Source organism: Sycon ciliatum, chromosome 6, assembly GCF_964019385.1.
Source record: "Sycon ciliatum chromosome 6, ocSycCili1.1, whole genome shotgun sequence".
Classification (NCBI taxonomy): Eukaryota; Metazoa; Porifera; class Calcarea; order Leucosolenida; family Sycettidae; genus Sycon; species Sycon ciliatum.
In genome coordinates this window covers 1,062,913-1,185,412 of record NC_088648.1, presented here as the reverse complement: position 1 = coordinate 1,185,412, position 122,500 = coordinate 1,062,913, and the positions used below count along the sequence as shown (strand labels likewise).

Sequence of the window (122,500 nt, the reverse complement as noted above, 5' to 3'; positions counted from 1 at the left end):
AGACCCCTGACGAACAGCAGCGCTCTGGTGTGGTGGTCGATTTCCGGCACTTGCAGGCTGAGGCGAGTGAAAGCAGCAATGTATGCGTCCAGCGACCCGTGCTGCGCTGCGGAAATTAGTCCCATACGCGATGTTTCCTCGTTGTGCCGTGGTCCGTACACATCGCCAAGTGCCGCTTTCAGAGCAGGCCAGTCAGAAAACACTTGGTTAGCTTCCAATGCCGCTATCAACCAAAGACGAGCGTTTCCTGTCAAAAATCCTGCCGCGTAGTCGACCCTCTGTGCCGCATTTGGGAGTGCCAACGACCGTAGGGCCATGTCCATTGCAAACGTCCATTCTTTGAATGTAGCGGAATCTCCTCCAAACACACGCGGCTCTTTCGTAAGGCTTTCGTTGGCTCCCACGGTTCCGAGTTCGGATGTATCGTTCGGTTTCCTTGGCTAACGCGCTGAGCGGTCTTGATATCGTTTATCAGCCGAACGACGAGTACGAGGAGCGTAAAGCAGAGCGACCAGAACACCTGCCAAAAGCAGAGTAGTAACCATCCTCTGCTACCAGTGTAACAGGTTTAATCAAACTTAAAAAGTAAGAGACCTGGTTGAGCGTGCCTCGACCAGTTATATGCAAAATGTGATAGTATACATGTGGCAATGGCGCCAATGAAGGTGCTAATAGACAAGCGTTAGACGCATGAGGTGCGAGGGAGTGTAAAGTTATAGAGAACAGGGGAAAACTGTTACTGTGGGAGTTGCTGTTTCTTGGCCGTAGATTGCTGCGATGTTGGTGTTAGTGGCTGGAGCGGTAATAAAGCTTCGGCAGATTAAGCTGCTGTCTATCAGCATTCCGAAAGTGGATGGTTTCGGTCCACGGACTTGCTGCTACGGGGATAGGCTGCAGGGGTGGTGGTGCCGGCCACTGCTGCTTCGGTGGTAGTAGAGGCGATTGGCACTACGGCTCCCATGGTGGTGGAAGTGTTTGGTGCAGCTGCTGCGGTGCGCCTACTCCGGTGCTGAGGTGCTGCTGGTGCTGCTGCTTCTGTGGTGGTGGCGGCGTTGGTGGTGGTCCTGGGTATTGCTGCTGATGCCATGGTGGTTGTGTTGGGTGATGCTGCTGCGGTGCAGCGGTGGTGGTGTTGCTGCGTGCTGCTTCTGCGGTTGTGGTGTTGCTGCGTGCTGCTTCTGCGGTGGCGGCCATCCAGTATCCTGCTGCTGGTGAGGTGGTGCCAATCCATGGTCCTGCTACTGCGGCTGTGGTGGCAGACCTGGGTGCTGCTCCTGCCCTGGTGGTGTCGGGGCTGGGAGCAACTTCTGTCATGGGAGTCTTGGAACTTGCGGCTGCGGTAGTTGTGGTGGCGGGTACTGATGTTGTGGAGGCTGTGGTGCAGCTATGCCGGTGGCGGTGATAATTCTGTGGTGTTAGCGAGTATTTAGCATCTGCTCCAAAAGCACCTCTCATCCGTGCTTGCTCTGTAGCGTTGACAGTGTATGCTACTGATAATATTCCTGCTGTAACGGATGCGGTAACTGCAAGTGGAAATAGCTGTTCTGTGTTCGATGCGCTCTCAGTACCTAATGAACGATCGTGAGCTTGCTTGCTTATCGCTTTACGCCCATGGTTCTGTAGCTGTGCTGGAACTGCTCTGTTTACCATTAGCCATGTCTCCCCCCTCCTCCACCACCCTACACAGTGGGTCCATTGTTATTAGGCGTCTGCCTGTTTCGGTTTCTCCACTATAAATAACATAATTCTACTAGCCTATTCATCAGAATCTGATTTGTTACATACAGAGAATGGTGAACCCTCACATTTCACCGTTGGTGTTCTTGGATTCACTTCAAGTGAACTAAATGGAGTCGTTATATGATTGTCCAGTGTCTTCGGCTTCAAGGTCATGATGATCTCCGGCCGCATTAGCCGCTTCAATACTGCTATCGCTAGGATGACGCCGTACACCGTGTTTCCAGAGTGCCCTCTTGGAAAGGTTTTTTTTTGAACAGCCGAGCTGAGGACATTCAAAGCATTTTCTTTCTTTGTGCGTTTCCTTATGTACCTTCAATTGCAGGGCACGACGGAACGCTCTACCACAGCCGTGATGCTTGTATTTAAAGGTGCGTTCACCTGTGTGCTGTCGTAAGTGCATAATAAGATTCATTTTTTCTTTGAATGTCTTGCTTCCACACCCCGGCCATTGGCATTTAGGCTTGGCTTGCTGCTCCCTGCTGTGCAGGTGTTCATTAACGGTGTGAGCTGCAAGCTCTTTCACACTTGCGAAGCCCTTATAGCAAACAGTTCTTTTACCATTGCTCACACACCCCTGACAAACATGGTTCGTTACAGCTGCTTGTGGTACTATACGATCATGGTTTTCACCATCGTCGGCATGTTTATCGTGGCGGCAGCAGAGGCATTCGTCGGGTCAGAGTCGGTAGGATCAGCTATTTCTCTTTAAGCGAAAAGAAAGCAGGTAGTGCTGCTCCCAACGATGGGTGCACGAGAGAGGTGTCTCGCAGAATACAGCTCATGGTTGGGTTGTGGTCGATAGCAATCAGCACCAATAGACTGGTAGGGACTGGGTTAAGCGATAGGGATAATGGACGTGTTGATGGTTTTCTCAGAGCAATCACTGAGACACAGGGCAACGTCGACACCGTCAAGTGGTTTTACTAAAATGTCGAAAGCTAAAGTAGAATTCAGGAGAAATGGTCAACTGCCACTCCTCACAGAAAAGTATCACAATACCAGCTAACTGAGAAGTCATGTATTATATAGTATTGCAACAAAGGTAAATAACTGGTACTAGTATGAATGTAGTGTCGAAACTGGAGGTGATTATAGTGCACGACTGAAACTGCGGTAAGTTGGTTAGAGACGGGCACCATGACGAAGAGGTCGGGACTGTTTTAAAGAGTGGTGTAGAACTCTGTGAGAAATGAAGTGCCTAAGGGGGCATCTCCACACCCTTTAGAACAATGTGTAACATGCACACAAAAAGTATAGAGGAAGCTGTGTTGCGACCTCCATTCTCACGTGTAATCAACGTCACTAGATAAGCGATGCATCCAAAAGTGGGACTGTGAACACAGAAAGATAGCAATGTAGAGAAGAGGAGGACCACAGCGCAACCTTAGGCATAGACGATCAGTAGATACATCCACATATCCTTGGAGTGGAAGCTCAATGATATACCCTCATATACATCGGTGGTAGTATAGCACAATATCCTCAAGCTCAAAAAGCATTAAATTCGTACAATGGCATGGCAACTAGCGCTGTCAAAATCATAAGAAGGAGGACGAGCTGAAGTCACATAAGACCAATGTCACTTCAGCTCATCCTCCTTGTCGTGCAATCAAATTTATGCCACAGTACCTTTATCAAATTTACCCCCCCCCCCTTCCGTTCCTGTCCTTCCACATGTTACTTCCCACCTATCAGGAAAATGTAAGCACTTCTGATTGCTGTTCGAAAATGTTGACCACATTAGTACCACGGTCATCAGTATAATTATCACATAGCAAAGTCTCTAGAACATTTTCTTTGCATGGTTCTCCACACCGCAGGATTGTCACTGACCATTTAGATAGGTAGCAACTGTGGTAAGGCCGCGTTTACATGACACCGCTGGGGTTGAAAACGCAAAAACATCCTTTCGGATGGATGGCTCATTCACACGGTACGCGGAGGAAAACGTAAAAGTTGTACACCCAAACCGGAAGGAAACCAAAACGCTGGCCAAAGTGGAAGAATTTGGAAACGGAAATGGTCTACTGGAAATATTTCTTTAGTTTTCGCTCATACACGCGGATCCGATGTATCCGACAATCAAAACAATTATTTTTACAATGCTTATCATCTGAGGAGTGCTATGATGTGATTTGATTTCAACTATACCTTGAGTGTGGCTGGTGCTTCCACGATAACACTTGGCACATGGCGTGCTTTGGTGGATCCTTGGCTCCTGCGTAGATGCGCGAAAACGATACAAACGGAGACCGCCCCGCGGCCCGGATCAGCTTTGGTCATGTAGACGTACGAAAACGAAAAAAGAAATGCGAGACTGAAAACGGAAAACTTGCCGTGCGTTGTCGTGTAAACGCAGCCTAAAGGCCGATTCATGCTTCATTTCGCATACGTGGTGTTGTAAATGTGGGCCAAGAGCGCGGTATGGAGAGGTAGACGGTTTGTTAAAAGAAAATTTATGATAATTTTTAATCTCCCCAACAACAGTCCAGGTCAAGTTGCAGGAAATAGTGACAAAGTCGTCCCTACGAAGTAAGCCATCAAAACGTGCCGCGCATCCTAATGACGCAACGGCCAAATTAACCAACTAGAAATCCAGTTACTGTCAATTTGTGGCACTGGGATGAGTCGGAACTCGAGTCCCACCGACAATTTGCTTCCCACTCAAAATATGAAGACGTTGTGTTTACGAACACAGCTCTTCAGGATCATGACAAACAAACGTAAGAAATAACATGATTATGACTACAAGAGGGACACATCAAACATGTAGGCTACCAAATTCCGTTAGGTGACCATGGTTACAGGAGACTCAGCGGGCGCCATAATTATAATGAAAACGAATTCCGCATTGACGTGTTTGCAAGTGAAAGTATCTAGCCTGTTTAACAACAGAAACAAATCTTTAAATTATAGATCTGAGACACACTTCAAGAAAAGACAGGAATAGGACGAGCAAGACAGTGATACAATTTATGTGTCAATTGTGATCTTTTCATCCGAATGCCTATCGGTGGGGCAAACTGAAGGTCGTTAATAATTATGGGCTAGCGAACAGTAGCGACTAACCAGCTATTTAAAATTTCACTTATCACCTTATTTGTCATAACGCTGATTTATTGTGAGTGCTAGCTGTGTGTATTCAGTGGAGGGCAGAGCAATGATCAGGATGTGAACGGTGGGACTAAGCTGCAGCAAATCAACCTTCAGGGAGTCGACGATCACGCGCAGAAGAGTTAGCTTTTTTGTTTTGGAATCCTTCTCAGTGGTGAAGACAGATACAAAGTTTACATCGCTTTGTATCATAATTCTGCTTCTCAGTCTAATGATGTTGGTTGCGGGGGTAAGGCCGTTTGTTAAGCGCGGATTGCTGGGATTTTGGTGTCCGTGAAAGCGGCTGCTGCTGATGCTGTGGTGTTGACGGTGCTGGCACATGCTGCTCTAGTGGCTGCGCGAATGCACCATCTGCTTCTGAAGCTTGTCCCTTGGCCTTGATAGGTGTTCCTACTGGTGAGGTCTCTGCCCTAACGGCTGTTGAAAGTGCCAGAGACTCGTTCTCAGTCTTCGATGCACTCTCACTACCTGATGATGGAGAGTTAGAACACATCTCAGGCTCTCACTGATCAGATATGGAGAATGGTGAACCCTCACTTTCGCCCGTTGGGGATCCTGGATTCACTTCGAGAGAACTGGTTGGAGAAGGTATATTATCATTATCCTCGTCACTTCCTTCAGATTCATCGTCATGATGATCATCTGCCACATTGGCCACTGCAGCATTGTTATGGCTAGCATGACGACGTTGTAGGTGTCTCCTCACTGAACTCGCGTGCTTATATTGTTTGGAACAACCAGGCTTAGGACATTTAATATATGTGTCTGTGTGCGTTACTTTGTGGTCTCTGAGAGACGTGCGATGAGCAAATGCCATTTCGCAGCCTTTAGTATCGCATTTCAAAGGGCGCTCACCGGTGTGCTGTCGGATGTGTATAACAAGAGACCTTTTGTTCTTGTATGCCTTGCGATCACAACCCTGCCATTGGCATTTATAGCTAGTTTCCTGCTGCATGCTGTGACGTTCTCTCGCCGTCAGGTGTTCGTTGTCGATGTGAACGGCAAGGTCTTCAACAGTAGTGCAGCGCTCATCACAAACACTACCATCATCGTTGTCCACACGCCACTCACACACGTGATATCCGTGCATCGTGGCAGAAGCAGTAGCTTTGGTCGATCCAGAGCCGGTAGATTCCGCCATTAATCCGTCTATGGATTCACCGATAGCAGTACTGCTTGAAACATACGATGCACCACGGCGATGTTCTTGCTGAATACCGGTTATGGTTTGGTTAGATTGTGGTCGACAACAATCAGCACCAATCAGCTGGCAGGGATTGTTTAACGCTACAGAAAGTAGGGACGTGTTGATTGTGTCCTCTCAGCAGGCACCGAGAAATACTAGTAGTTGTGCTAAAGTCGAAAAATAACATAGAAGTCAGGGTAACTGCACAACTAAATCTCCTCACGGATATTTACAACACTGAAAGCTGATGTTAAAGTATTCTTATACTATTGGTATAAATGTAGTTGAGTGGTAAGAGTAAAACTGGGTAACTGTTCTGGTGATGAATGTACTGCTCTACCAGGGCAGACACAACGTGGCGAAACATTTTCACCAGGCTGAAAAGGTTGCTAGAGTTTTGGGTTGTGGCGTAGACATTTTGGGAAGATTAAGGGTCTAAAGAATAGAAAATAGTGGTCCTCGTACCGTGTGGTCGTTCGATCTTGACAATTTAGAGAACCACAAGGGTTCACACCAATCCGTGCTAGTATAGCTCAAGAAACTAAACACGTCGGGCGTAGGTGCGAAAACCAACATAGATATTGAAACGAATGTCCAAAAAAGCGAAACATGTAAGTTCCAGATTGCTAGATCGCAATGCTAGATTTACTCGGCAAACCGAAAACAGTTCCCATATCACACAATCACGCTTGTGTTAATGCTGAGCTGAGGGCACATTTGATCAATGTCACTTCACCTCATCCTCCTTGGTGCGCAATCAATTTAATGCCTTGATAATTTATCACCCACAAACACCCCCCCCCCCTCCCCCCACACACACATCCTTGTATTTCGCATTTAAAACGCAATCGTTGAGGACATGCAAGAACTTCCGAGTGAAGTTTGAAATGTTGGTTAGAGTTGTACCAAGGTAATCATCAATAATCACATAACCGAAGTAGCTAGACTCAGTTCTTTGCACTGTTGTCCACGGCTCAGGCTTATCCCCTAACCTTTTTGGAGGCTACAAAGCAGGGAATTGCCAACAATCCACTGTAATTGTTCTGCATTTCCATGAACCACACGGTCTTACTTAGCTTTTCAGAGTTCGCCAGGTGTTAACGACGCTTGAAACAAGTGCTATATTAAGTTTGTATAACTAGTGGGGGTTATCATTTAGTATATCATTTCCCCATCCAAATCAATTGTAGAGATGTGAATGACCCAAAAAAATAGTAAATTCATCAAGCAGAGAGTGATTCATTTCTCAGTGGAATGGTGGTGCGGCTAAGGCGGCGGTCAAGGCCATGAAGCACTTGCTTATGAAAATCGGTAAAGGAGACGCCTATAACATCAGTACCTTCAGGGAAGGATTGCTGGAGGGGCGTAGCACGCCGAGTGCAGTAGGACCAAGCCTGGCCCAGCTGCTGTTTGGAAGGCGAACGAGGACGGAAGTTCCCACACTCCCTGCAAATCTGCAGCAGTACGCTGCCCACAACCGCAGCGCTCTCCAACAGGTCTCATCCCGGCTTGGCAAACCTCTGCCCCCTCTTACCGTATGCGATAAGGTGTTGATCCAGAGCCAGTCTTCAAAATGCTTGTATAATGGAAGGAACGGTCACATGATGCACTTGAAGAGGACGGAGCTTCACGGTGCAGACGGTAACTGGGTCCAGCTTCTGGCGGGACAGATGGTTCCTCCGGCCGCGTGCATAGATTGACTGGGCATGCTTTTCTGATTTTCCTGTGCGCGTGTGCGCTACGCAGCTATTTCGAATTTCAATTTTAGGATTTGTTTGTGTTAGTGCTGCAAATTCGCATACAAGCCGAGGGCGAATGTGGTGATATTATACTACCTTTCCCTGGATGAGTCTTGGTAATAAGGCTGATACTGTTTGCACTTGCTCCCATGCACTGTTGCACGCTGCACTGCTGGACCTCTCGCGCCTTGGGCATAACGTTAGCACATTCACATGTCACCTTTCAAGCCGCCTTTGCAGCTACTGCGTTTCACTGATCTTTTCATTTTCCTCCTTCGTAGAGTTGGTCTTTGGCTAAAAGCTTTAATCGGAGCTAATATAGCTGAAGCAATTAAGACTCGAAGGCTGCCGTGCGAAAATGCCGACAGATAAACAAAAAAAAGATCTAACAAACAAGAGATAGATGGCCTTACCTCAAGGCTAGATTTACTTGTGCAACCAAAAACGTATGCCCTTTCAAACAATCATGCTTATGTTAATGCCCATGCTTGCTGCTTCGTACTAAAAATACTTCACAGGCATACAAACAACAATGTTAAAATCAGGACTAGGTGGTCGAGCTGAAGTCGCTTTGTACCGAATTAAATTTACCTCATCCTCCTATAAATATTTTGCCTCGAAAATTAACGCTAGGCCGAATGAACCCCTCTTGGCTAGAAATCTGATAATCCTGAGTGCAGCGCGATAAATGTTAACCACAGTGGTACCAGGTTCACCAGTAACGTTATCACATTACTACAAACAAACGAACCAAAGACGTAACAAAATTGTGTCTACAAGACACAACATCAAACGTGAAGAATCCCTGCAGCAGGGGAGACTGAGTCGACAACAAATATGGCCAAAAGGTCCTCAATGGGATCTTATGCTACTGATATGATCTAGCATGATAAACAGAAAACAATTCTAAAAATTAATAGTACTTCGAAGTAGGCATTGCGAGACACATGAGGAATATATGTAGGACTCAGTATAGAGTCCATGCACTATATGATGTCCAGCACCCTATATAGAGTCCATTGGTCCAAAATCCACTATACAGAGTCCAGGAGTCCACTCAGTTTTGATCAGCTTCATCCTGCCGCGCAATCCCCTATAAGGAGTACACTTTTTCCACAAGTCCCCTATTCACGGTCCAGGAGTCCAGTTTATCCAGTCACGCCGTCCTGTGTGTTGTGCCCCGAAAGAGAACACATTTAAAAAAAAATTCAGTTTTGCTTGCCTCGTGGCAGCGCATTCCTTTCTTCACTTCAGCCATGGCTGCCAATTCTGCTGTGCAGTTGCTGACAGTAATCTGTCTCGAGCTAACCAAGGAGGATAAGGAGACGTTCAAAATCAAATCTGGAAAGCGTCTTGTGGTTCTCTGAAGACGTTTCATCAGTGCGCGGGATGAAAGCAGAAATTGCAGAACGAGAAAAGTTCAGCACAGTTCAAATCTGACGAGTCAGGTACACTGACGCTCTCTTTCGTTCGACGCCACAAGGATCCCCTGTTTGGCTGGCCATTGCTGCCAGTAAGACGTTTGAACGGTTTCATCAGAGCGAGGGATGAAAGCAGAAAGCGGAGAAAGAGGAAAGTTCAGCACAGTTGCAATCTGACGAGTCAGATACACTGACACTCTCTTTCGTTCGACGCCACAAGGATACCCCTGTTTGACTGGACAAGAGCTGCCTGTACCACCGTGTCAAAAGGCTGTCCAACTACATGGCAGGACGATGACTGAGGTAAGGAAGCTTTTACTCGTTTCGATTGGTCTGCTGTTCTGTCGTTATGCTTGAATTTTTTTCCATTTTCAAGGAGCGTATCGCGTTTGTTTGATGTTGCTTGAATGAATGCCCTAAAAGTAATCAACCACTTCGTAATAGTCCTCAAGGACTGCAAGGACTTTGCATCAATCGTATATGATCGTCTAGCTATCATCAATTTTTATTTCATGAGAAATGTATTTTTATCCCTGTGATAATTATGTGAACTCCACGACACTCTTCCTGTAGTATGATGTCGAATACAATGGGATCCACAAACGCAGTGCCAGTGTACTAGTAGTAGTAGTAGGACTAGGAGGATTGCTTGTATGCCAATGACAAGAAAAAGCTTCTCAAGCTAATACTCGTATTCCCTGAAGTAACTGTTTTGATGTCACGAACATGACATTGTGTCAGTGAAACTGCCTCGTGACAACAAATCATTGCATTTCCATCTTGGGGAAGACTGACTGACAGCAACGCTGTACAGATTGTTCAAATCATCTCATTTCAATTTAGTTGCAGTGAAGTGAAACACTGTGTACACTACATGTATGTTGGTGTGTCTGTGCGTTTTGAGTGTGCACAAACGATCTTATTCCTCGTATTACTAATAGATTATTGTACCCACCGTCACCTGTTCACAGGTCTTTGAGTGGATTGATTTTCATTGAGCATCACATTCGTTGAGAACTTGGTAGTTGTGTGCTCCCATGCATCATTACGGTAATAAGCGTATCCTTGTGCTATCTATTTGTTGCAGGTGTGCTGATCTTCAGAAGCTTGCAGAACGGAGTGCTGCTGAACATTTGCATGGCCATGAGCAATGGTGAAGCTTGCTATTGCACTCTCAGCATGTGCTAGTATTATGCTGACCACTGCATTATGTTACTCTCTTACACTACTACGTGTATGTAAACGTGCGTGTACCCGTCCCCGTACGCATTCGTTTCGTATAATTATTTGTTATCCCTCTTGACTTTACATGTAAATGGGTGGACGTTTGCATGGCTGTTGGAGTTGCGTGTGTATTGTGTCTCTACTCTTTTCTTGGTGTTTTCTTGGCGTTGTATAAGTGTGTGTGTGTGTGTGCGCGCGAGCGCGCACAATAATTTGAAAACAAATAATTAATCCTGGGCTCTCCATTATTCTCTTTCGATTCTTGTTTTTTTTTCTAGGTATTTTCTTGGCATTGTGTGGGTGTGTGCATGTGTGTGTGCGTGCACAATAATTTGGCAACACTACATGATTGAGATATTGTAATTTGCAGCGTCTGCGAAGAGACCACTTGATTTGAGGATGGTGTTTGTAGGGTTTTTCATGTAATGACGTGGCTGCAGTGGCGCCTCAATACATATTTTTTTATCTTGAGAAGTGAATGATGTAAAGGATTAAAGGGAGAGGCCGTTTTCTGGTTAATATTCACTGCTTACAGCAGATCCTATGTCGATTTTCGAACTCGATAGGGGATGCCTAATTGGCTGGACGTGTTGTCCACATAAAGACTCTTTATAGTTGATTTTGGACCAATGGACTCTATATAGGGGTGAAGCCAATTGGCTGGACTCTATACAGGGAGTGATGTCCATCTAAACTTTGAGCTCACAGTTGATTCCAAGTTTGGACTCTGTACAGTGGATTTTGGACCAATGGACTCTGTATAGGGGTTGGACATCATATAGGGGCTGGACGCTCTACTGAGTCCAACATATATAATTAGAGTAGCAAAGGTGAACATGTACAAGTAGGTGTAAAATTTGTTTGGTTCATTAGAATACCCTGACGGCCCGATGTCCTGAAGGACGTATTCATTGTGGCCTAGCCAGCGGTAGCAACTAGCTAGATATTTTATATGTCTAAACACACTGATTTCGTGTGAGTGCTAAATGTACGTATACAGGTGAGGGCAAAGCATTGATTGGTCTGTGAACGCGGCAGCGACTAGGCTGCTATTTACCAGTATTCAGGATATGAATGATCACGCGTAGAAAAGGATGGTGCTGTGAATCCTTCTTAGTATTGAAGCTAGACGAAAACCGTACACCCCTGTGTAAGCCATTTTTGCTACTGAGTCAAAAACCAATGGCATTGTGGGAGTTGCTGTTTCGTGGACGTAGATTGCTGCGATGTTGGTGTTAGTGGCTGGAGCGGGAATAAAGCTTCGGCAGATTAAGCTGCTGTCTATCAGCATTCCGAAAGTGGATGGTTTCGGTCCACGGACTTGCTGCTACGGGGATGGGCTGCAGGGGTGGTGGTGCCGGCAACTGCTGCTTCGGTGGTAGTGGAGGCCATGGGAACTACGGCTCCCATGGTGGTGGATGTGTTTGGCGCAGCTGCTGCGGTGCGCCTACTCCGGTGCTAAGGTGCTGCTGGTGCTGCTGCTTCTGTGGTGGTGGCGGCTTTGGTGGCGGTCCTGGGTATTGCTGCTGATGCCATGGTGGTTGTGTTGGGTGATGCTGCTGCGGTGCAGCGGTGGTGCTGTTGCTGCGTGCCGCTTCTGTGGCGTTGGCCATCCAGTATCCTGCTGCTGCTGCTGCTGAGGTGGTGCAAATCCATGGTCCTGCTGCTGCGGCTGTCGTGGCAGTCCTTGGTGCTGGTACTGCTCTGGTGGTGGCGGGGCTGGGAGTAACTTCTGTCATGGGATTCTTGGGACTTGCGGCTTCGGTAGTTGTGGTGGCCGGTACTGATACTGTGTTGTGGCTGTGGTGCAGCTGTGGCGGTGGCTGTGATGATTCCGTGGTGTTAGCGAGGATTCAGCATCTTCTTTCATTAGCTCCTGTCATCCCTGCTTGTTCTGTAGCATTGACAGTGTATGCTACTGATTATATTACTGCAGTAACGGATGCTGTAACTGTAATTGGAAATAGCTGTTCTGTGTTCGATGCGCTCTCAGTGCCTAATGATCCAGGGTGAGCCTATTCATTAGAATCTGATTTGTTACATACAGAGAATGGTGAACCCTCACATTCCCCCGGTGGTGTTCTTGGATTCACTTCAAGTGAACTAGATGGAAAAGGTATATCATTATCCTCCTCAGTTTCTTCGGCTTCAAGGTAATGATGATCACCGGCCGCATTGGCCACTTCAACATTGCTATCGCTAGGATGATGCCGCACACGGTGTTTCCAGAGTGACCTCTTGGAAAGGATTTTGTTTGAACCGCCGAGCTTAGGACATTCAAAACATGTTCTCTCTGTGTGCGTTTCCTCAAGTACCTTCAATTGTCGGGCACGACGGAACGCTCTACCACAGCCGTGATGCTTGCATTTAAAAGACATTCACCTGTGTGCTGTCGTAAGTGCATAATAAGATTAATTTTTTCTTTGAATGTATTACTTCCACACCCCAGCCTTTAGGCTTGCTGCTCCCTGCTGTGCAGGTGTTCATTGACGGTGTGAGCTGCAAGCTCTTCCACAATTGCGAAGCTCTTATAGCAAACAGTTCCTTCACCATTGCTCACACACCCCTGACAAACATGGTTCGTTACAGCTGGTTGTGGTACTATACGATCATGGTTTTCACTATCCTCAGCCTGTCCCTTCATCGTGGCCGCAGCAGAGGCATTGGTCGGCTCAAAGTCGGTAGGATCCGCCATTCCTCTTTAGGCGAAAAGAAAGCAGGTAGTGTTGATCCCAACGATGGGTGTACGAGAGAGGTGCTCTTGCAGAATACAGCTTATGGTAAGGTTGTGGTCGACAGCAATCAGCACCAATAGACTGGTAGGGACTGGATTACGCGATAGGGATAATGGACGTGTTGATGGTTTTCTCAGACCATTGACTGAGAAACAGGGCGACGCCGACACTGTCAAGTGTTTTTACTACAATGTCGAAAGCTAAAGTAGAATTCCGGTGAAATGGACAACTGCTACTCCTCAAAGGAAAGTATCACAATGCCAGCTAACTGAGAAGTCATGTATTATATAATACTGCAACAAAGGTAAATAACTGGTACTAGTATGAATGTAGTGTCGAAACTGGAGGTGATTATAGTGCACGACTGAAACTGCAGTAAGTAGGTGAGAGACGGCCACCATGACGAACAGGTCGGGAGCGTTTTGAAGAGTGGTGTGGAATTGTGTGAGAAATGATTTGCCCTAGGGGGCGTCTACACACCCTTTAGAACATTCTGCAACATGCACACAAAAAGTATAGAGGAAGCTGTTATGCGACCTCCATTGTCACGTGTAATCAACGTCACTAGATAAGCGATGCATCCAAAAATGGCACTGTGAACACAGAAAGATAGCAATGTAGAGAAGAGGAGGACCACAGTGCAACCTTAGGCATAGACGATCAGTAGATACATACACATATCCTTGGAGCGGAAGCTCAATGATATACCCTCATATACATCGGTGGTAGTATAGCATAATATCCTCAAGCTCAAAAAGCATTAAATTCGTACAATGGCATGGAAACTAGCGCTGTAAAAATCATAACAAGGAGGACAAGCTGAAGTCACATTAGACCAATGTCACTTCAGCTCATCCTCCTTGTCGTGAAATCAAATTTATGCCACCGTACTTTTAACAAATTTACCCCCCCCCCCCTTCCATTCCTGTTCTTCCATATGTTACTCCCCACCTTTCAGAATAATGTAAGTGGTTCTGATTGCAGTTCGAAAAATGTTGACCACATTGGCACCACGGCCATCAGTATAATTATCACATAGCAAAAGTCTCAAGAACATTTTCTTTGCACGGTTCTCCACACCGCAGGATTGTCACTGACCATTTAGATAGGTAACAACGTTGGCAAGGCCGCGTTTACATGACACCGCTGGGGGTGAAAACGGAAACACATCCTTTCGGATGGATGGTTCATTCACACGGTACGCGGAGGAAAACGTAAAACTTGTACACCCAAACCGGAAGGAAACCAAAACGCTGGCCAAAGTGGAAGAATTTGGAAACGGAAATGTTCTACTGGAAATATTTCTTTAGTTTTCGCCCGTACACGCGGATCCGATGTATCCGACAATCAAAACAATTATTTTTACAATGCTTATCATCTGAGGAGTGCTGTGATGTGATTTCAACTATACGTTGAGTGTGACTGGTGCTTTCACGATAACACTTGGCACATGACGTGCTTTGGTGGATCCTTGGCTCCGGCGTAGATGCGCGAAAACGATACAAACAGTGACCGCCCCGCGGCCCGAATCAGCTTTGGTCATGTACACGTACGAAAACTAGCAAAGAAATGCGAGACTGAAAACGGAAAACTGGCCGTGCGTTGTCGTGTAAACGCAGCCTAAATGCCGATTCATAGTTCATTTCGCATACGTGGTGTTGTGAATGTGGGCGAAGAGCGCAGTGTGGAGAGGTAGACGGTTTGTTAAAAGAAAATTTGTGATTATTTTTTTAATCTCCCCAACAACAGTCCAGGTCAAGTTGCAGGAAATATTGACAAAGTCGTCCCTACAAAGTAAGCCCGCAAAATGTGCCAGGCATCCAGCAACAGCCAAAATAACCACCTAGAAATCCAGTTACTGTCAATTTGTGGAACTGGGATGAGTCGGAACTCTAGTCCCACCGCCAATTTGCTTCCCACTAAACATATGAAGACGTTGTCTGTACGAACACAGCTCTTCATGATCATGACAAACAAACGTAAGACATAACATGATTATGACTACAAGAGGGACACAGCAAACATGTAGGCTACCAAATTCCGTTAGGTGACCATGGTTACAGGAGACTCAGCGGACGCCATAAATATAATGACAACGAATTCCGCATTGACGTGTTACGCTAGTGAAAGTATCTAGCCTGTTTAAAAACAGAAACAAATCTTTAAAAACTAGATCTGAGACACACTTCAAGAAAAGACAGGAATAGGACGAGCAAGACAGTCATTCAATGTATGTGTAAATTTTGATCTTTTCATCCGAATGCCTATCGGTGAGGCAAACTGAATGTCGTTTATTATTATGGGCTAGCGAACAGTAGCAACTAACCAGCTATTTAAAATGTCACTTATCAACTTATGTCTCATTACGCGGATTTATTGTGAGTGCGAGCTGTGTGTATTCAGTGGAGGGCAGAGCATTGATCAGGATGTGAACGGTGGGACTAAGCTGCAGCCAATCAGCCTTCAGGCAGTCGACGATCACGCACAGAAGAGTGAGCTGTTTTGTTTTGGAATACTTCTCAGTGGTGAAGCCAGATACAAAGTTTACATCGCTTTGTATCATATTTCTGCTTCTCAGTCTAATGATGTTGGTCGCGGGGGTAAGGCCGTTTGTTAAGCACGGATTGCTGGGATTTTGGTGTTCGTGAAAGCAGCTGCTGCTGCTGCTGTGGTGATGACGGTGCTGGCATATGCTGCTCTATTGGTTGCGCGAATGCACCATCTGCTTCTGAAGCTTGTCCCTTGGCCTTGATAGGTGTTCCTACTGGTGAGGTCTCTGCTGTAACAGCTGTTGAAAGTGCCAGAGACTCGTTCTCAGTCTTCGATGTACTCTCACTACCTCATGATGGAGAGTTAGAACACACCTCAGGCTCTCACTGATCAGATATGGAGAATGGTGAACCCTCACTTTCTCTCGTTGGGGATCCTGGATTCACTGAGAACTGGTTGGAGAAGGTGTATTATCCATATCCTCGTCACTTCCTTCAGATTCATCGTCATGATGATCATCTGCCACATTGGCCACTGCAGCATTGTTATGGCTAGCATGACGACGTTGTAGGTGTCTCCTCACTGACCTCGCGTGCTTATATTGTTTGGAACAACCAGGCTTAGGACATTTGAGATATGTGTCTGTGTGCGTTACTTTGTGGTCTCTGAGAGACGTGCGATAAGCAAATGCTATTTCGCAGCCTTTAATATCGCATTTCAAAGGGCGCTCACCGGTGTGCTGTCGGATGTGTATAACAAGTGATTCTTTGTTCTTGTATGCCTTGTGATCACACTTCTGCCATTGGCATTTATAGCTAGTTTCCTGCTGCATGCTGTGACGTTTTCTCGCCGTCAGGTGTTCTTTATTGATGTGAACGGCAAGGTCTTCAACAGTAGTGCAGCGCTCATCACAAACACTACCATCATCGTTGTCCACACGCCACTCACACACGTGATATCCGTGCATCGCGGCAGAAGCAGTATCTTTGGTCGATCGAGAGCCGGTAGATTCCGCCATTTATCCGTCTATGGATGCACCGATAGCAGTACTGCTTGCAACATACGATGTCCCACGGCGATGTTCTTGCTGAGTACAGATTCTGGTTTGGTTAGATTGTGGTCGACAACAAACAGCACCAATAGGCTCGCTGGCAGGGATTGTTTAACGCGATAGAAAGAATGGACGTGTTGATTGTTGATTGTGTCCTCTCAGCAGGCACTGAGAAATACTAGTAGTTGTGCTCAAGTCGAAAAATAACATAGAAGTCAGGGTAACTGTACAACTAAATCTCCTCACAGATATTAACAACACTGAAAGCTGACGTTCAAGTATTCTTATACTATTGGAATAAATGTAGATGAGTGGTAAGAGTTAAACTGGATAACTATTCTGGTGATGAATGTACTGCTCTACCAGGGCAGACACAACGTGGTGAGACATTTCCACCAGGCTGAAAAGTTCGCAAGAGTTTTGGGTAGTGGCGTAGAATTTTTGGGGAGATTAAGGGTCTAAAGAATAGAAAATAGTTGTCCTCGTACCGTGTGTTCGCTCGATCCTGACAATTTAGAGAACCACAAGGGTTCACACAAATCCGTGCTAGTATAGCACAAGAAACTAAACACGTCGGGCGTAGGTGCGAAAACCAACATAGATATTAAAACAAATGTCCAAAAAATCGAAACATGTGAGTTCCAGATTGCTAGACCGCAATGCTAAATTTACTCCGCAAACCGAAAACAGTTCCCATATCACACAATCATGCTTGTGTTAATGCTGAGCTGAAGGCACATTCGACCAACGTCATTTCAGCTCATCCTTCTTTTTGCGCTAACAATTTTCCTGCCTTTGTAACTTATCACCCCCCCCCCCCCCCATACACACACACACACACATCCTTGTCTTTCGCATTTCACAAGCAATCGTTGAGGACATGCAAGTTATTCCGAGTGAAGTTTGCAATGTTATTAGAGTGATACCAAGACAATAATCAATAATCACATAACCGAAGTAGCTAGACCCACATCTTTGCACTGTTGTCCACGGCGCAGGCTTATCCCCTAACCTTTTGGGAGGCTACAAAGCAGGGAATTGCCAACATGCCACTGTAATTGTTCTGCGCTTCCATGAACCACACAGTCTTACTTAGCATTTCGGAGTTTGCCAGGTGTTTACTACGCTTGAAACTAGTGCTATATTAAGTTTGTATAACTAGCGGTGGTTCTTGAATAGTATCTTATTAGTATATCATTTCCCCATCCAACTCAATTATTGAGATGTGAATGACCCACAAAAACAGTAAATTCCTCAAGCAGAGAGTGATTCATTTCTCAGTGGAATGGTGCGGCTGAGGCGGCGGTCAAGGCCATGAAGCAATTGCTTATGAAAATCGGCAAAGGAGACGCCTATAACATCAGTGCCTTCAGGGAAGGATTCCTGGAATGGCGTAGCACGCCGAGTGCAGTAGGACAAGCCTGGCCCAGCTGCTGTTTGGAAGGCCAACGAGGGCGGAAGTTCCCTCTCTCCCTGCAAATCTGCAGCAGTACGCTGCCCACAGCCGCAGCGCTCCCCAACAGGTCTCATCCTGGCTAGGCAAACCTCTGCCCCCTATGCACTTAGGCATTGATCCAGGGCAGGTCTTCAAAACGCTTGTATAATGGAAGGAACGGTAACAAGATGCACTTGAAGAGGACGGAGCTACACGGTGCAGACGGTAACTGGGTCCAGCTTCTGGCGGGACAGATGGTTCCTCCTGCCGCGTGCATAGATTGACTGGGCATGCCTTTCTGCTTATTCCTTGTTGCGTGTGTGCTACCCAGCTATTTCGAATATCAATTTCAGGAATTGTTTGTGTTAGTGCTCCAAAGTCGCACACAAGCCGAGGGGGAATGAGGTGATATTATAGCATCTTTCTCTGCTTGAATTTTGGTAATTAGGCTGCTACTGTTTACACCTGCTTCCATGCACTGTTGCACGCTGCACTGCTGGACCTCACGCGCCTTGCGCAAAACGTTAGCACATTCACATGTCACCTTTCACGCCGCCTTTGCAGCCATTGCGTTTCACTGATCTTTTCATTCTCATCCTTCGTAGAGTTGGTCTTTGGCTGAAAGCTATACTTGCAAGTATAAATCGGAGGTATGGAAGCTCAAGAAGTTCAGTCTCGAACGCTGCCGTGCGAAAACACGGACTGGTAAAGAAAAATATATCTAAAAAACAAGAGAGCTCTTGTAGCAGTTGAGCACTCTTGCGTGGGGTAGTGCCTTTGCTGTTTGCGTTATGCAGAGCTCACTGACTTGTCAGTTTGAGCACTCTGGCAAGGTACGTTCGGGCCTGATTGGAAATTTTTATTTCCATTGCTATTAGGTTTGGCCTCATTTCCTCTGTGCTGCGCGGACGAGTCCACAAAGGACGAAATAGTTCTGTCCGCAGATTGAGTATTTCGCTCCTGCTCTTGTAGCAGTTGAGCACTCTTGCGTGGGGTAGTGCCTTTGCTGTTTGCGTTATGCAGAGCTCACTGACTTGTCAGTTTGAGCACTCTGGCAAGGTACGTTCGGGCCTGATTGGAAATTTTTATTTCCATTGCTATCAGGTTCGGCCTCATTTCCTCTGTGCTGCGCTGACGAGTCCACAAAGGACGAAACAGTTCTGTCCGCAGATTGAGTATTTCGCTCCTGCTCTTGTAGCAGTTGAGCACTCTTGCGTGGGGTAGTGCCTTTGCTGTTTGCGTTATGCAGAGCTCACTGACTTGTCAGTTTGAGCACTCTGGCAAGGTACGTTCGGGCCTGATTGGAAATTTTTATTTCCATTGCTATCAGGTTCGGCCTCATTTCCTCTGTGCTGCGCGGACGAGTCCACAAAGGACGAAACAGTTCTGTCCGCAGATTGAGTATTTCGCTCCTGCTCTTGTAGCAGTTGAGCACTCTTGCGTGGGGCAGTGCCTTTGCTGTTTGCGTTATGCAGAGCTCACTGACTTGTCAGTTTGAGCACTCTGGCAAGGTACTTTCGGGCCTGATTGGAAATTTTTATTTCCATTGCTATTATGTTCGGCCTCATTTCCTCTGTGCTGCGCGGACGAGTCCACAAAGGACGAAACAGTTCTGTCCGCAGATTGAGTAACAAACAAGAGATAGGTGGCCTTACCTCAAGACTAGATTTACTCGACCAACCAAGAACGTATGCCCTTTCAAACAATCATGCTTATGTCAATGCCCATGCTTGCTACTTCATACTACAAAACTTCACAGGCAAACAAACAAAAATGTTAAAATCGGGACTAGGTGGGCGAGCTGAAGTCACTTTGGACCAAACTAACTTACGCTCATCCTCCTTGTCGCGATATAAATATTTTGCCTAGATAATAGTAATGATAATGATTAACCCCCTTTGGCTAGAAATCTATAAATATTAGGGACTCCTGAGTGCAGATCGATAATTTATGTTTACCACAGTGGTACCAGGTCCATCAGAAACGTTATCACATTACTACAAACAAACAAAGAAAAGCAGGAACAGGATTGTGCCTACAAGACACAACATCAAACGTGAAGAATCCCTGCAGCAAGGTAGACTGAGTCGACGACAAATATGGCCAAAAGGTCTTTACAGGGGTCGTATGCTACTCATTTGATCAAGCATGGCAAACAGAAAAACTAATCTAAAAACTAATAGTACTTCAAAGTAGGCATATCGAGACACATGAGGAAAATATAATTAGAGTAGCAAAGGTGTACAAGTACAAGTAAGTGTAAGATTTGTTTGGTTCATTAGAATACCCTGACGACCCGATGTCCTGAAGAACTTATTCATTGTGGCCTAGCAAGCAGTAGCAACTAGCTAGATATTTTATATGTCTAAATACACTGATTTCGTGTGAGTGCTAAATGTACGTATCCAGGTGAGGGCAAAGCATTGATTGGTCTGTGAACCCAGCGGCGACTAGGCTGCTGTCTACCAGCATTCAGGATATGAATGATCACGCGTAGAAAAGGATGGTGCTGTGAATCCTTCTTAGTATTGAAGCTAGATGAAACCCTTACACCCCTGTGTCAGCCATTTTTGCCACTGAGTCAAAAACCAATAGCATTGTGGGAGTTGCTGTTTCTTGGACGTCGATTGCTGCGATGTTGGTGTTAGTGGCTGGAGCGGGAATAAAGCTTCAGCAGATTAAGCTGCTGTCTATCAGCATTTTAAAAGTGGATGGTTTCGGTCCACGGACTTGCTGCTACGGGGATGGGCTGCAGGGGTGGTGGTGCCGGCAACTGCTGCTTCGGTGGTAGTGGAGGCCATGGGCACTACGGCTCCCATGGCGGTGGATGTGTTTGGTGCAGCTGCTGCGGTGCGCCTACTCCGGTGCTGAGGTGCTGCTGGTGCTGCTGCTTCTGTGGTGGTGGCGGCGTTGGTGGCGGTCCCGGGTATTGCTGCTGATGCCATGGTGGTTGTGTTGGGTGATGCTGCTGCGGTCCAGCGGTAGTGCTGTTGATGCTTGCTGCTTCTGCGGTGGCGGCCATCCAGTATCCTGCTGCTGCTGCTGAGGTGGTGCTAATCCATGGTCCTGCTGCTGCGGCTGTGGTGGTAGTCCTGGGTGCTAGTACTGCTTTGGTGGTGGCAGGGCTCGGAGCAACTTCTGTCATGGGAGTCTTGGAACCTGCTGCTGCGGTAGTTGTGGTGGTCGGTACTGATGCTGTGGAGGCTGTGGTGCAGCTGTGGCGGTGGCTGTGATGATTCCGTGGTGTTAGCGAGGATTCAGCATCTTCTTTCAAAAGCACCTGTAATCCCTGCTTGCTCTGTATCATTGACAGTGTTTGCTACAGATTATATTCCTGCTGTAACGGATGCTGTAACTGCAAGTGGAAATAGCTGTTCTGTGTTCGATTCGCTCTCACTACCTAATGAACGAGGGTGAGCCTATTCATCAGAATCTGATTTGGTAAATACAGAGAATGGTGAACCCTCCCATTCCCCCGTTGGTGTTCTTGGATTCACTCCAAGTGAACTAGATGGAAAAGGTATATCATTATCCTGCTCAGTTTCTTCGGCTTCAAGGTCATGATGATCACCGGCCGCATTGGCCACTTCAACAGTGCTATCGCTAGGATGATGCCGTACCCGGTGTTTCCAGAGTGACCTCTTGGGAAGGTATTTTTTTGAACAGCCGAGCTTAGGATATTCAAAACATTTTCTCTCTGTTTGCGTTTCATCATGTACCTTCAAGTGTCGGGCACGACGGAACGCTCTACCACAGCCGTGATGCTTGCATTTAAACGGGCGTTCACCTGTGTGCTGTCGTAAGTGCATAATAAGATTCATTTTTTCTTTGAATGTCTTGCTTCCACACCCCAGCCATTGGCATTTAGGCTGGGTTACGCGATAGCGAGAATGGACGTGTTGATGGTTTTCTCGGACCAATCACTGAGAAACAGGGCAACGCCGACACCGTCAAGTGTTTTTACTAAAATGTAGAAAGCTAAAGTAGAATTCAGGAGAAATGGACAACTGCTAACCCTCATAGAAAAGTATCACAATACCAGCTAACTGAGAAGTCATGTATTATAATTATAATACTGCAACAAAGGTAAATAACTGGTACTAGTATGAATGTAGTGTCGAAACTGGAGGTGATTATAGTGCACGACTGAAACTGCAGTAAGTTGGTGAGAGAGGGCCACCATGACGAACAGGTCGGGACCGTTTTGAAGAGTGGTGTAGAATTGTGTAAGAAATGAAGTGCCTAAGGTGGCGTCTACACATCCTTTAGAACATTCTGTAACATTCACACAAAAGGTATAGAGGAAGCTGTGATGCGACCTCCATTGTCACGTGTAATCAACGTCACTAGATAAGCGATGCATCCAAAAGTGGCAATGTGAACATAGAAAGATAGCAATGTAGAGAAGAGGAGGACCACAGCACAACCTTAGACATAGCCGATCAGTAGATACACATCCACATATACGAAACAACACGCTCCGCTCATTTCCCCACTCCCTCTTCGCAACGTGGAATCAGCTCCCACCTACCCTTCTGCTGTCTCCCCCTTCTCACAGAGGTATGCACACGTTCAAGAAAAACGTCAACGACCACTTGCGGCGCAACAAGTGGGAGTGGGCCACAGACAGGCTATGATCTCTGCAAACACACCAGCCTAATTATACTGACCGCACTCCAGCTCCCTTCTATCCCTCTTTGATCCCCTTCGCTCAGCCTTAAAATCCGATTATCAGTTCACTCCATGTTCCCACGGTGCACTGCTTTTACTATTGTTTTGTCCTATCCCAATCTCAAATTCTCCTCATTATCGTTTGCAAAGCCGGTGCTTCCCTCTTGGATGCACTTGTTTCTCTTCTCCTATGTATCGGCGCACAGGAGTAACGTTGATTCCGAGACCCTTGGTCGGAGGAGTTACTTTTGCCCCGCCCCCACTTCCATCCAATGTGCCACCGCCCCCACTGTGCAGCATCTGATGGAAGAGAAGAGGAGGACTCATTACTCTGATTTATTGTGCGTAGTAGCTGTGTGTATTCAGTGGAGGGCAGAGCATTGATCAGGATGTGAACGGTGGGACTAAGCTGCAGCCAATCAGCCTTCAGGGAGTCGACGATCACGCGCAGAAGAGTGAGCTGTTTTGTTTTGGAATCCTTCTCAGTGGTGAAGCCAGATACAAAGTTTACATCGCTTTGTATCTTATTTCTGCTTCTCAGTCTAATGATGTTGGTTGCGGGGGTAAGGCCGTTTGTTAAGCGCGGATTGCTGGGATTTTGGTGTCCGTGAAAGCGGCTGCTGCTGCTGCTGTGGTGATGACGGTGCTGGCATATGCTGCTCTAGTGGTTGCGAGAATGCATCATCCCTCATCCCCGGTCCAGCAGGCTATGTCAGCATACTTTCAACCAGGAAGCTCAGGGTTCCGAGGCCGCCCGAGAACAACCCTCCCGCGATCTATCAACAACGACCTGAAAAATTCCAGATCCACAAACTCCCTCACATCACACGAGGATCTAGTTGCACTGAGGCAGCTCGCCCAGGATCGTCGAAAGTGGAAGGAACTAATGTGTGCTGTGTGTAGTGGCTGAAGTTATACAATTACACTAGATACTCTAACAATAATATCGGATACAATTACACTAGATACTCTAGATACTAGATACTCTAGATACTAGATACTCTAACAATTTTATCACGAATTATGATAATAATTACCACATCAAATGCTGCAGAGACCTATCCAGAATCGGCAATATGCTGGCCCTGGCCTGGAGATCTGCAACTGCAATCGGTTTCTACTTTGCAATATTAACGGATTAGTCCCCTTTGTCGATTGATGGATCAATCGGAACCAACACATTCGTCACTCCGATTAGTAACTTCGGCTCTGCTCTGTTTTGTTTTGAACTGTATACGCATGTTTAACTCATTGTATATTTTTGTATTCTGTATCTAGTTATCGTTATCTTTTTCTCTAGCCCTCTTGCTTAGGATGAGCTGTCTTTTTTATGGCAGTTACAGCGAAGGCTATATACCTGCTTTATCCAGGTTGATGCCAACGCGAACAAGCAAAATAATAATAACTGCTTTCTATCTGCATTCGCCACCTTTTCATTGGGCAGATCTGCCGGTTTGGTTTGCGAATTAAAATATACACAACAACAACTGTGGGTAGCAGCACGGCTGGAAAAACCGCCCCCAGGCAGGATTTGAACCAGGTACCTCTCGTATCTCAATCATGGTCAATCCTGACCAACCCACTGTGCTTGCCTGGCATGCTTGAGCCACTTACTATACATGCACGGAACTGCGCCCACACCCACGGTCAACTGGGTACTCACTACTCGGTGTGAGGGTAACGTGGATGCAGCTAGCGAGGTTCGCTCCCTTCTAGGGCATTGGTTGCGAGAGTTACCACCGCTCCTTCGCCTCAAGTTGGGCGCGGCATCTGCCAGACTGCCGCCCTGGTATTACAGTCATGGAGATGGCCTGGCACAAGCAAAACTTCCTAAGCTGGTTGTGTTTCTCAACGCAATTTTATAGCGGGTTGTAACGCGGAAGTGTAAACTTAATCAACTTACATGTACTTAATAATAATAATAATAATTTGAAACTCGGATGGTGAGCCAATAATAAATGTAGAAAGGAAAGAAATATAGATACGAGTTGAGAGTAACTCTCCATCACTGCAACCAGGTACTATATACAGTCAGAAAGTGCAACAACTAGGCACAAAACTGACAGAGTACTGAGACATTCGACGTCCTGACACCTAGCTTCAACACATCTCCGTAGCGCTAACCGACAGCCTTCCAACTTGGAAGGTTCAAGGTTATGGTAAGACCAAAGAGGGGAAGGCAAGCGCAACGAAAATGAGCACAAGCAACAGTCCCAACAGAACAAAGAATGTCAATTGTTACTTGACTATGACGAGACCAGTAGGATATTTGACAAAGCGGTCTAACTACAATTCGAAGCAGCAAAGCAGCACACCACCCAACTTGGGTGGGTCATAAATATCAAAGATAAGTAAAGAAGGGGAAGCTTTGCGAAAACGAATTGTACAAGCCGAAAGCCAAACTCCTACAGTACTCCTCATTTGTTGTTTGGCTTTATTTAAAGTGGAGTTCCAAAACAGGCCTAAACCTAATGACAATGGTCCCACTGATAATAAGAGAAAAGAAAATATAATAATAAGCGGACAAACAGAACCAAGAAGAAGATACAGCTGTAGTTAGATAACTAATATGAGCACGGCAGCAGGGGAAAAAAAGTCACAAGCACGGCAACCGGGAAGAAAGGAGTGAGTGAGTGAGTGAGAGAGAGAGAGAGAGAGAGAGAGAGAGAGAGAGAGAGAGAGAGAGAGAGAGAGAGAGAGAGAGAGAGAGAGAGAGAGAGAGAGAGAGAGAGAGAGAGAGGTAGTGAAGCAGATGAGTTCATCCTAGTTGACGGTACTGCCTAACAGAAAGGCCAGGCTTAGCGATTTGAAAGTGGAGCGCTTTCTTTCGAGGCGTGCTGTGTCTGGGAGCTGGTTCCACAGGATAGCTCCAGCATGGCTAATGCGCTTAGCTGAGGATGCAGTGGGGGAGACAGGAATGATGAGTAACTTGCTGTTCCCTCCTCGTGTTCGGAGAGAGGGACTACGGGTGAAAAAGCTTGCAAACAGAGTACTTGAAGATTTGTTCAGGCAGCGCCAAATGAATACAAGGATGTGCATGTGGGTGTATATGCTGAGGGTATGGGCATTCATGCGTTCAAGTAAGGGAGCCGTGTGAGTGCGAGGGGCTGCCCTGCACACCGAGCGAGCCGCACGTTTGAACAAACTATTTAGGCGCTTATCCTGATAAGACGATAAGAAAGGGGCATAGGCAGCAGATGCATAGTCAAATTCTGATAGTATAAAGGACCTGAAAAACTGAACACGGCAAGAAAAAGGCAAACATGCTGCACTTCGATTTAGTAGCCCAATCTTAGCGGCAACGCGGCGTGCAACATGGCTTGTCATGGTGTTCCAGCTCATGTCTGAGTCGAAATGTAGGCCAAGATACTTGGCCGTTTTCACAACAGGCAGCGTCTGCCCATTACAAATGACATGCAGCTCAAGTGCTTGAGATGGGGATGGGGGAATAGGCAATATCTGTGTCTTTCTTTCATTAAGAATTAAACCACGGCCCTTCAGCCAGGTGGCCAGGTGCTGAACAGCAGCTGAAAGGTGTGCAGAAACAGCTTCCGCAGACTCCCTGCTACATCGTATAGAGATGTCATCAGCAAACTGGATTGCTCCCACATTAAACGGTGATAGTTCTTCTGCTATGCCGCGGGCATAGACAATAAATAGCAGTGGGCCCAGTACCGACCCCTGGGGGACACCTGAGTAACTGGTGTACGGGAGACTTCTAGTCTGGCCAACCTGAACGTACTGTTCTCTATCAGAGAGGTAATCCACCAGCCAACAGAGTGCCGTGTCGCAGATGCCAAGTTCGAACAGATCTTGCACAAGAGTTTGATGTTTCACTTTATTGAATGCCTTTGACATATCAACAAAGGCTACACCTGTGTTGAGTCTGTTCATGCGGGCCTCACAGATACCTTCCACAGCTAGCACTAGTGCGTCGGATGTAGAGTGGTGGGATCTGTAGCCGAATTGAGTTGGCGGGAATAAATTGCTCTGAACTAGATATCGTGTGAGTTGCTCGTGGACTATCCTTTCCAACACTTTGGATGCAATCGATAACAAGGACACTGGTCGATGATTCTTTGGCATGCTCGGATCTCCGCCTTTGAAGAGTGGCGATATCCTAGCACTTTTCATCTGGGCAGGAAATATGCCCTCTCTCAGGGACTTGTTAAAGATCAAAGTCAGGGATGGCGCCAGTACGTCTGCATGTGCGCGGAGAAGGTCTGCAGAAATGTCATCATCACCGCTGGACTTGGCCGGATTTAAACGTTCGAGGAGCTTCCTCACTCTGGCAATAGACACTGGCGCAAAGGCTGTCAGATCAGTGCTTGAGGCGGGCCCGTAGGGAAATGAGAGATGCACTGGGCGGCTGGCGTCCTCTACTATCTCTGCAAAGGTGTTTCGGATGGCATCAACAGAACATTGAGGTGGCTGAGATTGTCGATGTTTACCACTCAATTCTTTGATCGTGTGCCATGTCTGTTTGGTATTGCCAGACGCAGCTCGAAACTTGGATTGGTAGTAGGTCTCTTTCTGTTGCCTATTATAGCTGGTAGCTTCCCGCCTGGCAGCCTTGAAAGCTGAGTGGGAATGTTCTGTTCCATCACTAAGCCACCTCCTATGGAGCCGGTTGCGCTTGGTCAAGAGGTGTAATAACTGGCGGTTCATCCATGGTACTGATTTTTTCTTGCGTCGAGGGCTTGGTGCAAGAGGAGCATGTCTGTCTAACACTTGTAGAAAGCGGCTGGCCCACTCAGTCCACATGACAGTTGGGCTTCCGTCAATTTCACAAAAATCCTGTTGGACCAAATCTGCCTTGAACTGGTCATGATTTATGTTTCGGTAGTGTCGCCGTAGCCCAGAAGTTACAGTACTTCTTACTGGGCTGAGTTGAAATTCACTGAGAATTGCTGCATGGTCACTGAACGCGATGGGGATAACAGTAGCCATATTTAGAGGGTCGAATGTATTGTAAAATTGATCCAGTGTGGTTGGTGCAGAGTTTGCTGAGAACCGAGTCGGCTGGTGAACTCCGGGATATAAACTGTAGCTGGCCACGAGGTCAGATAGATAATGAAGCTGTGGATCTGGAGGTGCTGTTGGATTGGTGTTTATGTTGATGTCGCCACAAATAATCACGTTCTTCCCGGGCATTATAGCTGAATGGAGATGGTCGTCCAGGCAGTCCCAGTATCGAACTGGCTCAGATGGAGGTCGATAAATGGTTCCTATCAAACAAGTTCCAGATTGGCAATGGATTTCTCCCCAGCAGCTCTCAATTGCCGATTCTGTGAGGTCCATTCTTGGCTTGACCAGGAGGGATGCCTTGGAGTACAGGCAGACTCCTCCACCGGCCTGATCTTTTCTGTCTGAGCGCAGTATGTTGAAGCCATCCAAAGCTATCTCTCCATCAGACACGGTGTCGTCTAGCCAGGTCTCGTTGACACAGATGATGTCAGGACTGTGAAGGTCGGCAAGCCATGCCAGCTCTCCAACTTTGTTCCTCAGGCTCCTAATGTTCAGCAGTAAAATTCGAATTGTTGGAGTTTGCGTTTGCATATTCAGTTCATGAGCAGCAGGGTCGTTGCCTAATCTTCTTCCAGTCATTGCACAGATATATTATCCACATCCTGACTTAGAGATGCAAATGCGTTGCCAACAGTGACACTAAACTTCGCAGCTTGCGTCTCGGGCGGCGAGTCACGCTGATAGCCCCGTGATTTCTGGCCTGGAGTCCGGGCCGGTGCTCCACAGGTGTCATCTAGGATATCGCAATCCACGCCGTGTCCGCTCTTACTGTCGTCCGTTCGGCTGCTGCTGCTGTTGGTGGTCGTGGTGCTGCTCTGCGCTGTTTGTTGATCTCCACTGGCATCAGACTGGGTGTACTTATCGAAGTTCCACTCTCTTGTGTACACAGGCCTTGGCCAGAAGCGCTTGTTGCTGAGAAACGATTCGTCCGCTGCACTGGCAACAATACGCGCAGTGGAGGATTTTTCTTTTTGAAATATTTTTACGTCAAACACTTGGACATTGTGGTCAGCCTCAGCTGCTCTTGCTGCGATGAACTCCTTCAGCTGGTCTGCAGTAATTGCATGCATCAGATTTCCGACAAACAGGACTCTCTTCTTCGCTGTGGGTTTGGTGGAGGTGATGAGTCGCCATGTGGCGTCCGAATCCTCACTCATCTCTTCAAATTTCGGCAAGCGATCCACACGTGGCGGGGTCAACTCCGAGCTGGGTCCGGGTGTACCATGTGTACGGGAGTTGGACGGCTTGTTGTTTGAGCTGTCAACGTCGGATCTGACACTGCTAGTCAGGTCCATCTCGGGATCAATGGGTCGTGAACTCTCTACGGGTACGGCGGACTGTGAACGACTTTCTGTGCCTGTACTACGTTTCTTTCGATTTCGGCGCTGCCTCTGGCTGGTTGTTTCTTGCTCTCTCTCTTGGTCTGCAATGGCGGAGGAGTTTGATTTACAAGACGCACACGTAACATTGCCGATGTCCAAATTTTGGCAAAGGCGAGTGTCGGCCAGGTCCTCTCTCAGCTGGGAAAGTTCGGAGCTCAATTCACTAATCCTTCGTTGATATCGTTTCTCCTGGTCCTGAAGTTGGCTTTCAAGACGAGCTAGAGTTCTCAGCACTTCTACAACATTGTGTTCGATGCCAGGCAATGAGCGAAGCTGTGTATGGACCTGTTCGGCGCTCACCAGCTGCTCAGTGTGATCTGGGCTAGCCATCCCACCCAGGCTGTTGGGGCTAGTCCCCAAAAGCTACCTAAAAACTACGGAAAAACGGGAGCCTCAATACACGCAACCTACTACACCCCTTACACACAAAAATCCTCATGCATGACATAGTGATGGACTAGTTGACTACAAAACAAGTTGTTTCACACGACGTACGTTTCGCCGTATGGTTCGTGACGGCTCATCAGGTGTGCAATTTGAAACTCGGATGTTGAGCCAATAATAAATGTAGAAAGGAAAGAAATATAGATACGAGTTGAGAGTAACTCTCCATCACTGCAACCAGGTACTATATACAGTCAGAAAGTGCAACAACTAGGCACAAAACTGACAGAGTACTGAGACATTCGACGTCCTGACACCTAGCTTCAACACATCTCCGTAGCGCTAACCGACAGCCTTCCAACTTGGAAGGTTCAAGGTTATGGTAAGACCAAAGAGGGGAAGGCAAGCGCAACGAAAATGAGCACAAGCTACAGTCCCAACAGAACAAAGAATGTCAATTGTTACTTGACTATGACGAGACCAGTGGGATATTTGACAAAGCGGTCTAACTACAATTCGAAGCAGCAAAGCAGCACACCACCCAACTTGGGTGGGTCATAAATATCAAAGATAAGTAAAGAAGGGGAAGCTTTGCGAAAACGAATTGTACAAGCCGAAAGCCAAACTCCTACAGTACTCCTCATGCATGACATAGTGATGGACTAGTTGACTACAAAACAAGTTTTTTCACACGACGTACGTTTCGCCGTATGGTTCGTGACGGCTCATCAGGTGTGCAATTTGAAATTTGACTTTCTGACTGTATATAGTACCTGGTTGCAGTGATGGAGAGTTACTCTCAACTCGTATCTATATTTCTTTCCTTTCTACATTTATTATTGGCTCAACATCCGAGTTTCAAATTGCACACCTGATGAGCCGTCACGAACCATACGGCGAAACGTACGTCGTGTGAAACAACTTGTTTTGTAGTCAACTAGTCCATCACTATGTCATGCATGAGGAGTAGGCCTAGCCCAAATTTGCTCGAGGGATTTCGATATTTTGCCGGCAAATTTTGCCCGAGCATTTTCCATATTTTGCTTGGCATTGCCTTTCGCGTCCGATATTTTGCTTCCATTTTGCTTGCCACGAACAATCAGTCGTGAGTCACCCTGTGCCTCTTTTGGCACCCGCACAGGGCCATTTGTAGGCATGTAACCATTTCTGGCTGTCCTGCAGCTCGCAGTGTGCTCCCCTTTACATACATGTGTCCATTTCTGGCTGTCTAAGCCTGTCCTGCAACTTGCGGGGTGCTCTCCTTGCGCTCCGTTGTATGCATGATTCTGTTTCTGTGGGCATGTATCTGTTTCTGGCTGTGCTGTAGCTACACACATGTCTTATTCTGGCTGTGTGTTGATTCGTGTCGTGTAGGCCCGGCCTGTATGGATCTAATGGTCCTAATGTGGCTTCTTTTTTATTGTTCTATTTTGTTACTGTACAAACACTGACTTATCTCTAGTTCTTCTTCACATCTCTTCCTATTATCTTTGAGTAGAGATCAGTTTTCTTGTGTGTGACATTACAAAGTAAGGTACAGAAGTTGCCACCACATTGCTCATGCTGTGTGGGAATAATGGCTTCGAATGAACCATCTACTTTGGTGGATCTGGATAGTGACTCTGATGAGGAAAGCGAAACTGCAAGTGGTGTCAGTATAAAGGACTTTGTAGCACGATTTCAAACACCTAAGGCAGCCGACATCTCTCGAAAGCGATCTGTTCCTTCCAATTTGACTACTGGAAACACCGCCAAACGATCTTGTCCTGGACGGTCGGATGCCAAGAGTGCAAGCAATGTGGCAATTAAACCAGAGGAAAGAATCAAGCAATTTCCTGGTGAACTTTTGATTGTGGACCTTGGCAAGCTGTTTTGCTCATGTTGCCGTGAAGAGCTTCCTACCAAGAAAAGCTCTATTAATGCACATGTTAGGTCTGTGAAGCATCTAAACGCTAAGAAAAAGAGGGAAACAGCGAGTGGGGAGGTGCCTACCATGACGGAACACCTTCGCAGTTACGTTGGGCGCTATCACCCGGTTGGTGAAAACCTGCCTGAAGCCACGCGGCTGTATCGGTTGAGGGTAACACACTGTTTGCTTGAGGCCGGCATTCCCATCTCGAAGGTCAGTGGGGATTTCAGAGCCCTGTTGGAGGAGGGGGGCCTGCGGCTCACATCTGCCAGCCACCTCAGGGAGTGTATCCCAATAATACACGAGATGTTTACCAAGGACCTCACCAAGGAGCTCCAGGGGATGCCCATCTCAATTGTGTTTGATGGCTCCACCAGACTGGGAGAAGCATTTGCCCTGGTGATACGCTATGTGAACGATGACCTTCGCATTAGCCAAAGGCTGGCATGCCTTAAGTGTGTAGCGAAGTCAATGACAGGGGACGATGTCAGTGGCCTGCTCATTGATATACTCATGGAGAGCCTCCGTGTTTCTCGCCATAACCTGATTGCTGCAATGCGGGACGGTGCCTCGGTTAATGGAGTCGCGATGAGGAACCTACAGCAGATTTTTCCATCCATGATCGACGTAACCTGCTTCAGTCATACCCTCGACCGTGTCGGCGAAAACTTCAAGATGCCCAATGCCCTGGAATTTGTAAACGCATGGATTTCCTTGTTTGCTCATTCCTTTAAAGCCCACTTGGCGTTTAAAGAGAAAACAGGAGTGAGTCCAAAGTTGCTGTCGAAGACCAGGTGGTGGTCCGGTGGGAAGTGATCAAGCAAATTGTCGACCTCTTCCCCGATGTTCATGGATTCATCGCCAATCAGACCGAACTGTCTCCTGCCACAGTTCGCAAGTTGCTTGCCATGCTCAACAACCCACAGATAAGAACTCTCATCCAGGTCGAAATGGCTGCTGTTGTCGATGCTGGAGAGGTGTTCGTGAAGTCCACCTACACATTGGAAGGGGATGGCCCATTGGCGCTCATCGCCTATGAGGTTATCAAGGGCGTGCAGTCAACAGTGGAGACAAACCATTTCCCACAGTTGTCCGGCTTGTGTCAGCGGCTTTACCCTGATAGTGCTGAACATCAGCAGCAACTGAAAGCCATCGGTGTTCAATGCGTTCAACCTGGATTTGACCACTTCCGCAAGAAGTTTGTTGGTGAGCCTACGAATCCTGCCCAATTCCAGGAACAGGTGCAGTTCTTCAAGCTGGCCAGTTTCTTCCATCCTCATACCATGGCAGACAAGCAGCCAATGGCAGAAGAGTTCCAATCTGCTATGGCTGGCCGGCCCACATTTGTTGCACTTGCAGGTGGTATTGTCCAAGAGGTCCCATTATACGCAGCTGCCGTTCAAGACCTGGCAGAAGCGGTTAAACCTCTGCATTGGTGGAGACGGCATATGGAAGAATTCCCCAGCCTCATCCAGGCACTTAAGCGCATTCTACTTGTCCAGCCGTCAAGTGCCGCCAGTGAAAGGGTCTTCTCCCTGTTGAATCAACTCTTCAGTAGTCGCCAAGAGAGCTCGCTCGAGGAAACGATTGAATCCACCCTGATGGCTCGAATGAACAAGGAGAAGTACTGCACCGATGATCTCGTTTCTCTCAATACTTGAACTACTTAACTGTTGTTCAGTTTCCTCTCCCCATCGTATGACATACTTCAGTTGCGTTATGGTTTGATTTATTCTCCTAGCGATGGATTCACGAGTCTGCTAAATAGTCATAGCAAGAAACTGCTGTATCTTTGTGAGTAGAGTGTCTTCTGTGTGACAAACCCAGCTTGTTGGGTAGTGTTCCTGTAATGTCATGTTTCATTAATTTTGCTATAATAATTATGCCTAGTTGCGACTGATGCTGCGTGCTTATTATATCTGTGCACTTTAGCGCTTGGTGGTTTGCCGATCATTCCATGTTTTCCTCACGGCTCATTGCCAGCAATGCCTTGTACTTGCCTGATTGAAGAGTCAAGAGTTAGTGCATCTACAAGTATGTACTTTTGGGCTGACGTTGGGTCTGGAAATCGATGTGCTGATGGCATGTTGGGGCATCAGAGCAAATCCTAATGGCTGCATGGTGCCATTGGGTACTTTGAAACTGGCTTATCCAAATCAATGCAGGGGTATAAGCTAAGTGACAGTCCTCCCGGTGTTGAGCGCTCTAAGTCATTCAGGGTGATATCAAGAGCACAATGACATTTTTCCAGCCCTCAGTTACGTACTCTTGGTGATAATCACCCTGACAACATTTCTGTGGCAGTTATTGCCGGCAAGATCGGCCTAAAAAAACAAATAAATCAGGATAAAACTGCCAAAAACACACCCGGATCCTCTAAAAATTCGATATTTTGCTCGGAATTTGCCAGCAATTCTTTTCATGGGAAATGTCGATATTTTGCTGAAAGAATTGCCGGCAAATTTGGGCTAGGCCTAATGAGGAGTACTGTAGGAGTTTGGCTTTCGGCTTGTACAATTCGTTTTCGCAAAGCTTCCCCTTCTTTACTTATCTTTGATATTTATGACCCACCCAAGTTGGGTGGTGTGCTGCTTTGCTGCTTCGAATTGCAGTTAGACCGCTTTGTCAAATATCCTACTGGTCTCGTCATAGTCAAGTAACAATTGACATTCTTTGTTCTGTTGGGACTGTAGCTTGTGCTCATTTTCGTTGCGCTTGCCTTCCCCTCTTTGGTCTTACCATAACCTTGAACCTTCCAAGTTGGAAGGCTGTCGGTTAGCGCTACGGAGATGTGTTGAAGCTAGGTGTCAGGACGTCGAATGTCTCAGTACTCTGTCAGTTTTGTGCCTAGTTGTTGCACTTTCTGACTGTATATAGTACCTGGGTTCAGTGATGGAGAGTTACTCTCAACTCGTATCTATATTTCTTTCCTTTCTACAATAATAATAATAATAATAATAATACCACAGCACGCGTACAAAGGCCAAAGAACAATGCATGAGAATACACTGAAATTAAGCCAAGTCCGCTTCTGTCTCCAGTCAACAAAAAACTCATCCATAAACAATGTCTGATCTCCATTTCGACTTGTCTGCAGCAAGTGCTCGTGCTCCTTCTAGGTCGCTGGCATTCTTCAAAGGAATGTCGTGCCCTGCCAGGTCCTTCATGATGGTGGTAGGGAGAATAGCCGCGGGACGGCCCCTTCGTCCACGTGACCCCGCTTGAAAATAGCAGGACATCGCAAGGCAAGGGGGTGACTGCTCACTCATCCTCAGCACATGGCCAGTGAGGCTACGGCGTCGCTTGGCAACAAGCTCCGACAGTGGCTGCGAGTCACATCTGGAATACAGATCATCATTCGTAATTCTGTCTGGATATCGCACTCCCACCAGGTTTCTGAGCTGTCGGCGGTGAAAACAGTCCAGTCGCTGAAAGACTGCCTGGGTTACTCCCCAAGTCTCACAGTTGTAAAGGAGGGGGGGGGGGTACATGTACTTAACTCAGTTCAATCTAATCACGTGATTACACTTGTTACAAGCAGGAATTCAAATTCCGATACACGTGCACAGGCACACACTCTCCGAACGCAAATGGGACAACACACCATTACTAGACGTTCTGGATTTCTCCTTGCAAACACACTTCAACCATAACCGGCATAACTCTAAAACCAAAACTGCCAAAGGAAGCAAAAAAGGGCCAGCAAAGGCACAGCGCGCTTGCGCCACGACATACACGGACACGTGACACGAAAGGCATCATAGCTAGTGCGAGCCTGACTCATAGTCATAGCTCAGTCATACAGCACAGCGCAGTTGTACAAGCGCATGATCGCGGGTACAAAGGGTTTCAAAAATACAAATAAATTAGCATGAGAGCAGCTCAAACAACTACACGTTCGAAGCAGAAACAGAATAGAAGAGAGACAGAGAAGCAGAGTAGAACGCGACTAGACAGAAGGAGAGAATTATCAGCGTCAGTAGAACAATAACATGCATGGACACTCGTAATAACGGAACAGACGACATGGTTGTAGGCTGCAGCATCTCCACGTGCGCGCTCGCACCAACGTGACCCAGAGGAAGATGAATAAATAAACAGACAAGGTAAGGTGAAAACGAGAATCATTCAAGAGGCTGTCTTGAAAAATTTACAGAACAGGTGAGTGGCGACAACAACACTACAATATGCTACACGGGGCAGTAAGGATTTCCGTGGATGTAGAGTGTTCAATTCCAATGCGGTAATCGTATAATAATGATGTACTCCGTCTCTGTGTTTGAACTTCCGTTGTATTTTTTCTTTTCTTTTTTTACTGTTGTTTGATTCCTCCGCTTTTTACTCCAAACGGAAGATTCTACATCTCTCCAACGTTGCAACCAGTTACGTGTTCACCTTTTTTCTGGTCGTAACAGAATTTATCATGAAATATTATAATAATAATGATGGTGTTACCTTATGTGACCTTCACATTCCAGTCGCGGTGTCCAAAATGGAACAAACAAATGCTCTGTAAGTGTTTCAAACATGGAGAATACTTGTGGTATCCATTGTGCAAGTGTCATAATGCCGGTAAAGGTTAAACCTGCGCTCTTGCACATTAATCCCTTCTCTTCTATCTTTTTCTCTTTTTTCTCCTACGGGCTACTTTCCTAAGCAGTCAAAAACCAAACTCTTTGATAACTCATCAAGAACAATGATTACAACCAGTCATGTTGAACGAATCAAACTTAAACCTAAACAAGAACACAGACATAAGCGTATGGATAGGGCGAAGGACGTGTGGTGTGTTACAGCATAAGGGGAGGTTCTGACAGTTTTATCACCTGACTTTGATAGTTGTAAGATGTCATATCACGTGAGATTCTTTGCATTTCTTGATGCAGCAAACAACGTCTTTATACGTAAACAAGCCCGGCATATATTTTAGACAGAACCGGCGTGCGGCGAGGAACGGGAAGACAAAGGACAAGAAACGAAAGACAACCTCAGGGCTATTGCTAGAAGCTGAACTACGTTGACGCATTACAAATAACAAAGACGAACGAAAGATTTATCAAACAAGGTAGTTATAATCTTGTCCGCAGTCCCTATGAGCATACTGCACATTGCCCTTTTCAGCCAGGACCCAAATTAGATTGTCTTTTATGAGACCTTCCGCACTCACCAAACAGTGATGGACAGCCAGTCATTGCACAGTTATGTGATGTGATTTCATCTTTGGAGTGGAAGTGTATGAACGTTTTTTGTTTGCGATGACCTGACGAAGAAGAAAATATGTTATTGTATCCGCTGGTAGGAAATGTTTAGTATTTTACCAGTGTGGCTTAGACTAGGTATGCATTGCCAAGGTGGCGGCTGGCTTACAAAAGGCCACGCGACAGTCTGGGCACCGTCATTAAGAGCGGCGTTTAGGTATGTGACGACGTATGTGATAGACAAGTTGATGAGTGTGCTCGTATTCCTCACTATCACATCCTCGCCAGAGGCAGGTATAGCCTGGGCAATGTGGCTGCTTTTGATCTGCATACCTTTGTACGTGTTCATGGTGGATGTGATTGGATAATCTGTTTGCAGTTATAAAGCGCCTGGCACACACTTTACCCTGATCTTTGCTTACAAACCACATACACTGATAATTCCTTGCAAGCAGGTTTGATAGTGTGCGATCCTGGTTTTTATTATCGGTGGCTTTTCCGGGGATTGTCTCTGCAGCAGTGCCATTTAATCCAGAGCCAGACGTGTGCACCATTTCTGCTTCTGAGAAATCAACTGTCGATACAGGTGGACCATCATTTTCTCCTGCTGGTGTTTCAGGATTTGCCTCAGGTGAACTAGACGGAGAATACATGTATTTATCCTCCTCACTTCCCTGAGATTCATCGTCATGAAGATCATCTGCCGCATTGGCCATTTCATCACTACTGTCGTTAGCATGATGATGGTGCAGGTGTTGCCTGACTGAGCTCGGGTGCCTATATAGTTTTGAACATCCAGGCTTGGGACATTTGAGAAATTTGTCTGTGTGCATTATTCTGTGGTTTTTCATGGACTGACGATGAGCAAATGCCCTATCACAGCCCTGAAAATCGCATTTCAAAGGGCGTTCACCGGTGTGCTGTCGGATGTGTATAACAAGTGACTCTTTGTTCTTGTATGCCTCGTGATCACACTCCTGCCATTGGCATTTATAGCTAGTTTCCTGCTGCATGCTTTGACGTTTTCTCGCCGTCAGGTGTTCTTTCCCGATGTGAACGGCAAGGTCTTCAACAGTAGTGCAGCGCTCATCACAAACACTACCATCACCGTTGTCCACACGCCACTTACACACGTCATATCCGTGCATCGTGGCAGAAGCAGTAGCTTTGGTCGATCCAGAGCCGGTAGATTCAGCCATTACTCCTTCTACGAATTCACCAATCGCAGTACTGCTTCCAACATCCAACGTGCGAGAGCGATGCTCTTGCTGAGAACCGGTTATGGTAAGATTGTGGGCGACAGTAATAAGCCCCAATAAACTGGCAGGGAATGTTCAACGCGATGGAGAGAATAGACGTGTTGATGGTATTCTCGAAGCAGCAACTGAGAAACATTCCATCACGGGAGAGTCAAGTAGTTTTCCAAAACAATTGAAAACTAACATCGACGTCAGGGTAACTGTACAACTAAATCTCCTCAGGGACGTTCTCAACAATGACAGCTGATGTTGAAATACGCTAGTGATATGCTAGTGATATTGTAATAAAGGTACATGACTGGTGTTAGTAGAAAGAGGTGACTGATCTGGTGATAACTATGGCGCTCTACCAAGGCAGAAATAACGTGGTGAGAAATGTCCACCAGGACCAACGGTTCCCACGAGTTTTGGGTAGTGTCGTAAAATTAGGGGAGAGATTAGGTGGCTCAAGTCTAGTCTACACCCGCTGAAGAACATTTTCTAATTTTCACAGGCTTTTATAAGAGAACTCAGAACCTCATTTATTTATTTATTACAACATCTCAAGACTCGGTGGAAACACCGGCCAATGATAAGAGAGTGGGTGATTGCCAACCACGGCGATAAATAAAAATAAGGGGAGGGAAAAAGAAAGAGTAGCAAAATGAACAGCAACAACAACTCCGTAAAGAAAGATAATAGACACCCTTAGCAAACAACGTTATGTTGTAACGGTATTATCGTAAGGGGGAAAATACCGTGATTTGGGTTCGACCTTTACTGGCTTTAGCAAGATGCACGCTTTTTTTAGTACGCTGTTGCGACAATCACGTACGAGAATAGCTTTGATTTCCCGCGGTACAACAATTTTTGTCACCATATACGCGATACAAGGTGAAATGCGTACGGACTATGCAATATTTGGCCAAAACACGTACCGTTGGTCACAACGATAAATCAGCCCCCATAACGTTTTTACACTGCAGCTTCAACGTTATTTGGGTGATCAAGGTACGAGTACCGTAAAAAATAGCGTTACCATGGTTTGCTAAGGGTGTCTACTGTCAAATAAAAACAGCGAAAAACACAGAGAACCTCATGATTCGCAGGCAAGTGTACCAACCAATCGGCTATACGCGTTGAGTTCAAAACTTGCGCTGGTACCATGGTAACAGGGAGTGTGTTTGGGTACTCACTTACTCGATGTGAGGGTAACAAGGATGCGGTTTATGGGGCCTTTAAACGCCCACTTGTTAAGAGACTTATCCCCTCTCCCCCTGACTCACTTGTGAGGCCTGCATTCGACACTAAAGATACATGTATATGGGCGAAGTGGTGGCCCGCCGATGCGAACGTATTTGCTTGATGTGTTCCTCAACACGTCACGTGAGGCAACCGCCAATGCGGCTAACTCTACTTTATTTCTTTTACATAAAAGAAGAACGGAAGAAGCTGAGGTGCAAATCAGCTGTTAAAGTGTACTCCCGATTTTCAGACAACTGCTGGATCCAAACTGCGGTGGCAAAACATCGTCCCTAATCCCCTTTGTTTTGTTGTCCAGTGTCATTTCAGTTGTCCTCTTCCCCTGATTACTAGTAGGGCTGTGTTTTCTAGTAAAAAAATAAATAAAAAATAACAATCTTGACTAGTTTGAGGGAAAGACACAAACGGAAAAAGTCTGATGAAAACAATGACTGTCATCACCAGGACTCGAACCAGGGACTTTCCCTTGTAGCTAGCGATGCTCTCACTACTAAAATAAATAAAGAAAGAAAAATAAAGCAGGAAGGGGAGAAAATAGCACGACGCTAGGCGCACGCGAGAACCAGATCTGTGTACAACAAGTACTTGATAAGGTAGCTCCAAGGCAAAACCCTCATGTACATCGGTGATGGTATAGCGCAAGAAAGTCAAGCTCTTGGGCAGCGGTGCGACGGTATCACAAAGAATCAAACAAATATCAAAAAACCCAAAAGATATTTGTAAGTGCTAGATTCAAGCCACAAACCGAAAACAGTTGATACTTTACACAATCATGCCTGCGTAAAATTTGCTTATGTCTACTTTTCATACTGTAGACGTGCGTAGACGGGTGCGCAAACGTACAAAACAGCTGCATTTTGAGTGTGAAAAGGAGACGGCGTCGTGCGCCGACTACTCCCGATTCGTACTTGGAAATATTATGTCGAACACCGCCAACTCTCCTGGTCTCCACAAGTCCAGTCTGTGTGCAAGCGTGCGAGTGCGTCCTTAGGTATGCTACAACCCCACTGCCAACACTTGAATGATAACTGCAGAGAATTGTTCTTTAAGTCGTACATTTTGCCTATATTTGACTATTGCGATATAGCTTGGTGCGGGTTGTCTCAGACTTTACTCCACAGACTGGAGGTACATCAACGCTTGCTTCTGAAAATTCTGTTTCGAAAAGACCAAACATTTGCCTCCCTTTGTCTTTATAAACTTGCTTCCACGCACCCTCTTCTTGCCCGACATCAGCAGCATCTTTGTATCCTTGTGCAAAAAATCTTCCTAGCCCAAGTCCCGAAACATATTGCCAAGTACAACTGGTTTGTTACCACTAGACCAACACGCAATGCCTTATCACTGCCCCGAGCTAGTTCCTCTCTGTTTTTGAAATCCCCTTTCTTCTCAGCATACTCCCTTTGGTCTAACCTGCCTACTAGCATTAAGACATGCCAGGATATCAGGAAATTCACAGTCCAGCTTTCCACACTGTCTCATCCGAAGTGATCCCATGTATTATTAATGTGCCTCCCTTTCTTTTTCTCTCCCTATCTCCTTTCCCTCTCTGACAGCATCTTTCTTTTTTTTCCCTTTTTAGCTTGCCGTGGTTGGCTATCACCTGACCTCTCATGTTTATTGGCAGTCTTCGGACGGGCCAGGAGATGTTGAATAAATAAATAAATAAATAAATAAATAACACGGCGCTTCCGTTGATAACTCGCAGAATGGCTAACATGACTTGAGTTGAATTTTAACAAGATACAGTCTGATGTTATTTATGGTATTTAGGAATAGTTGAGGAGCGTGACAGACGAACTGTTTTATCATTTCCTGGAGCTATTATTTGAATGGCACACCTTTCGAAGCTACTTTTTGGGTGTTCATGAAAAACTGGTATTCTGAACTTGATTCCGCTTTATTCAAGAAGAAATAATTGAAAAGAAGTTTCAAAAAACAACAATTAGGTCCAAAAGTCACCCTGTCACGTGCCTTGTGCCTTTTGACTGGCGCCGTTCGCAGTTGAACGACGCAACGACTGCAGCATGTCGTGTCGTAGAATCGTACAAGATTTTACAGCTCACCCCAGCCTTCCCAACAGGCCCTTACCATCCCCCGTACCGTCGGCGCTCCGTCGAATGTGAACTAGGCTTATGATAAGCGCGTAGTGCAGCCTTAGCCGTACACTTTCGCTGATGATCGATCGACGACACCATAATGCATAGCGATCTAAAGGCCGCCTTTGCTAATTGCTTCCTTCGTGCGATATCTTCTTCGTCGCCGAGGAGTGAACCGATTTTTGTTTTCCGCCACACTTCAGCCAGGCGGTATCCTTCTCGGCGCAATGTGTTTTTTCTGTTTTATCTTCGTTGACCTTCAGGTGCCTGTCACGAAGGACAGCGATGATATCTGCTTCGTAGCTCTTCATCCAGGGTCTGGATTGGCTGGTGAAATCAGTGTCATCGGCACAAATCACTTCTGGTGGTAGAGCCATGTCGCGTGTTGGTCTGGGCGGAATCGATGCTCTGATGCTTTGATCTCCCTCAAGGCTGATTCCAAGTAGATCACAAATTCTACAGGAGAGGAAATCTCTTTGGGGGGGGGGGGGGGGGGCTCCGATGGTGGACATGAAGTCAAGTGAAACTTCCTTTCCAAGACTGTAGTGGAATGATGGCAAAGCCCCTGTGACCCAACCCAAGCGGCCACACAACCAAGACGTTTTATTTAGCTTACATTTGTCTACAAGGAAAAAAGAGAACTGAAAAAAAGCCATGATCTCGGAACTACTCGTAGTAGTAGTAGTACTGCTTGACCTAAACCGGAACTAAATCGTACCCGCACGGTACGCAGCGCAGACTGCACGTACAGCAGAACATAACCATGATAACGCGACGCAGCTTGGAAAGCCAGCTAGCTAGCTATGTATGAAACAACGGACCGCAAGCATGACAGCGGGAAATGCAAAGGGCCAGTCGGCAACAGTACACAATGACGATTTATGCTATTGGTTATCATTCATGGCTAGACCTAACACTGTATGCACGTGACATGTCGCCAAGTTATTGTTCTAACCAGAGGAGTAATTGTCACCTTCAGCAGCATGGATCTAAGAGTAAGACTAAGACTGTATTCATCATCACACCTCCACCAGGTGACAAGTCTCTTTACGAGCAAGGACCGGAATACACTCGAAACGCTGTGAAAGGAAAAACCTATAGCATTTAGGAAACAACCTAGAATAATAGAACCACAGAACAAATGAACTACTGCACACCATCAGCTCCACACTCACGGAGCATACCTCCTTGGGGCTCTCAATGTATCTCGATTCCGGAGGCTTCGTCCAACTGGCTGATCATCTTCAGCAATCGGCAGGTCAAAGGCAATGGGCAGTTCGCCATTGCTGCTAGAACTGGCCTCCACCTGGTCGACTTCCGTTGACTCTGACTCAGCCTCGCCTGGATCCATCTTCAACAGATCAACATTCACGATCTTCGTGCCACCGCGACCGTGCGCAACGACGACCGTTGAGGATGCCACCACTGCCTCGACCACCCAACCACGCTCGTAGGGAGGCTGGCGCTTCTGCCGTCGGTCCTGGCGTCGCAACAGTACTGGATCTCCGGGCTGATAGGGACAGGCGACACGAGATCTCGATTCATCGATGGAGTCAGCTTGCGATAACTGGCCGTCTAAATAATCCCACACCCGGGCCGTCTGCATCTTCAGCTTGTCCACCCAAGCGCTCTCAGATAGCTCGCTGCCGGACTTCTCCACCACCAGGCGCTTCGGCTTCCAGCCATACATCGCCTCGGCCGGGCTGATTCGAGTGACACTATGCGGGCGTACACGGTACTTAAATAGCAGCAGATCAAGAGCCGCTTTCCAATCATCCTCTTCCTCCAACACCTTCCGAATCAAAGTGAGGAGCGTACGATTGAACCTCTCTACCGTGCCTTGACTCTGCGGGTGACGAACTGCACCATGCTGCACTCGAACTCCAAACGCCGCAAACAAAGCCGACATGATAGCGTTGACAAACTCGGTGCCGTTGTCGCAGCGCACAATCTCTGGTGGGCCCCACCGGGCACAGATGGACAGAAAGGCATCAGCAACACTTCGTGCATCGTGCCGGGGCAACGGAACGACTTCAGTCCATTTGGTAAATGCGTCCACACACACCAGGACGCAGTGGAACCTGCCATCACGACTGCCGCCGAGCTCCATGGTGTCGATGAACACGGTGTTCCACGGACCAGATGGCATGGCAGACCTCGTAGCTGGAACACTCTCGCCACGCTGCGGACTGGCAACAGCACAGGCCTGACACTTGCCAACAAAGTCCTGGCACTTTGCTGCCATTGAGGGAAAGAAGCACCGGCATTGCAAAAACCGCCAGGTTCCCTCCCAACCGGCGTGTCCAGTCTGAAGATGGGCTGCGCGCAACACTCTCTCCTCCAGAGACTCTGGGACTACTGGAACGACTTCTTCTTCACCAGTCGGCACCTTGAAGCTCCTCATCAGGACACCGTCGGCAACACAGAGTTGATTCTGGATCTTCTTGTAGCCAGCAGCGACAACTTCCTGTTCAGCTGTCTTCGCTGCAATCACCGCTGTGATGGCCGCATCACTTTCCTGTTCGCTGGCTATCTCTTGGAGCGACACAGGGCCAAGAGCAGATGGATCGATGCAGGCACCAGACACGCCGACGTCAAACTCGCCGACGCCTGACTGACCTTTCCAGTACTGGACGAGCTTCTCAGGAACTCTAGTCAGCTCGTCTGCCTTGTTGCTGGCAGATGGAACCCACTCCAGATCAACGCTGAGGTCAGCCGCTTTGATCAAGTCATCGATGATTTGGAGTCGCCGGTGAACCACCACCTTGTTCAGCCCACTGACTTTGATTCGCTTCAAGTGGCCGAAAAGCGAGCTCAGCCAGCCATGAACGGTCTTGGAGTCGGTCAAGACCTTCACCTTGCGCACATTCCACTCAACCGCCAAACTCAGGCCCTTGATGACCGCCTCGAGCTCTGATAGGTTGATGTGGCGAGTGTCGTTCTTCAGTCTCAGCCAGCATTGGTCCTCTACCACTCGGCCGTCGACTTCCAGGGCCACGCCATAGGCGATACTCGAGGCATCACACCAGATCTTCCAGGAGTGTTCCTCGCCGCTTGGAACGCTCCAAGCACCATGAACTGGGTCTTCCTTCAGCACCCGAGCCATGACGTCACGACACAACACCTGCAACTCTTCTGGAACCGGCTCATCCCATGCATCAGTCAGACAGGCCAAACGACGGAGCCAGCTTGACATCGGCCGCAGCCAGCGACACACAGGATAATGCGCCGTCAGGGCGCCACACCAGCGAAAGATGCTACGCTTCGTCAGCACAGCAGGAATATCAATGGATGTCGGGTCACGACGATCCCATCACAGCTGGTCTCCCTCAGCATCAATCTTCAGGCCAAGCACGCACGCCTCCTCAAGCTTCACAGGCGGCTTCGTTGGTAGACCATACCGTTGCAGAGAGGCAGCCAGCTCCTTGGTCTGATGGCGTGGTGTCAGGATGTCATCCACATAGTTGTCAGTTGCCGGAAAGTCCTTCGTAACCCACCGGACAATAGCATCCATGACTTTTGGTGCGATTGAAAGGCCGAACCCCATGCGCTGCATGACAAACTTCTGACCTTTCCAAGCCACCACCTGAAACCGCTGCAAGGCAGGCTGTACACGCACGTTCAGGAAGGCCTTCCGAATATCCAGGATATCCATAGCATCGCCGCACTGGCGCCATTTCCGAAGCTTCTCTTCACATGCTGGTGCATCCAGGCCCGGATGAGACACAATGAGACTGTTCAGCGCGCGATAATCCAGACAGGGGCGGACCGGAGTGGACACTTTGTGCTCTTGACACACTGCCAGCAGAGGCAAAACACCGCCAATCTCGCCGTGCGAGCCTTCGTCATAAGGAACTAGCCATCCTTGATCAATCCAGTTTTGGACCTCGGTGACGAACTTCACCTCCTGATCATCCGATAATCCTTGGCGGGAATACTCGCCGATGCCTGTACCGATAGGTGAACTTGGAGCAGCTCCGTCGCACCATTTCCAAGTGACTTCCCAGAAGCCTTTCTCGGGGTCGAACATCACTTCACAGTCACTCATCTCCAACGTGACCTTGTCTCCATCCTGTCGGACCTGAACGTGGCGTGGCAAGTGCTCTTCATTGCTGATCTTACTCTCGACTGCAGCCACGACTGGCCTCGTTCCGAACACAGCACCAGTTAGCTGGCCGTCACTCTCTGAATACTCCAGAGCAACACCACCGGCCGATGAGATCACATCAAGACCAATCAGCATGTCAGAGCGAACCACGTCCAGAGAATCAACTACCAGAAACTTGGCCTTGATTTTCGGCAGGTACACATTGTTGTCATCACGGGAGACAGTCAGCTCCACAGTGCCAGTGATATCGAGTGAGTTGCCGTTAATAGCCGTGATCATGTCCTCACCCGACGGCTTGCAGACAGGCACAGACAGTGTACGCACCGCAGCAGAAGACACTAGGGAGCGACTCGAGCAAGAGTCAATGGCTGCCTTCAGCCTGGTCTGCTCTCCATTGACCGACACGAAGACTTTCGGCAGGCCACCACGACGCCTGGCAACGAGGGCAAGACATGCATCATCTTCGCACTCTGCAGCAGCGACATCTGGTGATACTGCAAATGCATTGGCACCTGCACCAGGAGTCCTGCCACTCACTTGTCCTTCGGATTTGGCCTCAGGACAGTGCCTCTTGATGTGACCAAATCGCTTACATCTGAAACACTGCACCTTCTTCTTCTTGGGGCAGTCCCTCCTCAGGTGGCCAGTTTCTCCGCACAGGTAGCATACTCTGCTGTCTCCTGGCTCAGGTCCTACGGCAGACGCGCTGACACCAGGCTCATCCGCCACTGGAAGGAGAGCACGTGCTTGCTTCGTCAGCTGTGTCATCGTGGGATCCCCACTAGCCGCCGCACTGAGGCGCAGCTGATTTGCAAATTGACGAGGCAGACCTGACAAGAACTGCTCGACGAGCACCGGGTCTTTTCCATCTGCTGCTTCCTTGTGGCCACTACGCGTCAACAAAAGGCGCAAGTCAGATGCATAAACATCAACAGTTTCATCTTCCCGCTTCCGACGTCGCACAAACTGGGAGTACGCCTCCCTCGACGAGCAGGCGAACGACTCCTCAAGCCGTGCCTTCACCTTATCCTCGTCCTCCTGATCCGCAGTAGCCATTTGTCTCCACACCGTAAAGGCATCGCCAGATAGATACAGAGGCACATGCGCCATTCGCTCCTTGCCTGTGCTCCATTTCTGAATTTTTCCCACGACCTGGAACTTCTGCCAGAACTCTTCCAAGTCCTCCTGGCCACTAAATGCGCGCAACGCGCCTTCTGCTTTCGCCATCCTTAGTTCCTCCCCGCAGTCCCGGGTTTCGGCACCAGAAACTGTAGTGGAATGATGGCAAAGCCCCTGTGACCCAACCCAAGCGGCCACACAACCAAGACGTTTTATTTAGCTTACATTTGTCTACAAGGAAAAAAGAGAACTGAAAAAAAGCCATGATCTCGGAACTACTCGTAGTAGTAGTAGTACTGCTTGACCTAAACCGGAACTAAATCGTACCCGCACGGTACGCAGCGCAGACTGCACGTACAGCAGAACATAACCATGATAACGCGACGCAGCTTGGAAAGCCAGCTAGCTATAGTCCGTTTCAAAAAGATTTGCAATCCTGGCGATCGCCCGCGGAGTTTGGCGTCTTACCGTATGAGCACTCGAGCGCTGCCTGGAAAAACTCACTGTGAACTCGAAGAAATATTCCGCGCGAAAGCAGGAAAAATGACAACTCACTTACGTTGATACAGTCATGTACGTCTGGTTTACAACAAACGAGTTCTTCCTCGTATCGATAATGGAGTCAGAGCTCTAGAGAGGACATGTCGAAACGAAAATGTTGTCAATGTTGACGAGCGGCATGGGTCCGAATTCGTTTTGTGACCAAAATAGTTTCTTTGAGCTGCGATGCAATTTACTCACCGTGTGACGAAAACGACATCGACACGGACTCATTCCCAAGGCCATGACTTGGCAAAGCTATCCGTGTGACTTCGACGACATTTTCAGAAACACACACGCTTGTGAACGCTGATAGAAGACGGCGTTGACTGCTAAATTCAAATAAATTGGCCGGATCTTGAAATACTAAAATAAATCTCAAAAAGCTACAGCGCGATGACTTCCAGTATATTCACTCACACCATTGCAGTGTTGTGGGTGTGTTCACATGGCGTGAGCCAGTCAAGTGTCAGTCAGTTCGGCAGGAAGTGCGAGCTCCAACAACAAGTCGTTTGGTGCAGCCATCTTCTTTGTCTTGTACCAGCATCACCATTTGCAAAACAATGAAAAAAAAGTTTGACTTAGGATAGGTTGGGATTTGAACTCACAACTTCATGGTCAGCAGACAGCATTCATAACCACAAGGCCAAAAAGGAAAGGATAAATCGTGGGTTTTGGTTGAAAAATCGATACTGGCTTCCTGGGTAAATTGTAAACCATGGGAAAAGGCCGGAAACCTGGCCGAAATTCTAACTCCTTAACGGTTGGTCCAATTGTTCCGAAACCTTCACAGAACAATTTGCCGTGTCCTAACAAGCCATTCTATGTATTTTATTGTCCAAATTTCCCTTATCTTCATACTTTTTAAGACCCAAACCTGATTGTAAATCTTTTTGAAACAGACTGTAGCTATGTATGAAACAACGGACCGCAAGCATGACAGCGGGAAATGCAAAGGGCCAGTCGGCAACAGTACACAATGACGATTTATGCTATTGGTTATCATTCATGGCTAGACCTAACACTGTATGCACGTGACATGTCGCCAAGTTATTGTTCTAACCAGAGGAGTAATTGTCACCTTCAGCAGCATGGATCTAAGAGTAAGACTAAGACTGTATTCATCATCAAGACGGACAGATATGGTCGTGTTTGACAGCAGTATTCGTACCAGTCGGATGTCATCCTCCGTCACAATTGCTCTCATGGTACTTAGCAGCATCTCCCTTGAAACGGTGTCGAATGCCTTCCACATATTATCTATTCCTTGAATCTCTATAACGCTCTGGTACTTCTGGGTAATTGCAGCCATCCACTACTGCTGCTCTGCTGGTGGTGTCGGATACTGCTGCTCTGGTGGTGGTGCAGGGTACTGCTGCTCTGTTGGTGGTGCTGGGCACCGCTGCTCTGGTGTTGGTGCCGGGTACGGCTCAGCGCTCTGGTGGTGGTGCCGGGCACTGCTGCTCTGGTGGTGGTGCTGGGCACTGCTCAGCGCTCTTCTGGTGGTGCTGGGCAACGCTGCTCTGGTGGTGGTGCAGGGTACTGCTCAGCGATCTGCTGGTGGTGCGGGGTACTGCTTCTCTGCTGGTGGTGCCCAGTACTGCTGCTCTGGTGGTTGTGCCGGGTACTGCTGCTCTGGTGTCGGTGCCGGGTACTGCTGCTCTGGTGGTGGTGCTGGGCACTGCTCAGCGCTCTTCTGGTGGTGCCAGGCACCGCTGCTCTGGTGGTGGTGCAGGGTACTGCTCAGAGCTCTGCTGGTGGTGCGGGATACTGCTGCTCTGCTGGTGGTGCCAGGTACTGCTGCTCTGGTGGTTGTGCCAGGTACTGCTCAGCGCTCTGCTGGTGGTATGGGGTACTGCTGCTCTGGTGGTGGTGCTGGGTACTGCTGCTCTGGTGGTGTCCCTGGGTCCTGCTGCTGCTGTAGGCCTGGCCGTGATGGGTGCTGCTACTGCGGTCTGGGGTTCCACATGCTGTAAGGGTGTCTGTATTGTTGAATGCTGCTTCTGTGGTGGTGAGTATGATGGGTGTTGCTGCTGCGATTGCCATCCTGAATCCTCCTGCTGCTGTGACTGCCATCATGGGTCCTGCTGCTGCTGCTGCTGCTGAGGTGGTAACGGCCCTGGGTATTGCTGCTGCAGAGGTGGCCGTGGTGGGTGCTGCTGCTGTCGTCCATGGTTCTGCTGCTGCTGCTTCTGCTGCTGAGGTGGTAACGGCCCTGGGTATTGCTGATGCTGCAGAGGTGGCCGTGGTGGGTGCTGCTGCTGTCGTCCATGGTTCTGCTGCTGCTGCTTCTGCTGCTGAGGTGGTAACGGCCCTGGGTATTGCTGATGCTGCAGAGGTGGCCGTGGTGGGTGCTGCTGCTGTCGTCCATGGTTCTGCTGCTGCTGCTGCTGCTGAGGTGGTGGCGGTGCTGGGCGATGCTGCAGTGGTGTTTACGATGCCGATTCTGTGGTGCTAGCGAGGATGCAGTGGTGCTAGCAAGGATGCAGTGGTGCTAGCGAGGATGCAGTGGTGCTAGCGAGGATGCAGAGGTGCTAGCGAGGATGCAGTGGTGCTAGCAAGGATGCAGCATTGTCTTCAGAAGCACCTCTGATGCATGTTTGCTCTGTGGCGTTGACAGTATTTCGCCACTGATGATACTACGGCGGTAGCGGGTGCTGTACGTGATAAAAGCAGTTAGGTGTTCGATGCCCTCTTGGTAGTGTTGAGTTCGAAACAGGACGACTGACAACGGGAACAAGTTAGTGGGAACGACATTTATTATAGACGACGAGACAAGAGACCAAGACGAACGAAACGACTACATGATGATTATTGACGAGTGAGAAAAGAGAGAGAGAGATCAAGTCTGAACGGCAAGATAAAGGGCCTGGGTAGCTATGGCAAATATGGGCGCGCAAGTAGCTACCCAGGCCAACGGAACAAAAGGAGACAAAAGGTGAGTACGTAAGTGCATGCAGGTCAGCTAGAAAAGGTACGGGAGGTGGTACCTAACATACCACCCCTCCATGAAAAAAAATCCCGCGTCCTCGCGGAGAAAAAAAAAGAGAGAACAAGATTTTAAAAAAATGACTGAAGGAGAAAACACACGCACACACACACACCGCACGGGCCTCACAAAAGTGTGTACTAAAAATTGCACTACAGTCTACAGATCATTACAACCGTCAACGTTCCTGTACTACTCATACTATAGTGTATACATTGCCAATAACAACGGGCCCAAACGCCCCTTCAAAACATGGCACAACAAATAACTATTGGAGTTCGACGAGGGACTTGAATTGTATTCTGAGGACTAGTATTTTGCACGGCTAATAGAGCCTAGTTACACTTTAATATAGGACATAAATAAGAGAGCGTGGCTCACCATGATCGGACCCCTAATATTAATGAAGGACACCCGCGCGCACACACACACTACAAAAAAAATTCACGAAAAAAAAATTTGACGAAGAAGGAACGCATACAAAAAAAGAAAGAAAGAAAGGTAGCTGACCTGCATGGTTAGAACGAGACGAGGTTGACATAGACGAGACGAGGTTGGCGTAGGAGAGGCGAGGTTGATAGAGACGAGACGAGGTTGGCGTAGGAGAGACGAGACTGACATGGACGAGACGAGGTTGACATAGACGAGACGAATGGCGGTTGAGGACGGCTGGGCATGGGATGATCTCAGGGTCGTGGGTCGATCAATAATCGGGCGCCAATGTTGAGTTCGAAACAGGACGACTGACAACGGGAACAAGTTAGTGGGAACGACATTTATTATAGACGACGAGACAAGAGACCAAGACGAACGAAACGACTACATGATGATTATTGACGAGTGAGAAAAGAGAGAGAGAGATCAAGTCTGAACGGCAAGATAAAGGGCCTGGGTAGCTATGGCAAATATGGGCGCGCAAGTAGCTACCCAGGCCAACGGAACAAAAGGAGACAAAAGGTGAGTACGTAAGTGCATGCAGGCCAGCTAGAAAAGGTACGGGAGGAGGTACCTAACAGTAGCTAATAAAGGAGAAATCGGTTTGAAACCGTTTTCATTACTTTCCTGTGACATGTGGAGTCGGCTCGAGTAGTTTGCTTCCTTCTGGGCTCGTCCAGCCCGCAAATCCTTCATCCAGCTGGTTTCTTGCGCTGCGAATCGGCCATTATAGTCTTTGGCCCGTGCTGGGCACATTTGAGCGTGCGGGTCTTGGGCCCTGTTTGAGCTGGCTTGCTGTGCTGTGCACACTTTGCGGTTTGGCCCTGTACTGCCTGGTTGGTGGCATACTATGCAGTGGCGCCCTGGATGCATACTTGGTATGGGACGAGTCGAGTTGACACTACTCACTAGACGCACTGTTTACACCTAAGCCAAGGCTTAGTCCTTGCATGCAGTGCGCAGTGTGCTCATGCTGTGTGTATGGGATGTCGCGGTCACGCGCTGCGAGTGGTCGACCGTGCTGCGCTTGCAGCAGAGCGTCTGGGACTTGCAAGTCATGTTCGTGTGCGGCGGATGGACGCTGCTGCAGCAACTGGTACCCTGGCAGAGGTAATAAATGTACGAATTTTGGCAACGTGAATCTGCTGACCACAGTTGTGGGAATGGGTGCGGACGAATCGTGGTGTGACGCTCCACCTTTTCGACCTCCTGGCTGGGTGCCCCATGTTTCCCGGGATGTGTTGGGCTCTGTTCCTCCTCCATCTGGCTAAATTATTGCAAGTGTAGAGAATGAGTCCAATACAAATGAACAGACTGTCCCGAAGAATTTTTATGTTGTAGCGTTGTTCTCTTGTAATAGACCATTTGACAAAATAAAGTAGGGGGCGTAAGGGGGCAAGGCATGGTCTAGGGGGGCCCCATCGTGCATGAGATCGCGCGTGGACCGTGCCCACTGCACAGAGCAGCGTGCAAGTACAGTGCGTACGTGGTGTACTGCACGGTGCCGGTGGCCGTGGGTACGGTGTTTCTTGTTTTGGTTTTGAAATAATTTGGTTGTAGTTCAGTCGGTAGTTTTCCTTCGCCTCACGATGCCATCGCACGACCACTGGGCTGTGTTTGGCTGCTCAAAATTGTATTGTATTGTATTGTATTGTATTTAAAAGGATTCTCCAAAAGCAAATGGATGCTTATCACGGAAGTCTCCCACATAAATATCGCAAGAAAAATGGGGAAATGGGGGAGAGGAGAGTGGAAGATGAAGCATGGGAAGAAGCGAAACGAGTACCTAAATATCGAGGTATAAAAGCAGGAAAGAAATCGACGAGGGAAGAAATCACCTCAGCAGATAATAGCGGGACATTTAGATGAAAAAAACCCAGCAAGGATTAATTTCAAGGAAAAAAAAATTCTCAAACGGAAAAGTTCGGAATTCCAGTCAGAGAATATCTATGCTGTGAGTAATGAGCCTTTAGAGCGATGCGAAAATTGACAGAGGACTGAACGCAGCGGATGTGTTCTGGAAGTTTGTTCCATTCCACAGATAAACTGAAGAGAGGGGATTTAAGGAAATGGGCGCCAGAACGAGGTAAAACTATAGAGGACGGGTGACGACAACTAAGGGATACATTGAATTTGAAACGAATTAGCAAAGACGGAAACTGGTAAAGACATGATGAAAATACAGCAAGGACAGAATCTGACGACGCCACTTCAGCGATGACCCTGCTTGTCATGAGCAATGCTCTAACCACTGAATTTGAATTTGAAGTTCTCCCATCCTTTCCAAATTTAATCACTTTCTTTCACCTCTGGTAGTTTCCAGAAACTGACCGTGGTTGGTCCCCTGGGGGAGGGAAAAGACCCAAGTGCCATCAGTATGTGTGGCACGTGTTGTGAGCTGCCTTTGGAGTGAAAAACTTGTCAGCGCCTTCTAGGTTCAGCCTGGTCCCATAGCTCAGTGGTTAGAGCATTGCTCATGACAAGCAGGGTCCCAGGTTCGAGTCCTGGTGGGTCTGGCGTTTTTTTCTCTTTTCAGGCAGTTCACTTCCCCGACTGATCCTTTGAATTTGAAGTTCTCCCATCCTTTCCAAATTTAATCACTTTCTTTCACCTCTGGTAGTTTCCAGAAACTGACCGTGGTTGGTCCCCTGGGGGAGGGAAAAAGACCCAAATGCCATCAGTATGTGTGGCACGTGTTGTGAGCTGCCTTTGGAGTGAAAAACTTGTCAGCGCCTTCTAGGTTCAGCCTGGTCCCATAGCTCAGTGGTTAGAGCATTGCTCATGACAAGCAGGGTCCCAGGTTCGAGTCCTGGTGGGTCTGGCGTTTTTTTCTCTTTTCAGGCAGTTCACTTCCCCGACTGATCCTTTGAATTTGAAGTTCTCCCATCCTTTCCAAATTTAATCACTTTCTTTCACCTCTGGTAGTTTCCAGAAACTGACCGTGGTTGGTCCCCTGGGGGAGGGAAAAAGACCCAAATGCCATCAGTATGTGTGGCACGTGTTGTGAGCTGCCTTTGGAGTGAACAACTTGTCAGCGCCTTCTAGGTTCAGCCTGGTCCCATAGCTCAGTGGTTAGAGCATTGCTCATGACAAGCAGGGTCCCAGGTTCGAGTCCTGGTGGGTCTGGCGTTTTTTTCTCTTTTCAGGCAGTTCACTTCCCCGACTGATCCTTTGAATTTGAAGTTCTCCCATCCTTTCCAAAATTAATATTATTATTAAATTTTTGATAGGGCAATCCCCACAGGCCTAAGGCCTTTTGACAGTATTGATCTCTTGATATGATGTGAAGGCCATCATTTAGTTTAAATTTACATATTGATATAGGGCATTCCATTGATTGGTGACAGAAAAAAAACAAAAGAAATTATAGCAATAAAACTGCTTTATGGCAGTTTTCTAAAAAAAGTTATTGTGTTCTAGTCAATGAACCCCGTCTAAAAAGTAAGAAATTAACGAAATGTGATAGCCGAAAATTAAAATTTCACACAAAACCTCACAATAATCACACACAGAATGAAAAGCTACATGTAGAAGACCTTTTCCCCTCGTGATCTTCTTTCCTATGCATGCATGACATGCATGTTGCCAATTGTTGGTGCAGTACAAGTTTAGTGTTGAAAGCAGCATTTCAAGTGTTGTGATTATTGTGAGGTATCTGCATTCACAGAAGCGATAACCAGGCAGCTGTGTACATTATCCAGGTGGGCAGCAGAAGGGAGCATTTGCAAAGGGAGGCCATGCGAATCCTCCAGGTGTGCATGAAGCACGGAATCCGCCTGATTGCCGAATGGGTTCCCAGAGAACAAAATGAACTGGCGGACTACTATTCGAAAATAGTTGACACAGATGATTGGCGGCTAAACCCGGCTGTTTTTGAACAAATCGAGCGTTAGTGGGGTCCCCATACGCTAGATTGCTTTGCGAGTCTGAGGACGAAACAGTTAAAGCGTTTCTGTTCAAGGTGGTGGAATCCGGGATGTTATGCGATCGATGCCTTTACGGCTGATTGGTCAATGGAAACGGTGTGGCTTACACCTCCGTTCCACCTAATACCCGGGGTTTTGAGTACAGTTGTATGTTAAAAATGTGCTGCGGCCATGGCACACTGGTCGTGCCTAAGTGGGTGGCAGCGGATTGGTGGCCAAAATTACATGGGAGGCAAAGCTGGAAACCATTTGTAAAAGGAGTTTTGGTGCTACCCCATGATGAAAACACATTTCTGGAAGGTACCTGCCCTTACAACTTGCTGGGGGGCAAGCAATATTATTCAGAAATGCTGGCTTTATTAAAGAGTGTGCATGAAGAATAACTGTTGCTGATTTGCGTACTGACACGATTGCTGTGGTTTTGTGGCGCGAGCACATGTGAGTGCACGGTGCACGAGGCATTGTCCTATGTTGGTGTTCAGGGAACACCATTGCCTGCAGGGCAGGAGGCAGATGCTGCTGACAATGTCATAATCCGCAGGGCGGATGGATGCTGCTGCTGGTGATGCCGATGACGATGTTGTAGCCCGCAGGGCTGGCAGACGCTGCTGCTGATGCCGTTGTATAATGCTCTTCAAGTGATGTTGAAAGCTGCTGCAGATGCTGAAGCCGACGCTAATGCTGATGACTCTGTTGACAGGCGCCTCACGTTATGATCTTGTGTTCATGCCTAGAGCTGAGGGCGGTTCAAGTGGAGCCAACCCAGGAGCTCGTGAACCAATCCAGGAAGATTCCAGAAGTCATGTTGGCGAGTAGGTGCTGCTCTTGCTGTTGCTGCTGTCCCCGCAGAGGCTGTTTAATTGTTGTTGCTGTGTGCGTGTGTATGTGGGTGTGCATGTGACTGAGGTGTGTTAGGGGTGGGGGCACGTATGGTGTGGCTGCACACAGAAGTGAGAAAGAGAGTAAAAAAGAATGTGTAGGTACTGGAACGAATCGAGCAAAAGCGGATGGGCTCGTGCGAGAAATTGAGAGTTTGAATGCATGCTTTCAGAGCGTGATGAAGGCAAGTTACGTAATGAAGGCAGCGCGCCACGCATGCACGCATAATCACAGTTGCATACTCTTGGGTTATGGACTCATGGTAGTAGTACTCAGTAGTTTGAAAAGGAGTCGCGAGCGCCTTGACATACACGTTCACATAGTTCAAGGCCTCGGTCATCTCCTTCTCTCGGATGGTCCGCTCCGGGCTGTCATCTGGCCCTGCTTCGTCTTGTGGTACGCTGCCCCAAGCTGCATGAGCTTCTCAGTTCGAGATTATCAGCGAAATACAATGTACATTGTAGTTGCGCGGCATCTCGAACTAACAACAGCAGGCAACAGGACTGTCCGGAAATTATACTGAAAGCAAAGCCCTGGCAGATGAAATCTCAAATACTACAAACTGACAAGGAAGCGGTCTACTACCGACACAGTGCAAGCCTCAAGAAGAATTCTAAGAAACATCTACCCGGCCGTGTGAAGAACCGAGCGAAACGCAAGGAAAAGGCGAAAAGTTGCTTTCTGTTTGTTTGTTTGTTTGTTTGTTTGTTTATTCACGGATTCTTCAGAGGTAAATGGATACCTATCATGGGAGTCTCACCAAACCAATAAAATAATGAAAATAAAATTATGTATGGAGCGCAAAAAAACTCAAAATCTGAGTTTTTTTTAGTCAAATGAGAGGAAGAACAATAGATTGAGAACCAGGGGTGCTAATAGAACACTGGAAAGGCACTAAAAAAAATAACTGCAGTAGCGGATTTAGACTATATTGTTCAACACGTGAAACTAGGTATGCCGGAAACTGAGAAGCGGTAAACTTCATACAGCTTCCTTACCAGGCGATTAAATAGCGTGGGACTATCGAGTGAACGTATATCAGCAGGATGCTTATTCCAAGCAACAGCGATAAGGAAAAGGAAGGATTTAGCGAAGTAATTGCCAGTTGGTGGAAGGAAAAGAGACTTGGGGTGTCGGGAGGATGATGAAAATCGAAATTTGAAATCAAAGAGAACAGAAGGAAAGGTGTAGACAATGTGGTGAAAATAGCATAATGAAAGGATCTGTAATAGCCATTTTATAGCTTCCCAGGCTGCACGCTGGTTAAGATTTTCTTTTGGAGTCATCCAATCTGGCTTCCTCCCTAATTTAGCGGCAAGATATCCTCTGGCTGCAGATGCTTGGAGCCTACTCATAGTATCCTGGTCTTGGACCGTCAGAGAGGAAAACCAGACGGGGATAGAGTACTCTAGGGTAGGGCGAACGTATGACTTATACAAGATAGAAATGATCGATGGAGGAAAGAAAAGAGCCATACGACTAAGCAAGAACACTCTGCTACGAAATTTAGAGATAATGGAACGAATGTGCTCACGGAAATCTAGGGAGGGGGTTAATATGACTCCAAGATTCTACAGGGGTACCCGGTTTGCTGAAAGGAAACGCAGTACGTTTTGCGGTTCGCACACGTTTCCTTGACGACATAAGCAGAAAAGTTGCGTTTACGCAGTTTTGTACCTAGTGTGGTTGCAGCCTAAAGTCCGCTGCAAACGCCCACCCCATCTTTTGCAAGATCTGCTGGCCTATACGCACTGCCCCATGCACTTTCACTCCTGCTGGCTGCTGCACGAAAGTGCATCTCACACCGTAGCGCGAGGAGTGCTTTGCTACGGTAAAGTATGTCCATTTTCCGGTTTCAAAAGGGTTTTGGGCACTAGTTACGAGCTAGCTCCTAGTGATTTTATGATATTGGCTGTTTTATTTTGCAAATCCAAACAGCAATTACTTAGGAATAACAAGGTAGCGAAGAAAAGGCTATTACAGGAACCTTAGTACACTTCTGACGGTGTTTCAAGCTAGGCCTTGACAGGTTATGCTAATATTTTCGTGAAATTATGCTTTTCGCATTGCTGAAAATATTGCAGAATTATGCTAGTTTTTATGCTAAAAGTTATCATATTATGCCGCATTATGCTCACATATGCTGCTAATGTATAATGGTTCTGTAGGAAGTAGTGTCAAGTAAAGTCGGCGGAATAGCGCGAGCTCCGGTGTGGGGAGCAAACCTTTCTTACAAATCATCGCCGAAGTCGCAACCACTACTTCGTACTGTTGTGCCCAGCGCGGGCTTGCGACTAGTTGGTTTGGAGGTGACAGCGTTGCGAATGACCGAGGGTCCTCGACGTCTGTCTTACCGTCCAGGAGCGACACTGACTCACGCTGTTATCTGGTGTTCACGAGGTGTTTGTCGCGCTGGAAGCGGAGCGTCTCTGTAAGTTTGTATCCCTGGTGATGTTTGTGCCTGGAGAGCACTATATAAGTGGTGCTCTTCAGGCACAATCTTCCTCAGCCTACTCAAGCTCAACTGATGAGGGGTGAGTTCCCCGAAACACTGTGTATTGAGCAGGGAGTGGTGCTTTCTTGCAGATTTGCCGAGTCGAAGGTTCGATGGACTTCTCGTGTGCTCTGGATGGCAGTCGTGAGTCAGTCAAGTGTCAAGTAAAGTCGGCGGAATAGCGCGAGCTCCGGTGTGGGGAGCAAACCTTTCTTATAATTATATCATAATAAATGCAATGTAGCTCATGGGTATTGGAAATATGTCTATAATTATGAATATTGCAGCCTGAGTGATACTAATAGTGCTATTTCCTGAGTTTGATTGTTTCAGGATCTGTTGGAATATCACAATGCACAGATCCTCATGCATACATGTAGATCTGGCCATGCGGGCCCGGTGGTCTGTCATGGGCAATGGCTTGCAGGCTCTGCAGAGCGTCTAGGCTCCTGAGCAATCCAGCATTGGCTTGGAGCAGATCTCCCACCGTAATAACTACAGCGGAGAACCACGTAGTGGAAAGCTACACAAGATGGGCAACCCATTTTCACATGTACAGACGATTTGCCAAAACTTTCCGAACATTCAAGGAGAAGACATTACCTGCATGACACATTGGCAGAACGAACAAGGCAGACTGGAACATTCCAAGATTCTGTAGCCGTTGCGTTTCAGGTGTTGGGTGGCAGCTCCGCTACTGAGGCCGTAGTACAAGTCGTCGAGCTCGGTTAGCCGCCGCAAACTTGTCAGCGCAACCTCGGCCACGCGCTCGCATTAGCTCCATGCCCGCGTTGACAGAGCTCCGGGTGACCAAACAAGCCGAACAGCTGCAAGCCGCGACTCCACAATGACACTGGCCGTCCGCGTGCTCTAACACTACGCTTCATTCCCTCTTTAGCCGTTTCACTGCTCTTCAAGCCCTGCAGGTAACATGGCCCCTTGAAGGGTACAGACGTCTATGACGTAGAAAAACAGGTCTCGACACAAGGAGTTCCTCTTGACGGCCGACATGGGGCCCCGCACATTGAAAGTTCCAACAGCAAATTTTTCTTTTCCTCCGTAAAGCGTTCGTTCATCAGCTCGTACCATTGATTCCCGTCGCATCGTCCCGTCACTAATGTCCAATGAAAACTGCTCCCCAGTTGTCGTTGTAGTTGTTGTTGTTGTTGTTGTTGTTGTTGTTGTTGTTGTTGTTGTTGTTGTTGTTGTATATTTTACTTCGCAGATTCTAACGGGCAAGTTGCCCAATAACAAGAAAGCGAAGGCAAAGAAAATAATAATACTAATAAAAGAAATAACCGGGGGCAGCAGAAAATGAATTAAGAACTCAGATGGTGAGCCAAGGAACACATTGCCATGTTACATGTTACATGTTACAAATAATCGCTTTTAAAAGTAAAAAGAAAAAAAGCGGGTGGTACAGCAGACTTCCTATTCTGAATTCCCCGAACGAAGCAGAGACATTATCTGGGTACATGTCACTATTACACAGTAGCAAGAGAGCTACCACGGTCGACATCAGTGGACGTGGACTACGAGTGGATGCGACATACGAGTGGATGCGACAGCAACAGTGACTGGAATAATGGGTGATACGTTTCATGGAGCGAGCGTATGTGGGATGACTGACATATTGCACACACTGCGTTGGGGGATGGTGCGGATGTCGCTGGGTAGTGCGTTCCACAGCTTGGGAGCGGCAACAGAGAACCTAGCCTGACCCGCGCGGCTCGCGGCGGGTGGTACGTGCGCTCCCATGTCCTTCTGCAAGCGGGTACGCCGATCTGGTGTTCTTGAAATCAGTCCACAGAGCCGGTTCCCCGCAATGCCGTGGATGCATCGCCAGGTGAGCAATAGCGCCTTTTGCTTGTGCAGCTCTGAGATTCGGTAGAGTTTTATTATTATTATTATATATTTTGAGGATTTCCCAAAGACGTAGTCTAAATTGAAGGGAGTTCCATATCTGCCATTATTAGTTCCACCCGTTAGAGCAGAGGTTGAGCAGAGTCGTATGGCCGAGCGCCAAAAACTGCGCGAACCGCTTTGTTCTCCAGCGTCTGGAGATCTGTTGCTTGCTGGGCAGTTAGACAGAACACGAAACAACTTGATGCGTAGGTCAGATCCGGCATCACCACGGACTTCAAGTAGGTGACTCCGGCCGCCAGGCTCAAGCATCTCCGAGTCCGCCAGAGGGCACCTACTTTGCGGGACACCTTTGCTGTAATGGCTTTCAGGTGTTGCTGAAAGTTCAGCCCCTCGTCAATGATGACGCCAAGGTAATTCGCGCTGGTGACTGTCGGCAGAGCTTGGCTGCGACAGAGGTCTGTGACCCGGGGTCCAGCGTCTCTACGAGGGAAGACTGTGAGAACTTGACTCTTCTTCTCATTCAGAATCAGTCCTCGCTCTTCCAGCCATGCGGCCAAGGAGGAGACTGCGGTGGAGAGCGTACTGGCAACAGCATGAGTCGTGTCAGCGCTACAATATACTGCGACGTCATCGGCGAACTGGATCGTGGCTGCGGATTGGGCTACTTGAGGAACATCTCTTGTGCACACGTTAAAGAGCAACGGCCCGAGCACCGATCCCTGGGGCACACCGCAGCTGCAAGAGGTGATTGGTGCTGCTGCTGGCCCCAAAACAAACTCGCTGTGTCCGCTCACTGAGGTAGCTGATGAGCCAGCGAAGGGGTCTGCCTGTCACTGACTCCTAGAGCAAACAGGTCCTGAATGAGACGCTCATGACTGACTTTGTCAAAATTTAATTTTAATGCCTTGGAGAGATCAAGAAAGCACACTCCCAATACCTGGCGTCGATCGCGGGCCTCCAGGAGCGTGTCCGTCAGGACAACCAATGCATCTTCTGTTGAGTAGCCATGCCGGTACGCAAACTGCGTGTCAGGCAGCGCATGAACACGGGAAAGCTGACCTTGTAACTGGTTTTGTACAATGCGTTCGAGGATTTTCGAAATAATGGGTAGTAGAGATACTGGTCTATAATTACCAGGTGAAGCAGGATCTCCGGATTTGAAGAGGGGGCGAACCTCTGCTAGCTTGAAGGCCCGAGGAACGATACCCGATTTCAGGGACATGTTGAAAAGTTGGGTGAGGCTTGGTGCGATGATGTCGGCAGTGGCGAGCAGCAACGATCCTGGGACCCCGTCACTACCGGTTGCTTTTCTGGCGTCGACTTTACGGAGCAGTTCGTAAACGGTTGCGCGAGGAGACTAGAGACATTCCTCCGTGAGCGAGGAAGAAGAGCGGAGTTACCCAACTCAACCAAAGCCTACAAGCAAAGCCGATTAGGCGAAAAAGCCGCGCAGATTTGGGAAATGCTTACTCCTCATCAAACCCTGCCTTTCTTTGTACATACCGGTACTAGTAGCAGGACAAAGGTGAGAAGTATAAACTAAAAGGCGCACACAAATTCTTCACTTCAAGGTCAGATCGCAAAACGTGCCACACATACTGATGGGACATGGGTCAATTTCACACCAAGGTGAATCTGTTACCATGGTTACTATCCTTTTATGGAATTGAGATGCTTGGGACCTCTAGCTCTTGTCCCAGAAACAATTTCCTTTACAAAATATGAAAAAATTGTTTGTATTAAAACACAAAATACGACAAAGTCGTCTTTACACACTGAAGGTTTAGTCCAAACATACAACTGAGGTATTACGACAAACAAACGAACACATGACGGAACAGGATTGCGACAACAAGAAACGAAATCCAACATGAAGACTTTCTGCAGCAGAGGACACTCCGCTATATATTGCGAAGAGGACCTTATGGGCATCTCATTCTAGTGATAGAATCCAGGATGATTATCTGAAAAATAAAATCTAAAAATAGTAGGATATGCATGACACTTGAGGAACATACGGAATGAGATCAAGTAGGACAGCTTTAGGTGTACTTATTTAATTTATAAGCCTCCGCCCTTCACTCTTGCCTACAATCTTGATGAGCATTCTGCACATCAGTCTCCTCACAGCCATGACCAAAAATCCTCCTATGGTGTTCAAGGCCAGACGTTTTGGAAAAGAGTGCTGAACAACCAGCCTTATTACACTTATAAAAGGACAGTTCCTCTTCAGAGTGGGTGTGCATGTGATTCCAGAGGTCTGCAAAAGTAGGACGGACTTGAAAGCATGCGTGGATAGGACAGGGCTTGGATATTGGACCAGTGAGTACATTCTTTCCAGCGGCAAGTGATTCCAGGCAGATGAAATCCCTTCAGGTGCTCGTTCATGATGTGACCCGATAAGTGCTGTTCAGTCCGGAAGTGCTTGGCACACACAATATCGTTATCATCGTTAACAAGCCATTTACACTCGTATTATATTCTGCTTGGGTTTGGTACTAAATGATATGCGATTGGATGTCTCGACGTCATGGAGGCAGCACTGGTGTCCATTGGTTCAGTTACCGGTGGTTCCACTATTGCTGGTCTACCGAAACGAACAGCACTGCGTCCAAGATTCGGAGAACTTGGAAGACGCTCTGGCGAGAGATCACGCAACGGATGAATGGGATTCGATTACGAGACTGAGCTTTCGAATGATGGTCCCGATGGACTCCCCTTGCGCGCCGACCGTAGATAAGGCATTTGTGGAGCACCTTTAAGACAGTGTAAAGAGAACAGGAGCACACATAAAACAGTGGTTGTATAAGAGATTATTCCCCGGAGGATGTACCCAGTGTGCTGACAGTACTCAACACCGTGAAGGCAGAGCGTAATACGCAGAATGACAAGGGCAATTAAGGCTTGTTTGTCGGTATCTGAGTTGCATGCTTTCGCCATCATCAGGGAACACGAAAAACTAAAATTCTGACGACGAGTCACGCGTCCGAAACATCAATACATTTTAACCTCACAATAGAAGAATTTTTAATGCAGTGCATGCGCAGAGTGTGAATAAAAAGTAAATAGAGCGTTTGTTTGTTGACTAGCCTTTTACCTGTCATCACATTTCGCGACCTGTCCAAAACAAGTGCAAGTTGCTGAAATCGCACCCATATTTTCACAAAAGAGCTCAAGAGTTTCTAACCTTGCAACTTAAAATGAGCGAGTTTTTGTTCAAAGACCATCAAAAAAGAGGGGAATAGCCGAGGTGCAGCAACAGCAAGCTCTATGCCCATTCCTACTGTGAACCACTACTTTGCATATTGCTAGTAGCCATGCTCCGTCATTTCAGTGCGCGCAAAATGCAATGCCGATAATGTAACTACCATTGGTCTACTGTTTCTCCCAACCTGAACTCTGAAAGCAAGCGAGAAATATGCGAGTATGCTTTGTCCGGAATGAAGTCTGCGATTTGACCTTCTGACCTCCATGCCATGGGTCTATAGAGCAGGATAACGGAAAAGTTGCGAAGCAGTCCTCGAAAATGTAGAAAATTGCTAAAGTTGCGCTTTCTTCCAAAACAACCCAAAGCGGCGAGCATATTAGCCCTTTCCCAAATTTTGGGAAAGGGCTGCCAAACACCCTTTTTCTTTCACAATGCAGCTGGCTTTTTTTTTTTATGAAAGTGCACATATGCCTACATAGATCATATAATGCCAGATACAGCTTTTTCATGAATGGATCAACATTGCCTACTATAATAAAATACAAATGGAAAGTTTCTCCCACGTAAGCTGCTTTCATTCAGACAACTATAGGATCTTGAGAACATAATTCTCCCGATGAGTGGTATCCCATTTTATTAGAGCACAGATCACTGTGCTTTCCACCCAAGTGCTAGGCACGTCCAGTGCCACGGAAAACCGTACCAAAATAAAGCCGTTTCACGAACTAAACTTGAGAAACACATACTGGTATGATTGTAACGGAGGTTGGAGGCAGTGAAAGTAAGTTTACAACGAGATCAGGTTCACAAGTTTGTGCGCTTGGGTGGAAGCAAAACGTCGTCAGTTTGCAGTCGACTAGTTTCTTGCGTTGATTGCTGCAATTTGGGTTTCTGATTCTTGATTTACAAGGTACGCTGAACTGAGAGGACGGCATTTTTCAGTCGAACGATCACGTCATGGCGGCAGTTGACGACTTCCTTGATGAGCAAGATGAGGCTTCTTCCTGGGTTAGTGAAGTTGGAACATAACTGGAGCAAATATATTGAGGCCCAGAGTGATAAGGCCACACGTTCTTACTTCCATGTTTCACATCATCCGCGCGCATACGATTCAGGAGTCTGGAAGAAAGAAAATGACCTGTGCTGCACTGTGGGGACCGAGCACATGCACATGTGCACTCTGGCCTGGCCTGCGTGACACATGATGGGAGGTCGCTGCATGCAGTTTTTGTTACGCAATCTAGATGCATTTGCACAGAGTCTGGGACTGAGCTCCTACCACTTGTACTGGCAAGAGTATATCCCCGCGGGGTTATAATATTATACTCTTGGTACTAGTTGCTAACTAACGTATTGCTTTGGCGGCTAATTTACACAGTGTATTGGTCGATTTTAGTATGACCAGAGGTCAAGGACCACCGTCGAGCCATCGGGCGTGATGCTGCATCCACGGTTAGACACTGCAAAGCTTAACACACCTATTCTCAACATCACTTTACCACTGGCCGAATTCAAACTAATGAGGTGAACAAAGCAAAGGATGCTATAAAAGTTCCTGATCCTCCGCACTGGTTCTCCAGAGAGTGAGTAGGCATGCTGTCTCCCTTGCCTAGAAAATAGAGCGACTTATCATATTGTATGGCGTGCACAACCCGCCACGCACACAGTCACATACGCTGGTAAACACACAAGTCATGCACATTCTACACCCACATGCTCTAGCACACTCGTAAACAAATAAACAAGCAAAAACATTCCCATCACTTACTGCTCAAAGGTTGCTGATCAAGCAGATCAGGCTGGGCCATGTCACTACTACCAGATGAGACTCTTACGACAGGCTGGTGCGTCGAGACAGGTAGAACTGGATTTTGTGTCTGGACAGGTTGCTGAAGCCCAACTGGTTGCTGAAACCCGACTGGTTGCTGAAACCCGACTGGTTGCTGAAACCCGACTGGTTGCTGAAACCCGACTGGTTGCTGAAACCCGACTGGTTGCTGAAACGCGACTGGTTGCTGAAACGCGACTGGTTGCTGAAACCCGACTGGTGGCTGAAATCCGACTGGTTGCTGAAACCCGACTGCTTGCTCAAACCCGACTGCTTGCTCAAACCCGACTGCTTGCTCCAACCCGACTGCTTGCTCCAACCCGACTGCTTGCTCAAACCCGACCGCTTGCTGAAACCCGACTGGTTGCTGAAATCGACTGGTTGCTGAAATCCGACTGGTTGCTGAAACCCGACTGGTTGCTGAAACCCGACTGGTGGCTGAAATCCGACTGGTTGCTGAAACCCGACTGCTTGCTCAAACCCGACTGCTTGCTCAAACCCGACTGCTTGCTCAAACCCGACTGCTTGCTCTAACCCGACTGCTTGCTCCAACCCGACTGGTTGCTCAAACCCGACCGCTTGCTGAAACCCGACTGGTTGCTGAAAATCGACTGGTTGTTGAAATCCGACTGGTTGCTGAAACCCGACTGGTTGCTCAAACCCGACTGCTTGCTTAGACCCGACTGCTTGCTCAAACCCGACTGCTTGCTCAAACCTGATTGGTTGCCGAACCTGCAATGGTTGCTCAAGCTGAGCTGGTAGAGGAAGATTGACGGGTTCATGCAGCTGTACTTGTTGATGCGCCGGCCGCAACGGTAGCGGATCCTGAAGTGTCTGAAGTGTCTGGGTTGCTTGAGCAGTCTCGGTAGGCTGGATTGTCTGTAGAGGCTGGACGGTCTGCTCAGGCTGGACGATCTGCTCAGGCTGGACGATCTGCTCAGGCTGGACGATCTGCTCAGGCTGGACGATCTGCTCAGGCTGGACGATCTGCTCAGGCTGAACGATCTGCTCAGGCTGGACGATCTGCTCAGGCTGGACGATCTGCTCAGGCTGGACGATCTGCTCAGGCTGGACGATCTGCTCAGGCTGGATGATCTGCTCAGGCTGGACGATTTGCTCAGGCTGGACGATCTGCTCAGGCTGGACGATCTGCTCAGGCTGGTCGATCTGCTCAGGCTGGACGATCTGCTCAGGCTGGACGATCTGCTCGGGCTGGACGATCTGCTCAGGCTGGACAATATGCTCAGGTTGGACGATCTGCTCAGGCTGGACGATCTGCTCAAGCTGGACGATCTGCTAAGGCTGCACGATCTGCTCAGGCTGGACGATCTGCTCAGGCTGGACGATTTGCTCAGGCTGGACGACCCGGGGATGTAGACCAATCTGGCCAGGCTGGACGATCTGGGGAGGCTGTATTGCCTGCATAAACTGTGCAGTCTGGGTAGGCTGATTGATCTGAGCAGGCTGAACGATCTGGTTAGGCTGGACGATCGGAAATGGCTGGATTGTCTGTAGAGGCTGGGTTGTCTCGTCGACTACACGAGGCATGGACACCCCAGTCTTTGTGACACGGGGTGTCTTCTTTGAAGCCATGCCTAGAACACGTATGGTTAAACGTAGAGCAACTTTCTACTCCTACTTTCTACTCTCAATCTAGTGAAAGTTTCGCTATGCTTTGAATTGCGCTTTGAATTTAGCACGCTACAAAACACGCGTCTACACTTTTAAAACGGACCGCTATTTCAAATTTTCGGGCAGTGGTAACATCAACCGGAGGAAAAACACCATGCGGTTCCACGTACGTCTATTTCTGGTGTGATCGACTGACTATTTCAAACTAGAAGAACCAGCAATGAAAACGATGCCGCAGAAGTGTCCAAAGTCTAATAGAAACTTCGACCAAGACAACCTATTTACAGCTCGACTCGGGGAACCCTCCATGTATTCGCACAGAGTGACACCGCACGACTTAGTGTGATACTTAAGCAGGTTGGCATTGGATTAGGCTAGCCAATTTACAGCGCCAATTCCCGAAGTGTGATAATGTTCTTTGCTTAGGCCATTATCGATATCTGGTGTATTTCCTAACACACAACCAAACGAGTGTAGTTTCTCAACGACAAGTGAGACTTGTTCCGCTTATGCTCCATATTGATGCCCTGCCCTGACAAGTGGGTAACAAAAACTGCAGGTTTTGTTCTTAAGTTTGCACGCTAGATGATCTCTCGCCCACTAGATAATCACATCTCTGGCGACTAGCCTATGGGTAACAGTTGCGCCGTTTTCGTGCCAGATCCGTCACGCTACAAATCAGGGGTAGCGACGAAAGCAACCCGTATTCCTCACCTAGACATCATTGGTTGGTGGATCCATGAACTACCTTGTGAAATGAGCACAAACCTGAGAAACACTTTCAGCACTATTATATTATCAGCTGTGCGGTGTACAAAATGAAGCGCCAGAAAGCTATTGGCAGTGTAGGGGAAGGTTTGTGCCATGTGTTATTTTTGTGACAGCCTTGGCCCTTTCTCTGTGCATGAGTCTGCTTTATGCTGGCTGATTTGTACTAACTTACCCTGGCACTTTTAAATTTGTGGTGTGTATACTATGGGACACACTCTCATATGGACTGTTTATGGACGACTACGTTGTAGGGGTACACCGTATGCTACCGTTTAAACTGCATACTTGACCTCTGACTGCATACTGGACCTCTGACTGCATACTGGACCTCTGGCTGCATACTGGACCTCTGACTGCATACTGGACCTCTGACTGCATACTGGACCTCTGACTGCATACTGGACCTCTGACTGCATACTGGACCTCTGACTGCATACTGGACCTCTGACTGCATACTGGAACTCTGACTGCATGCTGGACCTCTGACTGCACGCTGGACCTCTGACTGCATACTGGACCTCTGACTGCATTCTGGACCTCTGACTGCATACTGGACCTCTGACTGCATACTGGACCTCTGACTGCATACTGGACCTCTGACTGCCAACTGATTCCAACACACCGGTGCTCGCAGTATAATATTCTTCTTATGTGTGTGTGTGTGTGTGTGTGTGTGTGTGTGTGTGTGTGTGTGTGTGTGTGTGTGTGTGTGTGTGTGTGTGTGTGTATGGGAGAGAGGGTGCAGGAACAACGTTATACTGTAAGGGAATTTCCCTTCTCTTGGACAATGGACGTTGACAGTTTTACACCTTTCCAAGAAACTGGGAAAACTTGGCCATGTTTTTTCAAACATCTACTTCCTTGTTACTCGTGTATGCACGTGCAACATAGAATGAAGTATGTGGGTTGGTGAGAAAACATAAGGCAAATAATTATATCCACCGATTGGAGAGTCTGGCGTGAAGAAAAAGAGAGGTCGAAAATAGAATATTTCCCCAAGTTATTTTAAGTGGATAACTTTATTCAAGACCACTTATTGGTGCTAAGGGACATGTTGTAGCAAACTATGGTGGTGGTTCATCAACCCCCCCCCCCCCCCCATTTCAGGACATAACCCCGCTACTACTGGCCTTTGGAGATGGCCTTCGTAAGGGGCGCCATTGGACCCAGCAGGAGACCCAGCACGTCGCGAATGGAAATTTGGATGGCTTAACATTACTAGGTGACTTGGGTCGACGTTCGAACATAGTCGGTTTGGCTGCGCTGCGTTGTTGTGAGCAGCAGTGAACTCTCGTTCTTGTACCTTGTTTGAAGGTGCTTGAGTCCGTATATTCATCGTATTTTTGATGTTGGTCAATATCTAAAGAACGGAGTGTTTCTGGGCCAAACTGTAATAGTTGGTGAATGAGGTCCACCCAGGGATAAATGAGCCAACTTTGAGCGAAATCGGAAATTTGGCCATGTCGTTTGTTGTCTGGTTTCTACAGACATTGACTTTTGTTAAAGAGTATACGTGTATAAAGTCATTTGACTGGCTCGTGCATCTACAGTTGTGAGTTGTGATCAATGGTTGTCCGTGCTGCTGGATTCAGTAGGGAATGCTTCGTGATCTTGCCGCTGCTGTTACGAGAGAGGCTTAGTGGACACTGGCAGGATATGGAAGGTGGTCTGCCTTTGAGGACAGTCTGAGAGACCTGCATTCCCTGCCTTGCTAGTACCTAACTGTTGCTCGTGTTGCGATAGTTCTGGAACCAATTATTTGCACACCTAGCCCGCGTTCACGAACCTGGAAACTGTAACATTTTGACGCATGCATTGAACTCACTGCAGTGCAGTGATTTCATTGATCTCGGTGCACTGCCATATTCACCAAATTACATGTAGTACATTTCAAAGGTGCATAGCAAAACCTGCTGTACTAGTAGAATGTATCGGTGATGAAGCGGGTGTGCACTGTGCAGCAGTTTGTCAGCAGCAAAGTTGCATCGTGGGTTACCCACACACGCTCCCGAGAATCACTAGCCTATCGTCGTCAAATCATCAGTCTCACCACTTTCCACAGATAATATGTTTTCCATCATCGTGATTACCTTGCTGATTTCCATTTCAATATCACGAATAGTGAATGACGACCAAATAAAAACATTTTTCCCAAATTTAAATCATTGTCTAAGTCTCTCTTCATGTTCCGAACTGCTATTCTATGGAACTGTTTGCCCCCTAGTCTGACATCGGAAGCCTCACTCTCTAAGTTCAAACCAGCCCTCAGGAAATTCACCGCTATCCATGCTATATTATGCAATCAATGGAATTCCACCCCCTTGCAGTGGATCTTCCCCCATTTATCTGTCATTAGGTATTTCCGAAATCGGTCAGCCGAAAAAGTCGTCGAAAAGATTCGCCGAAAACAATGCGCCAAGAAGTCGACGATAATTGCACCACATTTACAAATTTCGCGGTGAATCCGCCGAAAATGAATGCTTTAGTGCCCGGCTTTCAGCAGATGTTGATGCAGCACGCTGGGAAGCAGGGAGTAGTACAATACCGGTGGTATTGTACTACTCCCTGGTATTGTACTACTCCCTGCTGGGAAGAGTGACGCGTGGCCGGCCAAGCCATCTGGTTGTGTTGTTTGCGAAAAATATTTCCATTGCCAATACTGCAGGGGTTGATGGTGGCAGCCGCAAGATGTGACCAAATAGACGCAAACTGGCACTGCGTACGAAGATGCTGATCTCCTCCATTTGGCACATCCCGCACAGTGCTTCATTGGAGATGCGCTGCGGCCATTTGATGCCAAGGAGAGACCGCAACTGACGTCAGTGGAAGGCATGCACCCGGTACTATGCATGTAGTCTAGTAGTACAAAAGTCAAAAGTGAGAAGCACAAACTAGAAGGCTCCGGCGGCTGACAAATTACTCACTTCAAAGTCAGATCTCAAAACCTGCTGCACAAACCGATGGGACATGAACCAATTTCACATCAAGGTGAACCTGTTACCGTGGTTACTATCCTTTTATGGAATTGAGATGCTTGGGACCTCTTGTCCCAGAAACAATTTGCTTCACAAATATGAAATATTGTTTGTATTAATAAAACACAGAATACGACAAAGTCGTCTTTTAAAACACACTGAAGGTTTGGTCTAAACTTAAATATAGCTGAGGGATTACGACAAAGAAACGAACATATGACGGAACAGGATTGCGACAACAAGAAACGAAATCCAACATGAAGACTTCCTACAGTAATGGAGACTCCGCTATATATGACCAAGAAGACCTTATGGGCTTCTCATGCTAGTGATAGAATCCCGCAGGAGGATTATGTAAAAAAACAAATCTAAAAAAATAGGATATGCGAGACACTGGAGGAACATACGGGAAGAGATCGACCAGGACGGCTAGGTGTAATCTTTTTCGTGAGAATACCTCGACGGTGGGGCATACTGCAAACGTTTTTGATTCTGGGCTAGTGAACAGTTTCAAATGTTATCAATGTATCCATTAATGGCTCATTGCACTGATATATTTTTAGGGCTAGATGTGTGAATGTTGGGGACGGTAGAGCATTGAGATGATTGTGAGCGCTATGACTAAGCTGGTGGACATAGCATTCAAGGAATAAATGATAACATGTAGAAGAGTAAGCGGTTTTTGGCATCCTTGTTGGTGATGAAGCTAGATGCAAAGTTTATATTGCTGTGTATGCTATTTCTGTTACTCAGGATAATGCTGGAGGTAAATGTGATGCTGCTGTTTCTCAGGCGTGGATTACTTCGATATTGTTGTCAGTGGCCGTCCGTATCAGTGAAATTGGTGGTGGTGGTGGTTGTGGTGGTGGTGGTGGTGGTGGTGGTGGTGGTGGTGGTGGTGGTGGTGGTGGTGGTGGTGGTGGTGGTGGTGGTGGTGGTGGTGGTGGTGGTGGTGGTGGTGGTGGTGGTGGTGGTGGTGGTGGTGGTGGTGGTGGTGGTGGTGGTGGTGGTGGTGGTGGTGGTGGTGGTGGTGGTGGTGGTGGTGGTGGTGGTGGTGGTGGTGGTGGTGGTGGTGGTGGTGGTGGTGGTGGTGGTGGTGGTGGTGGTGGTGGTGGTGGTGGTGGTGGTGGTGGTGGTGGTGGTGGTGGTGGTGGTGGTGTTATGGGGAACTGCTGGTGCTGCTGCTGATGTGATGGCGATCGGGGCTGCTGCTGCTGCTGCTGCTGCTGCTGCTGCTGCTGCTGCTGCTGCTGCTGCTGCTGCTGCTGTGGTGGTGGTGGTGCTGGCTGCTGCTACTCTGATTGTGGTGCAAGTACGGGGAGCTGCTGCTACTGTAGTGGTGGAGGTGCTGCTCGCTGCTGCTGAGGTAGTGGCGGTACGTGGCACTGCTGCTCCAATGATGGCGTTCCTCCTTACTTCTGCTCCTGTGATGGGGGTGCTGGGTGCTGCTACTGCGGTGTTGGTGGTGTTCCTGGGTGCGCCTTCTCCGTAGGTGGTGGTTATAGTGTTGGGTGCTGCTGGAGCCGTGGTGGTGGTGTTGCCGGGTGCTGCCGCTCTGAGGGCGGTATGGGGAGCTGCTGCTGCCGGAGTGGTTGCGGTAGGGGGCCTTGCCACTGAAGTGATGGTGGTCCTCGGTGCTGCTGCTGCCGTGATGGAGGTGCTGGGTGCTGTTACTGCGGTATTGGTGGCGTTCCTGGGTGCTGCACCTCCGGTGGTGGTGATGGTGTTGGGTGCTGCTGGAGCCGTGGTCCTGGTGCTGCTGGGTGCTTCTGCTCTGGTGGTGGTGGAACGGGGGCCTACTGTCGTAGTGGTGGCGGTGCTGGGTGCTGCTGCTGCTTGGGTGGAGGCGGTATGGGGCCCTGGTGCTCATGTGATGGTGGTTTTCGTTGCTGCTGCTGCTCCTGTGGTGCTGGGCGCTGGTGCTCTGACGGTTGTGGTGCTGATTCTGTGGTGCTAGCGAGGATGCAGCATCTGCTTCAGAAGCACGGCTTACGCCTGACAATGCGTGTTCTGTGCTCGATGCACTCTCAGTATGTGATGAAGGAGAACAGCCAGGCTCAGGAAACTTGAAATATTTGCCTTTTTGTGCCACTTTTTATGGTCAACGAAGTCAAAATAACGAGTGAAGGCCCGATCACAACCTTGATGATTGCATTTATAGACGGGTTGACCTGTGTGCCAACAAAGGTGCCTAATAAGGCCTTTGTGTCTCTTGTACGTATGGTCACACCCCTGCCATTGGCATATATATTTAGAGAGGGCTAGCTGCTTTGTGCTGTTGAGTGATCCCCTTTTCAGGTGTTCCTTCCTGACATGAATTCGAAGCTCTTCGCGAGTTGTGCAAAGCGCACCACAAACACTGTCCTCATCGTTGGTCACAAGCCACTCACACACATGGTTTGTTGAAGCTGGTTGGGGCACCATGCGATCCCGATTTTGACTATCGTCGGCCTCTTCCGGCATCACAGCATCAGCAGTAGCTTTCTTTGCCATTACTCCTGCTAACAAACTAAGGGTAGTAGAACTGCCTCCAACATTCGGCACACGAGGAAAAAGTACTCTTGTAGGGCAAATCTCTTGGTCTGCTCACAACTAAGTTATGGTCGGCAGCAGTGTGCAAGGACGAACTCGTAGTGAATTGTTTACCAGGTAGGCAGAATGGTCGTCTTGGTATTCTGGACAAAGTAGGCACTGTGGAACCGTGCAGGACGAATACAGTCAACCAGTGTTTCCTAAAGTCGAAAACTAACGTAGACGTCAAGGGAACAGTACGACTTCAACTCCTCTGTGAAATTTACAGCAAATGCAGCTGATGGTAACTATGCTATGGTTTTGTATTTCAAAAAGTGTGAGTTGCAGGTAATGGTATGAATGTGGTGATGGATCTGGTAGTGAGTACAGTGGTCTACTAGGGCAGAGGTTAGGTGGTGAGAATAGATCGTGACCGTTTGGGTAGAAGTGCATGATTGTGTGAGAGATAACGTTGCTAGAGTGGAATCAACACACTCTTAAGAAAACTCTGCATTTTGCACGCAAGTAGTACTGCGAAGCACTGAGGAAAGAGGCAGGAAGCCATGACACGACACAGCTTACAGGCGTAGTCACGACACTTAAACATCTGATGGATCACAAAGTGTCAATGGGAACATAAAAGGTAGCAAAGTAGGAATGGGAGGATAATAGCGCTTAGTCACTGGTGAGAAATAGATACGTGTACGAGCATGGACTGTGACCTTCATAACATCCCCTCTAATACAACGGTGGTATTAAAGCATAAGAAACTCAAGCTCTCGGGTTTTGATGCAAAACCACTCACAAAGAAACAAAGAAATTCCAAAACAAGAGGGTAACAAGACCACTCTGCTAGATACACGTGATCTAGTGAACAAAGGTGTCAACGTATACCGTTATAACAATAATAGGGGTGAAACGAAGGTGGCAAAGGTTCGAAGAACCTTCGTTTTCTTTTGAAACAAACCTTCGTTTTCAATTCAAAAGAAGGTCAACACACGATTTCTGCACATGCACTAATCTTCCTTGTATACAGGAGGTACTGTACTGTTGTCAGTCCAGTCGACTAGTTTTGTGTCCATTTGGCTCCCGGTAGGTGCCATTGCAAGTGCATAGTAGGCCACGGACTGCGCTTGAGCGTGGCCATTCACGGCCAAGGTGTGCAGTCGTAGTCTTGGGCAGTTTGAGATGCAAACTGCGCAGTGCAAAGGCTATGGGCGTTCCAGTTGCGGTGACTTCATAGCAAATATGTGCACAGTCGGTCATTTACTTTGTAGGGCACATGCACAGAGTGAGAATAAATAAAAGAATCTTTCGATGCCTTCGTTCATTTTGAGAAGAAGGTTCGTTTAGCAAATTGAGACCTTCAGGCTTCATTTCACCCCTAAATAATAATAATAAATTATAAAGATATGAGGTGTGCATTTTCATCACAGACGTGCAAGAGCTTTTAGCTCGCATGCCGTATTGGAAGGCGACAGGTCCAGATGGTGTTCAGTGGTACTGGATGAAGAAGTTTACTTCTTTGCATACTGCAATGGCCGCGCGCTTAACGCATGCCTGCAGGATGCCGAAGTGCCAGCTTGGCTGAATCATGGTCGCACAGTTCTGATCATGAAAGACCCTGGCAAGAATGCATCTGATGTCACCAATTACCGACCAGTTTCCTGCCTTCCAGTCATGTGGAAGTTATTCTCCGGCATTCTGGGCAATAAGATCCCAGCCCATCTTGAGACTGTATCTCTGCTGCCTGATGAGCAGAATGGTTGCAAGCGCGAAACGTATGGCACTAAAGATCAACTCGTCATTGACCTGGCCGCTATGGATATTGGATAACTGTACTCAGTAACTCTTTAAATTTTACAGGCTATGTTTTGAAGTTGATTGTTGCAACTAGGAACACAAGCTTCTTGCAACTAGGAACACAAGCTTCTTGCCGCCGAACTTGACACTTGACTGACTCCTAGTTCCTAGTTGGAACAATCAACTTCATGACTATTAGTACTACCGCCGAAGTCGCATTTTCTAAGTTAGGCTATGTTTTATTATTATTTGATAACCGCAATCAATAAAACTTGCTGAACCGACATTTGTGTACTTTATTCATGCAATGTAAAAACGGTGGAGACGATGTGCAATAAAACGATGGAAATATGAAGAAATGGTGTAGGGAAAAAATATGGATTCAAACAAGTTTTCGTACAACACTCATCAGGAATCGTCGTTGTACTAAAGGACACTGAATCCATAAAAAAACTGAAACTTGTTTGAATCCATATTTTTTCCCTACACCATTTCTTCATATTTTCATCGTTTTATTGCACATCGTCTCCACCGTTTTTACATTGCATGAATAAAGTACACAAATGTCGGTTCAGCTAGTTTTATTGATTGCGGTTATCAAATTATTGTCTCCTCGCCGTGTGTTTTTATTATTATTATTATTATTGTGAAAAAAGGGTTTGCTCCCCACACCGGAGCTCGCGCTATTCCGCCGACTTTACTTGACACTTGATGCGGAATAGCGCGAGCTCCGGTGTGGGGAGCAAACCCTTTTCTTACAAATCATCGCCGAAGTCGCAACCACTACTTCGTATTATTGTAAAGCTTTCCTTTTGATCTTGTCTCTTATTGTTGTGACCTTTCCATAATATTGTGTTGTATTGTAAAAAAAACCCTGGCCGCTATGGCGGACAGTAAGCGTCGTAGAACCAATTTGGCCATGGCGTGGGTGGACTACAAAAAGGCCTGCGATATGGTTCCTCACGATTGGATTGAGCGCTGTTTGGCATACACGAATCCGTACGCAGACTTATGACTGTTAGTTTGGCTCCGTGGAAGGTTGACCTTTGGAACGGCACCAACAACTAAGTTACTTGGGATCGGTGGCCATTCAGCGTGGGATTTTCCAGGGTGACTCCTTATCCCCACTGCTGGTCGTCATCTGCCGCATACCGATCACCATGGTCTTACGGAAGGCTGACGAAGCCTACTGTTTCAATGACCAAACCCGTACCAAGCTCAACCATCTATGGTACACGGATAACCCGTCAAGCTGTATGCAAAGAATGAAAAGGGGTTGCGATCTCTTGTTCACACTGTTCATGGCTGTAGTCAAGACATTGGCATGCAATTTGGTGTGGCAAAATGCGCTACCACTGTGCTAAAGGCAGGAAATCATGCAGCCTCTGAGGAGATCCTATTGCCTGACAGCTCATCTTTTTTTATTTTTTTTACTGAATACCACAGAACCATCAGATACTGCACAGCGGGGGCGGTGGCATATTGGATGGAAGTGGGGGCGGGGCAAAAGTAACTCCTCCGACCAAAGGTCTCGGAATCATCATTACTCCTGTGCGCCGATACATAGGAGAAAAGAACATGTGCATCCCAGAGGGAAGCACCGGCTTTGCAAACGATACTGGGGAGAATTTGAGATTGAGATACAGTAAGATCGGGCGCCGAAGAACACCTCGCCGAAGAACGCCCAGGCTGGAAAACCGGCAAAATTTAAGAACAGTCCGGGCTAGAATTATCAGATTTAAGAACACTAGATCTACATTGTACGTAGATCTACATTGTACATGTATGGGAGGTGAGTACATGTCATGTACACGTGTAAACAGTAACTGCTACATGTACAGTCATTCCCATTTACGACACCCACTAGTTTAGAAGTACATTGCACTACATGTACATGTACATGTACATGACAAACGCCATGTCACTCGACTCCCCGCGCGCGTGTGAATAAGAACGGTCTGGCTAGAATCAAAAATTTAAGAACTTTCCTAGGCTGCGCTCGAGCCCCTGCGTTCTTCGGCGCCCGATCTTACTGTAGGACATAACAATAGTAAAAGCAGTGCACCGTGGGAAGATGGAGAGAACTGATAATCGCATATTCATCAGGTCGCTACAGCGAGAAGAAACGTACAAATACCTCGGATTCCTTGAAGCTGGAGGTATGGACCATTCAAGTATGAAGCCGTGACGACAATCCTGCACCTGCAGGAGTACAAGTGGCGTGTGCGGCGAGCACTCCGCCCAGCTCAACGACCACAACATCATCACAGCCATCAACACCTGGGCTGTGGCTTTGATACGGTATAGTGCTGGTATCTTGGCATGGACGCAGGACGAGTTGAAATCTGCTGATCGAAGAACGCGCAAGCTTATGGCTACAGTATACATGGAGCTCTCCATCCACGCGCTCATGTAGCCCGTATGTACGTCAGTCGCAAGGAGGGTGGACGTGGTTTGCAAAGTATCCATGATGTTGTCACCATGGAGAAAAGCAATGTGCAGCGTTACGTGCTTCAGTCAGACGAGGAACTCCTGAAGGTGGCTGTGCCCATTCTGTAGCCATATCAGAATGCCCCGCCGGACTTCTCACAGGTGGTGAAGTGTCGGCTTCAAAAAGAACACCTCTTGGCGTGGACCCAGAAACCCTTGCATGGACAGTTTGTCCGGCAAACAGAACAACTGACCAACGAGAACACCTGGAGTTGGCTGACAAAGGCTGGTCTCAAGAAGACCACAGAGAGCCTGATCATCGCGGCACAAGACCAGGCCTTGGCACCAAGTCCCAAATCTTCCCAGCAGAAGCAGGAATAGAAACGTCTTCTCACTTTTCTGGCGACCTACCTTTAAAAAAAAGAAAAGAAAAAAAATACAGTACTCGTACAATCATACATTGCCCTGCATGCAGTGCAGTATGAACTGAGCACGTGTTCCATCGCGCCATCCCGGCGATGCCCCCGCGCACTTCCAACTCACAAGTCAAAGTAAAGTGGCATCAGTGATTTTTTTGGACTTTTCGAAACCCAAGTAATTGTTTCCAGTGAACAGTGTTGGGTTATTTTCTTTTTCAAGTTGGCAGACCAGCAAACCTGTTCAAGGAGTACATTGCAAATCTGCGTTTCCTGTGGTGTGGTCTTGTCGGGTTGTTGTTCATTAGGATCTGGTCACAGCGGTCAACATTTCGTGACCAGACCTGCAAGATCAAGTGCGCCTGCCTGTGTGCCTGTTTCAGGGTTTGACTTTGAATAGTGATACAAAAACTTCGAAAAGACTTGCAATAAATAAACTTTATAAAGCCATTGAGTGGAGTATTTGAGAATGGGTAATTCTCCCAGCTATCCTCGCGTTGATCTGACGGGTCGTACGGCTCTGGTGACGGGTGCGAATACGGGCATTGGTTACGAAACGGCCAAGGCACTGGCGGGCATGGGCTGCAACGTCACTGTGGCTTGTAGAAGCGAGCAGAGAGGATTGGCGGTGAGCGAGTGAACGTGGATGCACCCCAACACCCCTCCCCAGACAAGTTATGAGATATGTGTGACAGTGACTTTTGTCGTTTGTTTGACCATGTAGATATACTGATATGCGTCTGGACCGTATTTATTTGGAACTTTTCTTCTGGTTACACCAACCTTTTATTTTTCTCTGGTGTGTTCGGACCGCGCACTGTGTATGTGTCGACGTGTCTGCATGTATGCATGATCAACAGTATGCGTATGCATGCCAATGCAAATACCTTGCTAACATCGAATGTGTTTGCACGGGTGCACACACGCACACGCGCTCTTCCGCGCGCGCGCGCGCACACACACACACACCCAAACACACACACACACACACATCGCACGCACACACGCACACACACACACACACGCACACACCTGTCTGCAGGCTATCCAGCGCATGCGGGACGAGCTGCCCGACCAGACACTGGAGTTGGAGTTCTCTGCACTTGACTTGGGATCTTTAGAGGCAACAAAGAGTTTTGCAGAGCAGTATGCCGCTAGCCACACCAGCTTACATCTGCTTGTAATGAATGCAGGCTGTGCTATGCCCGCCATCGGTGAGTTGCCTAATCATAATAATTATGACCAAAACTATGAATGGACTCGGATGGAGAGCCAAGGGTAAATATATAATAAAGAAAAAAGAACCAAGGAACTACAAGTTACGCTATAATGTCCACTAGCACCACCAGTTAGTTAATCAGCTCATGCGATAACATTTCACGACACTGACCGACGGTACTGACAGTACTGACGTTCTACAACTAATCGCATGTTTTCGCATGAGATGATTGTTTAGTAACTGGTGGTGTTAGTGGACATTATAGCGTGACTTGTAGTTACTTGGTTCTTTACTATAAATCTATGAATAGAAGAATAGAACACGTGTTTGGAACGGACAAAGAAATGTTGCCGACATAATTCCATGAAGAACAAATGAAATCGAATATGCCAACAAATATGTCCTCAACATTTGTTCTAAGAAGAACAGAGGACCAAAGAGCTACAAGTTGCGCTAGAGTATGCACTAACGCCGCCAGTTTCTTTACAATCGGCTCATGCGATAACATTGCATCAGCATGAGCTGATTGTAAAGTATCTGGTGGTGTCAGTGCGTATTCTAGCGTAACTTGTAGCTCTTTGGTCCACTTTTTCTTCTTATAAATTAATCCTTGCCTCTCCATCCGAGTCTGACCTTTGTTCTATTCATGGGTTTGTTGACACTTCTTTCTCTGAAACGGTTTTTTGTACAGGTGGAATCCTGATAATTCGAACCTCAAAATGCCAGGAAAAAAACTTCTAATTTTATCCAAACATGCACCCACAACACAATATGTATGTCAAAATGCTCTCATGATCACGCAGAGTTGCGCTATGGACCTTAGACACAGGTTTCATGGATACTGAACTGACCAGCACAGCCTGCTCATGCAAACTGAACTGACCAGTACAGTGTACAGTGAACTTCGAATTACACTTGGCTAACTTCGAATTATCAGCACAAATCCCACACATTTGGCGAATTATCAGAAATTGTTTATGTGGGAATCGTATTGCTAGACATCGGTCCTGGAAAAACTTCTAATTAAGCGGTATGTTCGAATTAAGCCATATTCGAATTATCAAGATTCCACCTGTATAATAAATAATTATTTCTGCACTTTCCAGGGTATAATCAGTACGGGCGTCAAAGCCGCACCCAGATGTTGTCGTCACGAACTACAGACATCTTCTTCCCTGTACTGTAGTCCATCAGCGTTAGTTTGACCATCGTAGCATAAGCCGTACATTGACTTACTGCTGTTTGTGCTAATCTAAGCCTATTCCACGGGCAAAGCACAGTGCAAGTAGTTATTATATGGTTAGCATTTTGCCGTTCACGCTAAATCCAACGGTACTCGTACCCAACACCCGAAATATCGTCAGTTTGGTATCGTTTCGACCATAGAAAGCTCCGTTTAGCGGGAGAACGAAACGGTAAGATTCCAACTAGGGGCCGACATCCTGGAAGACAGCTAGAGTCACACCCATTCACAAGAAGAAATCCAAGAACCTGCCTCAACACTACAGACCTGTGTCTCTGCTGTCTATCATATCCAAAGTGATGGAAACAATTGTCAATCGTCAGATAACCAGTTTCGTGGAGTCCCACAATGTCATCTCTGCGAAACAGTTCGGGTTCAGAAAGGGCCTGAGCACAGCCGACGTCTTAACCAAGCTCCACTGTGAATGGTCCCGAGCAGCCGGCCTAGGAGGAGCCGCCCATGTTTTGGCGATAGACATAGCAGGCGCCTTTGATAAAGTCAGCCATGCTGGCCTGCTGCATAAGGCTTCCGTGTACGGTCTAGACGGCCCGCTTCTCGGATGGCTGGAAAGCTACCTGCACAACCGGCGCCTGCAGGCTGTTGTGGGCGGCCAAGAGTCCTCCCTGCACCATATCCAAGCAGGGGTACCACAAGGTAGCATCCTTGGACCAACGTTATTCCTCCTGTACGTAAATGACTGCGAGGACACCTTGCCTGCTGGTGCTGAGCTTACCACGTATGCAGATGACACGACACTGTATCAGTGCATCTCTGCCACCGCCAGCATATCCGACTCTGCAGCACAACTCCAGGAAGCAGTGGACGCCGTCTCCCACTGGGGTTCCAAGTGGAAGGTCACCTTCGAGCCATCCAAATCTCAGGCCCTCATCATCGACCACCGCAAGCCTCCCCCAGCATTCCCACCAGTGCTCTTCAATGGAGTGACTGTTCCTGAAGAGAAGGAAATTAAACTTCTGGGCATAGCATTCGACTCGCAACTGTCCTACGCAGCACACCTCCGGGCCGTGGCCTCAAAGGCTGCCCAACGCCTACACTTCCTGAGAAAGGTTGCGCCCCTGTTGGACTCCAGCGGCCGCACGGCAGTCTACAAAGGCTTCGTGCGGCCAACAATGGAATACTGCTGCCTGGTGTGGATGGGGTCAGGTACATCCAGGCTGGACAAAATCCAGCACAAGGCACTGAAGGTGATTGGCCCAGGCGCCTGGCTCCCCAGCCTGAAACACCGCCGACTGGTTGCTGCGCTTTCGTTCACGTTCAAGCTGTCTTACCTTCCAACAACAAGCCCCCTGAAGCCCATCCTCCCACCTCCAGCCAATCCCCGCCCAGTGGGTGGTCGATCCACTAGGTTAGCCACGGAGACTGCCCACTGCCACCCGCTCCAGCTCAAGTCGACGCTGCCCGTGCGCATTCGTAGCAGCCTCCAGGGTTCCTACCCAGACTGCATTATTCCCTTGTGGAACAGCCTACCAGCGACCATTCTACCAGCACGGCCGCAACCCAGCCAGCTCCAATCATTCAAAGAAAAATGCAACAAGTATCTGCTGCACCTGAACTGGCAAGCAGCCACCGACGCCCTATGAAACGGTTTAGACCAGTGCCTCACTAGCATCCTCCCCCCCCCCCCCCCCCCCCCCCTTACCACAATGTGACGTTATCTTTCACTCTGCTTCTCTCACGACCATCTACCCATTGTCCTTGTTTCTCACTATTATTCATTTCCCCTCTTCCTCCTCTCTACATGGTTTTACTGCATTATGGCGCGCTTTGTCTGCGTAGACGCCGAGACCTTTGAGGTCGGCAGAGCAGCCTGGCCCCGCCACCACTTCTCGCACATATTCGGGAATATAGTGGACTTTCGTATAAAAAAATAAAAAATAAAAAATAAAAAAGGGTTACTTCACAAGTCGATCGTTGTGTCAGAAACCGAACTGGTAACCATGTCTTGAAAACACCCCCAACAAACAGTACATGCCGACGGTGGAAGTTAGCGTGAGCGGTAAAATGCTAACCATGTCAAATGAAGTCGGAGAACCCAACACAAACAACCCTATGTACGCGCGTAGTAAATTGAAACAAGATAATGCACTGCCAAGCACCATGTCACCCATGCTCACCACCTGAGGAAGTTTTTTGTTCATCCTATTGCGACACTGAAGTATTTCGAATTATTTCCTACCCTTCCCTGCTGGTGACTCTTGCACTGCTATAGACCCAGTGTGACTCTTGCACTGCTATAGACCCAGTGTGACTCTTGCACTGCTATAGACCCAGTGTGACACTTGCACTGCTATAGACCCAGTGTGACACGGTGTGGGATACAGTGGGGAGAATCGGTTTCTTGTGAGATATCTGCTTTATCTGTATGGTGGGGCGAGGGAGTATTGCTATAATTGCTTGTGCTGCCTAGCTTGGTGTTTTGTTTTGCTGTGGCTGGCTGTGTTGGCGGTGTCAGGGGGCCGTTTTGACGGTGGTGGTGGTGCTGCTGCTGGTGCTGCTGGTGCTGCTGCTGCTGCTGGTTGTAGTGGTGGTGATGATGGTGGTGATGATGGTGGTGATGATGGTTGTATTGGCGATGATGATGGTGGGGATGCTGGTTGTAGTGGTGGTGGTGGTGGTGCTGCTGCTGCTGCTGCTGGTGCTGCTGCTGCTGCTGCTGGTTGTAGTGGTGGTGATGATGGTGGGGATGCTGGTTGTAGTGGTGGTGATGATGGTGGTGATGATGGTTGTATTGGCGATGATGATGGTGGGGATGCTGGTTGTAGTGGTGGTGATGATGGAGGGGATGCTGGTTGCTGTAGCGGCAGTGCTGGAGATAACGGTTCTGGTGAAGATGGTGGGGTGATAGTAGCAGCCGCTGTGATGGTGGCTGGGTTATACAACTAGCTGATAACTCTGACAAATGTGAAGCACTTGGTAAACGTGGCCTTGTCCTGTTCTTGGACAAGATGACTTTTCTTTGCTGTGTCATGTCTTATTGTTGTTTCAAATCTTTATTCTCACGATGGCCTAAAGATTTGAAACACCAACAACAACACATACAGCAGAGAAAAGTCATCTTGTCCAAGAACAGGACAAGGCCGTTGTTGTTGTTGTTGTTGTTGTTGTTGTTGTTGTTGTTGTTGTTGTTGTTGTTGTTGTTGTTGTTGTTGTTGTTGTTGTTGTTGTTGTTGTTGCTGCTGTTGTTGTTGTTGTTGCTGTTGTTGTTGTTGTTCTAAACACTTTTCTCACTTTTCTTGTTGTTGACGGCTACATCATTGCCTGTCCATGCAGGTGGTACGGGGGACGGCTATGAATCTCAGTACCAGATCAACTTTCTCAGCCACTTCCTGATGACGCTGCTGCTGATGCCCTTGCTGCAGAACACCGTCACAGCAAGTAAGTGCTGGATTGCGGTGGTGCCTTGCCAGGAGACGCAAAACAAGTTCATGTCCCAGGGTAGCATGCAGACATGTTACCATGCATTGTACTTGGATGGAAAACAAAGGATTAAAATTAAAGGAAAAGACCAAAAGTTTGTTTGCACCGTAGTGTGTCCAACACTAGTACCGTAAAATCCCGCCAGAGCGCCCCTACCTCCTCGACGCTTCGGGTGGGGAGGGGCGGATGGGCGAGTCCTACATGTACTTGCCGCATTCAGTACTGTACATGAACAAGTACTCACCCTACGAAAACTGTTCGTGCATCTCGTACACCGACCAAAGCCTCAACGGTCAAGAGCCAGGAGTCGTACAGACCCGTCAAAACGCAGGGTTTGTGCGATCCCTGGTCAGGAGGGTGGGCACTGTTGCGTACATTTCCAACGGGGTCGAGCACGCGTCTGCAGTGCAGCACGGCATCACAGACTGCGACAGAGTCATACGAGGATACAATCAATCACGTCCCTGACAAGAAGTCAGGGAGGGGCGGATGGGAGAGACGGGGCGGATGGGAGAGACGGGGCGGATGGGAGAGACGGGGCGGATGGGAGAGACGGGGCGGATGGGAGAGACGGGGCGGATGGGAGAGACGGGGCGGATGGGAGAGACGGGGCGGATGGGAGAGACGGGGCGGATGGGAGAGACGGGGCGGATGGGAGAGACGGGGCGGATGGGAGAGACGGGGCGGATGGGAGAGACGGGGCGGATGGGAGAGACGGGGCGGATGGGAGAGACGGGGCGGATGGGAGAGACGGGGCGGATGGGAGAGACGGGGCGGATGGGAGAGACGGGGCGGATGGGAGAGACGTGGCGGATGGGAGAGACGGGGCGGATGGGAGAGACGGGGCGGATGGGAGAGACGGGGCGGATGGGAGAGACGGGGCGGATGGGAGAGACGTGGCGGATGGGAGAGACGGGGCGGATGGGAGAGACGGGGCGGATGGGAGAGACGGGGCGGATGGGAGAGACGGGGCGGATGGGAGAGACGGGGCGGATGGGAGAGACGGGGCGGATGGGAGAGACGGGGCGGATGGGAGAGACGGGGCGGATGGGAGAGACGGGGCGGATGGGAGAGACGGGGCGGATGGGAGAGACGGGGCGGATGGGAGAGACGGGGCGGATGGGAGAGACGGGGCGGATGGGAGAGACGTGGCGGATGGGAGAGACGGGGCGGATGGGAGAGACGGGGCGGATGGGAGAGACGGGGCGGATGGGAGAGACGGGGCGGATGGGAGAGACGTGGCGGATGGGAGAGACGGGGCGGATGGGAGAGACGGGGCGGATGGGAGAGACGGGGCGGATGGGAGAGACGGGGCGGATGGGAGAGACGGGGCGGATGGGAGAGACGGGGCGGATGGGAGAGACGGGGCGGATGGGAGAGACGGGGCGGATGGGAGAGACGGGGCGGATGGGAGAGACGGGGCGGATGGGAGAGACGGGGCGGATGGGAGAGACGGGGCGGATGGGAGAGACGGGGCGGATGGGAGAGACGGGACGGATGGGAGAGACGGGACGGATGGGAGAGACGGGGCGGATGGGAGAGACGGGGCGGATGGGAGAGACGGGGCGGATGGGAGAGACGGGGCGGATGGGAGAGACGGGGCGGATGGGAGAGACGGGGCGGATGGGAGAGACGGGGCGGATGGGAGAGACGGGACGGATGGGAGAGACGGGACGGATGGGAGAGACGGGGCGGATGGGAGAGACGGGGCGGATGGGAGAGACGGGGCGGATGGGAGAGACGGGGCGGATGGGAGAGACGGGGCGGATGGGAGAGACGGGGCGGATGGGAGAGACGGGGCGGATGGGAGAGACGGGGCGGATGGGAGAGACGGGGCGCTCTGCCGGGGTTTTACGGTAGTTGTTTTTAACTGAAAATGACCAGCGGTGACTTTCTACAGTTAGATGGTCGGAAAGGGTCTGTCGTCACTTGCAGAGTTTCAAGGTCTGTAGATGGTGCTGGCAATGCCGCTTGTGGAACCTGGTCAGGTTTATGCATTCAGTGTGAGCGACCAGGGACGGAGATCCAGCAAGCCGCAACAAGTCTGGCCAGCTCTGCCGCTTGCCAGTGGTGAAGTCAGTGCGGAGTAGCTGACCTCTCCTGCTTTCTGTTTTGCTCTCTGTCCTGCTCTCTGTCCTGCTCTCTGTCCTGCTCTCTGGAGCATTTTCCAACTTATGACATGGCAGCAATGCTGACTGGTCCTTTGTGCAGACAATGCAGAGCTGGGCTGAGTTAAACAGATTTTGCTGGTACCATTCAACCGTACCATGGTTAGGTACAGGCCCATCTTGACGAGATGTGGCAGTGCAGTGCAGAGGCACACACTCACCGGGCATGTGTATGCAGGATATGCCGTGTATGTTTGGAACTTGCTATAACTGCAATCCAACCCCTGGAGCAGTGCGCTAGCCTTGCTACAACTGAAATCCAACCCCTGGAGCAGTGCGCTAGCCTTGGTCCCGTGCGAAAGAACACCAATAATTATACTTGCTGAGATGCTCATGAACAATGCTTAGTTTAATGCGATGGGCCAGGAGGCATGACTGTCTCTGGGAAAGGATAGAGATGGAGCTAGCGGTGGTCAGACGTAACAGACCAGAGCAGCGTGGCGCATGATCTCACCACCCTCCAGGCATGGAGTGTATGCCACACTACCTACACTTATGCTCCCTATCGATATCAGGCACCCTGAATCTACGGCATGGTACGGACTTACAATACAATTGCCCCCTCGGATTCAGATCTTTGACCATGAAGTCCATGTGTTTCTCTACGTAACGACTTTGAACAAAACAGGAACATAATGTGCTCAGTTAGGGAAGAGAGGCCTATCGGCTCAGTTAGGGAAGAGAGGCCTATCGTGCTCACGCCAGGAAGTAGGAGCTTACTGATGGTGTCACCAGACGGGATCGAATTTATTTACAAATATCTCAAAGCCAATCCCTTCGCCAGGAGCAAGACAATATCCACTCATCCGTATGCAGTTCGTCCTGGAGGTGGAAGTACTGCAACGTGGACGGTCCGGTCCGGCTTAGTTGGAATCGACCTGGTCCCAAGTTTCGGCGTCCGTGCTGCAAGTTCGTTTTGACAGATCGTGCGAAGAACATACGGCTGGTATGGTCCACCCAGCAGGACTACGAGGAGTTCTTCCACAGTGTGTTCACGGACGAAGCGTGCTTCGCTGCTGGCCCCGATGGCCGCTTACCTCTGTGATTTCCTCGAGTTTCCAGGCCAATTGCGGAGCATCACCAGTATCCAACGAGGGTCCATGCGCTTGGTGCAATGTCGATTTTCGGCACCGTCGGTGGGCTCGCCTTCGCGCCGAAACATGGAATGCTGACACGTTTGCAGACGCCGTCGAACTGGAAGCTGTGCCTAGTGCCACAGGGTTCTTCAATCAAGACTGGGCCATGTACATGCACCATGCCACAATGCCGCATCGAGCAGGATGAGCGTAGGGCACCTGCTCGATAACGGAGCTCCTCAACTCCTCTTTCACGCATCATTGTCACCAGACCTAAACGCCATAGAGGAATCAAAACCAATCAAGAAGTCAAGAATCGTGCCACACAAGTGGCGCACTGGTGCACGGTAGGGTGAAGCCCTCACTTCAGAGTGGAAGAGACTGACGGGATGAAATAGCTCCAGTTGTTGAGTCTATGCCTAAGATATCACCGCCGATGGCTGCCACACCAAGTATTGAACTTGATCATTTCACAGCTTGAAGCCACTGTTTTTGAATCCTGAAACTGAACCGCTGTTATTCTTGTGTGCTCGTGTGGACTGGCCTTGGAGAGGCTTGTCTCGCAGCACTACAACTTATTGAACTTAACATGTACACATGTTCAGTTGTACACGTACGTGCACAAGCTTAAAAAATGAGTGCCGTAACAGTCACCGTCTTGCCTTGCTGGCTCGATTCGGGCAGGCGCGTAGTTCATGTATAGTCAGCGTAGTCTTGTCGCCACAGCAGCAAATGGTCGTCATAGCTACTACTTAGTCGAAATTGGCAAAATGACGACTGTGAGGTTGCCGGTGGTACATGATCACCACACCACAGATGTACAGTCTGATACATGGTCACCACACTACAGATGTACAGTATGATACATAGTCACCACACCAGAGATGTACAGTCTGATACATGGTCACCACATCACAGATGTACAGTCTGACACATGGTCACCACACCACAGATATGCGAGCTACCCCCCTGAGGGCAATGCACAGCAGTCGCTGGAACACATTTTCCGGCTGAAGCATTCATACGAGAAAACCCAGTGGTTGCCTTCATTTACCAGAACTGTAGTTCATGGCCACCGAATGGCTTACCGTGCAAGTAGAATATTTAGTTTGTGAATTTGTCGTCCAACTCCAAAGAAAAGGCAGTTGTCTGGTGGAATTTTCCGTGCACGGATTATTTCAGGGCCTATATAATGTGAAAGGGGGGTCTAGACCGTTCTTGGTAGAATAATTATGTGTGTTTGTGTGTGTGCGTGCGTGTGTTTGTGACTGTGTGCACCCACTTGTGCTCACCTACGTATGTTTTTGTGTCTGCTCGGGTGAATTTACATGGATGTTTACATGCATTTTGCGTTTGTTCCTTCAGTGGCAGAAGAGCCAGCAGCACCGTCCAGCGATACCACTGCATCCGATTCCTCTACCACTGCAGAGGAAGCAGCATCACCACCACCAGCAGCAGCAGCAGTGAAAGAAGTGCAGCAAGCTACGAGAGAAGTACGCGTGATACACGTATCGTCCACAGCGCACACGCTGGGTAAACTGGACCTGGATGTGCAAGCACCAGCGGAGGGAACCCCGGGCTCTATGCAGCACTACAACCGCTCTAAGTTTTACCAGGTAGGTCAAGCACACTGGGAAGTTGAATTTAAATACCGTAAAGTTACGTATAAATACAGTGATATTGGGCAAGCGAGGCTCTATGCGGCACTCTAACCGTTCCAAGATTTACCAGGCATGCCAACAACAGAATTTAAGCACCGTAAGAATGAATATGACGACAGTGCATCCTGTCACACCAGCCACCAATGTCTGATTTGGGCAGTGCCAAGTCACAATTTTATGCATGACTACGTTATGCGATGCGCTCGTCTCCCCATGCACTCTTCAACATTTCTATATGACATCATTGTGTTGGCCGTGTGACATCATCGTGATTGAGTTGTGCCATAATTGTGCGGGACCGGGTATAGCCAGCGAGTGAGCCCACCACCTTTGGATCGGCTCTAATCTTTGTTTGATTTCTTGTGTGCGTGTGTGTGTGTGTGTGTGTGTGTGTGTGTGTGTGTGTGTGTGTGTGTGTGTGTGTGTGTGTGTGTGTGTGTAGGTTCTGATAGCTAACTACCAACACCGACACTTCAATCGTCCTGGTCTGGCTTTTCATTCCTTGCATCCAGGCATGGTAGGTTGTTACATGGTTGTACAGTTGAGCTCACTGAAATCCGACCCAAAGTGCAAAACTGACGCCCTGGACCAGTTCCGATTACATCAAGTTGAGGGCGCCAGATATGCACTTTTGGTCGGATTTCGCCGAACACAACTGTACCTTGATGTACATGTGTGTGTAAGCCTTGCTTTTAATAGCACCAGTCTATAGCTGTGGTCAATGCTGTAACCTCCTCTCTTGAATCCTGTAGCGCGCTACCAGTACCCCCAGTGCACTGTCCACTACTGCATATGTCTAGAGTTGTAGTACAGCATACAGCACTGCAGCTGGCTCAGGACATCCGCTCCTCACCCCCCCCCCCCCCCCTTTTCACCCTGAAGTCACTTAACTGGCTCAGACATCCGGTCCTCACCCCCGTTTTACCCTCACTTAGTTGGCTCAGGACATCCGGTCCTCACCCCTGTTTCACCCTCACTTAGTTGGCTCAGGACATCCGGTCCTCACCCCCGTTTCACCCTCACTTAGTTGGCTCAGGACATCCGGTCCTCACCCCCCGTTTCACCCTCACTTAGTTGGCTCAGGACATCCGGTCCTCACCCCCCCCCCCCCCGTTTCACCCTCACTTAGTTGGCTAAGGACATCCGGTCCTCACCCCCGTTTCACCCTCACTTAGTTGGCTCAGGACATCCGGTCCTCACCCCCGTTTCACCCTGACTTCACTTTGCTGCAGTGTAGGTGTTGCTACAATGATGTGATCGACTTCTTACGAAGAAAAACTCTAGCAGTGACTTAGCGCACGATATAAGCCTGAAGGCTTGACTCAGGGTTCTTTCATATATGGACGTGTCTGGCATGTGTGTGTGTGTGTGTGTGTGTGTGTGTGTGTGTGTGTGTGTGTGTGTGTGTGTGTTTATGTGTGTGTGTGTGTGTGTGTGTGTTTGCACGCTCGCGCACACGTGTGTGTGCACGTGTGTACCTGTATGTACTGCACACTGTCCAGGTAAAGACGGAGCTGGCACGTGATTTTACCGGAGCATGGAAGCATATCTCTGGAGCATTGAATGGCATGGGTAAGTGTCATGGTTTGTTTTGGCACCAGAGAGTCTTGGTCATGCTGGAATCCCACCAAGGGCACAATTCCCCTGCCTGAGTCAAGCAGTTGATGCTCTGCCAGGCCCACCGGAACCGGTCCGGTCGTTCAGGCCGTGACCTGACCAACTTTTCGGCCACCAACGTGTGTTTAGTACTGATCAGGTCGATTTACACCCAAAACAGCGCAACCATAAACGGCGCGTGTTCATATTAGCACCCCCAGTACAGCGCGACCTAATGTGACACTGTGTCACCACAGCTCGTCTCGTCTCTTGCACGCCCCATTTTGGCGCGACCAATTACGTTAACGTCCGAATATAAGCCACCTCATTACACACGTGACCCATAATGTGCAGGCTCATGTTAGCAAGAGTACATAACCAGTGTTATGTACTCTTGATGTTAGTATTACCATGGTGGATACCAGGAGCAAACCCGTTCCTAAAAAAGATGTGTTTCTTCTCTTTTTTACATTAATTTTATTACTGGCTCAGTATCCGAGTTTAAGAAAGATATAATAATAATAATAATAATAATAATGGCCGAGGGATTATATCGGTTGAGCACCTGCTGGAAAGGAAGCACATCCGCCTGTCTATGTACCTCCAGGTGCACTCTGACCTGCCTCTGATTGCTGCTCTGCATTCTCATCCCGAAAATCTCCCACCTGCAAAGTCGATCATCTCCCGGGCAGCCACGGCTATGGAGCATCTCAACATCCCGGACATCGGAGGTCCGATGAGTTGTACTACCTCCAATTATTTATTGATTTTCAGCCCGGAGTGGAATAAAGAATCATAATTCTCCCACCCCGATTGACAACTTTAGATTCCCTAACAGAATATAAACGTCCAAGCATCTCGTGACTCTGCCCACAATTTGTAACGTCTTTTCTTTTCTCTATTTTATTCTCTTTACCAGGCGTGGGCCATCCCCTGGATTATCAAAATGGGTGCCTTATTAAAAATTTAATAGTGTACTGTTTTTTGAGACGATCATTGCCTTCTGCAACGATAATTGTTTTTTTTAGTTCATCATTGCTTTCTAGAGTTGATGATAAATTGAGTCCAGGCAATATCGCCCTTCAATACTGAACTGGCCATTTCGAGTTGATCATGATTTGAGTCTTTGACAAGTCGAGTGTCCATCTTTTGGGTTTGAGTGTAAATGAGTCGACCTGTATTGAGCGTGCGCGCTGACGGGGTGGTCTGTTTTGGGGATGTCCAGTTATGGGGATGGGGCTTTTGGGGGGCGCTGAAGTCAACGGCGCTGTTTTGGGTCGCGCTCATGTGGGGGCATGTGACTACCCTCCATATCATACACAAACTGTATGAAAGTCATGTGTACATGTCTACCCTCCATATCATACACAACCTGTATGAAAGGCTAGGGTATGGCTGGACCAATCACAAACTCCTTCCACCAGTCCTGCAATCTACTACTGTGCAGCACAGTGCAGTTAGCTCATCCACCTCACAACTTATATTACTGTTCTGAAGCAAACGGTGGATTTTCCTAGGCCAGTACTGTTGCACTGTTGGCTCAATTTGTGCATGTTGGCAAGCCTTCATTCAGCTCCTCACTGCCATTCCGTGTGGTTTAGTTTTTCTTGCGTATGGTATTTGACTGAGTCCATTATTCGCTGTTACCATGACGGTCCGTGGATACTGAAAATGGACGGTATGCGGTTGTGTATGTACGGATACGTATGCAAGTGTGCGTGTGTGTGCATGCGGTTGTGGGCCTAACGCTTACAATAACTTTTTCAATTCATGGATGTGTGCGTGCGTGTGTGTGTGTGTGTGTGTGTGTGTGTGTGTGTGTGTGTGTGTGTGTGTGTGTGCGTATTTCCCGTCCTGCTCGCACCAGGCCAGCTAAAGACACCAGAAGAAGGAGCGCGCACAACACTTAGTGCGTGTGTAGACCCACGCTGGGATGGCTTGCCTTCAACATACTTTGACGATTGTGTTCCTAATAGAAAGGCTACGAATAAAGCATTTCGGTGAGTGATATATGCACAAGTACATACAGAAGTACACACACTGGTTTGGGATGGGGTTGGTTTCTTAGAGTTGAAGCAGTTGTGTTGGTGATGGCTGTGGCGGTGGTGGGGTGGTGGTGCTTGTGGGTGCTGGCGGCAGTGGTGGTGGGGTGTGTGTGTCTCTGTGTCTGTGTCTGTGTGTGCATGTGTTGGGTGGAGGTCACAGCAGACTTCGTTATAGCGCTCTCTGATCCGCGACCCATCCTTCCACTTCCCTGTGGCGAGGCCCATCCTTTCCGGTACTTCAGCAAGGTCAAGTATGTCACGTGTATGTCTTCGTGGAATGTGTGAACTATATGTATGTAGCTGATCTCCGCCTTATGCCATTGGTGTACCTTTGAACCATCGGCAACTAGTTGTCTCTTCTCTCTTTCTCTCTCTCTCTCTCCCCTCTCTCTCTCTTTCTCTCTCTTTCTCTCTCTCTCTCTCTCTCTCTCTCTCTCTCTCTCTCTCTCTCTCTCTCTCTCTCTCTCTCTCTCTCTCCCTCCCTCACCCTCCCTCTCCACACACTTCAGGAATGAAGCTGATCAAGCTCGTCTCTGGAACTTTTCTCTAGGCCAACTCCAGGCCTACTTGGGGGATTCCCCACACCTCAACATTGACTGGGAGGCAGTGGAAGCTGCAAAGTCGAAGACGTCCCAAGTCGCCGCCGCACAGCCATCAAGTACAGAAGATGCTCCCGAAGCCGCTGCTGCTGCTGCCGCTTCCACACCGGCACAGCCAGAAGTGCCCAGTGAGAAAGGTGAGTCTTCAACTGCAATGCTGCTCAATGTGTTCACGATGACAGCATGAACAAGGTGGAGGACCCACTCACTGTATGTTCCTCCGCCTTGTTCATGCTGTCATCGTGAAAACATGTTTAACCTATCAAGGCAGGCTTGCATGTACAGCACTGCTCAATGCAATCCAGTCAAGTCACTCAAGTACCCGCCTAGCGTTGTGCAGCCCTGCACCTGCAAAGACTGGGCTGCGAAATGGTACAGGGTGCAAACTTGACTCGCACGACTGGATTTCATTGAGCAACACTGTACTACCCACTGTGCATTGTGACATGTACGTGGAAGCAGTACGAGTTCTAGCACACAGACTGGGATTGTTTGTGAACTGTAGTTTTATAATTGAGCTGGTTACCAGTCCTTCAAAAAGGTTGCTTACTGCAGTGGTTGCGTTACGACAGGTAACTAGCTGATAGTATGTGTTAGCTATGCCTGTATTCATGTGTGTCTATGGTCTGTATTCATGTGTGTCTATGGTCTGTATTCATGTGTGTCTATGGTCTGTATTCATGTGTGTCTATGGTCTGTATTCATGTGTGTCTATGGTCTGTATTCATGTGTGTCTATGGTCTGTATTCATGTGTGTCTATGGTCTGTATTCATGTGTGTCTATGGTCTGTATTCATGTGTGTCTATGGTCTGTATTCATGTGTGTCTATGGTCTGTATTCATGTGTGTCTATGGTCTGTATTCATGTGTGTCTATGGTCTGTATTCATGTGTGTCTATGGTCTGTATTCATGTGTGTCTATGGTCTGTATTCATGTGTGTCTATGGTCTGTATTCATGTGTGTCTATGGTCTGTATTCATGTGTGTCTATGGTCTGTATGCATGTGTGTCTACGGTCTGTATTCATGTATGTCTATGCCTCCATTCATGTGTGCACGGTGTGGATCTACAGAAGCTGAAGACAAGTGTGAGGACTCCCCTCAAGCCCAGCAAGAAGAGGAGGCACCAGTGAAGGCAGTTGGTGAGAATGGTGGCGATGAAGATGGAGCTGGTGCCACCACTGCTGCTACTGAGACTGAAGACTCTGCCACTGGCAGTGATACTGCTGAAAGTCCTGCTGCTCCTGCTGCTCCTGCTGCTGCTGTGGTAGGTGATGGTGTTGAGTCTAAACAGACTGAAGGTGACCAGGATGCTGCACCTGCGACTTCTGTTGGCGATGAGAAGGCAGCAGATACTCCTGACGCCGCTGATGCGTAAGTACACATACATGGGAGAACTGCTGACACACAAGCACACACACACGCACATGTATGCACACACACACACGCACACACCACTTCTGTCCTCCGAACTCTGTACATCAGGCAGCACGTCCTACCAAGATGCTGGTGTTACTTGCCAGTTAGCAGTTGCTCCTTCTCAACATGTAGCTAAGTAGTACATAGGATGCTTGTATGCGGTGGAAGCTACGTTGCTTGCATGGACAGTAAATTTATCGTGTAAGAGCCCTGAGTCCCCCTCCCGTATTATCCGTAACTTTCTTGCGACTCAAACTTGTTTAGTCACTTTGACTAGGGTACACAGTCTTTTCCGGTCATGTTTATTTCCCCTCTTATTTTAGTTATTAGCCGAAGCCAGCAGGACTGGTAAATCAATTGAGTGACTCCCAGCACACCGGAGATCAACCCACTCCCTACCCAGATCAATCCACTCCCTATCCATTCCATTCCACCTTCTGCATCATCAATTCATTTCCTCTTTGATACTCCGAAAAGCTCACATTTAGCCAACTATAATAATTGTTGTAACCAAAATGTAGTTATGATGTATAGCCACACATATGTTTACATACCAGTAAGCTGTTATTTTACATAATATTATTTTTTGGCAAATTTCTGCTGGACATTCTCTACATATGTTTAATAGAGTCATAAAATATAAGAATACAATTATTGTTATTTCCATAGGGGAGATGGAAAAGAAGTAAATGTATACTAAAACACGTTGAAAATGTTTCTTGCTCGCGTGCAAACAGAAGTGTCCGTGTGTGCGTACGTGTGTGTCACGCACATATATAGATTATTATATAATTTTATAGATATAAGATAAAAATGTATGGTGGGTAGTCATATTTCGGGCATAATTGTTGTTACGGCTCAAGGTCACATCCTGTTTGAAATAGCCTGTGTGTACGTCTGTGTGTGGGAGGGGGGGGGGGCATTGTTTTGATAGCATATTGTGTGTGTGTGTGTGCTTGTGTTTGTGCACGCGTATGTGTATGCGGCATGCATGCGTGTCTGTGGGTCATGTCATTTGACGTTGGTACCGATGTTTTCTTTTCCTGAGGGGACATGCATAACTATGATGATATCATTGACTAGAACAGTGCACAGCGTTTTGTCATAACCTGCTTAGCATGATGTCAGCACATTGACGTTGTAATGTTACACCATGGAGTTGGCCGACCTGCACTACTAGTAGTGTCACTGTTACTATTAATTATTAGAGTGCAACGGCGTACACTGTTCAACTTCCAGAATTCAGGTTGTACAGCGGATTTTCAGCCGCCTTCTCCGAACCGCCGACGGAAGCTGAGCCACCGTTGCTCTCGGGGCAATGTTGCTGGGAGCGCCCTGATCGCAACTTGCCCCACGGTTGAGAGCTGGAGGAACCCGATAAACGCTTCGACCACCAGGTTCCACCGGAGTTTCTGGATCCCGATGCGGAAGCAGTCTCGCTCGGCCGGCGATTCAAAGCAGCGGATGCGCTCATATTCTCCACTGGCTCCTCGTAAGCAAGACGACCATGCGTCAATGCCGTTGGTCTAGCGTCAGTCGGTGTCATGGCCATTGGTCGAGCATCAGTCGGCGATGGCGTACCCACGGATGTGAAGCCATTCTCCGTGTGGACAGCGTCCGGTCCGAATTGAGTGGGCAAAGCTGGTGGGGCGCCTCGAGGGGAATCCCCACGTGACATTCCAGCACCGACGCATTGGCCAAAGCGAGCAGCAAAGCCACCACGTCGAGGGTGGTTCCTGAATGAGTTGCGTTGGGCTGGAGTTACGGGTACTTCTACGTCTTCATATACATCTCCGTCTGGTATTTCCGCATACTGTCGACTAGCGTAAGATACAACTGACCCTCGGATCGGGGCAGGGTTTCCCAAGGGCGTAGACGGCGGTTGGTAGATGTTCTCGCTGGGCGCTTGGTCTTGCTGCCGTCGACGTGTCAGAGTAGATAGCAGATTATCAGCATCACCTTGCGGAGTGACGGCAGGTATTTGAGAAGCCGTCTTGCCGTTGCTGGGATTTTCGCTCGTCTCCGCAATGGCCTTGAGACGAGCTGATGGGTCAGCACACAAGGTGCCTGTGGGCGTTTGAAACGTGTCAGAGTCGAGTGAGGTGCGTGATGGACTTGCAGCTGCTTCCGGAACCTTTGGAGCAAAACACACAACACACATGCACATTTTACAAATAGGCACGCACACGTACACACGTACACACACACACACGTACACACAAACGTACACACACACGTACACACACACAGACGCAGACGTGCACCCACAAATATACTTTGAGATTTGCACGCACACGCATTTCTCATACACGGAACATAATTATCACGTTACCTATCATAAGATTATCACCTTACCTATCATAAGATTATCACCTTACTTATCATAAGAAACAGGCAACACAAGGTCAAACTCGTACCTCTTGCAGAATACATTTGAGAACCAACTGCCAGCTGGAAATGCTTTGCTTTTAGCCAGGCCGAGCATGCACTGCACATTATCCATTGACAACCCTGTGGTCCAATAATGTATATCATGGTCAACACTAGCATTACCAAGTTCACTTGCACGTAGGGTGACTGTTTGTACAACTCACCGCCAATTTGGAACCGCGTCGGCTCCAGCTGCGCCGTGGGCCAAAGTGCGGGTGCACAATCGAAAGTCGAATGTTCTTCAGGCGACCGCCGGCTTTAGCACCGCTGCCGTTCGATTTCAGACTGTCCCCATTGCTCTTGAAGCTATCCATGGTGCTAGTGGTAGACTCTGCTCCCAGCTCTGTGCCGCCTGGTTGCTTCTTGCCGCTACGGCCAGCACCGGAGGAGGAAGGTGTGCCTTTACAGCGCCGACAACAGCAGCACAGTGCACCCACTAGCATGAAGAGGGCGACGACAACCGAGAGGAAGATCGCCACTGTCACCGCAAGATTATCTGTAGTGTTGATGATCGCATGTAAAGATAAACAGAGATGCAAATAGAAATGCAAACACAGATGCAAACAGAAATACAAACAGAGATGCAAACAGAAATGCAAACAGAAATACAAACAGAAATGCAAACAGAGATACGGTGAGAAAGTTTCATCTTGACCCAGTCACAATGTGCTGAGAGACAATAGTTATTGTTACCATGAACACAGAAAAGGTCCACTTTCTGTGCTATTGGACCCAAGAGAAAAGAACAAGGGTTGTTCTACTTGTCTACCTTGTTGAGTGTATTTCTTTGGCACCCAGAGCCATTCCGAGTCAAACAAGTAGAATTGAATGGGTGTGCGTCGTTCTCCATTGCATGCAGGACAACGATAGCCATTTAAACTCTGTGCTAGTTGTGTCTGGTCGAGTGGACTGTAATGGAGTTTGGAGAACAATGGCAGGTTTAGTGATTTAGATGTACCTCTTGGGGACAAGTACAAGGAAAAAATGACCATGGGAAATCCGTTGACCGCCTTACCGTCAGCCTGCAGTCCCGACCGCTCAATCACCCGGTCGCAGTACTGGCCCACGTAGGTGTCTCGGCACACGCACTGGTACTGTGCAAGCGTGCTCTGTCTGTCCAGCTGCACGGTCAACCGTCGGCATTGCCCACCGTTCTGACAGGGTTCTGCGCCACACACTGAATGCACAGGGGACAAGAAGTGAAAACAGCAGGCAAAAGAGAGAGAGAGAGACCAGAATCATTACACAACGTTCTACCATATTTCATCCATGTCGGCTGTGATATGAAGGAGCACATCATGTCCTCTACCCGTATGCCTTAGCATCTAGTGGTCAGGAGTTACTGGAAGTCTAAATGAAATTAGCACACACCTGGTCTTCTGGGTAGTCCAATATACCTCACCCAGGGGCATAGCTGGTCCCCGTCTCAGGGGGGAGGGGGTGCATCTGGATCATACATGTAGGGTGGCTGGTGCATGTCATCATGGTCATTGTGTGCATGCTGAACCTAGCTCGAATTTTTAGGGGAGTGCACGTGCCCCATGCGGGCTACACACCAATGCGCCTGGCCCGCAAGGGTGGCATGGTGCTGGCCCGCAAGGGTGGCATGAGGCTGGCCCGCAAGGGTGGCATGGGGCTGGCCCGCAAGGGTGGCATCGGGCTGGCCCGCAAGGGTGGCATGGGGCTGGCCCGCAAGGGTGGCATCCGGCTGGCCCGCAAGGGTGGCATGGGGCTGGCCCGCAAGGGTGGCATGGGGCTGGCCCGCAAGGGTGGCATGGGGCTGGCCCGCAAGGGTGGCATGGGGCTGGCCCACAAGGGTGGCATGGGGGCACGCGTACATACAGGGGTATTTCAGAACCGCAATCCAATGTGCATGTAATTGATGATTCTGAACCAGAGCATTGATCGCTCTCCCGCTCCCTGCTGCTGGAGTTTATTTATTAGGCCCTGGCATCTAGCACTGTCTTCATATCAACCTGAACTTTGAAAAATGCAGTGCTGCTCAATGGTATCCGATCGGCGCCTGCCAGTGTTACACCCCGCACCAGTACACCATCCAGTGTTCACAGGTGCAGGACTGCAAAGCACACTATCAGATTTCATTGAGCAACACTGACCACCCACTATTTGTCTTACCTTCGGGACACTCGATACCTGTGTGGCATGCCTGCTGCTGCTCCCCAACACCAGTACACTGCATGAGCTGATGATCTCCAACCGGCGATGCTGGAACTGTGGCCGCCTCTGTTGCCGTCGTCACTAGGTGTGGTGGCGGTAACTGGGACTGCGAATGGTTGTTCATGCACTCTCGCAGTCTCAGCTTGCGTCCTTGGCCGCACGATGCAGTACAGTGCGACCACTCTCCCCACGCACTCCACAGCGGCAACGAATCTACAGCACGAGAATCAGAGGTCCTATTCTTCAACAACCAATCACTACTTGATCATTGGAAAACTTCAATGTACGATGCTCTTAATTTCCTTGACAAACTGCACAGTGTGATACTCCTATTCAACAGTGTGGGGCTAAAGTTGCGCACACTCTACGCTGACCATGGGCAAACATATGCACTTTATCTGTCGGTGTGGTTTGTATTGTTTGGAGTTTCCTGGGCCAACCCATAAAGTCCGTGACTGGGATACATCCATGCATCATTGAGGATGCGGGGGAGACCGTTCAAGCACATGTGGTGTAATGCGAGGGCCCAACCTCTCCATCGCTTATGGACTGGAGCTTGTTTTGCAAAGGTGCCCGTGATTGGGGCCCGGTGCGTACCCGTGTGTTACATAAACAGGAAGTGAGTGCACGCCGCACAATACTTCTAAACCCCACTGACTTCCATGCGTATCGTCTACAACGACAATAATTGTCATCCCCGACCTGTCCTCAGTCAAAGAGAAGGTTAATCTTACCAGGCGCCATTCCCTGATCAATGCAGGTCTCTGGTTCACAGCCAAGACGACACGCTTGCTGACCATTCTCCAGGCAGACTACACAGCTGGATGACTGGCACTGCCTCGAGCATGTCCCCACAGGGAGATATCCAGCTGAGCAAGTCACCTGCCACTGGAGTAGCAAAAAGAACAGAGTACATGTCCACGGTGTTCGCGCACATACACACACGGGGGCATACATAGGAGTATACACACAGTCGCACATATAGGAGGCTCCGAGCATACACACATGTGCATGCACACATAAAGAAACACACGCACACGCACACACACACACACACATGTAAATGCACACATATACAAATGTGCACATGAAAGCCCGGGTATACACACAATCAGATGCACGAACACGCACACGCGTACCCACTATTTCGGCAATTTTCTAAAAGGCGCGAAATATGCCGTTTGAGTTGCTTGTGCAAGTGCAGCGCTGTGTCGCAAGTCCACGACTTCACCAAAACATCTCAACTGATAATATATTCGCGTAACCTCTTTACTTACCTGAAGAGAAAGGGTAGCAGGAAACCGGTCGAGGAACGCAACATTCTCCGACCATTCACCGCTGGATGGATCAATGGGAGCAACGAATGTGGCCAGGATCTGAAACCTGGACTGCGGAATCTCCTCCTGTCCCCAAGCCTCCACTAATACGGAATAGTTCTAGTTTAGATAGAACATGCACAAGCACACAAACAAACACACAAGCACACGCAAACAAACACACACACACACACACAGTCATGCAAGCGAACAACGCCACATGCCACACAAACACAAAGACGCACTTATGCAAACACGCACGCAAGCAGTGTTCTTTTTTTGTGAAAATGCGGCCCTGACCTGGGCAAGGACATGTTGTATCATTGGCGTTGACTCGCCCCCGAGTGCCCAAGAGAAGTTTACCAGGCGTAACAGAATAGAGCAAGTCCGACACGAGCGGCTTCCAATGCAATACCCTGCACGACTGATGGAAGCGGCTCACAGTTTACCTGGCGAGTTGCACAACGCTTTCATTTTCTACGTTTTAAGGTGCCGCGTGTTTGCATCTCCTTAGCTAGAACTGCAGTATGAGGAACATCCTAAACGTTTAACTCCCCTTCACCAAGTTCCTTCATTTCATGCAGCACCCAACAGATTGGACTAATTTGTTATTTGTATGAATACCTGTGCAGATCCGGAGAAGGCAAGTTTAGCTGGCTGCGCTGTGGACAGTGTGAGGTCATTCTGGCCGCCCACGCCTGGAAACCTCTGGGTCGCATAGCTGCTCATAGGGCAGAGTGCTGTTGATGCCTGCACACATACACGCACGCACACAAAAACGCACACACACATGCAAAATTACACGGACACACACACACACACGGACACACATACGCACGGACACACACAATACTATACAACATCTGGTGTGACCATGTAGGGAGTGGCATGCTGCTTCCGACTCGAGTAAACCCTTAGAACAATAGGCGGCATATTCTGCCAGGAAAAATCTACAGGGCTGTACTTGACTACACAGACGATGCTCTGCTCATTCGATTACAAGGCTCTCTCTGAAATACTGTACAAGCAGAAATTTTCAGTGGTGTTTTATTTTCGGTAACTTTGGTGGTGACAATTTTACCGAAAATGAAACACACCGGAAATTTGGGTACATGTGCTATGTATGTACCACATATACTAGAACACTTACCTGGAAACCTGGAAAGCGGGTTTACCGAAAATTTCCCTCCACCAAACTGCCGGTTTTGGTGAATATCGAGAATATTACACCACCGAAAATTTCTGCTTTTACAGAACTAGCAGCGACAAGTACTGTTTGGAAAAATAGAACAATCCCCTCTCGAATAGAAGAGCGGACTGCTATTTTCAAAGCACGAGATGACCAGGCAATGTCACCCACTGTACAGTGACATCAGATGCCTATAACAAGTGTCTTGTGCACGTACGCACATTCAGGGGCGCCGGAAGGTATTTTAGTGTGGTACGGTCAGCCATCTGAAGTACAATTTACTCGTGGGGGAGAGGTGGCTGAGCCGAAAATTTTGGAATTTTAGATCCCAGATCAGTGTATTTTGTCGATTCACGGGGTATCTGGGGCAAAAAGTGGTACGGTCAATACTGTAGTGACCGTACCGTGTGCGACGCCCTGAACATCTATATTAACTGAGTAAGATCAGGTCCCCCAGCTGTAAAAAGGATGCTCAGCATCAAAGATTGAGGAGTGACAAGGAAGCACCGCAGGTGCAACATTATGTAAAACAAACTCGTTACCTTGTCATTTGGTTGGAGACAGACTCGGAGATAGACCTCACAGGCGTCAGTGTGGTGAACTCCCTTGACTGTGTAGTCGGGACATCCTTGCGATATTGAGAACCGATGCAGGTGGACAAACACTGTGCCCTCTCCATGTATGCCGCGTACCTGCAATGAACAAGGTGAGCAACAACACGAGAATCTGGAACCGTGCTTATAGGTGTCTTGGTCGTCGCGTAGCTAAATTCAATAAAAAAGACAAAGACACATGGAAATCAGGTCTCCTCATGATTGCTTTTCAGCATGAAACTCCTGAGTAGAACCGTGGCCAGGTGCCTGGGTCATCATGTGGCTAGTTCGAATGCCAGGAACACGTATAGTGGAGCTCCTTGATTATGCACAGGCCCACGGTTCAGTGCTGAGTGGGACCTTTAAATTAAAGACCTTCGTTTAACATGAAATCCTGGCTCCGCAAATATTGTGAATTGTGAGCACCCTGAAGCTTGTTCTTTTCTTGCATTTTATTGCAATTGGCCTCCGAGTGAACAGTTCCATGTTATTGAGCAACAATAAAGAATGAGCACACATGGCTGCAGAGGGCCCGGAAGGTGTGCCTAGTTCAGATGTGCTCCCTGTTCAGATGTCTTCGCAGGTGAGACCAGATCCTAGTCCCAGTCGTAAACTCACTGAATACCTGGTTCGATGGCTGCCAAGATGGCTTCCAACCACCATGGCGACTTGTCATGCATGTTCAAGCAGGTCATCTTGTTAGGCCCTCGGCCCTGACCGCTGGAACGCGCTCCCTGCTGAGGCCCGTTTATGTTCTTCATTGCACCTATTCCGCAAATCAGTACTTGCTTTCCTAGAGTACCCTGTAAAATGGCCTTGGGCCTGTGATAAGGCCAATACATCCATGCTGAGCACAGTCCGCATTGAAGGGACATGGGCTGCCAAGACAGCGAAGTGACGGCAATTAATGGCAAGTTACGCATAGAAGTTCAGCAGTGAAAGTCACCGACGGTTCTAAATTCTTTATTTACAAGTGTTACCCAGACAGCGGCAACCTGCAGTGCAAGTCTTGCGAGAGTATGTTTGGTAGAGTAAGTACGTGGCAGATGCTCATTCAAAAATCAACTTTCCGAGAAACCATACAGCACTATCGGTGTGTTTGCTGTAAAAGCAGGTTTTCCTGTTTGTACATCAGCATGTTACACAAAGGTGGGGTGACTCTGGCGAGGGGAGTAAGCTGAACATAATCTCTGAATGGACTCGGATGGAGACTGGTGGTGTTAATGGACATTATAGCGTAACTTTTAGTTCCTTGCTCCTTTTTTTCTATAATCTCTGAACATAATGATAATGATCATAATGTCACTGTGTCACCAGGAGAGTGCACCATCACTCGTATGCAAAGCGGCCGACGCGTTACTCGTAGCGTGGATGATTCTCCCAGTGACTTCAAAGAACCATAGTGAAGATGGATGGCATCACGCACCGCCCGCTAACAATCAACAAGCAGTTGTGCTACCCTACATCCCGTAATGCTTTGCCGTGTAGTATATCCTAGGTTGTGATGGTGTTGCAGAGATAGTAGATCCTATGCTAGTAAAACACATACTTGCCCCAGTACGCACAGGATACGAAGGATTTCTATGGAACCGGCAAAAGGTTTCGGGATGCAGAGGCACGGTCGCATTGAGGACATGCATTTGTTAAAGGGGAAGTTAAGTCTTAAATCAAAGTTTCACCAGTTGTAGTCTTCCTTGGTGTCGAGTCGAGTGGTCTTGGTCCGAGGAACCCGAGACTCACCAGCACGACCCACATCAGTGAGGCCTTAGTTATAGGCGGGTGCAGAAACTGGCACTGGAACAAGGGGCTACTCTAACTGGCAGCCAGGGAGTGAAACCCACAGGGCCTGATTTTACAGTCGCCCATAACCTCTCCATAGGCGCTAGGACTCCCGAGATGCATGTACAGGTCTGCCATCGTTAGTATGACATCAGTTACAAGACAAACCTCATTAGTAGACAGAGGTTGAAAGTCCCCCGACGCCTCAAATGCATTTTACCTGTCGTACATACAAGTTCTGATACAGTGGAGATTGGACATAACGACACTTCTTCGAGAGAGAAATCAAAATGTTGCTATATTCGATCTGTCACTAAACCCAATCTTCACATTTAGTATTCAATATGTATATCAAAATGAACATATGGATAATAATTATTATTATTCCCGTAGCTATGGAAAAGACGTTACTTCAGTAACGTCTAGCGCTAGCCAGGGTCCACACAGCTTTAATTCCGTGTAAGTTTGTGTGTTTGTGCCGTCGGCATGCCTGGCGCTATCCCGTACCTGTCCCGAACCGTACCATCAAAGACAGCTAGCCACAATATTCAAATAGGGCTTTCAAATGCAAGATCATAACGTGAAGCAGCTTACAGAATAAGAGTATGTATGCAAAGTGTATCGGGGGAATGCATGCAGGGCGATAGTGCGGGTTCGAATCCTACATGTAGGTTATGTCTTGAAAAAAGTAGGAGAAATGAAAATTTTACAACATCCCTATGGTTTTTTTGTCTAGGTCATCAAGGTGGTAGACGGTGTCGTATTACCCTTGAATGCAAAGAGAAAGTTAACTCTCGTGACGCAAAAAAGTATAAATTCTATCTGTCGTTATTTTCGAGGTCGTTATACCCAATCTATAATGTACAGAAAGGACTTGCTAAACGACTTGGGCAACAAAATTGTGTCGCTAAACTCGATTTGTCGTTATACCCAAGATCGTTATAATCCAATCTCCACTGTAGTAGACAATACTCATTATGAAACGAAATGGAAACCGGGGGGGGGGTCACTAACAAGGGTAGACATCATGTATAGTGAAACTGCCCTGATCCAAACACTCCTATCTGCTTTCGCCATGTTTCTCCCCTCTGGATTCACAAAGGAATGGCCTACAACGCAACATAACACCAACTATAGTATGGTGTGGAGAGCGCCTGCTCGTCCGTTCTTCTATAGTGTCGGAGATCTACATGGACTATGAACGAGATTTGAAGAGAAATTCTTCCACGTGACTACGGCAACACGGCACACGGACCACGGCCACGGAGCGACGCGGCGCACACACGCATTTCTCACAGGCAAGCGGGCGAAACGGCACGCTCTTCGTGTTGCTGGGTCGCTGGCCGTCTTCCTTTTCTTCGTTGCGCTCCACCTGTGGCAAACCACCTGTACTTGAAAATGACACGCACCCATCGAGTAACTCTACGCTTCACTTTTTTTCACAATGGCTTGCATTCGAACATCAAGAGGCAAAATGGTACCGGCACTGTTCGAACTGCACTCAAAGACATGAATGGAGTGGGTCGAACAAAGGAAGTGGACGGGCAGTTCTGTGTGTGCCGAGCCACAAACTGTTCCGCTGCGTGGCCCACTTGACACCACCATGGCTGCATAAACACAACACGTAGTATTTCACTTCGCTACCCCACTGACTTACCCAGCTAGCCAGGAGCACTACCAGCACCCCAGCCGTCCAGCCGACACGCATTCTTTCTTCCCTTCTCGGGCTGGTGTGCACACATGCACACAAGAAATGCGCTGGCTCAGCGGACGGAAACTAGCCGAACAGAAGGACAGCTTTCAGGTTCTTCCTCGCCTGGGTGTCTAGAGTGAAGAAGGCGAACACCTCGGTTCTTCGTTGTCCACTTCTCCTTCAGCGCCGAGGGCAGAACTTGGAACTATTCACACACTCGCTTGCGATGGTGAGCAATCACCTTGAAATATTGATAGCGTGTAAGGCGAAGGTCAGACCTCCTCTGAGTCCACTTCACGCAACGTTTGCTTTTCTCTGCGAGTGCATCTCCAAAAGAGCGCAAAACAGGCGCTAAAATTAGCCTCCACACGATATAGGCTGTTCGGGTCGCACCCCATGTGCTACGCTCACGTGATGAATTTCCACCTTCACGAAAACCATGCGACTGGTGCAGGTGCAAAGCAGCACAGATACCACGGTACTACTGGCACTGCGACCAGTCACCTCGCTCCCAAGTTTAGTTACCCGACGGTGCGGACCTTTCCCGCGTGCATCGACGCTGATTTTCTATCTAATTTTTCAAGTCGGTCATAAAGGAGTCATGAATTTGGTGTCAGTTGGCGGCATCAGTAGCGGCGATGACAGGTATTAGGTATCCCCTGCGACCTTGCCAGCTATCCCCACTAGACTACGGCGTAACACTAACACAGTAACAGGAAGAGCTCCCCCCCCCCCCCCTCTCTCCCTCTCTCCCTCTTATGCCGGATAGTGTTTGGAAGCCGCGCATGTGGCGGGTCTTGCGAGTGCTGTGGCGAGCCGCTACCTCTCCCGAGGCGGACTGGAATCAGATTAGAGAGATATGAAGGCTATGTGTTTTCTGACATAACTTGTAGGTGATGGTTTGCTTGATGGAGTGTTGAAAGGAATGCATAATAATTATGCCGTCAGCAGCACAGTCTGCCTTTGTACTACTGAACTGCGTGAGCTACGATAGTGGACCTTGTAGTTGCAGGCAAGCCTGGCCATAGCCATAGCCATAGCATCCTGCATATTGGCGGTACAACAACATCACCCCAGTGATAATAGGAGCAGTCAAGCGTCAGGACGCGTGCCTATACCACCATAGTGTCATAGTGTCAGCAGGCATGGTGGTGGCCTAGCACAAGCTCAACTTCCCAAACTGGTTGCATGTGTTTCTCAAGACAAGATCATTGTATAGCCGGTGGTGGTATCGCAGGTGTGCTACTTCAAAGACGTCTACACCAACACAGTATCTTACATCGTACAATATAACTGTAGTGTCTGTAGTGCACGTGAAATAGTCGCACCTCCAGTATGTGCTTTGTGTTAATATAATGGATCTGTTTATCCATGTTTCTCTGCTCAAATCTATGATTTACATGACATTGGGCATCAGTGTAATTGCAGAAGGCTACTGAAATGGTACAATGTAGCAATATGTAGTGTATGTTGATAGCTAAAAAAGGCTGCTCGTTTTTCAGCTGCCCATTAGCCGGCTTACCGGCTAGCAACCAGCTCTAGAGCCAGTATAGGTTGTGAAGGCATCCCAGCATGTATCGCCAGGTGCACAGAAGCAGGGTACAACATACAGAATGTCAAATACCACTAGTACAATCAGTCCATCATGTTTACGTGACGTTACATCCGGTCTTTGGAGTCAAACTCGAAAATTAATGTAGTCTCCGCTGCATGCCATGGGATGACGATGACAACATAGCTTAGTGGTCGAGTATCGCTGGGTAACCTGTTTTCCAGTCGTGATGGTGGGCACTCTCTGTCTATGTCTCTATCTGTTTCTCCCACTCTCTCTTCTCTCTCTCTCACTCTCTCTTTCGCTCTCGCTCTCCCTCCCTCTCTCTCTTTCTCTCTGTCTCTGTCTGTCTGTCTGTCTGTCTGTCTGTCTGTCTGTCTGTCTGTCTGTCTGTCTGTCTGTCTGTCTGTCTGTCTGTCTGTCTGTCTGTCTCTTCTCTTCTCTCTCTCTCTCTCTCTCTCTCTCTCTCTCTCTCTCTCTCTCTCTCTCTCTCTCTCTCTCTCTCTCTCTCTCTCTCTCTCTCTGTCTGTCTCTGTCTGTCTGTCTGTCTGTCTGTCTGTCTCTCTCTCTCTCTCTCTCTCTCTCTCTCTCTCTCTCTCTCTCTCTCTCTCTCTCTCTCTCTCCCTCTCTCTCTCTCTCTCTCTCTCTCTCTCTCTCTCTCTCTCTCTCTCTCTCTCTCTCTCTCTCTCTCTCTCTCTCTCTCTCTCTCTCTCTCTCTCTCTCTCTCTCTCTGTCTCTCTCTCTCCGTCTTATCCTGGTATGCTCCTTAATTGCATGTGTTATTTCTCGGTTACTTCATCGTGGTATGAAAGCTTGAATATAGAACTTGTCCACGTAACAAGACGACAATGCCTCTGCATTCTGGCGAAGTGAAATATTCATACCCAACAAACTAGAATTCATATTACAGGACCATAATGTAAAAGCGCGAGCTGCCATGTAGGGAGCAACACATAATTCCCCAAGTATCGCCGAAGTCACAACAACCTCTTCTTAATAATGTAATTAAAATTAGAATCTAAACTAGAATACTGAGCCAGGTAATAAAAATGTAAAAATTAGAATCTGTGAGTCCCAAGAATAGTTCAAGATCAAAATTACGCTTCAAACCCAGGTAGATGCAAAGGGTAAAGAAATAGAATAATCATGATCAGTCAATCAGCATTTTATCACTCAATGGATTGTAGATAAGTCTCATTGTCACTGTATTCACAATAACCGAGGTTCCGAGCCCTGAATCACATCGGGTGTTCCAATCAATTATCAATAGGGTAAATATGGGGAGCTGAACGACTAATAATTTAACAGAACCAATATGACCGAAATGAGATGGCAAAAAACTGATTTCCTTCGCCTACTATAATTATAATCTGGTTTGAGAGGTTGGGGATGGGGTGTGAGAGGGGGGGGGGGGGGGGGGTGGTATTAGGTATCCACCAGAGATGGGAGTAGATGAAGCCGACCGTTCTGTGCTATCCACAATACTAAAGTTAAGATTTACAACACACATACACACGCACACACATACACACGTACACACACATACACATACACACACATACACACACACACATACACACACACACGCGCGGGAACACATGCACACGCACAGAAAATACAATGTACGAGAGTTGTTAACCTAGGCTACCAAAGACCCAGTACGTTCCTTTGGGCGGCGATGTGTCTTTTGCATAGCAGCGGGAAAAATACATATTATTTTTTGATGATATGATCGGCAGGCATCTGACCCATCAAAGCTACATGGGATGAGACCCAATGCACCAGAGACCATGTGAGTTTGACACCACAAAGAGCTTGAACTGTTGCAAATCCGTACAGACCTTGATCAGGCCGAGGGTAACCAGTTCAGACTTGGATTCGGATTTTGGATTGGTTTGTTTCATGTCGAAGAACAAACAGGCAGTGTTGCCTTATTACTTGGAGGTCTTCATCAACGAATAAATAATATATGTATATGTACACTGCTCTAAGGGCTACAGGGGACGTGTACGCCGTAGGTAGTCTGCCAAAGTGTCTGCCTCAACGTCAGGTGAGTCATCCTCTGTACCATAAGAGTCCAGAGCGCTGTAGCCAAACAGCTCGATATCATTGCCGTAGCGATGCCAGGCAGACTGCAGCAGTGTTCGCGAAACCCGACTGTACAGCTCCTTTGCAGACTTGCGTCGCACCGGGTTGTTTGTGTAGTCAAGCTCCTTCTTTGGGAAGCGTATGTTGTTGATACCCAATGCCTGTAAGACATTATCAGCGCTGTCCGGTAGTTCCTCATGTTTCCCTATGTAGTCGTAGCGTACACTGCAAGGCATACAGTTGGATGTGTATGTCTGCCAGTGCTCGTCCATCTCATGCGGCCGTGTGCGAGACAGGACCATCTTCAAGAACGACGTCAGCGTTATGTTGACGTCCTCGGGCCGTATGCGACGACCCGTCTGCCACTCGGAGCGATCGCGGAAGAACATCTCCTGCATGAAAGCGTCAGACGCGTTCTTCGGCCGCCAAGCTATGAGATCGCGATAGACGGCCAGAAGACGTGTGGCGGGATCACGCACAAACATCACCTTCTTGTACGTCTGTAATCTGTGCAGTGCTTCCAAATAGTTCAGATCGCTCAGATAGCTCACATGCCGATTGCGACGGAAATGCAGCTTGTGATGCGGTATCTTCAGAGAGGACGAATTTCCAGATTTCATTGCAGCGAACACCCGCTTCCAGTTTGTGCATCCCACTTTGGCTATATAACAGAAGACCAACTTTTTGGAGTCGTCATACAGCATGTGTGTGAACAGCATGTCGGCCTCTGCACGTGACGGCTGCACGGCGAACTGTCCGCCTCTGATACACCTCTCCGACACGTCCTTTGCCAAACGACGTTCGGCCGCTCCTGGCTCTGCGGGCGGCTGGGGCGCTACATTGCTCTTTCTCCCGACTATACCGAAAGAGATGTTGATGATGCTGAGTAGTTTGGTGAGGCTCGCGTCGTGCCGTACCATCGTAAGCACGACAAAGCCAGTGACAGCCAAGATGAGCTGGTTTCGCCTCCCCAACCCTGACATGGACCTCATAGCCACTCTACTCGACTACAACTTACTTTCTGGCGCGAACTCCTGGTGATGACTGCACGCACTTCCTTTCACTTCGACAAAAACTAATTATTGGAGTTCTGTCTTCCGCCCAGTGTTAGAAAGTGAATCAGAAATCCTTGTAACGGCGAGGAACGCCACACAGCGGACGTTAGACGGTTGGTACAATCGCTACCTAAAAACACTGTAGACTAGTCTCTACGGCTCTCTGCCGATCTAGAGTGGGTGCTGTGAAGAAGATGCACGCGAGAACTCTAAGAAAAGACGACCTACCGACCAAGGTCACACGGCCACTCACGAATGTCACGGCCACTGAGCCGCTGTCGGTGCGCGCCTATACGCCATCAAGGCTATAGTGCAGCAATAATGGCCGTACAACTACTTGTGATCACACGCGTGGGAGAGGAAGGTTTCGAGTCGAAGTATTTTAGAGTTTTGTTTTGATGGATCGGCCATATCTTTTTGACGTTACTTCTGCGAAAATTCTGAAAGCGAAAACAAAACTCTCAGTTTGAACCACCACACAACGACGAGCATGATATACTCAGTACACAGCATCTCCGCAAGCAAAGCATGTAACATGGAACTACTCAGTACGTCATGTAGCCTTGTAGGTGAAGCCATGAATAGAACAACGCCGACATAATACCCATGATGAACCAATGATCGATAGAAATAATGTGTACCGTTACGCACTCATCCCTCCGGGAACGGACACGATCATTATTTATCTTTACTTTTACTCATACCACTTTGCCAATACCGGAGCAAGAGGCGAATCCATAGCGACGCCATTCACCCGGCGATACATGATACCAAGAGTACATGAAACAATTTTTTTCGTGTTTCATTGTACTCCTGGTGGTACCACAATACGAAAACTCCACGCCAGTAGTTACCAACAACATGAGCTTTCAAAACGATGCCTGAGACAATCAACGCGTATCCATATCCTTTTCGTGATAAAGCACGTTGGCACAAATGTCAATGGTCTCGTTGATGAGTACGTTAGTAAATAGCCTGAGTGGACTACGCCAAATGACACACATGTGGCTGGGTATGCCCAAGCCGGTGAATGTGGGTCATACACTCAGTGTACACTCAGTGTATGACCCACATTCACCTACCGGTACATGTAGCTTGGGCCTATCCAGCCACATGTGACTGTGTAAAGAGGTTATACCACATTTTAATGATTTTATGGTTTTGATCTGGCGAAACCGCTCATGGACGGTATGTGCTAATAGGCAGCATGAGTCGCTAGTGCAGCTCTGTCAGGCCGTGCCATAGGCATTGGCGGATAACGCTCGAAAAGGTGGCAGATTCTGCTCGAAAAGCAGTGAAATTGGCAGAACCATACAAACCGTATGGCGGGCAATTACTCGAATTCTGCTCCATTTTTTTATCCACATACCAAACAAGCATGACACTTACCAGAAAAAGTAACGAATTCTGCCATTTTTCTGCCAGCATTATCCGCAAAGGCCTACCGTGCCACAACTGCGCCAAACTTTCTTGATGGTATCGCATAACTCACATTCACCTTGGGCACCCTGTAAGAAGACCTCAGAGTCTGATGGGAATGCCCAAGGCAAATACTGATACAAATAGAGTTCAAATACAAACCTACCCGTACGTCTGCCATCAAGAGTAAAATGATAAGCACTTAGTATAATTAGCCCTTGGTGTGATATGTAGTAATCAATGTCCGTCCTAGTCCCTGCAAAATTACCTTATACCGGTATTATGATGATGTCATCCGGGAGATACTGGGCCTGGGGAAGTTCATGATCTGGCAAGACTGATCAATTTATTATTATTACTGGTGGTGACAGTCAATTTTTTCTTCAGACTTTTCCCGTTTGTCTCTTTCCCTCAAACCAGTTATTATTATTATTATTACAAAAATGTATTATCTACGCATGCATCTACGCAAGAGTCACCACCAGCCAATAAGGACATGTGTCAAAGTATTGAACGTTTTCGTTCCCTTCTTGTCAAAATACTACAGGGAATGATGGAAATAAGCTAAAAGACTACAACTATAAGGAAAGAAGTTCAGAAATATATCACTCCAATTATGTGTAGAAGTGACACGAAAAAGTAGATGTGAAGAATCAAGAAAACAGCATGCAAATCCAATAAGTGACAAAAAAGTAGTGACAAGAAAAAGAGAGAAATATCAAGAGATCAAGGGATCTATTTCGCACCTTCACGACGAACAGTGCCAAACAACTGCAAAGACAACACATTCTCCTTCTGAACACAAAGCTCAGGGTCTAACTTACGTATGTACAAAGCTTCCAACACGGCAAGATGTAACAAAGACCTACCACGCGACTAAACAGAGAATACATCATCGGAATACCACTTACGACAACTAGCACTGCCAGACAGGTGACACTTGATTGCCGAGGTACCGTTTCCCTGACCCGACGACTTGGCCGTTGTCACATCCGATCCTGCCGCTTGCGAATCTCTCCCATTACGCCCTGCGTCCCTGCAATTCCGATTGCCTCGGTCGAGATCAGTGTGCTGCTCCACGTCCAGTCTGTCCTGCTTCCGTGGTCTACCTCGTTTCTTCACATTAACCGTTGTTGTCACTTCCAGTATTGGTTCTTTTGATTCGTCATCAATTCGTCTCCTCAACTGGCTTCTGGTGACTCGTCCGGGGCTCGATTGTCCAGATGTCAGTTTCGGTGGTTTCCGTATCGGTCTCTTCTTCTTGTTGACTGTTGTTTGGGTTGGCTCCAGCCCTGCGCCCGACGAAAAGGAGGAGGGGTCGGCAAGCGTATCCACAGCGGACTTGGACAAGTCCACCTCAGACACAGACTGCAATGGACACTTCGGTGGACGACCACGCCGAGGCCGAGAACCACGTGCAGCTACAGGGACAAGATTCAACGGTTTGACATGGTTATGACTCTTGCGTAGATGCATGCGTAGATAATACATTTTTGTAATATTTTCTGCCTCCGTCCTACTTTCAAATTATTATTATTATTTGTTTTACATCGGAAGCTCAACAGTGCAGCTGCACAAATATGAAGAGGCCGATGGGACCAAAAAAAAATAATAATAAATAAAATAAACAATGTATATACATCAGTGTAAATGTTTAGGAAAAAAGGGGGATGAGTGGTGAACATAAAGAGAAAAGAAGAAAAACGTATGCTGAATGAACCTGGGCAATATATACATGTACACTGTAGCTGGTGAGAAACTAAACGTTGCCAACGTTGTCAAACAAAATTGCACGATATCGTTCAAACCAAACTCACCACGATCGAACTGAGAGGTAAAAAAGAGGATTTCAAGTCATTAGGTAGAGCATTAAAAAACAGAGCAGCACGAAGCACAAATGATTTTAGGAAACTTCTCTTGTCAACTCCCCCCCCCCCCCAGATAGGCGTTAGCCTTTGGATAATCCTAAAATAAAGATTATTATATTAACTCCAAGCTCCAAAAACGGTCTCTTCATTGCGATTCAAATCAAAATTTACATGACACCAAATGTTCGTGCCTGGTCCATCATTAGGGTAATGAATCGAGAAGAGAAGTTTCCCCAAATGTGTAAAAATGGCTGCGTTGGAGTTAGGGGACAATTAAAAACTGATTAACGTCCAGTAAATCTGGAATGATCGCAACGTATTAGGTGATATTGAGTTGATGGGGTGGAAGGAAACGTGGTATTCGAGGAGAGAGAACCATTCAACAGAGGGTGGTATGATTGTGGCCAGGCGGAAGGAAGATGATCAGTTCACAACGTGCTAAGACCAAAGCCTGCCACCACACTGTAGTGCCTGGTGCTTAGATTGATTTCGGAGTTGTTCGTCAGTGTACTGAGTTGTGTGTGCGTGTGTGTGCGTGTGTGTGCGTGTGTGTGCGTGCGTGTGCGTGTGTGTGCGTGTGTGTGTGCCGGTTTTAGCTGGCGTGAAAGAACATGGGCAGGTTGTTTTGTTGACTTAGAAATCGTAGACCAAATGAACCACAATGCCCAGTGTGATGCCGTGTCCGAACTAGAAATAATTTGTAATTTGAAACTCGGGTATTGAGCCAATAATAAATGTAGAAAGGAAAAAGGGCATATTATGTTGTTGCACTTTCTGACTGTATATGTATATAGTATCTAGTTACAGTGGTGGAGAGTTACTCTTAACTCGTTTCCATAATTATGTCCTTTTTCCTTTCTATAAATAATTTGTAGTTCGGACCGGTAATTATTACCAGTACAGTGAGCTGAAATCATTGCAATGCGTCTGCCATGGGCATGCTGATGGAAACTGTTTCCGTCCGCTGGTACACCTGAAGTGCAAACCAGTCACCCCCCCCCCCCCCCGCCGTCCTTCTTATTTTTCGAAGCACTTTCAAAGTGCAAATCTACAGAAACAGATAACAAAAAAACGTCTCAAGTGGTACACAAAGGGCGTATAGGATGATCCGATGGATATAAGATGTGGCGGGGAGGCGTAGTGCGCTTCGGTGACCTAAAGTCTCAGGATCTAAACTCATAACCCCTTCCGTCCTTCTTTCCTTTCTTCTGGTCCGCGATCTCCACCACACGACCCTTGCGTGATGGGTTGCAGTATCTAGGTAGAAGCGTATGTGAGTGTTTGTGTTTGTGTGTATGTACATGTGCGTGTTTGTGTGTGTATATAATAATTATGCGTTCGTGTGCGTGTGCGCAAATTGCGTGTTAGTGAGTGTTAGTGGCTGTGTGTGTAAGTGTTGCGAGTGTGTGTGTTTTCGGGGGTATTGATGTGGGTGTGCGCGTGTGTATGTGTGTGCGGCAATTCACTCGGAGTTCCAATGACGAAATCTACCAAGATCGAAAACGCTAGCTATCCCGTGAATTCTGTATGTTAATCATAATTATAATTACTTCGTTCTAGGAGAAATGAAATTGAGGAATCATCTGTCCGGTGAGAAGGCATTATTACATGCATCAGTGTGCCCATTTTTGTTAGGCTTATGCCTGTTTTGATTTCCACTATTTCTACACCAACAAAAACAACAACAACTAAAACAACAACAAAAAGTATTGCCGTGAGATGAGTGACTAAAATACGAGTGTGGAATTGGATCTAAACAGGCTGGACTCGCATCACTGCACCTCGGCACCAAATTAATAATTGAGGTGGTGGGTGGATACCAGACTCGTATACTGGACACATCACCTCTAGCCAGTGCCAATTCCCATGGAGAGCTGGGAAAACACCTCACGATCAACTGTACATGTGCAGTGTACTGGACTACACAGGGGTATACGAATGTCCAGTAGACATCAGTCTTTACAGTCTAGGCAGCTGGTCATGCCTCTTCCTAACTATCAGTACGCTCCGGGAAGTACCGCACCTGCAAGAAACTGCGTGTAAACCCGTTTTCCACGAATGACCAGTGCACACTTCCAAGAGACTCAACGGCTGGCAAAAACAAATCATCGAGCGCAAACTTCTCCGCCGAAGCGAGGCGAAAAGTATATAATCCATGAGCGACGGGTAGGGAGCTGCACATAGAGGGTTGAGGCGACAGTTCAATCTGTGAAATAGCAGCCTGGTCCGAGTCGTTCAGTTTGTCCCGTTGTATATCTAGACCGGCCTTAGTTCGGACTGTATATGTGTACCAGCTGTAGGTTTTGTAAGTCATAAGACACCTTGATTGCCACAGTGTTGGTCTGTGTAGAAGTCCTGAATACATGTCTTGGCTGGTCTAACCAGTGAGCAGCCACAGCTGGATCGTTTCCTTTTGCGATCTCTGGCTGGTTGTGAGGCTGCAGACTCAGGTACCCCCGGCACTCTCTCAAGCTGGCAAAACTCGCTCCAATTGCGTATCAGAGCCAACTGCAACCCGCCGATCGAAGACTCTACAATTGCAGTAGTCAGTCGTATTCTCAAATCTTCGAGTGTTCCTGGGATTGACCAGGATTCTAACGCTCGTATTCCCAGCACGTTGACAAGTTATCCAGACATTGTCACAGATAGTGCTACCGTTGACTATTGTTGGGAGCGTTAATTAACTTCTCCTCGGTGTACAGTATAAAAGTGTCAACAAACCTCGCTTCACACTAACATCCTGCCAGAAGGGACTGCATGCCTAGTTTCAGAAGCATGGGTGCGGCGGTGGCATGGAGAGCAATGGTGGCGCTGGCGCTGCTTGGCTTCCAATGTGCCTGTGGGCGAACAGAGGGCAGTGGAGAGCCTTCCGTGGCCACTTGGTACCAAGAGTTAGCGTTGGCTGTGAACACAGACCCGTACTCCTCATGGTCTGCTAGCATGGAGCATATAACCGAGGAGCACGGACAACTGTACAAAATGCGGCAACATATCGAGCAGGGCGCCCAGTTGCAGCGAGAAAAGCGTGCACCCTTGGGTCGCCATCATCGTCCCCAGAAAGCCACGCTTGATTATCGTCAGTCTGGTGTTTTGCTTCATCCCAAGCACCAGGGTTCCTGTGGAAGTTGCTGGGCGTTTGCGGCCGTTCATGCCATTACCGATCGCATCAGTCTCGATCGCCACGCGACGGTCCCGAGAGCCTCGCCAGCCCCACCATCGTCGATTCAACACGTCCTGGAATGTGCATGTCCCAGACAGGGAAGTGACTGTGGTCGGGATGGTGATGGTTGTCAAGGAGCTCAATTGCACGTCGCCAGCAGGTTCATGAAGTATAACGGTAGCCCGCCGCAGACGTGCAAACCATACACGGGCAGCGACAAGGGCTGCAGGAAAAGGTGCAATGATGGTCGTTACGTGACGGCGCACCACCTCACCAAGATCCATTCGTATCGCTCCGTGGTCACGAGCCGCAGGCGACCTTTGTCGAGGCGCATCGCGGACATGCGCAGTGCGCTGGCACGAGGACCTCTGATAGCGCAAATCCGCACCTACACGGGCATGCCACTGCACAAACGAGGCATTTACAAGCCGCGGTCATTCGAGAAGTTCCGAGGCTACCATGCCGTGGAGATAGTGGGGTATGGACGTCAGGTGGAGAGGTCTCGGCGAGGCCGTGCACGCTCAGTTCCTTACTGGATAGTGAAGAACAGCTGGGGAGATCAGTTTGCCGACAGCGGTTACTTAAACGTAGAGATGGGCACAGCAGCAGCAATGGAGCAGGTTGTCATAGAACCACTGCTGCGTCCACTAACAGCTGCTGAATCACGCAACAACAGAGATTCGTACGGAACAAGAACCTGGCGGGGTCGACGAGCCGTGACGCCTTCGTCAGGAAGCATGGGAGCAGTGACCTGTAGTCGTCGGACCATCACGCCGACCGACGCGAACTTACCGGAGTACCAGCAGGCAGTTCTCTTCCTCAATTCCGTGGTCCGACGGCAGTACGAGCAGCGGTTCTTAGCTGGATGCACCATGAACAGTCGTTTCCTGAACGGCAGTCACCAACTGGTCGAGTCCTACGTGTACTATCTCACGGTGCAGTACAGTGTCAAGGAATGCCCACAACCGAATCTCGTTTATACAGGGGCAGTTGCATTACAGTACAGATCAGGACTGTACTCGTTGGTACGTGGTACCCTGCAGAGCCTGACCTGGGTTAAAGGGTGTCCGTGTGGCAGCCACAGTACAACTAACGTTACTGCTGAACATGCACGAAACAGCGCACCTGCACCCAGCAACAACTGATTGCCTTCTGGCACTAGAGTCCATTCATCGGAAACTGGCCCGCTGGCTTTTGAAAGTAGGATTTGGGCCGAATTGAGGATCAAAAACCCACTTTAAATCTCAAAAATCTGGGTTTTAGATCTGCTTCTCCATAGATTTTGCCATGGCATACCTGCCCTAATTTTGTAAAACCTGGCTGAATTTCTATTTCCTTGTTCTTGGACTTTTCTGGCCTCAAATGTGGCAAGGAGTAATTGCACGGGTCACACAATGCAGGATGTACTGTTGTTTTCACGATATCTACAACTATGTTAGAGAGACACCAAAAAGGTAGGGTGCCAGTTTCCAATGAATGGACTGTAGGCGATGTGTAGGCATGATGTGTGTGTGTGTATGTGAGGGCGTGTGGGTCCTTTTGTGTGTGGATATCCGTATTTGCGCATGTGCGTGCATACGTGTGTGCGTTTTAGCCAGTGTGTGTTTGTGTGTGCGTGCGTGCGTTCGTGTGTGTGTGTGTGTGTGCGTGCGTTTGTGTGTGTGGGGGGGGGGGGGTGTAAAAGGCTCGTGTAGTATCAAATTGTTTTCTGCACCCATCATTTTCACCACAACATATTTATATGCTTGCCATATGGAGATATTCCTAACCGTACCTTTTCTATTTGTTTTATTGAAAACCGCAAACCTTCAGACCGATGTGAATGTGCACATACATGTATCCAGTGTGAATGCCTATGTACAATGTATAGAGAAGGCAGCACAGAAACGGCAGTGGTGGTGAGGCCTGGGCAGATCGTCCCGTCAGCTCGTAATACCCATTACCGGTACATGTAATTTTCCTCACTGTCTGTTTCTATTGCATGATTTGCATCAGTAGATCCCCTCGACAGGCCATCGCCTCTGGGAGATCCTTTAAACAAAGATTTTATTAAGGTGATGTAGTATTACGTCGCCGGCCTCAGTGCTCCATGTCACCATTGTGCTACCTATCCATCCAAGTATTCTGTTCTCGAGGTTCGTGGTTTCTCGTAAAAATAAAAAATAAATAAAAATAAAGTCTCCCTCAGTTCATGATTTGGTTCAGTGGGTGGACTCCCAGGCATAACCTGTGAGCCACCCCCTCTGCCCCCATTGGCTTCCTCATTCCTCCACAAGCACGTGTTGTTCACATGCAGCTTCCTGCTTCAAGTTCGAGCTCGTACTTGAATGTAAGGGAGGCACAGAAGCACAGCAGTACTGGCAGGAGTATGTACTGTAGCTGTAGGTTGACAGGAAGCACTATGTGGTTATTGTGTGCAGATACGAGAAAGGCTATTGAAAAAAATCTTTTTGTGTGTCAACTGTCAAGTGATTTTGTAGTTCTTTCGTACAAAGTCAAGACAGCCAATTGTACGATCAAGTTCCTTTAGTATATCTGATGTCCAGTTCACTAGTCCACGTGTTACAGATGAAACGGGGCGTACAAGTCGAGCACAGTCTGTCAAATATTCCTCCGAGCAGCTAATGTGCAATTCACCACACAGCTTTCTTAGTGTTGCAATTGGGTTGGCCACGAGACTTTCGCAGCGCACATCGATGGTCTGGTAGCGCGCCTTCACCTTTGCAACTTGCTCAGTCATGTGAACGTAATCTTGGATTCCGGCGCGGATGATGGATTCGTTCATCACACCCATCTTTCCTTGAAACACAACTTTGTTGTTAACCACTCTGCGCAGTTTGCTGCGTCTGGCCGCGGACGTTGCAATAATGTCAAGAGGGTGTCTCATGGCATGTACAAATACGACGGGAAGCTTCAGCTTGTCTGATATCTCGTCAAAAATGTTCTCGCGTCTAGTCGACGATTGGTCGTAGCATTGAAGAATGCGGCCGTTACGAGGACCATGCTTGTCTCCAATAATCTGCACCGACCCATTGAAATTGCCTTGCCACTGGTTGGGAACTTTGTAGAAATAGTTCTCAATTGTTTTCAGCTTCTTCTTCGTGGCTGCTGAGGTGTCCCGGGCACGTCTTGAGCGCAACAAGCTCTGGGCTTGGTTACGTGTCACTCTGAATATCTCGTTGAAAACAAACTCTCTCTGACTGCGCTGTTCCGTAGTCCACCTCTTCCATTTGCCAGGCAAGTCATACTCATTGGCCAGTACAACATGTGGGTGCGCATCGAGCAGAGAACCTACAAGTGTGGAGCAACTGCGGGGATATCCGATGAACAGCATTAGTCGCTGGACCGACTGGGCAGTTGGTGCAGATATTGAGGTCCGCATCTGTCGACCTTCCTTCTTCTTCTTCTTCTTCTTTTCCTCCTGTTTTGGCCATTCATTCTCCGGCATGGGTGGAATGGGGTTGCAGACTCCATGTTGGTCAGCAGCTTGCACGCCTTCACACTCACTATGCTTTCTCACGGTGTGTATGCCGCCATGTGTTATCACATCTTGTCCAGTCGCCATCTGCGGATTAGCTAAGCCGAAACTCATTTTGCTTATTGCGCCTGTACATAGAACAGAACTGTGATCTGTAGAATGGTGCTCTGGACCATTCTCGCCCTGTTGCCATCTACCAAACCTTTCCCAAAAGTGATGATTGTTGACATTTGGCCGAGTAGATACTAGTAAACATTCCTCCTCCGTTGCGTTCCGGTCAACTCTTGTGCCTGATGGCAACCAGGCAGAGATCCCTTGCCTACTGGAGTCCGGTGAATATCCGGTGCTGCACTTGTACCTCGTGCCGCACCACCACAGGAGCAGACCAGCTACGACTACTTGTCCGGCGTAAAAAGGCCATGTTCTTGCGAGGCAGCCCATCGCCAGAGCAACGACATCCAAGTCTACGATCAAGTAAGTACTGTAAAATCCCGCCAGAGCGCCCCGTCTCTCCCATCCGCCCCTCCCTGACTTCTTGTCAGGGACGTGATTGATTGTATCCTCGTATGACTCTGTCGCAGTCTGTGATGCCGTACTGCACTGCAGACGCGTGCTCGACCCCGTTGGAAATGTACGCAACAGTGCCCACCCTCCTGACCAGGGATCGCACAAACCCTGCGTTTTGTCGGGTCTGTTCGACTCCTGGCTCTTGACCTTTGCTCGGTGTACGAGATACATGAACAGTTTTCGTAGGGTGAGTACTTTTTCATGTAGCACTGAATGCGGCAAGTAGGACTCGCCCATCCGCCCCTCCCCACCTGAAGCGTCGAGGAGGTACTACTAGGTAGGGGCGCTCTGGCGGCATTTTACCCTACATGTATGTACCACTCGTCATAAAACGTTTGCCACACACTCACATACTGCTGTACGAGGTGATTTGTAAAAAATTTACATGGCATATTATTTTACAAATCGAGTAAAATATCACTGTTGAGGACGATTGCATTCTTCCCATGAAGTGTTTTTGTTAGTTCGACAGACAAGTGAGTTGCCATTGTAATGTAGTTTGTAAGCATCAGCAGCGTTTAGCGGAATTGTTTTCTTCCACGGCCTTGTGAGATGTCAATCATGGATCGAAATTCGTGAATTTGTGGTCAATGAGGTAAAATATCCCTCAATGGATGCTTGAAGGACGTCCAAGAGCCAGCGAGCATATTCTACGGCAGGTGGAAACCCTAGGCTGGTCACCGATGCCAGCATTGAGTCATTGAGTCTCGTACCAAGACTGTGTCCTGTACGAGATATACTGTCTTCTCATCAACTACAGTATCAACTACAGGATATCTATAAGCACGGCAGTGATACATTGACGTAAACTGCATGCGGATCTCTGTTCCGCCATACGGAGTTTCCAAATCACGTAGTGCAATGTTATGACATGAGCTAGTGGGCATTATCAGAGCGTAGCTTGTGCCGTAAAGTACCGCCAGAGCGCCCCACCTTCTCGTCCTTTCGTGGTCGTATTAGAGAGGTTCCGCACTACGTAAAGTTGAGCAACTTTACGTTAGTGGGCGGAAAAAACCGTGAATTCGCGAGTTTACACTCCACAACAAAACCCGTGTGAAAAACCAAGAAAATCATACGAACAAAACAAAAGTTAATATTAAAATTAATGATGAAAACCATGTATGCAGGGAGTCGTAAAATACCCCTGCATGTATGAGAACCATTTCAGGCCAGTTCACACTCCGATGAAACGATTTTGTCGTATGGCATGGAGCACCGTATAGGACATCCTGTGCCCGCAGTTTCTTGTACACTGGGACCATCTTTGTGCGCTGGGCCTGTTGAGTTCTGGCAAGGTCGTGGCCCACGTACAATGGCGAGTTGTCCGCTTTCAGGTCAAACCGTCTACGGTATACTTCGCCCTTCGTAGCACCACGTGCAAACTTCACTCTGACAGGTCGAAGCTTTGGTGCAATGGCACCTGCTGCAACAGGTCTGGTCGCCAATAGCATCACACAGCGTGTCGGATGCATCTCGGAATGATGTGCACATACGTCGCCAGCAGTCGGCATCAACCCCTGAAGTTTTTTTTTAAAGAATCCAACAGCCTCTTTTACGGGCAAAATTAAAAGCAACACAATGATGAGAAATCAACAAGAGGGGTAAAAAAATGAAGGGCCTTCTGCACCATGTCACGTGTGTGCAATGCTGACTTGCGTACTCTCGCGTCAAGGAGGCAAACCTCACTGGGTGTGGAGCGATCGGTGTAGGACCTGGGAGGACTGCCTCTACATGCAGTTGAGCTGGCTTTTGGTGCTTGCTACCCAGGGTGTCTCGCACTGGCTTGCTGTTGATGTGTTGATCCAAGCAGGGAGTAGTACAATACGCGTCCTCGCACTGGCTTGCTGTTGATGTGTTGATCCAAGCAGGGAGTAGTACAATACGCGTCCTCGCACTGGCTTGCTGTTGATGCGTTGATCCAAGCAGGGAGTAGTACAATACGCGTCCTCGCCTTGTAACATGCACATGGAATACCAGTTGGAATAGGATACATGTGCCTCGTAGTCGTAGTTTTTCGTTCCATGATCCGTAATTCCACGTGTGAAGGCAGTGTACGTTGATGAGTACATCAAATTAGGGAAGTATGCATGTAATAATTAGCCTCGTAGTACGGGCAATACCGGCTACGATATCTGCCCTCACGGCTGACGCCGTTCGGGCAGATACGGCCGGTATTGCCCTGATACAGGTCGTCCCTCGTTAATACATACATGTAATCTCTGGGACTTGACAAATGTTATGTATTAACGGGGTTTATGTACTAAACGAAAGTGTACATAACTTGCTTGTATACCAGAATTTTTCACTTTTTTCAACTTTTCTGAGTGTTTCTTGCTACCATGACTAGGCAGCGAGATATTCTTGATTCCCTCGATATAACATAAAAATTATGTTATAACGGTCACATTTAGCGAAGATTCTACAGTTGACATGGT

General features: G+C 48.1%; 8 protein-coding genes across 8 annotated transcripts; 4 read left to right on the top strand and 4 right to left on the bottom strand.

Annotated features, from left to right (window-relative positions):
• Positions 1 to 44,620: 44,620 nt before the first annotated feature.
• On the bottom strand, positions 44,621 to 46,642 carry LOC135819048 (uncharacterized). Its single transcript, XM_065332197.1, has one exon. It carries the CDS (start codon positions 46,640 to 46,642, stop codon positions 44,621 to 44,623), a length of 2,022 nt encoding a protein of 673 aa, XP_065188269.1.
• Positions 46,643 to 48,216: 1,574 nt separating this feature from the next.
• On the top strand, positions 48,217 to 49,532 carry LOC135819047 (antifreeze protein Maxi-like). Its single transcript, XM_065332196.1, has 3 exons — positions 48,217 to 48,282; positions 48,383 to 48,810; positions 49,052 to 49,532. Exons 1-3 carry the CDS (start codon positions 48,217 to 48,219, stop codon positions 49,530 to 49,532), a joined length of 975 nt encoding a protein of 324 aa, XP_065188268.1.
• An 11,782-nt stretch (positions 49,533 to 61,314) lies between these two features.
• LOC135819045 (probable serine/threonine-protein kinase kinX) lies at positions 61,315 to 66,292 on the bottom strand. The gene is made up of 3 exons (XM_065332195.1): positions 66,119 to 66,292; positions 64,640 to 65,929; positions 61,315 to 62,419 (listed from the first exon to the last, which is right to left on the bottom strand). Exons 1-2 carry the CDS (start codon positions 66,290 to 66,292, stop codon positions 64,703 to 64,705), a joined length of 1,401 nt encoding a protein of 466 aa, XP_065188267.1. The 3' UTR covers positions 61,315 to 62,419; positions 64,640 to 64,702.
• A 4,977-nt stretch (positions 66,293 to 71,269) lies between these two features.
• LOC135819044 (antifreeze protein Maxi-like) lies at positions 71,270 to 72,034 on the top strand. Its single transcript, XM_065332194.1, has 2 exons — positions 71,270 to 71,452; positions 71,570 to 72,034. Exons 1-2 carry the CDS (start codon positions 71,270 to 71,272, stop codon positions 72,032 to 72,034), a joined length of 648 nt encoding a protein of 215 aa, XP_065188266.1.
• Positions 72,035 to 77,407: 5,373 nt separating this feature from the next.
• On the top strand, positions 77,408 to 94,346 carry LOC135819123 (retinol dehydrogenase 12-like). The gene is made up of 9 exons (XM_065332274.1): positions 77,408 to 77,865; positions 78,280 to 78,451; positions 82,991 to 83,095; positions 87,747 to 87,997; positions 88,485 to 88,559; positions 89,545 to 89,614; positions 91,506 to 91,638; positions 92,193 to 92,419; positions 93,355 to 94,346. The coding sequence occupies exons 1-9, from the start codon at positions 77,707 to 77,709 to the stop codon at positions 93,657 to 93,659; spliced, it is 1,497 nt and encodes a 498-aa protein (XP_065188346.1). The 5' UTR covers positions 77,408 to 77,706; the 3' UTR covers positions 93,660 to 94,346.
• A 67-nt stretch (positions 94,347 to 94,413) lies between these two features.
• On the bottom strand, positions 94,414 to 105,262 carry LOC135819122 (uncharacterized). Its single transcript, XM_065332273.1, has 9 exons — positions 104,843 to 105,262; positions 101,356 to 101,505; positions 100,249 to 100,374; positions 99,586 to 99,744; positions 99,043 to 99,196; positions 98,267 to 98,521; positions 97,146 to 97,307; positions 96,295 to 96,626; positions 94,414 to 95,834 (listed from the first exon to the last, which is right to left on the bottom strand). Exons 1-9 carry the CDS (start codon positions 104,891 to 104,893, stop codon positions 94,929 to 94,931), a joined length of 2,295 nt encoding a protein of 764 aa, XP_065188345.1. The 5' UTR covers positions 104,894 to 105,262; the 3' UTR covers positions 94,414 to 94,928.
• Positions 105,263 to 107,838: 2,576 nt separating this feature from the next.
• LOC135818785 (carbohydrate sulfotransferase 14-like) lies at positions 107,839 to 109,805 on the bottom strand. Its single transcript, XM_065332033.1, has one exon. The coding sequence runs from the start codon at positions 109,508 to 109,510 to the stop codon at positions 108,425 to 108,427; it is 1,086 nt and encodes a 361-aa protein (XP_065188105.1). The 5' UTR covers positions 109,511 to 109,805; the 3' UTR covers positions 107,839 to 108,424.
• A 5,100-nt stretch (positions 109,806 to 114,905) lies between these two features.
• On the top strand, positions 114,906 to 117,493 carry LOC135819121 (cathepsin B-like cysteine proteinase 2). The gene has a single exon (XM_065332271.1). The coding sequence runs from the start codon at positions 115,618 to 115,620 to the stop codon at positions 117,163 to 117,165; it is 1,548 nt and encodes a 515-aa protein (XP_065188343.1). The 5' UTR covers positions 114,906 to 115,617; the 3' UTR covers positions 117,166 to 117,493.
• The last annotated feature ends 5,007 nt before the right edge of the window (positions 117,494 to 122,500 follow it).

What these genes read in the sequence shown, in the direction of transcription:
- LOC135819048 (XM_065332197.1), bottom strand. Translation starts at nt 46,642, where the DNA reads ATGGCGAAAGCAGAAGGCGCGTTGCGCGCATTTAGTGGCCAGGAGGAC.
- LOC135819047 (XM_065332196.1), top strand. Translation starts at nt 48,217, where the DNA reads ATGGTCGTGTTTGACAGCAGTATTCGTACCAGTCGGATGTCATCCTCC. An exon ending in CCGTCACAATTGCTCTCATG is followed by an intron (nt 48,283 to 48,382) that starts GTACTTAGCAGC and finishes GGGTAATTGCAG; the next exon opens with CCATCCACTACTGCTGCTCT. An exon ending in TGCTCTGGTGGTGGTGCAGG is followed by an intron (nt 48,811 to 49,051) that starts GTACTGCTCAGA and finishes ACATGCTGTAAG; the next exon opens with GGTGTCTGTATTGTTGAATG.
- LOC135819045 (XM_065332195.1), bottom strand. Translation starts at nt 66,292, where the DNA reads ATGGCTTCAAAGAAGACACCCCGTGTCACAAAGACTGGGGTGTCCATG. An exon ending in AGACTGCACAGTTTATGCAG is followed by an intron (nt 65,930 to 66,118) that starts GCAATACAGCCT and finishes CATATTGTCCAG; the next exon opens with CCTGAGCAGATCGTCCAGCC.
- LOC135819044 (XM_065332194.1), top strand. Translation starts at nt 71,270, where the DNA reads ATGGCGATCGGGGCTGCTGCTGCTGCTGCTGCTGCTGCTGCTGCTGCT. An exon ending in CTGCTGCTGAGGTAGTGGCG is followed by an intron (nt 71,453 to 71,569) that starts GTACGTGGCACT and finishes CCTTCTCCGTAG; the next exon opens with GTGGTGGTTATAGTGTTGGG.
- LOC135819123 (XM_065332274.1), top strand. Translation starts at nt 77,707, where the DNA reads ATGGGTAATTCTCCCAGCTATCCTCGCGTTGATCTGACGGGTCGTACG. An exon ending in ATTCCTTGCATCCAGGCATG is followed by an intron (nt 88,560 to 89,544) that starts GTAGGTTGTTAC and finishes CACACTGTCCAG; the next exon opens with GTAAAGACGGAGCTGGCACG. An exon ending in GCTACGAATAAAGCATTTCG is followed by an intron (nt 91,639 to 92,192) that starts GTGAGTGATATA and finishes CACACACTTCAG; the next exon opens with GAATGAAGCTGATCAAGCTC.
- LOC135819122 (XM_065332273.1), bottom strand. Translation starts at nt 104,893, where the DNA reads ATGCGTGTCGGCTGGACGGCTGGGGTGCTGGTAGTGCTCCTGGCTAGC. An exon ending in CCTTCTCCGGATCTGCACAG is followed by an intron (nt 99,745 to 100,248) that starts GTATTCATACAA and finishes TATCTAAACTAG; the next exon opens with AACTATTCCGTATTAGTGGA. An exon ending in TGATCAGGGAATGGCGCCTG is followed by an intron (nt 98,522 to 99,042) that starts GTAAGATTAACC and finishes CTCGTGCTGTAG; the next exon opens with ATTCGTTGCCGCTGTGGAGT.
- LOC135818785 (XM_065332033.1), bottom strand. Translation starts at nt 109,510, where the DNA reads ATGAGGTCCATGTCAGGGTTGGGGAGGCGAAACCAGCTCATCTTGGCT.
- LOC135819121 (XM_065332271.1), top strand. Translation starts at nt 115,618, where the DNA reads ATGCCTAGTTTCAGAAGCATGGGTGCGGCGGTGGCATGGAGAGCAATG.